This window comes from Populus alba, chromosome 9 (genome assembly GCF_005239225.2).
Source record: "Populus alba chromosome 9, ASM523922v2, whole genome shotgun sequence".
NCBI lineage: Eukaryota > Viridiplantae > Streptophyta > Magnoliopsida > Malpighiales > Salicaceae > Populus > Populus alba.
Window position 1 is genome coordinate 12,509,726 of NC_133292.1, and position 125,531 is coordinate 12,635,256.

The window sequence follows — 125,531 nt, forward strand, 5'->3', positions numbered from 1 at the left end:
ATTCGATAATCCGAGAGATAAATATATATATAAAAAAATACCTATCAATTAACCATGCTTAAAAGTGTTTTTCAAAGTAATTTCTTTAAATATTAATGTAATATTCCTAGGACGAATATATTTGATAGATAAATAATACATGAAATAAAAAATAAAATAAATATAATTTTAAAAAATATAGTTTAATTGATCATATTCTAAATTTGTTCTCTAGATATTATTATTTCGAGTCCTACATATCTTATATACTTATCAATTAACCATGTTTAAAAGTGTTTTTTAAAGTAATTTCTTTAAATATTAATGTAATATTTCTCTGAGATGAATATATTTGATAGGTAAACAATTTATGCAATAAAAAAATAAAAATAATTTAATTAGTCAAGTTATAATTTTGTTTTTTAAAGATTATCATTTCGAGTCTATAAATTTTATAAACATTGAAAATTTATATAATTATTAATTTTAAAATATATAAAATTAGTTGTGATATATATAAATTTAGCTGATATCTAAATTAATAATAATAATAATAATAATAAAAAAAAAAGAGTGGATGTCTCTTCGATGCACCGAACTTGTGAAAATGATTCTTAAACGCCCTTCAAACGCAACACGTGGATTACCACAAGAAGTCTCATGAAGCTACAAAAACGTGAGGCGAAACTCAGCTCAACCACTGAAAGCTGAAAAGCATTCATGTTTTTGTTTTCTAGTGTATGCTGTCTTGTCATAAGGGGCCCACACGAGTAGAGAGGATTGAGATGATACGTCTCTCGAGTCTTGACACGCAAATGTTGACTTTTTGACAGCTAGGTCGCCCGGAAACTTCCAAGAGAAACCGGCCCTACAAAAAGAAATCATATCGCCGCCACCTTCGTGGACGTTCATGTTCAAGAAGAAAACTTGGTTTTAGTTCTTTGTAGGGTCAAGAATCACATGGGGATGGCCTTTAATGATCACGAAAAGACAACCCTTCCACTCATCAGAAGCCGCCACCATCTCCTTCTTTACTGTTAGGTAATTATTATTTTTGTTCGTTTTAATTTTTATAAAATAAATAATCAAACGATATCTTTTTTTTAAAAAAATCAAAATTAAACTAATTCAAATCAATATCAATTTTAGTTCAATTATTTTAAAACAAAAACCGATTTGGATCAGTTTTTTCTGATCTGACTTGCTTTTTTGGTTTTGCTTTTTTTGGATTTGGCTCGATTTTTTTTTTCGATTTAGATTCGTTTTGTTTTTTCATTTTAAGGCTTATAAAACAAAAACTAAACCGAACTGATCGATTTTTCTTTTAAATTTTAATTTTTTAAGTTATTTTTTTCTATTTTATTGATTTAATTGGTTTTTCAGATCTTTTGCGCACCTCTAGCTGTGGTGGAGGAGGGTTTTTTTTAAAAATATATATTTTTTAAAAAAATGTTTTTTTATTTTTAATATTAATTTATTAAAATTATTAAAAAAAATAAGTTTAACATTTTCAAAACATTTGTAAAAGAAAAACTACTCAGTTCTCACGGATTACATTAATAAACTATACTTTAAAATACATGGAAAAGACACTATTTATTTACTGTATATATAAATTTATTATATTATGAATCACACTGAAGATATAAAATATTTATACTTTGAATGATACTGTAATGTCTAAAAGCGTTGTTCTTGTTGTGTTTTAATAAAAAAAATTATACTGCTAAAATATATATATTATTATTTTTTATGCTAAAAATCACTTAATCTGACTTGACAACAAGACACAACATTATTGGACCTGACTTAACGGTGAGATCTGCTTCCCTGTTACCTTTTTGCGCGAGATGAGGGTTTCTCAGCTATTACATGTCGGTTGTGGGTGTTTCTGTGTTTTTTTGTGCGGCTTCAACTTCTTTACTAATACAACAAATTAACTTGAAAAATTCAAGATTCAAACCATTGATCCATGCAACTCGTTTCATCACACCAGACCATGTTTTTAATGTTTCAGTTATCTCATTCAAATCTATCTTTTATAAATATATATATAGACAACTCTATTATAAAGTAATTAACTTAGATTTGACTAGATGACACATTGATGGATACATGAGCATGATAATAAAAATTACAAGCCACAACATCAAATTCCTAACCCTTGAATTATGGCTGAGTGATTACCATAAACAGCTAAAAAAACAAAAGCAAATACATCTAACTTATTTGTTTGGCAGTCATATCTTATACCTCATATGTAATCAAGAGCAGGTTAATTTATGGGAATTTTACACAAATTTTATTATAGCCCATATGATACCTGCCAAGCTATCTAGGATTCTACAACTAAAAACTGCGAAAATAATACAATGAAGTACACACTAGCTTCATGCCAGTGAGAGTTTACACTGGATTTGTAATGCAAGATCAGAAAAGCTCTTCAACTCCAAGGAGAGAGTTCTGGTATTGTTATTAGAACCAGATTGAAACATCCTGCTGATGCTTTGGCAGAGAATCCATTCCCAGTCCTTGCAGATCCTCTTTGTACTCGAAAGAGGACAAATCGAGGGGGGAGCTGAACATCAAGTTGAAGCTGCTGTTGTTTTGGCTGGTCTCAAATGGAGAATTCAAAGGCTTAAACCTGTCAAACTGGCCGCCTTCCTGCGAAAACAATTGATGGTTAGAGTTGATGTTGGACTCTTTGAAGACATTTCCATCGATCACATTGCCTTGACTTCGGAAGTGATTGCCCTGTTGGTGTTGGATTTTTGGCTGGAAGACATTGTGATTGTCCTGTTGATGTTGGATTTTCGGCTGGAAAACATGGTGACCTCCTGTAACCAGATTGTTAACAGGATTTGTGTTCTTGTTGCCTTGGATATTAGTGTCGTAGATTGACATGAGCTCGCTGATCATCTTTTGACCATCTTCTGGAACTCCTGATAAATCAAAGGAAGGGGGGGCAGGGTTCACCAAGGGAGCAGCTGGCTTGGATTGTGCAGATGGCTGAGGAAAGATTACAGGCTTGACTTCATTAATGTGAAAATTTGATCGTCCAAATTCTAATGAAGTGCTTCTGAAGGGGCAGTTCAGTTGATGATTGTCCCTAGAAACCCTGTCGGGGAAACCCAGTCGAATTTGACTGTAAGGACATTGAACTGCCTCACATGTGTAGATTCTCTGATCCACCATCATGTTTATATCACTGGATGGCTTTCTCTTTTGAATAAAATCCATGCTGGAGATAACTTCTCCCTTAATTGGATATGGCTGTTGTCGAAGAGGCAGCCGTTCTCTCATTCTTTCCATCCCTAAATTAGAATAGGTGACAGTCTCAGGTTTGCACTCTTGCCCGTCAAAATCTGGCTCATCTTCAGCTCCTTCAACATCATACTCACTGCAATCATTAATGACTAAAGATCCACTCCCTGCAGATGATGACAATGGCAGGCAGGAATCAGGGTAGAGCTCACGAGCCAATGACTCCTCTTGGTTGATAATTGCAAGCCAAGTAGCACTTTCCTTGGCTGTCATCTTGTCCTGCAAGCACTTGGACTGTCTCACAAGCTTGCGGATCTTGGCAATATCAGGAGACATATGCTTAATCACTGCTGTGAGAACACCCACCTTCCATGCCTTCTTCAAGTCATGAGGCTTCTTGTATGGTGGAGGGCCTTGGTCCTCAGGCAACCCCAATTGAGGCCACCATTTTTCGTTTCCAGAAGGCCACCATGGTGGAGAAACACCTTTCTCTAATGGAAACCGCCTCTGGGGAGGGTCACAATGCTGCATCAGCGCGGACAAGAGTGAACCCAGGGTGGTATCTTGAAGCTCCTGCAAGGTGTGTGGAGTTGGACCAATTGGATTACTACCCTCGTTCTTCCCTGGGATTGAATTATCCGCTTGGTACTTTGTTATGGCAGCCGGACCATTTCGATCAAACCTGACTTTGTCCTTCCACCATTCTCGAAGATTATCCGAAGCCCCAGTCACTGGCTTTCCCTTCTCCGTTATAATCCCATAAACAAAACCTTGAGCTTTACAAACCTCCATCATCTTCAACATGTACTTCAAGATCCCATCTTGTGCCCTCGACATCTTCTTCCTCCTGGCCTGCTCCTGGGACTGACGCTGCTTAGCAATATCAATCCCCTCCTTACTTTTGGTCTGTTCTTTTAGCCTTTTGAGACGCATTTTGTCCCTCCACATCCTTCGCTCAAGCTCATCAACATCAATCTCCTCATCACTATAGTCATCATCCACAGTAGCCTCTGGTTCAGCTTGCGGAGCAGCCACATCTCCTTCCACAAGTGGAGCACAAAAGAAATCTATGTCACCGCAAAACCCCATCTCATCAAACATCGACATCTTTCACAGATCAAAACCCCCCCAATTGACTAGAATTTGTAAGCAGCTCAAATTGATTCAAATCACCAAACTTTAATTGCTCAAACTACTCTTCACCAAACTTCGACTCCTGATGAAACCTGTAAAATATTAGTAAAAATTACAATATTAGAAACACTGCTCAACTTATAATTTCCAAATATATTAGAAACACTGCTCAACATATAATTTCCAAATAGATAAGGCGTGCATAACCATCAAACACGATTCAATAATCCACCTTTCCATTTACTGATGCAATCAAGATCCCTCACATCAATCACTCGTTCTTTATTGTTCACAATATCTTATTAAAAAAGATACAAAGTCTATAGAACCATAAACTACTTCATATTGAAAGAAGTAAGCGGATCAATAAGCATGAAAAGATTTACTTGATTTAATATTGAAGGAAAAAAGAGATGAATCATGATCAAATCAGAGTTACTTGATTTAATATTGAAGGAAAAAAAGTAGACTTTAAATCAATTGATCTTATCAGCTAGCCCATATTTAACTTGACTGTCCAGATCTCACCTTCTATAAAGATTGAGGAAGAAAAGAAAAAAACTGATCAGTCATAGAAATTCCAATCCTCCTTCCAAATAATATGGCAAAAGCCCTCAAATAATATCAAACACCTTGGATCTAACACAATCAAAAACCCATATCCCAAAACTAAAACTAGACCCACAAAAATTCAAGAACCCACACCCAATATTCAAGCTTTAGAGATCCACCAACTAGAAACAGCATACACAGCACACAAGAACACGGACCCATATCAGCAAAACCAAAAACACAGCTCACTAGCTCAGGGTGGAAGAAAGGGGAAAAAAATGTGAAGAAAGTTTACCAGGAAACACCGAAGTAGAAGTCTTTGGCACTGGTTAGAGAGAGAGTTAGTTACAGGTCAATCCTGCAACAAGGACTATCTTTTCCTTAGTTTTTGAGAGAGAGGAAAGAAGGGCATATAATATTCCAACTAGGGGTATATATTATTGTCCTCCAGAATAAACTATGTGATAAAAGAGGAGTCTTGATGACTGTGAAACTAGTGGGGTGATGATGGTGGGGTTAAAGAAAGTGAAAGCAAAGAACTTTAACAAGAACCCTTGAAAGTAAGAGGAAGGAGATGGGAAATGGGAGGAAAGGACGGTGAAGGGTGAAGGGTGAAGGGTCAAGTTTTCAAGCTGAGGAGGTTAAGCCAATCCAATCCAAAACATTGAAACTTGAAAGTGCTGGTTTATGTAAGAGACAAGGGGGAGAGAGGGGGGGAGATTGTAATAATATACTGGAGATACGTGTGGGGGCAAGTCTTGTCTTGATTTGATGATCCCTATGTACCATGTATCTCTTTAAAGCTAACTGACTTTCCTCACCAACAAAGGCTTACAGCTACAGTTTTTTTTTTTTTTTAATATAATATTATAATATTTTTTTATTTTTAAAAACTTATTTTTAATATAAATATATTAAAATAATTTAAAAAACACCAATTTTTTTTAATAATAATTTGTGGGATGCACGACACCTTATTTATTTTTATATTTTAAAAAATATTTTTTTAAAAAAATTATTATTTTTATTTTAAATTAATATATTTTTTAATATTTTTAAATTATTTTAATATATTGATATCAAAAATAAAAAAATTTTAAAAATATTTATTTTAATATATTTTTAAATAAAAATCACTTTAAAAATTAACTAAATTTCTCTGAAAGCTCCTAATCAGGTTTTTTCCGGCGATTCATGAGCTAACTTTACATTTTCTATTTTCAACTCATTTCCCAAAAATGTTCTACTAGTAAATTTTATCAAGGCGCGGTGAGATTTGATGAGTTTTTTTAATGCTACACACTGCATATTAAAAATTAACGTTTTGTTGTTGTTTTTTCTTACAGGCTTCTTCAAAAAAACTCAACCACAATTTCAATCCAAACATTAAAATTGTATTTGAAATTACAATGTAAAGTGTTTTTTTTATTTATAAATATATTAAAATAATAAAAAATAATCCCACCAAGACGACTCCTAGTCACAGGGAATCTTCCCATTAAATTATCACCATTCGTTGATAAATGATTTTTATTTTTGTGTTACAGGTGAGAATCTTGTGATTCTGATTTTTCATAATGAAAATTTCTATCATTCTAAATACTTTGGTATTTTAAAATAATTATATAGATAGAATTATTGCAGAAAAATTCCTAATTCATATTTATCATCTCATCCCACAGCTACAATCTAATCTAGAATTTCTCGGTTAAAGTAAATTAGTTTTGTATATTATTATTTGAGCTAGTTTTTTTTTATTAATATAAATATTTGAATAATTTTATATATACTGATGATTTTTAAAAAATAAATTTAAAATCTTACTAGTTAAATTATATCCTTTTAAAATTAATAAATATTTTATTACATAAATTAGTGATGTGCTATGAGATAAAATTGTAGGGGTAGATTATGTGCCCCCAGATGGATAATCAACGAGAGAAATCTGCAAGGGCTTGGATTATGACATCATCCTCGCAGGAAAAACTCCATCAATTCTCCTTCAGTACAAGTGCATGTTTTTTTTTTTTTTTTTTTTGTATATATTTTTTTTTTATCAAAGTGCAAGTCTGTTAGTGTAATACATTATTTTTTAAAATATATATCAATATTTTTTTAATATTAATATATCAAAATCATAAAAAAAACTAAAGAAATATATCAAAGCAACCACATTTTAAAGCACATTTAAATATATTTAGAAGACACTAAACCTTTTCAGCAAGTTATTTAAAAATATACTAATTTATTTCTCAATGTTATGTAGTATGTTGGAGTATTTTTTTTAAAATGTAAAAAAATTAATTCATGTTACAAGTAATTATTTGTTATCATTATTAAATTAAATTTAACAAGTTAATTTTAAAATTTTATGACCTGATCTGACTATTCTCCTAATTATGTTTAAAAATCAAATAACACGTGAGTTATTTCAATGTGATTTAGTCAATTTGATTGGTTTAAAAACAATTTAAAAACATGATTTTACTTTTTTTAAAAAAAAAAAAAAGAAGAAAAAATTGTATTTTGTCTCCTCCTACAATGATTTACTACTCAATCTCATGTAATTAGGTTACAAAATGATTAGAAAAAAAGAGAGTTTAAATATGAAATAAAAAAAAAAAAAACAAAAAATGAGAAAAAAAGGAAATAGCTTCACTGTTTACATTAAAATGTTTTCAGTTATTTTAGCATAGAAAGTAAGTGATATATTCCGGTCTGAGAAAACTAGTTTGAATGTTTTTATGCAATCTTGAAAAAAGGTGAATCAATGTAGTTCTATTTTTCAGGTTTTTTTTAACACATTCCTGTGCAATAATATTGTCTGTAATTTTACAAATTAAGACTATTTCATTTCTCTTTATTCAATATTAATTTTGTCACTATCTATGCAAAATTCTGATGTGTTTTATATATGGGAATAATGATGTATTAAACAATGTTGACAAAAAACAAATCTTCCATTAAACTGAGTAAAAAAACCAGAAATGAAAATCCAATGCTACGTATCCTTAAGGGAAGAGAGTGGCTCTTTCAGGAGTTTGATAAATGGTATTTTTCAAAGTAATTTTTGTTTAAAAATATATTAAAATAATATTATTTTATTTTTTAAAATTTAATTTTAATATTAAAACAATCCAGAAATATATAAAAAAAAAGCTTTTCAGAAACGCGGTTCCATTACACTCCTAAATAAAACTTGGTGTCCATATTTAATGGCAGTTATGGTATCTAAAATCCAATTATGTCCTCTAGGAATCCGATTCTGGTTTCATAGATTTTGGGACACAAAATAATCAATGATTTTAATAATCGTAATCTCTTCATGGCATCAAGTAGTGAAGTTCGCTAATAGATCCCAGGAAACGTGGGGGTGTGGTGTTTCTAAACTGGCATGATTTTATTTTTTTTGGCATATTGAGATTAAATCCATTTTTTACTAGGTCTAGTTAAGTTATTATTACGTATTTAAAAAAAAAATAAAAAAATTCCCTGCAGCCCCTTAGACTTGAATTAAAAAATGATAACGAGAACCAAAATTACTCGCCACCTGACCCATGCAAAAGGATGGAAATGGAATGAAAGTTAGGGTCAAGGATGAAAGGTGGGAATATAGATGAAAAATTGATGTGATTTCATTCTCACGGTATTAGAGAGAAGTGGGAATAAAAACAAGGAATGCTAATGAATTTAATTTCAAAATATCATATATTCTACGACTATAACCACTACCACAACCACCATGCTCGCTGCCGCCAGCAGTGATGATGGCTGTGATATTAATTTGCAATTGAAAGAGATGTAGAGCCATGTCTTTTAATATAATTTTTACCCAACACCTTAAGTTCATGCAACCCTTGTCTTCTTAGTTTGCAATTTAATATAAATAAAATCTTTTGTTACTTGAAAATACATTGAAATATATATATATATTACACCAATATATCAAAACAATATAAATACATAAAAAAATTAAAATTTTTGCAAGACGCTTGTGGAAATACAAAAGAAACATATTCCCTGCATCTCTCTTCACTATCTCTATAATAAATCATTTCCTGATTGATCTGAATAGATAGATGGCATAGAAGTAGCCATTTTGAAGTCCGGGGGAATCCATTAATTGCATAGCTGACCTTTTGCTGCTGATTGTGAGACAATGGAGATTCTCTTTTGATCATCAGAAAGTCTTCGCTATCCCCTCCCCTCAGGAAAAGAAGACCAGTTCTTTGCATCTATCCTTCCAAACAAAAATGTTTTTCATACAAAGGAAACTTTACCGTGTAGTTAAATATAAGAAATAAGACTAAACACCTGTTTTCATATTTAGAGTCGGGTCGAAAAAATGAAATTGTTTAACAAAGGCAACCGATGTTTGCACATCGTCTAGTATATTCAGGAGGCTATTTTTGTCGTGACCACTCTGCAGCCTTGCCTGAAAAATAAAAGCAACGGTGGATTCTTCGACTGAAGCTTGATGAAAACCAGCATTGTTTCGCATTCAGTCAAACATGTTGGGAAGGGGCCGTGCAGCCATAAAAGCATCCACAACCTGAAACAAGGAAACAACCAGAAAGATGGATATCAGGATCTATTTTACTCCAATTTCTTGAGATTTTCAGCAACTATTACGATCATAGATCCACCACATCCAAGTGCAATTAAGATGGAATACAGTAGTAATCTGCATTGCATAAATTTATAGAGGGATGCCAAAGGCTTACTTCGTCAGTCACACTGGCTCGAGCTGCACGATGTCTTTCTACTATCTCAGACAAAACCGAGCCAAGGCGACCCTTCACTTCTCCTGTTAGCATACGTCCTGCAGCATACTCCTAAACAAGGATACTTGTGCATTAGAAAAAAGAAGCTGATCAAGTATTCTTTTTTGTTTGCTTACTAACATTGGGGAATGTGCCAGATTCTGAATAAATACCAAATATCTTAACAGAGGATCAGTCAAATCAACCAAAAAGAAGAAATCTCACCTTCTTAATGTGTTCAAGCTCAGCATCATCCTCAAGGAAAAAGTTCAGGTATTTGACTGAAATATCTACCTGAATAATTTCAAAACGGAAAATATGTTTGTCATCACTTTCCATGCCACGAGAAATCAAGCATTCAAAAATAAACCAGAATAACAATATGAAATTCTATCATTGGCAAAGCAAGCATGAATTCTATATTTATGAATTTTATCTAAGAACAGTTCTTCCAAGTTTTGGCACAAATAAATTGTCTCTGAAAGCGTTTGCTACCTCAAGATTTGCTCCAAGTTGTCTGTGTTTCTCTACAGAATCTTGCCCACCAGAGAACGCATACTTGTTGATCTGTTTCCATTAAGCAAACTTACCATTAGTAAAAAGATTATATTCGAGCACAGCACTAAATACACCATGCTATTCATCACATTGACCTAATCTTCATATTTCTAAATTCTAAGTAATGCAGACCTCTAAGGTCCAAGTCCAGTCTTAATTTTAAAATCAAGTACCTTTCAATGGTGATTAGCTACAAGAGTCTTGGCACTGGTTCAGATTTCAAATGTTAAAATGAGAAGGAGGTTGTGCATAACTACATAATTAAATAACTTTGAATCATACAGCAAATCAAGTGGATTTTTTTGTGCACCAGAAAAGTTGGCAGATCAACAGTCTAATCCACTTGGTATGTTAACAGGACACCATGGGCACACACAAGCATGCAAGGAGCAATATGTCCTTTCCAAGGCCATACCTTACTCTTAATGACTTTAGCCGAATCAGTCACATAGATGGCAGAATTTGGATCACTAGCAGACATTTTTCCTGTCTCCCCCTGCATGACATTCAGGAAAAGATGATCAGTCATGATATTGCCAGCAACAAATCATAAGCTATGTGCCTGTGTAATTCTCAGAAAATACAAAGGCAGATAACTTCAAAAGTGTAGTATCAATGCCAGGATCGGAACAGAGTTTCAGTAATCATTCCACTACTAAAGCTTATTTCTTCTAATCTTTCAAGAAAAGCACATTAATATCTTAAAATACGCTAAAGCAAAAAGCACTTGAGAAAATCTTTTTTTTTTCCCATTATAAAAGCCTTCTAGACAAAATCTTGGAAAAAATATAGCATGAAAATCCCTCACTGCAAATCATAACCATCACGTTACTATACCAGAAAATATTAATACTATTCTGTACATAGTTATTCAAAACAAACAGCCCATGTTATTCAGCCTCCCGGATTGAAAAAAGCATTTTATCAATAGGTATAGGCATCTGTATTTTGTGCATTTCCTGCATATTCTCGTTTAGTTTCTTGATTTGCATCAAGGCATGTGCTAAATATTCCTCTCAAGCATCAGAAATGCTAAATCCTTCCTGAAACAGTATTTGAGAAGAGCAAGATCCAAGTATGATAACAAAGTTTCCTTTAATCTAATGGGATGACGCACCCTTCAAATGTGCTATGCATCATTTTCTTGGTTTTTTTATATTTGCCACTTCAAATGAGCCATTTAATTAAATCAAATAGACATTTTCATAGGTAATTCCTCTATACACGTCAGCAAAGCATGTCCTTGCAAGGCTATTAACCTACTTCCCGTTCATTTTTCAGTTGTCATGTCTTAAGTTAAACTTAGAGAAAGTGCTAGTAGTAGTAGAGACAACAAAAATAGCAGCAGCACAACAAATAAGAACTTCATAAATGCGTTTTACAATCGCATGTTAGTTTTTATTAGAACACAAGTAATGTCATTTTCAAAGATAAAAATACCTGCAGCGCAGGAAAGAACGTTGACTCGATCAATGAAGGTTTGTGATATCCTATCCGAGGAGCAGCATCCCGCGTCATTCTGAAATATGGATCCTGAACAAATGACAAAAGGAAGACAGTGAGAACAGAAGCAAGTGCATAACACGCATGTGTAGATATTCTCACAACAGGCACAATAATCATCCAAATGGTCTGATTATCAAACTAAGATTCAGAAAACTTCCTGAAGAATGAAAATAGCACCAGATTATGAGAATATCAAGACTTCTACATGGCAGCTTTCTACCAATGCCAATATACCATCTATATGGAGCAACCCAAAAACAGCAAGCAGCATGTAATTTTTCACATTCAAAGAGTTACAAGTACAATATCTACAAAGCAGTCCATGCACATTGATTAGATTGAAAAGTATATTCAAATTGAACAGAAACCTTCAACATTGAGAGAGTTTGACCTGATCAATTGCACAAGGTATTAGGCAACGGAGGTCGTCTTTTCCCGAGAAAAGGTGTGGGAATGAACTGGGAAATGATGGAACTGCCTACACCAACACAAAATGAAATATATTGGATCACTTCCTTGGGTACCCCATTCATTTCAGAAAACTGATAAAAAGCAATTATCAAAATATGGAGTTTTGTGGAGGTCCAGCATCATAAATTCCCATCACCACAGACATGTGCATACTTGTCATATAACATCAGTGGAAAGCAGCACAAAACTAACCTGCACGGGCGGAAAACTGATTTTCCCAATATGATCTTCACCTGAGAAACCAAAAATACCCTGGACCTGCACAGCAACAGAAAAATTTAAAACTAGTGCAATCATCTGAAAACAGAGGAATTCAAAACAACACAAGTATCTCAATAAGGACACATTACACATGAATAAATAAAATATATACAAAAGAAGGGGGGGGATAGAGAGGAAAATATCCACCTTATTCAATGTGACACACTTTGCAACCTTCACCATGTTCTTGTAGAATGCACTTCAAGTAAAAACAGATAGTCAGCACAGCAAAAATTAACAAAGGACATGCTTCAATTGATATCAATGACAAACCAAATACTGCACAGTACATCAAAAAACCATCCAACGAGCAGAAAATACAATATCAGCATTGCCACATTCAATCACAAATGCTAACCATACTATAACAGACCAATCATGTACATATCTCCATGACGGAGCATTCACATTGTCGCCTAAGCACTTCCTTACATCAACTTTTCAGATTTATTCTTCAAATTGAAGTTAATAAGCTTGTGACTTACCCACCAACATAATCGAAATCCGAGAAAATAAAAGTCCGCGTGATATCAAACCCACAAGCAATAATATCCTTAGCATTCTCACGTGCAAGCCTCTGACTTTCCTCCACGGTTAAATTCTTCCACATACATTTCTCATCATCAGTCAACTGTATCACAAGCGGAACCCTAAACACATCTTGCAAATACCTAAACACCAACAAAGACACAAACTTTATCAAGTTTAAAGCAAACCAAAGAGCAACTAACTAATTAATCAACCAATTCATCACTTACTTAGTGAACATAAACGGAACGAGATGCCCTAGATGCAATGCTTCAGAAGAAGGACCACGGCCGGTGTAAAGGTAGAATTTTTTACCCTTTTCATAGGAGTCGAGGATTTCGTTGAAGTCACGGTGGGCGAAGAAGACGCCACGGCGGAGGAAGACGTGAGGAGGGCGACCGGTGAGGCGGTGGACACGGTGAATTAGTGTTTGGTCGAGTCTTTGACAGCCGAATTTGTCGATAAGTTTGTCGTAATCAATCTTGCCGCCGTCTTTGGCGGCGACTTCCCATGGGTTGACTATTTGGTCCTCTTCTTCTGCTGGTTGGTTTTGAGTCTCTCTCTTCTCCTCCTCCATTGTAGCGTGCTGAGAGACACAGAAGAGGCGCCGACGGTATGTTGGTGGTGGTGGCAGCAGTGAGTGCGATGAGACTAGGACTGCTAATTTGGCAAAACCCAAGTTTAAGAAGTGAAATATTGATATTGTTGTCCCTGTATTTGTAATGAAATAACTAACTGATCCTTTTAGTTTAAATATTTCACATTGAATTCGTGTACTTTTTTGGGTCTCTAAACTATTTGATTTTTTTCCACTATCACTGTACTTATCGTCATGAAAAGTGTAATTTATAAGTCTCAGATTCGACTCGAATTCAGATATGATTTAAAGCTTGGGTTGGGTTGCTGGTTTATGAAATTAATTTTTGAAACAACAAATTAACCTTGATTTATTTTAAAATGAATATATTTTCAATAAAAAAAACACTTAAAGTTAATGCATGGATTAGTTATAGATTAATTAGATAAATGTTCAAAATAGTTTTTTAAAACACCTAACCCAATCAAAGTTTTAGATTAGTGAGTTAACAGATTAATATATTTTAATAACCATAATTTAATAATAAGTTTAACAATATTTTTTTTTTAAATAAATTTCTGGAAAACAAAGAAAAAGAAAATAATGACTAAACCCGGTCCGGCCCGGCCTAACTAATCTGATCCTCGAAAATCGAAAACGCCACTGCCGGGCAGTGAGATTTTACACCGTATGTTTCGCGTTCCGGCAGCCGTACAAGGTCTTATGCGACGGCACATTTATTCACCACTTAATAGCTAATAACATTGCTCCTGCTGATACAGCTATATCTAGTATTCCTTGTGGCCCTGTCAAGCTCTTCACTACCAGGTTTCCTCTCCTTTGCTTTTCTTTGAGTTTATATTCAAAGACAGGAAAAAAGATTGGATTTTTATTTTCGTTGTTGTTTTTTTCGGGGTTGTAGGTGAGTTTTAGCAGAGCTGAAAAGACTTGGGAAATCTTATACTGAATCTCTTCAGGCAGCTAACAGGCTTATGATTGCAAGGTGGGTTCTCTTTTTTCTTTTTGTGTCTGTTAAAGGTTTTATCTTTGTGGGTTTTTTTTGTTGTTGAACTTGGTGGATTTGTAGATTTCTGAAATATTAATCCTTTTTTCTCCTGTGTTTGATATAATTATGGAGTTCAATTTCAATGGCAGGCGTGATCATGAACAAATGAAGAGTGCAGAGGGTTGCATTGCGGAGATTTTTGGAGAATATAACCCTGAACACTTCCTTGGTACCCAGGACACTGACATGCGGAAGAAGTTCCAGGAGGTTAGTTTTTTTTTTTTTTTTTTTTCAATTCATTTAAATTCTTTTACTCTATTTTGATGGTTAATGAATTGTGTATCCCTTTAATTGTGGTGGGACTGGATAGTTGCTAACAATGTGATATGCTTATTTGTCAATAGTTTATGAATTGTGTAGTCTGGAGCTATGTTTTCTTATATGTTGCATTAAAATTTGATAAATTGCTAAATACTACTCACAGCAGAATTGTTTCAAACCGAGGACATATTTTCTGAAGAATTAGAATTTCAGTCAGTTAATCATATCATGGTTCAATGTTCCACTTTACATGTTTGAAGTTGGGATATCTGAAACATTACCTGTCATCAGATCTTAACCTGTAGCATGGTTTTGATTGCCACCTAGATGAAAATCCTTTTTGGAAAGATTATAAGATTGCTCTGGTAAAATTGCGACTGATCCCTGTAATTGTTCTAATAGATTGGCAGCTTAACTTCTGCTGTTTTCAATTGACCAGCTATCATATTGGAACAGGTCCACGCAGTAGCCAGGTTAGCTGGTGAAAATAATTGGTAAATATGCAGTGATGCAGCACTACTCCTACTCAGAATAGTTGACCAGAAATAATTATCTGCCTATTAACAACACCGATAAATTAACTGTTCTGCAGGTCCCCGGTGTCCCTCTCATATTTGGTCTGAGAAATGCCCTCTTTCTTGAGCCACCATCTGCATTTCAGCAGCAGCTTGGCAAAAATTCTGAAGCACAGTCACATATGTCCGAATTTGAAGCTATGTTCTTAAAAAAGAGGACTAAGAACTTGTTGGAAATTCAGGAAACTGGGGGTTCTTCTGATGAAAAGAGATCCAAAAATGAAAATTTGGAAATAGAGCCTAAGAGATATACTGCAAGAAAGGGAATGAATGTCAAGGATAGACCTCAAATCAAGAAAAAGAAAGCTAAGGTATGTTGCCCCCTTCAAGCTTGTTTATTATCAACATCTCTAATCCATAAGAAGAACTGCTTGAAGGGGTCTATAGGTATTATGTTCGCTATTTTATTAGGGTATATGCACATCTATAACCAGTAAGGAACAACATCTTGAAGGGATCTATTATGTTGTTTGTGTTATTCTCCACCATGATCACTGGGGAGTATCTGGCTCTTCTTTTCTAATTTTTTGTTTCCAATGTCTACTTTACTGGTTAAAGCATGAATGGAATCATTAAAGCATCTCCCTATCAATATGCATTCCCAGGCACAGTCTATGTCCCTGCTTGCTACCATTACTTCCAATGAGAAAAATCTATGTTAGTTAGGCTCAAGCCTTATGTAATAACAATACAAAATGGATGGACATCCTCTAAAAATCTTAAAAGTCCATAACTAGGATGACATTATGTTTACATGAAGCTGGGGCTAACTTTTTTCCTTTTCCTGTGGGGAGGGGGGGGGGGTAGTTGTTGGGGTGCTAAGGGACCGAGATTTTTTCGTTTTTTTTTCTTATATGATGTTTGATAGTATTTATTTGATTTATAACTTTAAGGTGGATGCTTCTAGCAATATGGTTTTTTACGCGCTAAGCAGCAGCATGGCAAACTTGTTTTTGAACATCACAGTATAGTAAACTGAATCATTTAAACATTAATTTGATTGACAAGAAAAGTAAGTGATAGAATGCTGTTGTTCACATTCCAAGTACTTTCAGGAGGAACGTCTTTGCTCACTTGATTAACTTTTTGTCATACTTTCCAGGTTCCAAATCCACTTTCAGTCCAGAAGAAAAAGAATTGTCGAAACTCGAATTCCATTTCAGGGAAGGTTTGTGACAGTTTATTTTTGAATGCTTTTAGACTTCCTGCTGGATCTTAAGTTTAAGTAATGATGGAAATTACTCGCTGCTCGATTGCAGCATCTTATGGACTAGAGAAATATGGTTTATAATTGTATCTTTGATGCTTTTAAATCCATTGCTATCTTTAAAATCAGAATTGGATTCTGTCCTGTTTAACATGGATGGCACTTATTACTGTCTATTTTGCTTGTCACTGTTGATTGAGGCAAAGAATAGCGCTGCTGGATATTGCGTCCTCCCTGTCATTTGCTATTTGCATATTTATAGTTGCAAGAAGTGTTGCATTCCCCGAGAGTATTACTAGTTCTAGAACTTTGAGGTGGTTGAAAAATTGTTAGCTAAAATCTTTGTGCTCCCATGAGCCAAAATAAGTGGTATGATTTATCAGTGTTGTCGAAGCCAAAAGACGCTAAAAGGCACCAAGCCTGTAAAATGCACATGCCTAGGTGCTCGCCCGAATGAACCAAGGCGATATTCTATAGATTAAAAGATATATATGTATGGTATTATATTTATTATTTTATATTATATAAATCTAAAATATATATCTTTCTAATTAAGATTAGATCATTAGAAAATAAAATAAAAATATAAAATACCCTAACATAGTCGTAATAAAGTTATTATCAAAAACTTTCACATGCCTATACTTGTGTTGTTGTTCTCTAACTTTGTTCAACGCAAAAGTGTGGCTCATGTTTTCTTCATCAAGTGTCCTTCCTTACGTATGCCTCTCATTTTAATGATTTTTTTGTTTATTCTTTTATCCTAATCTTTGTTTTTTACAAAAATACCCCTGAGTTGTTTCTTTTGGTAGATTAAAAAAAAAAGGACAAATAGGTTAAAATATAAATCATTTTTTTTAAAAAAAAAAAATCCAACAAAAAAAGAAGTATTTCAGTGAGGCATTCGCTTTAACGCTTGGTGCCCACTCACGAGGCACTCGCCTAGGTAGTGTTTCATTGAGATTCATCACCCAAGGCTAATAAAGGCGTTGTGGCCTCGCTTTGCCTTGCCTAGAGTGCTCAAGCGAGTGCCTCAATGCCTCTTATGCTTTTAGAATGTTTGTTAATGTTGTCTTCATGTTCAGTGTCTAAAATTTTAAGGATGGGATATTTATTATGGATTTTGTATTTTAGTTAACCTGAAGCAAACTTAGTCTCTTTGTGATTTTGTCCATTTCTTTCCTTTTGATTTTAGGGTTTTCTTTTGTGCAAAAGAATATGAGTGAGGAACATGAAGACCAAGAACAAATGTTGTTTTTAGAGGAGGGAAAGAAGAAAAAGTTAAAGAAAGAAGCAAAAAAGGCTTGGAAGCGTGGTGTTCGTTACACAAGTAGAGTTCCTCCTGGTATGGACCATGTTAAGCTTTGTCAACTTCTTAATCAGTATGGTGAAATTCAATGAATTTACCTTGCTCCTCAATATACAATATCTAATACTTCCTTCTTTTGTGTTTATATTTAAAAATAAGGGGGGAAAGGGGTTTTCAATTTTATTGAGAAATTTTTGTTGCGTGTTTACAGATAGTTCTTCTATTGATCAAGTGAATGATAATAATAAGAGTAGAAAAGGAGGTGATGGAGCTAAAGCTAAAAGGTACTCTGAAGGGTATTTTTCATACATTTTTTTTGGTGTTAATAACGTGAACATATATTTGCATCGTGTTGTTTATTATGTAAGTGCTTTGTTTTTTGTGTTTTTCAGGTGGGTTGAGTTTGCTAGTAAAAATAATGCTAAAAGGGTTGCTAATTTGCTAAATGGTGAACAAATAGATAATTTATAATTCAATTTTTTTATGTACCTTTTGTTTTCTTGAGTTGAATGAGAATTTTTAGTTTGTTCAGTAGAGAAACCATCAAGGAAACATGTCGAGTTCTTGTTCTTTGTATAGATTTTTTTTTTGTTGATTTTACCTATTCTTTGTCATATCTTTTTTTTCTTAAAAAAAAGTGTTAGCTTTTGTGTGCTGGGATTGCTTTGTAAATAAATTACTTTTTTTTTCCTCCAACTATTCTTTAATTTCTTCGTTGTCTTCTCGTTTTTTTAGGTGGGAAGAAGTGGTCACAGTTCTATTATGATCATTGGAATATCAAGTATCTATGTAAATTCAAATGGGATAATCTTACGGACAAAATTGGTATATCACTCATTTCTGTTGTGCTCTATCGTATCATGTTTTACAGTTTATTAAGTGTCTAAATTATAGTGCTTTAAATGCAGCTTACAAGAAAGCTATTCGAGAACAAAAATTAGCGTTAGAAATTTCTGCTGCAAAGAGGGAGCATCTATCTCAAAAAAGAAGGTAAACAGCATCAATAAAGTTGACCTGTCTTGTGCTTTAAGCTCTATTGAAGAACGAATGAAGAAGGTAAACAGCATCTATAACTTCTCACTGTTACAGACTTTTTTTTCCTGGAACTACCATCTATGGTGCTGTTATAAGATACTTTGGCATTGTTAAATTCATCAATTTGATGCACCTGTTTAAGGAATTAAACTTGGCTTTTCCTCTGTGTCAGGACTACAATACTCAAGTTCCTTATAGGCCAGTTTAAGTATGTTTGGCACAATAGTTGGGCAGTATGGCTAGCTTAGAATCAGTTGAAGCCAGATATTTTCATTGTGAATCTGAAATTTGTTTGTTGGTAATTGAAACTCGCAATTAAATGATTTTTTTTTTGCTCATTTAGAGAGGCAAGTAAATCATTTTGATGTCTCATCGAACAGGCTCCTTTTGTTTTGTAAGAGTTAGCCTCCTTGCCTCAGTAGCATGACACTTTCATGATGAGTTATGGTATGGACACAGCTGAGACACGATGCCATGCGTCAACTCCTTCTATATGGTTGAAATTAATTATGTCATTGAAATTTGATTAAAAAAAGGTAATTCTCTTCAATTAGACGGAAGAAATAAGAGGAATAGGAATAGGAATACGAGGATTGAGTGGGTACTGTTGTCAGAGGGTGGTGATCATACATATGTTTGTGTTTTATTTACGTGATGTTTTCAAATCTGTATTTCACATCCATAGGTGTTGAACATGCATTAGAATATGCTGCTTACGTGATCATCTATTATGAATTCCCCAATGAACATTTATCAGATACTCTCTGTTATTGTAATCCTTTTTATGCTGCTTATGTGATAATTATTATTAAATCCTCAGTGAATACTTAACAAATCTACTTTGTCATAGTTCCTTATGTCAGTAAATGTCAAAACGAGTCATCTTTTCATTTAATTGGACATGGCAAGCTCTGATGGGTAAGCCAGGAACCATAAGATTTTGAGGGAACTTGAAAATGTAGGTTCTTTAGAGGCATGTGCTTGATTGGGTTTGAGGGCAGCATGCCGTCAATTTGCAACTGATAAAGATGTAGCACATGTATTATATGCGTCTGTGTGAACATGAAACATATTTTCTCAAATTTTGCCAGATAATAGTTATTTCCTATTTTGATCGACTTGGATATATAACACTCCTTGTGTCAAATATATATATATATATATATAAAAAATTCTCTTAGTTTTGAATGGTCTTGTTTTTTGTTGGAATTTTTTTTGTACATGCTGATGCTTTGATACCTTTAACTATTTAGCAAGTACCGTGAATTTCATGCATCCTGTTTTGTTTAGTAGGTCTTTCTTGTAATGTAAATTAATGGATCCACCACCATGTGCATCTTGGGACTTTCTCTCCCTTTTTTTATGGCATGGCATCATATATTCTTCAACCTCCTTCACATGATCGGTTTCCTTTTCTATTTATAGAAGCAAAAGGCCCAACAAGAATCTGGAGGTGAACTTTCTGTTGCCCCACAGAAACCAACGGTTTTCCGACAATTCCCAAAAAAAAACTAATTGCTGAAAGAGAGAGAAGCAAACCTCAACTCTCTAAAGATGTCCTGGAAGGAATGAGTCATTATTTGTAAGTAACTTCCATCACCTAATCTATTCCTTGGATCTAAGTTTTCTGCTGTATGCAGGTTTTTGGTTATTCATAGTGATGGGTTGCGAGCATGTCACTTTATGTTCAAGACGAGGAGCTTATGTGATAACATTTATTGCTTTGCTCTCCCATATGCATTTAGATGCGTGCACAGCTCACAATTTTGATACTGTTCTTAACATTTGATGATTTGATCAAAATGAAGTAACTCATCAACAATAGTCTTGTAAGATCATATGGGCTATTTTACAACCATCTATCCATTTTAAGATCATTATTTTGCTCATGGAGTGCCTGCCGGTGCTGTGCTGTTTCAGCCTTTACAGGGCAACCAGTCTTTTGCAAATTTGGATGCAAGGTATTGGTGATAAGGCAGCGTGCCGTCGGTGAATAGATGATTCCCCCGAACCAGGCTGCAATCATCTACACGTTCAATTGCATTAGTTGCTTGGTTCTGAATCTATTTTAGGTCAAGGATCTCTCTCTAGCGTATGCTGACCGAATGGAGGAAGCCCCATGTCTCATAGCATCTTTGTAAATCTAAAGGAGAAGAGTCACTCCGGTCCATGTTTGTACAATTGTACCCATAATTGGATTCAAATACCTTTGACCCCAAATGCACCGAGGCATGCCAGATGCTTTGGTATTGAGAGAAATTTACCCTTTACATTCCCGAACTATTTTTCTAGATCAATAGCAGTTGAAGCAACGATTCACTTCCGTAATTGGCCGATTTTCCAAGAGATGATAAAAGGCAGCTCATGAACGTTTGCCGGGGCTCATATCTTCGCAGCGGGGCTAGGTTTAAATAAAGAAATAAATAAGAAGGGATCTCATTTCCTTGAAGCTCGGACAATGAGACCAGATGTGGCTGGACAGTATTTGGAAACGCTGTCGGGATAGTTGCAGACCCTCTGGTGATGGAACACATCGAGGCTGTGTCTAGAATGGAACTACCATATCTGACACCATCCTGACCTTAACTGAGAGCTCTTATAGCGGCCGCAAGTCTGTAGACATGTATGGTTTACCTGCATGTGCCTCGTCAACAACTTTTCATTAAAAAAATAGAGCAGTTGTTTTCATAAGCACATCGGTAGATGATTCCAGCTGAACTTTCAATACTGTACAAGCTGGAGTCATGAATCTCCAATAAATAAAACATTACGTTCCAGAAAAGCTATGAAGAAACGTGCGGGCTTTCGTGCATGTATCGAGCAAATCGAGAGGGTTTGTGCCAGGGTTTCCGGTGGCAAGCTTTAAAAGCATATTTGTCGATTGTTTTTTTATCAAAATACATATTAATAATATTTTTTTATTTTTAAAAATTATTTTTAATATTACTAATTTACTATATCAAAACGATCCAAAAAATACAAACGTATTAAATTTTAACAAAAAAAAAACTTTTAAATTTTTTTAAAAACGTAATTTCAACCACTTTCCCAAACGCTACCTCGAATAACTGAAACAATTTAGTTGATTGTACCAAAAGCCAAAGAGAGTGAATTGATCCCAGGCACATCCTTTTGTGGCAGATTAACAGATAAGAACTGAATTAACGCTCCCCCTTCCGCATCCATGAGATAAAAAAGAGCATCATACATGGGGCTGGCCTTCCGTTTTAGGTGGAGTCATGCATTATGGAAACGATAATGAACACGTCCTAAATACCAAATTAACGACGTGCAAATTCACGCTTCAGTGTTGATCAAGCAACTTTACAGCAAACGAACTTCAATCCCTATCATTAAAATCAATTAACTTCAGGTAACTGATGTTGGATCTATACATTAAATGGTCGTCTGCAGTCAAATGAAAGTTTTAAGCATATATTCATCAGAGGGATCCGGACAATGGACATTGCACAACAAGAACAAATAAACAGGTTCTATCTGTGTTTCAATTAGCTGCAGCACCCCCCTCTTTGAGCAACAGTTCCATCCCTTGCACCTGATGCACCTTGGGGGCGCCCATATCCAACCTTGATCCCTGAAGACTGCATTTGTAACAACAAAGGTATCAACAGAACAAACATCAACTTGTACTGAAACGATAAATGGATGATTCCAGAAAGTATCACCTATTCCAAACACTGCCTATTAAATGATTACCTCATTGGATACATCAAACACACCTTCCTGGATATTCTGAAGGATTTTTCCAGCGGTCCCTATGAAGGCCTGTGATAAATTATTATAACAATATTAGTTGGTATGCTTTTAAGTTGGAGGCGGGGGATGCGAGGAACTAAAGACCTAACAAAATTGAGGCCCGGATTAGGATACATAACCTCCTCAACATTTTGAGCTGTTCTTGCAGATGCCTCCAAGAACAGAAGTCCATTTTCTTTGGCAAACTGTTCCCCTTCCTCTTTGCTAACAGCCCTACGATGAGCAAGATCACACTTGTTCCCAATAAGCATAATTGACATGTTGGGATTTGCATGCTGCCGAGCATCCTCCAGCCAGCTTGCTAGGTGATTAAACGTCTCTCTCCTGCAAAAGTTCCAATATTCAGTTGAGCTAAAGTTATAAATGCTATACTAGAAAATAGATTTGAAGAGTAACAAATAAAATATAGGAGCAAACAGGCAGTCTCAAAAGTTCAAATACAGTGCATCCCTCTAACTGCTAGTATAAATACATTCAGTTTTGCAAAAATAGGGAAAAATTTGGAGGGTAACTAATCAAGCATCCCAGACCCTAATGTTAGAATAACAAGAAATTGATTCTTTGGACTACAGAAACGTGTAGGATTATACACTAGGGTAGATGCCTAACTCAAAACAGTTAAAACTCCACAAGAATAGGTAAACAACATGGTGCAGCTTGACCTCTTCGAACACATACTTTACCAAGCATAATCAAATACTATTTGATTATCATCCCTATAGCTTCAGTCTTCACTTACTGAAAACAAGTTTCAAGACTATACAAGATAATTTTACCACAAACACACAAAAAACTCTATGCTCAAAGAAGAAAGTGATCACCCACAAAAATCATAAAACTTATGGATCTCACATCCCAGTTCTTTGTTCTAGTAGAAAAGAAAGTCACCAAAATGAACCATGCACACACAAATACAGGTTGTTAAGAGACAAAATTGCTGCTGTTATATGCACACACTGACCTGGTAATGTCATAAACCAGAAGTGCTCCGGCTGCTCCTCTGTAGTAAGATCTAGTGATCGACCTGAAGGACTCTTGCCCAGCCTAAAACATGAACCAAACACGGTCCTTGCTCAGGAACACAGACAATTGATTTTTATTTATAAAGTGTATCAAATGTAGGAGTTCGCAAGTAGCAGAAGGAACAATTTCAGCAACTAAGTATGAGCAAAATATCAGATAATAATAAATAAATTGCAAAAGCCAAAAATATATCCAAAAGTAATAAAAACCCATCAATATTTTTAAGCAGAATTAATATTCTTTTGTTAATAAAAAATTAGTTAATCAGCAAATAAATAACTAATTCAGGGAAATCAACAGAAGGCCGCCATAATCAAGCGAACTTGAAACTCTTGTTATTAAACAAATTTATCAAGTAAATAAAAGGAAAAAAACGTACGGTGTCCCAAATTTGAAGCTTAATAGGGCGGGTATCGATGGTGACCATGCGAGCTCCGAATTCAACGCCGATGGTGAGATCATGAACAGGCTGGAACCTTTTGTCAGTAAATTGCAAGAGCAGGCATGACTTCCCTACGCCTATAATTCAAATCCCAATTAAAATTAAAACGAGAAAACAAACAAAGAAAAAGCAAGTAGAGGAGGAAGAGGGACCAACCCGTATCACCGATGATTATGTACTTGAAGAGGTAATCGTAAGACATTGTCGTCTCTATCTTCTGTCTGGAAAAAAGAGTTTTATTGCAGAATTGAAACACAGAGTCTCAAGTAACCTAAATTGATTGATTAAGTAATAATAATGGGTAAGAAAACAAAAGAGAGGGTGTCGCTTTATTATGTATGAATCACCGACACGTGTCTTTTTGCTTTTGTTTACCTATCGTCGCCACCCTTTTCTTCATCCTCAATTAATCTCTCATCTTTTTACTTGTAGTTATCGTTTAATAATTATATAATAATCATTCTAAAAAAAAATATAGTAATACAAATTACTAAATATCAATTAAAGTCCTTAAGAAAAGTAAATTTTTAAACTAAATTTAATTGCACAATAATTTTTTTTAATAAGTGATATTTTAATACACCAATACTAATTTATGAAACAAAGTGGCAACAAAAATTCAATAAACACATAATAAATGGGAAAAAAATACAGATAAAGACAAAATTTGAAAGAAAAAAAAAAACTGACAATAACTTACAATTCTCTTCTTTCTTCCTCCGTCCTATGTTAAGGACGCATAGTAAAATCTTGATCAACCCCACGTCTAACCCAGGATCCAATTAATTTCAAATCTGAATTGATTTAAGTTAAAAAAATAAATAACAGAATTCACCGGATTTGGCTATTTTAAAACCCTAGTTAATTAGCGACCGTTTGAATTAAGTAAAACTCGGTAATGCAGGCGGAAGTTAAAAACAACAATAAATACGGAATCATGATCTCGCCATGCTCATACGGTCCTAGCATACCTGAAGATGATCCCAGAACCCAGATGGTTGCTAGTTTCTAGCGCTTACGAGCCGAGGCTGCGCCCAAGATCTGGACCAGGAACTGGACCTGCAAGACAGCAGGCAGAATATCAAAACTGATACGTCCCCTGCTGGGCTTTTTGTGTTGAATATTTCGGCCTTTTAAATGGACATATATGCGTGGCTTGCATTAGAGAGTGTCCATGCAAGGTTACATGGATTATCATGTGCCCATGCCCATTTAGGGAGCCTGACAGTTTTGATGCTCAGCAACATGTAGAGTGTCCATAGATTTTTAATTTTTTTTTCAAAATAAACTAAGTTTGTAATTTTCTTTCTGCGAGGTTCAATTTAACTTGCCTCTATTATATATCATAATAATTTGATATCTATAATTAAACTAAATTTAGGTTGCTTGTGATTAATCATCAATAACATAACAATTAATTACTAGCAGATAATAAACAAATATCTTAGTTATCAGAATGAGATGTGACTTTCTCTTCTTAATATTGTAACATGTGAAAATATATTAATTTGGTATAATAGAAAAGTTAGGGTTTCTTTTGCTGACTTACACCGTTTAACATTATAATTTTTTTTTTTTTAATCAAACCAAAGAGAAAATATCATTTCATTAATTAAATAACTTATATTTTTTATACCATATCTCAAATTTTATCTAGCTGAGATGTAAAAACTATTATAACATCAAACACACACAATAGTAAATACTTTAGTAAGATATTTCTCGATAACAAAAAAAAAAAAAATCAATCACTATTATTTGAGAGTAATCAAATATCATTAGTGTTTGGAAGTGCAATAACTTTTATTTTTAAGTGCATTTTAAAATTATATTTAATTTTAAAAGATATTAAATTAATATTTTTTAGTGTCTTTTTAATAATTATGATGTACTGCTGTAAAAAAAATAAAATAAAATTATTTTAATTTTTTTTTTTTTTGCAAAAACCATTATTGATGTTTCATAAGAAAATCAAGCTTTTTTTGGATTTCCTAAGAAATCTTCCATTTTCTTATCCAACATTATTGATTGTTCCCATCTTTCTCGTTCTTAACCATTTCAATTTTCAATGTAATGCATGGATTTGATTAATGGCGTGGATAGTCAAGGCTGGTATGTTGCTGTTTTTTTTTTTTTCCCAGTCTGGTCTATGTTTCTCAATGGATGCTGATGTATGCATTAATGTATTTGAGAAGTTTGCGACGAAGTTACTTGTGTGGTAGGAAGTTTTATTCTCATCACTGTCTTGTTATTGTCATCATGCAATTTGATTATCAGTCAATGATTCTTGGATTGCAACAATGGCTACCTTGGCATTAGTTTCGAAGGTAAAAGGCCTAAAAGGCACCGAACCTGTAAAATATTCGAGGTGCTCGCCGACGATATGCTATATATTAAAAATATCTTTTAATAATGTATTAGCATTTTGAAGTATCACATCCACTGTGCTCTCATAATAAAACATGCAGACCCCATTACTTTCCTGTAACGCAGTTGGGATTAGCAGGTGGCTTCATGATATCATGATAATCTCCTGGGAAATCCTCAGGCGGCTTTGTCTTGTCATCAAACGCATTTTCTATATTAATATCCAACGCTGATGCTAAATGAGAAGCCAAACCGGAAAGATGATACTTTTTTGGCTTTTTATTCCAGTTTTACACCCTTCATCGGAAAAGCTACATAAAATGAAAAAAAATAAAATTGTCATTTCTCCTAAAAAAAACGTCATTCCTACATGTATTGAAAAAAAGCCAAAACCCATCTGACACGAAAAAACAAGAGCAGAGAGCAACGATTTTCTTTTAATCTTTTAGCACATGTATCTAGCCGTTGCTCCAAAGCTCTATGTTAAAATATAACCGGTTAATGGAGCCCGACTGGCAGGTAATGTGAGGGAAATATTATTAACAGACCACTGACATTGATGATCTTGTTTTGAGTGTTTAGTAGGACAATCCTACGGTGGTAAGTTGGTGGGGGGATTTGGGGATTCTTTTATCATCCATGGCCTTGATTTTGCTAGAGGATGCTTTGCCGTGAGCATAAATATTCCTTTCTGATCATCTAGTTTCAGAAGGAGGTGGAGAGGGTGGCCATTGTGATTCAGAGTTATTTTTATATATTATGGACCAAAAGAAAAACAGTGTAGGTTATCTCTTCATCTCTTAACAGATCAGAAGGAGTGATGTACTTAATCTGTCAACTATGAACCTATAATCGAAGGTTTCTCCAGGGTTAATAGCACAATAGCTATGAGTGTTCAACATTCAACTACGTAGACTAAAAGTTTAGTTGCGACAATTAATGGCGAACAAAAATTAGAAATCGGTAAGTATTTTCCTATCAATTTAATAATTAGCTATCTGGACAATTTCATGGGCACACCCTCAAATTAGCACAGTACTGTATATATCGATGATGATCTCAAGATTTAAACCCAGAAAGTTAAGAGTAAGCGAATTAATCTCTTGGATCACTAGGATTAGCCCTCGAGGTTAATTAATTAAGAAGGTGAGATTGATAAACCTGTCCGATTCCATGCCGGTGAATGACAACTCCCTCGGTGTGAAGCATTTTTCAGTTATTATTTGATTTAATTGGAAATTAGAATGTATTTATTAATGGAACGATATTAATTTAGAGCTTTTAATATAATATAAAAATATTAATTTTCGTTTACATGCATCAGTAGAATATAGTTAACCTTCTTTTCTGAAATGATTTAGAGTTTTCCTAGTTTTCTAAAATATTAACATCAAATTAGCCTAGATTTGTATACAGAGATGTACTCATAACCTTTTAATTCAGAGTTTTCTTTATAGTTTATAGCTATAATTTTGAGGTTTGGGAAATCCCAGCACTAAGCCGGCCATACACACATTGTAATTTAGCTTGAAATTTTTAGGTCATATTTCACCAAATGGTAAAAATTGTGAATATGCATTAAGCTTTCGAAGAGAGACGAAAAAAGAAGAAGTAGAATACCTTAAAATAATAAAAACATCATCAGATTCCGAATACCTTATACATAATACGGTAGCTAAGATACATATTCTCTCCCTTTGACAAGAACATTCCCTCACCCCCTCTGGCTAGCCAGTCATACAATATTGATGGACTCCAAGTTGCATATTACAATAGCATACAGAAAATCATATAATAAATAAAGCCATATAACTAAAAGATGGCATTAACTAATTAGCCCAAATTGTTTCCAGTCATGAACTTCTTCCCGGTCAGACCACAAGAAAGAGCCTCCTTAGGAATCTTAGGAAGACGTTGGACACCCTCAGCTAAAACCACACCCATGCCCATATGCAAATGTGGCTCAATATGGCAATGGAAAGCCCATACTCCTGGATTATCTGCCACAAACCTTAGTGCGGTCCATCCATAGGGAAATATCACTGCAGAATTTCTATAAGGTGGATTCTTCATGTTAAATTTCTTTTCGTCAGCTTTTGTAAACTTCCCTTCTCCATACCCTAACACCCAGAAATCATGTCCATGCAAATGCCACGGGTGGATTTCACTAACATTCTCAGCTAATGCATTAGCATTTTGAAGTATCACGTCCACTGTGCTATAGTAACTAAGCATGTAAACCCCATTCCCGGTAGTGGTGTTGGGGTTACCCGGTGGCTTCATAACATCGTACTGTTCTGGGAAACTCTCAGATGGCTTTGTTTGATCAAAACCATTTTGGAGTCCAAATCTTATGGACCCCAAGTAAGGAGTGGCAGGTAATGAGAGGGAAACGTTATTGATAGACCACTTAGTATAGCCATTCATCTTGTTTTGAGTGTTTAGTAGGATGATCCTACGGTTGTAAGTTGATGGAGGTTTTGGGATTGTTTTATGATCCAAGGCCTTGACTTTGTTGGTGAATGCCTTGCTGTGAGCATAATCATCCCATCTAGGAGTTACAGGAGGTGGAGAAAGAGGGAATTTTGATGCAGAGTTGGTTTTATAGTTTAGTATAGTTAGGGCTTGTGGGGTTTGAGGCTTTCTTCCTCTTACACCAAAAGAGATCCAGTAGTTTTGAGAGGGGTCTTGACTTGTTTTTAACAACACTGAGTAGCTCTCACCGGAATAAATGTCTAGGTCATCAGTCTCAAATGGCTGGAGATAATTTCCATCTGCTTCCACCACCAGCATTTTGTGATTCTGAAAACAAAAGGCATTAAAAAGATGAACATATATAAATAATTTTATCCATCACATTTGCATTTTTCAAAGTTGTTCTGTTCAAATTTGCAGGCATGTATGCATATGGCAATTAATATTCAATGTTACAGGGAAAAAAAATAACAATGGTACGTTGATGTAGGAGAAGAAAAGGATATTTGTTTTTAAAATCTCATAGAGAGGAACAATCAACCACAACATCAGTCATGTGACAAGCCTTAGAAGAAGAAAAAAACAGCCGTATATGTAATTAAAAGGTGATCGGTTTAAAAAGGTGAAAGCAGCAATCATTTCAGAAGATGAGAAAATAAAAGCAGCAGAAATGTTGCAGTCATGTTGAAGATAGCATGCGAAATGTAAAATAAGGTAAGCGATGACGCAAATGTGAAACAAACAAAGGCAAAGGGTGTTATATTAGCTAAATATAAAGAGATTCTCACTACGTATGAACAAATCTACTGTATCCTCAAGAAGGGAATTAGCTTAAAGAAGACAAACATTTTGTTATACATCACGCACGTCCATATATTATCACGCATATGGGACTATATATTATATATATATATATATCAAAGAGAAATCAAAATCTTGCAGTACGTATATATATCAATTTGAACTGCCGTGCATGTGGGCATATACTCACCCCAATGGCCAAGTTGAGAGAAGCCAGAGCAGTGGTGCTAGAAAGTCTTATTCTGTAGGTCTTGTTTGGATCCACATGCAGGATATGGGGTGCCCATTGCTCATGTCCTGTTACGCTGCACTGGCTGAGAGAGGAGTTGTTGCTATAGTGGGCCGCCAGGGAACATCCATACTGACCTCTTCCATTTACGAGCAGGGTCTGTACACAAATTGAACGTTGTCAGTAAGGAAAGGAAAACGCATCGGAAAAAGGAATTTGTCCGCTTTTTCCTTTTACCTCGTGTTGAATACTGGGGTAGAGCAAGATAACACGACAAGCCAACCACCATGGATTAAAAAAAAATTAATTAGATTGATTTTTATTGAGATAATTGAGACATGAGGCCAGGATCGGGAGGGGCAATTTATTAATTCCTTCTTGTTTTTCTAAATCTTATTGCATTCAATATTGTACCTACAAGTTTTTAATTAGAAATTAAAAACTTATGCTTCCAAAAAAAACCCAATTTTTAATGCATTGATGCCCCCTTGGGAAGTAGCTTTGTGTATCCCCTACGACAGCAAGTAAAGACTGACCATCTAGCTAGCAAGCATATATATGTAGTATTACTATATATATGTAGCTAGGATGTTGATTAAAAAGTTAACATCGTAATTAATGGAAGACCAGCTAGCAAGCATATATATGTAGTATTACTATATATATGTAGCTAGGATGTTGATTAAAAAGTTAACATCGTAATTAATGGAAGACCAGATAGCAAGCATGACGATGAACTCAAGATTAAGACAATGGTCTAAAAGAATAAATTATAAAAAAAATTTCCTTTAATTTGGGATATCAATATTGACTCCAGAAAATAAAATCAAAATGTCAGATGTTTGGCTAAAAGATTTATCTTTAATGGAACATGGAAACATACGATTATATATTGCGTAGGAATTAATACTGCGAAACCTACCTGGGGTTCACCAATCCAGCGCATTGGTCTGGAAGAAAGGCCAACTTCTTGGTGATGAGCACTTTCATGCCACCAATCACTTAGCAACAAGTCAAACTCGCCATCATAGTGGAAAGGCTCTTTCTCTCCTTCTGCAACATCCACTATCAGGGACCCATATAACCCTGCTGACCTTTGCATCCCATAATGTCCATGGTAGAAATATGTTCCTGCCTGCTCCACGCACATCAAAATTTCATTAATATACAAGCTCTTCAAGTTATCTACACCTTCCTAGAAAATCCATTATTTCTTCAGGCCGGCAACATGGATGAAGGTTTCCACGTTGTTAACTCTATATACCGACATGATGATGATGAGTAAGTTAAATGTGTTGTTTATGATTTTAATAGATATGCTAACTTGATGTATTGACCGACCGACTACTATGTAGTTTCACGGTGGTAGCAGGCCGGTGCGGTGGATCAATATCGTCGTCTTCTTAAACACGTTTTTCTTTATTAATTATTGGAAATTTAACGAGAAATTAAGGAAGCTGGATTTTACCCTGTCGACTGTGAACCTGTAGTCGAAGGATTCTCCGGGGTTGATAGCACACTGCGAAATGGAAGCAGTCCCATCTGCCCATGGCGTTCCTTTCTGCAAAGAAAAACAGCAGAGAATAATACAGAGTAGACAGAGCATGGCTTAGTGGATGCTTGCATTTTCACATGCAAAGATGCTTCAACAAAATTAATTGCATGTCCTTTATTAAGAGTAAAGACAGAAATAGAGAGAGAGTGGGATCCAAGAATAGAAACCTGTCTGATTCCATGCCAGTGAATGACAACTCCCTCGGTGTTGAGTTTGTTTGTGAGATGCACATGAACTGTATCTCCAGCTCTAGCCCGGATCGTTGGTCCCGGAAACTTGCCATTGATGCTCATAACAACATTCTCTAACCCATCTGGAGACCAGTACATGTACTCCACTTCCCATTTGTAAAAATGGAGTGATCTAGTCTTGTTAGAAGTAGCAGTAGCCAGCGAACATGGGGTCAATGAAAGCAGAAAGCACCAAACAATGAGACCCTTGAAACTTCTGGAGAATGGTTCACCCAAGGAGTTACAAGGTGCCACCATCTTCTTCTATTGGATGCCAAGAAGATGAAGTTTGTAGTGGTTTAGGTGAAAAGGGAAATTTCCTGTGGAAGAAGGAAGGAGCTCTTTCAGCTCTGGCTTAGTTAGTGGATATGCACGTTGGGGTGTTTGGGCTATATATATATATATAGAAAGTGGCTGGCCAGATTTTTTAATATTATTACAAAGGAGAGGTTACAATTCAAGATTTCTTAAGAAAAAATATTAATATCAATTGAATTATAACTCATTGATTTAAGTTTTTTTTTTCCTGTTATTGTATGATTTGGAAATTAGAAAGTAATATTTAATGGAATGATATATAGAGATTTTATTATAATAGAAAAATATAAATTTTTGCTAATAAATTATAAACACCAGTATCTTCTATTTTCTTACAATATATAGGAATGATTAATTAACCTAGCCTCTTTTCTGAAATGATTTGGAAAATAACAAAGAAGAAAATGATTAAATTAGAGAGTGATTTTATATATATGCAGAAAGAACAAAACTATGAACGGATCAGCAAAGGCCGTGAAAAAGAAAAGGAGATTCGATATAAAAAAAAAAAAAAAAAGAAAAAAAAAAAAGAAGGAGATTCTAAAGAATGAATTGAAAAATGGCATATTACCTGGCTACCGAACAAAAAAAAAACTAAAGAGAAACGCGCAAGAATATATTTTCCAACAAGTTGAAGATTTAATAAAAATTAATCATGTTTTATCTCATAATTATGTCCAGATAGGTATATATTAATTATTTGTACTTTAATTAGCTTTGCTAGCTGCCCCAATGTCTATATTTTTTGTTCTTTTGAAATAACATATATAATTAGACTCATCGATCCCCGCAAAATCAATTTGCCAAGTAGAACTAAAAACGAAGTGGGTAATTATTGATGGTTATGTGATATATTCGATCCATAAATTCTAGAGTGTTAAAAGAATAATTATCAATATTTATTTTACAAGAGAAATAAATACAAAAACAATAGAAAACTAAAAAAAAAGTTTTAAGAAAATATTTTTAAGAATATATAAAAGTCTATATTCTTATGTTATATTTTTTCATCATCCATCTCTGTTCAGAATGGATTCATAGAGAAATTATTGATGATTATTTCTTGAGCACTCTGAAATTTTCCATTATGTGCCTCACGTTTTGCTATTAAAATAATCCGGGTTTAATCAAAACAAAAAATAATTAAGTATTGTGTGTGTGTGTGTGTGTGTGTCTAATCCTATATCACCGTTCCTTGATTTCAGGCGGCAACGGTAATATATATATGTATGTGGTCTACACCTATATATCATGCGCTTGGATAAAACAATTTTTAGGTTATTATATATACGTTACAGATTAAATCATTTATTTTGTTGATGAAATTCAATCACTAATTAAATTTTCATTCCACTGGATGGTTAATTAGAATTAAAATAAATGATAAGTCTTTTAATACGAGAAGTCAATAGTTTGGACCTTATAAAATTTAATGAATCATGTAACCCTCTAATTATAAAACTCGGATCAATTTTATAGATTAATCTAGGATTTTATTAAGCCCTATAAATAATAAAAATTAATTCCATGACTTAGAGTAAATTTCGGTTAAAAATCTATTGATATTTTAAAAAAAATACTGTCAAAATAATATTGTTTTGATTCTTTAAAAAAAAATGAACTCAACTTGACTTTTCAACTTATAATTTAGGTACTCATGCCGTAAATCAATTTATAAATTAGATTTTAAAATTATAGAGTGATCAAATTCATATCTTACAATCCAAAATATAAAAAGTTTGAATTTTCAAAATTTAATCATGTTTCCAGAATACATGTTTTATAATTGTGCTTCCTGTTAATCATATGCAACAAAGTGTTAGGTGCGAAATGAGTGCAAATTAAGTGGAATTCTTGCAGAGTCCCTTTATATATAAATAGCAAGTGAAATATACTCCACCTACAGTTCTCAAGTTGAATCCAATGGATCAATTGATTAAAATTTATTAATTAGCTAGGTAAGCTAGTTAGGCTTATTTAATTATGGTGCCAACTCAAAAGGGAAAAAAAGAGAATGTTTTAATTAATCGTTGCGCTTTAATTTATTAAACTATGGAAGGCATGTTTTCCTGGTGTTTAATCTTCTTTTCACTTATAATTTATAATTTATTTCTTGCTGAGAGATGTAATGAACCTTTCAAAGTTGGTTAACTGAAGAAATTAAGGAAATGATATTTTTCTCATTTGTGTTTTCATACCGAGTTGAGTTTTTATTTAACAGTATGATTATAGTTTTTTTTAAATAATTTTTTGTTTTAAAATATATATTAATGATATTTTTTTTTTTTAATTTTTGATATCAGTACATCAAAATGATTTGAAACACTAAAAATATATTAATTTAAAGTAAATAAAAAAATTTAAAAAATTTAAATTTTTTTAAAAATATTTTTGAAAACACATAAACAGGCGGAAAATCTATCGTCGGCTTCAATCTTAATTTGCTGCCTTGAAAAGGAGAATATTATTGTCTTAATTTGAAACAACCCTTTTTTAAAAGATCAGTTCAAGACAGCCAAGATTGATTGCTGACTGTTCGATCGTGCTGTCTTCCCGGACTTGTTGTGCTAGCTAGCTGTAATGCTTCTCTGATACGCGGCAACAATTAATTTCCTTTAATTAGCCTTCAAATTCGCACGCTATACTTTAGCCTTTAGGTACTGATATCGTCACTGTGAAGGTTCCTCAGATCTGATCTGCTATTGGATTCAGGTTGTTAAATCATTAAATTAACCCATGAGGCAATATTCGATTAATTCCAAACGTATTATTTAAATAAAAAAAATTAAAATAACACGTTTTAAATTTTTTAAAAAATAATAATTTAAGTTAACCTAACTTGTAAACTTACTAGGCTATCCAAGTTTGACCTAACTAATGTACGAAACAGTTTTAAATAAAACTTGGGTACTTGAATGCAGGTTTTAAAATCATGAATTACCAAATTGATCCTTTATATATATATATATCAATTTTTTTAAAAAAAAAAATTAATATATTGAAGGGTATAATTAGAAGGAAGTGAAATGAAAAGGACAAGAAAAAAAAATAGAGAAGAAAATAGAAAAAAATAAAAACAGAAGACTAACAATGAAAAATAAAAATTCAACAAAAATAAACAGGTTGTAACTAAGTTTTTAACCAGGTCTTATTGGGTTAATTCGTCAAGTTAATCAGATCACACCATTTTTTTTTTTTTTTTTTTTAACTCGGCTCAATTCCAACCTCAAATCAACCCATTAAACAGGATTTCGTAACTATAGCTTCACTGCATCACACACTACTAAAAAAAAATTAGTAAAAAGCAACAGAAATGCTGGTAAAAGAATACTCCATCGTTGTTTATCAATGAAAGTTGCGACAAAAAAAACTGTATTTTGCAATTCTGAATAGAAGCGGCAATGGAACACAGCAAATAAAAGGCCTTTTAATTTTAACTTATATTTTTACAAAGAATCTCCATCAATAATAGAAGTATCTCTTAACTGTTTCACAATTATTCAAATGATTGCATGTGTATGCTAGATTCGCGCACATTCTGGACCAATTAACTCGTGAACAATAAAAAAACAACTCTTATTTATTTCATGTTTGATATATATAACATATTCCTTGAATAAAAAAATTTTAGTTTGAAATTTATACAGATTCATATTATTTTATGTTTAATTTTTATTAAATAAATAAAAATAATAAATTTTAAATTATAACTATTTAATCATTAAAACTTTAATGTTATGTTAAAAACACATTATTAACTGTCTAGGTAATGATTTAAAATATTAAACTCAAGTTAATTTTGCTCTACCTTGCTTCTTTTTTTTTTAAAAAAAGTCAGAGCAATTTTTGACTCAGTTTTAATTGACTTCATGTAATTTGCTACGTTGAACAGTCCATCTTCACCAATTTTTTATCTTAAAAAACCTCACCTAAGCCAAGTCTCAAATTAATTGATCTTTGTTCGTGAATTTTGTGTTTTCAAAGAATTTTCTGACCTTCTTTTGGTCTTTGGGTGTTATAATATGAACTTTCTTCAGAACCTGGCCTAGCCCAAATGTAGCCTGTAATGGGCTGGCCTATCTGCCTCAGTTGGGGGCTTTCTCCTAGTTGGGCTGCTAGGCATAAAAACTACTGGAAACGACAATGTCACGGGCTTCAAAAGTAGGCTGGGGAATGAGGAATTGGGCTTGCCTAAGCCTAAGCCTGGGTTTTAGGTCTAGTCGAGTAGTCGACACCTGATAAATTTACTTCATAACAACCACTGCGCTGAAAAAAAAATAAAAGAATAGTAATCAAATATATAAAATTAAAGATGAGACACTTGAATAAAAAAATTAATAAAAATTTAGATATATACTTTTTTTTTCTTATTCTGTCAAAAAAAAAATACTCGCAGATAATTATTTGGTATTTGATATGTATGAAAAATAAATGTTTAAAAGAAGAGGAAAATAATTAATTATTAGATGAACCCATGTTCAAGAATCGTAAGTTTTCTCCCATTGTTTTAAAACTTATTTTTCTTTTAATTGTAAGCTATTTTCATTGATCAAGCTTTTCTCGATGGGGAAACATGAAAAAATATATTCAAATTAGTCAATCATAACTATTCAATGTAATATATTCAATAAATATAATTAATTAAAAAAAATATTAAAATGAAAAAAACATTAATTAGATGTGATTTATTTCATGGTAACAAAAAAACTACAATTTATATAAATTTAATTCAATTTCATTGTGATAAAAATAGAAGATGAATTTGCTATACTAAACTGAGCAAAAGAGAAAAAAAACTAATAAGGTTTTGGATAATCTATACTGGTCTAGATTTTAAAAAAAAAAAAACATTTTAATAATTTAATTAAAAATTTAGATTCATCAGGTTAATCTAAACCTAAACTAATTAAGATTCGAACATCAACATGATAATTTTTATTTTTTAAAAAAGATTTGTTATTAAAATAATATAATTATTTTTTTATATTTGTAATTTAGGCCTTGCTTCAAATTAATCCCGACTTAGGTTTTATAACAATGGTGGTGAGAGTATTTGTCTTCCACTTCATTTCCCATTATAACTTTTTCTCCACCAACTCTTTAATTTACCTCTCCTCCCTGTCTGCTGCATATGGCAACTTGTCTCGGGCTATTTCCTCCATCTCCTGCAGGAAAAACTTTTCAGCCAAACCATAAATCTCCTCCCCTGTTCTCCTCTCCAAAACCCCACATCACACCTTCAAGAAAGTCCCGCTATGGAATCCGAAGCAGCAAGTTTGGAAGCTTTCTTGACTTGAAACCCGAATCAAAACCCGAGTTCTTGGATTTTGATCTCTCATTGTTTGATCCTGCTGACAGGCCTCGCTGCTTTGATGTGATCATTATTGGGGCTGGCCCGGCTGGTTTGCGTCTTGCCGAGCAAGTGTCAGGCTATGGAATTAAGGTATGCTGTGTTGATCCCTCACCGCTTTCTATGTGGCCTAACAACTATGGTGTTTGGGTTGATGAGTTTGAGAGCCTGGGGTTAGTTGATTGTTTGGACAAAACATGGCCTATGACTTGTGTCCATATTGATGATGACAAGACCAAGTATTTAGACCGTCCTTATGGTCGTGTTGGTAGGAAGGAATTGAAGACAAAATTGTTGGAGAATTGTGCCTCTAATGGGGTTAGGTTTCATAAAGCTAAGGTTTTGAATTTGGAACATAAGGAGTTTGAGTCTTCAATTGTTTGTGATGATGGAATTGAACTAAAAGCTAGCTTAGTTGTTGATGCAAGTGGTTTTGCTAGTACTTTTACTGAGTATGATAAGCCAAGAAACCATGGATATCAGATTGCTCATGGCATCTTAGCCGAGGTGGATTGCCATCCATTTGACTTGGATAAAATGGTTCTTATGGATTGGAGAGATTCCCATATGGGAAATGAACCTTACTTGCGTGCTAATAACTCAAAAATTCCGACCTTCCTCTATGCCATGCCATTTGATTCAAACTTGGTATTTTTGGAAGAGACTTCTCTTGTTAGCAGGCCTTTGTTATCTTACATGGAGGTTAAGAATAGGATGGTAGCAAGATTAAGACATTTAGGAATTAGGGTGAAGAATGTAATAGAAAAAGAGAAATGTGTGATCCCAATGGGAGGACCTCTCCCAAAAATCCCTCAAAGTGTGATGGCAATTGGTGGGACTTCAGGGGTAGTCCACCCCTCAACTGGGTATACGGTGGCTAGAACAATGGCCTTAGCCCCAATTCTAGCTGATGCAATCGTGGAGTGTCTTGGCTCTACCAGAATGATTAGAGGAAGGCCACTCCATCATAGAGTGTGGAATGGGTTGTGGCCATTAGAGAGAAGATGTACAAGGGAATTTTATTCTTTTGGGATGGAGACTTTGCTGAAGCTTGATCTGAATGGAACTAGGAGGTTCTTTGACGCTTTCTTTGATTTGGATCCTTATTACTGGCAAGGGTTCCTCTCCTCGAGGTTATCTCTTAGAGAGCTTCTTTTCTTAAGCTTGTCATTATTTAGTAATGCCTCAAATCCATCTAGGTTTGATATTGTTACAAAGTGTCCCGTTCCCCTTGTCAAAATGATGGGGAATTTGGCACTTGAAGCCATCTAAGGATAGAAAGTTGCAACACATATCGATCAAGTGATCACATTGCTGAATAAAATGATCATCAAGCCAGCCTTTTCAAATTACCACAGCTTGAGCAACTTGTGAGGTGGCTCCCTCGTATGTTTGTCCATAGTCAAAGAAACAAGATTGTTGAGATTGGAAATGAAGTTGATTAAGGCATATGTGAATTAACCTGCTTTAATTTGCCTTGCCAAATTTCTCCAACTGTGTAATGAATCTTGAAGAAATATTCCTTTTTTTTTTTCTTTTAGTGTTTAAGCATTTGAAGGGGAAAATTTGGTCTGTTTGGACAACCTGCGTTTCCCAGTCATTTTGATGCTTTCCACCGGGAAACAAGCCTCAAAACTGAGCACATAGAAACCGTTTCCACAGCATTTTTTTTAAAAAATAATTTTTTTGGATAATATATTAATGTTAAAAATAAAATTTTTAAAAATAAAAAAAAATTATTTTAATATATTTTAATATGAATAACACTTTAAAATTACTTAGCCATTACTCAAGTGGATCACCCACCGTCTCACGAACGCTCATCCCTGCAACTTTGTACCCTAGAGTCAATTTTCTTCATGCTTTGGTCTCAAGAATTCCTCCAAAAGCTTGTAAATTTTATTGACCAAATACAAATAATGCTTGAAATTTCCATTTATTTTCTCTCTGATTTTACTAACTAAACACCATCTGGATCAACAAAGTATAATGAGCAAACCAGTTTTTATTGATAAGTTAATTAACATGTCTTAAATGTTACATCACCATATCAATACATATGTATCTAACCCCTGACAGCTCCTCCAGATATATATATATATATATATCCATTTTAAAAAATAAATATGTATGTGTATATGCATATTATACTAATGTATAATCAAATTTTAGGCTGAATCCACAATATTTATATCTTATTTAATATTTATTGTCAGTAATTATATATAAAAAATCTATTTATTCAGATCAGTTTGCGTTAAATTGCCAACCATCGGACTCATGATTCTTAATATTGGGCTTTATGAATAATATTCATTTAATTAAATACACACCACTGGGCTTTTTTTATAAGCATGGGCTTTTCTCTTTTCTGCCTGAAAAAATGAAATTAAAAAAAAAACTTTGCATTTTAGCAGAAGGTCAAGCTCAGTAGAAAGAAACTACCTTCCTCTGCCTGTCCATAACTTGTTTTACCCACTTGCTTCTCTCTCTTCCTCCTCAATTCCATCAAACTAAAAATAAATTCCATGCTTTCGAATTTTCCAGTTCTTGATAATCAGTTAGGGATTTGAATCAATCCATGAGGCCGATAAGGCTACCGGAACCACCTAGTCCCACCTTGGGAGTACCTGAGATCTTCGAAAACGGCGCGTACAGCGTCATTCGCCGCGCCGTCGTTATCGGCAACGGATTTCCCGGTTCAGAGAACCAGAGCCTCGGCTTAATTCACGCTCTCGGCCTCGCCGATAATCACGTGTTATATGTCAGTTCATCTATCTCTCTCAACTCCTCAATAACCAAAAAAATCTATGCTTTTCTGTTCTTATTAGTTCAACTTGATTGATTTTGCTGAAATTTTCATAATCTCCGCGAAATCAGGGTTTTATTTTTTATTTTTAGATTAATGTTTCCAGTCTTTGTTCCTGATAGAAGTTTGATGCAGAGAGTGACGAGACCAAGTGGAGGGATAAATGAGTGGCTTCGTTGGCTTCCGGTTTCTCTTCACAAAATCTTGTACTCTATCATAATGCGGATATATAGTTATTCGCGGTTTATAGTTTCAAGAGGGAAGAAACTTGCGCCTCTGCCTTTGGAAAATCGTGGCAGTGTGGGCTTGTCTTCAATCTTAGAAGCTGATTCGAAGCAGATTGTGAATATGGCTCGCGAAAGTTATGAGAAGTAAGTTTCTTTCGGACTTTTGCTTGATTTGAGTTTGTTAACTTGCTACAGGTGTTGAAAGTATATATTTTTGAGCGAATTTTACTGTTTTATTCGAACAGAGATGCAAAGTAGAAAGTACGGTTCTTGTAAGTTATTACTTGAAATGAGTTGTTGTAGAGGTCAATAGACAACACCTTGCTTGCTAACAACCCTCATGAAAGGGAAGGAAAATGATATTGGTGATTGATGGATTGTATCATGTGCTCGAATGGAAATGAAAAGGTTGTGTTATGAATGATTGATGGTGGTTTAATATTACAATCGTAGACTCCTGATTGGCTTTCACTTAATTCTTTTGAAAAGAAAAGATTGACCTATATCTCGATCCATTATTGCCTTTCATTTTTTTATAGTCTTCAAAATCTTGTCTGCATTTAGTTTTCTATGTCATTGTTTCCCTGTGGATCTGTTTGGACTTGATACCTGTTACTCAACTCAAGTATGTCTTGGTTCCAAACTAGTTGGTATTTGCAAGTATATGGATCTGTTTTTCCATTTTTCACTTCTTAGTTCCTCTCACTAAACAGATTATAGATTTCCTCCTTTTTTTCCTTAAATTTATTTGTTTTGATACATTTTTTTCAGGGATGGCCCTTTATTGGTAGTTGCATCTGGCAGAGATACTATTTCAATTGCAAGCTCTATAAAGCGTTTGGCATCAGAAAAAGTTTTCCTTGTCCAGGTTTGAGGCCTTCCCTTCATTTAAATTGCACCTGATAAAGCTATTTGCTACATTCTATAAATAACATGGTCCTGTGATGGCTATCTAAAGAATATATCGATTAGGATCAAGTTTGTAACCTGTTGCTATTAGTATCAGATGGATGGAGACACCATTGTATATGTAAGGGCTAGCATATCCTTATGTTAGCCTATTATATAGGGGCAGCTACAGCTTCCAAACTGCTTTAGCACTTCAACTCAATCCGCTTTAGCACTTCAACTCAATCTGCTTTCTGTTACTGCCAAGGTTCTGATATTCCCTTTATTTTTCTCATGCAGATACAACATCCAAGGTCAGACTTGAGCAGGTTTGACTTGGTGGTCACACCTCGTCATGATTATTATGCTTTGACTCCTCAAGCACAGGAACAAATTCCTCGGTTTATTCGGAAGTGGATAACTCCACATGAAACTCCTGATCAGCATGTGGTCTGTATCAGAACGTTGAAATGAATTTATTTATTTTTCTCGTTGAAAACTATCTCTTGCTGAAGATGGTAATTAGCGGTTTATAACATGACCATTGAACTTCAGGTTCTTACTGTGGGAGCCTTGCATCAAATTGATTTTGCTGCATTGCACAGTGCAGCTAGTACATGGCATGATGAGTTCGCACCTTTGCCAAAGCCTTTGCTGGTTGTTAACATTGGAGGGCCTACATGTAATTAGCCATTATACTTATAATCCATTGTTCTTTTCTGTGATTTGAAGTTTTTCTGCAAATTGTCAGTCTCACTTCCACCGTCATTTCTTCATATAGTGGTCTCTGCATTATTTTGTTATTTTAATCTCATATGAGTATGGCCTTTTTAGTACCTACTGCATGTGCTGGTTTTTCTTGCATGTTGGATGGTCAAACCCTGGGTGAGGGAGGTTGTGAGGTTCCAACCTTGACTGTTTGCTGGAAAGAGGAACCCTTTTGCACTAAATCATAAGTTGATAGTGGAAATTAAATGATGAAATTGTTATGAGAGTCGAAGTTGACTACTGTTGTTGTTTTTACTTTGCACATACTCTTCAAAATAACTCAAGTACCAAAACTAAACTTGGCTTTGCTATGCACTAAAAATGAAGATACGCAATTCATTGTATGATTCTATTATAAATCATATTAAAACCAGTTATATTTAATTTCTTGAAGAAAATGCAATTTTCTTATTCTCTTTCGTGTTAGCATAGCAATAACTGAAAATTTAAAATAGAACACTGTCATACTTGAATGGACTTGTATCCCAAATAAAGAATTAAAAGTTGAAAAAATAGGTTTGGTTATTTTTTCATTCAGCTTTGTTTCAATTTAAAATAGTTTTTTTTTTTTTTGTTCTGCATTGTTTCAGTTTATGATTATTTTAATTCAGAAGTTTTCTGTTCACTTGGTTCTTGCTGTTTCTCATGGACCTAGTATTTAAAATGTGATTATATAATATGGTGCCCAAAATTCTTTAGGTCGCTGTCGTTATGGAACGGAGCTTGCTCAGCAGTTATCTGCCTTTTTGACTAACGTGCTTGTGAACTGTGGGAGTGTCAGGATATCTTTCTCAAATAGGACACCTAAGAAGGTATAGCCACTTGTTTCTCATAGTTTATTCTTTCAATACTTGCCACCCATTACTCAATATATGTTTTTGTAATTCTACCTTCAGGTTTCAAACATCATAATCAAAGAACTTGCAAACAATCCAAAAGTTTACATCTGGGATGGTGAAGGTATTGTTGATTGTTTTGGAAACTTCATGCTAGTTAAATTATTAGAGGTCATAATCTTATAAGTTTTGTATGTTATAACATTCAGAGCCAAATCCATATATGGGACATTTAGCTTGGGCAGATGCATTTGTTGTCACAGCAGATTCAGTCAGTATGATAAGCGAGGCTTGCAGTACTGGGTATGTATGAACAGTTATTTCTATCATCTTTGAAAGATTTAGAACATATTAAAGCTCTGAGATGCCCTATTTTATTCTGTAAATGCTTGTTTCAAATTTCCATACCGTTCTTGCAGGAAACCTGTTTACGTGATGGGATCTGAGCGGTGCACATGGAAGTTGGCTGACTTCCATAAATCTTTGAGAGAGAGAGGAGTGGTTCGACCATTTACAGGATCTGAGGATGTAAGTAAATAGTATAATTTTTATTTATATTCTTTTCATGCCACTATTTGTAGAGTCCTATACCTTGACTTTGTTTTACCAAAGTATTTGGACGTGTTTGACACCTCGAAATACAATGAACCCTTTTACCTATTTGACAAGTGTCTTCTCCCATTTGATTCATTACATGGATAATTTCCTGGTATGGTGTCCTTTAAGTACTCTCCCGGTCCCATATTAGCTGAAAACTTTTGTGTTTTCAATTATTTGAAAGCAGCTTCATTTATTACTTGCTCTCCAGGGTAAGTTTTCAAAATTATACTTTATGGAGAAATAGATAATATTTCTACTTGAAACGGTTGTGTTATTAATCAAAATAACTAAAGCTAAATCTGAATGGTTATATAATATCAGGCAACTATTAAAGTGCTCGTTTCTCATCGACTTTAGTTGATAGGTTTTGTAATGGCTGTCCTGGTAACTTGTTCTGGTTAATAGTTTTTCCGTTCTTCTTTCTGGAAATTATCATCATTCTCTGTGTGCGATGAAGAATTAGTGCTCTGAGTTCGCATCAATTTCTTCACTTGATTATGTGAATAATCTGTTTGTTTGTCTCTTTCAGATTTCAGAAAGCTGGAGCTACCCACCTCTTAACGACACCGCTGAAGTTGCTCGTCGAGTCCATGATGTGCTTGCAGAAAGAGGATTGAGAGTGCGGCCATAAACTTTGTTTATAGTTGTTAACTAATTCTTGAAACATATTTCCGTCTGGAAAGGGAAGTCAGGAAATTAGATTTGTTTGATAGCACGTATAGGAATCCAACTGCAAAGCATTGATAGATGTTAAAATTAATTCTTTTTTCCTTATGGGGGTTTTGAGATATGATACATGTAAAAAATAAAGGTGAACTCAACTATTGCGGCTTGTAATATAGGTAGAGTGCAAATCGTCCTTTTCTTCTTTTGTGCAGCACTATTGATTTCAATTTGGCATTCGTTTCATGTTGTGAGAATAAACTCTCAGCTGTATTGAGCAAATTTTTGTTTTTCTGTGACATGTATCTTGAATAGTGATTGGTTTGCGCGGGGAAAAGCAAGAATGAAATTCCATCAAGATGTGATGCCCGGATGTTTTTTAATTCAGTACTGTTCATCGGTTTGTTTCAATTTACCTCAACAACCCCCCCTCTTTGGATTGCAACCATGATGATTGTTTGTGCATGATTAATTTTGTTAGGGTTCAAAGGCATCTGGTTCGGACCTAACCTCTTAAGACTTAACTCAAGGGAGGGAAACAAATGTTGGTCGGAAAAACAATTTTCAGCGCCCTGACAACTTGGTTGACCGGGAAAGTAGATTAATCCACCATGAACTGCCGGAACCAGTTTTGTTTGAAAATGCATCGGGTCTTCTTCTATTTTTCGGAGGGGTAAGAGTAGTGGACGGGAGAGCCAAAAGGACAGGAGCAAAGTCTTTCTAAAGACAGGAAAATCTTTCGGCTTTGGAATGAAACTATGATTTTTCTTTTCTTTTTTGCATGGGAAGTTCCATTGGTTTTGAGTCATAGGGATTTTTTTTTTTCATTGGACTATCCAATTATCCCTAGGAGATAATAAAATTATAGTTGTTAAATTTGGCTAGCATGTTTAGTTTACCTGGAAAATTCAAGATATGTAGTTTAATTTAAACTTATTAATTTTTTTTATTTAAAACATATAAAATATTGACTCGATAAATCTTAGTTGATCAAACTGGATTTCTAATAAGTCGATTAACCTAGTTAAATTTAATACAAACAACACAAAAAAAGAGAAGAAAAATGTAAAGTTGTTTTATTAAAAATGAATACCCGATAATCCTGAGCTAATTTGATTATCCAGTGATTCGAATCTTTTTTTCAAATCAATCCCTAAATCAGATGTCACAACTAACGATTAATATTCCCATATTAGATTAATCCTGTCGATAGCGATAATCCAAAGAGGAGTGCTGACAACATTCACCCTTAACAATCGATAAAATAACTAGCAAGGTGCATATTTCATGGAAAATCGTAAGTTAGAAACATTGATGACTCCATCTTTATATCCCTAATTGCCTTCAATTCGTCCAATTCGTGTTTTTTTTTGTTTTTTTAATGTTTAGTGGAGCAAGCTAGATCGTGGCAACCACTCCTCGATCGATCGCTAACGTTGGACAAACACCTAATTCGCTAATACAGAGCTAACCCATTAACTCTATTCTCCTCCATGAACCCTATATATATATAAATCACATCCTTCCGTGGCATTCCATTACTAATTAGCTCTCCTCTCCCTGATCACTATCTTTTTGCAATGAACTCGGACAATAGTGGCGAAGCAACAAAAATCACTATTCAAGAACCAAAAGCAGACACCAAAGGAAAAGACATTGCTGGTGCTCTTATTGCTCCTGTAATAGTCGCAGCAAAAGCTGCCCAGCGCCCACGAAAAGGATGGAAAAAAGGCGCGGCCATTTTCGACTTGGTTCTCAGGCTGTCTGCCATTGTCGCTGGTTTTGCTGCTACTAGCCTTATGGCGACAACGGATCAGATCCTTCCCTTCTTCACTCAGTTCTTTCAGTTCCATGCTCAGTATAATGATCTCCCAACTTTCTTGTATGCATACTATACATTCTTACTTCTAACTAAAGCTAAGTGCTTGCTTTAGAGTTTTCGATCAAGAGCTAATTAATCACGTGACGAACAAGCTAACTTCAATTTGCAATAAAAAGCACAAATAATTAGACTGGAATATGTCCATTTGCAGGTTTTTCGTGATTGCTAATGCCATAACCAGTGGATACCTTGTTCTTTCCTTGCCCTTCTCAATAGTCTGCATCGTTCGGCCTCGTGCAGCAGGACCAAGGCTCCTCCTTATCATCCTCGATTCCGTGAGTTCATTAAGCCACTGTTACTAATATCAGAACCTCTTGCAAGATTTAATATTCTATGAGCTAAGAACAATATTGTTTGAAATAATGCATGCATGCAGGTGATGATGGGACTAACAACATCAGCTGCTTCTGCTTCTGCTGCCATTGTGTACTTGGCTCATAATGGGAATTCAATCTCGAATTGGAATGCTTTTTGTCAACAGTTTAATAATTTCTGCCAGCAGGTTAGCAGCGCTGTGGTGGCTTCCTTCCTAGCAGCAGCCTTGCTCCTTTCTCTGGTTGTGTTGTCTGCTATTGCTCTTCGAAAAATGAAGTAATCAATATTGATCATAAGGGACTTGATTGCCATTGTTGTATATATTAAGGGTCTTAATTTCCTGTTTTTACAGTGCTTCAAAAAGAAAGAAGACAAAAGGAAGAATGTAATGTAATTTCATTTCTCCTGTCCGTAGGGGTTGGCATAAATGCCCTTGCATCTCTAATATGCAGGCAGGCAGGCAGTTGTGTGTATGATTTGTTGTGGATATATGATATCATCATTTTCTGAAAAATGATTTTTCTTTATTTGTTTAGTTGATGCACCTTTTTTTTTCAATCCCTTCAATAATAATACGATTTCGCTTAATAAACATTTTTAAATTTTCAATATTATCCTGCTCTATCTGTTCAAAATTGTTTTAACATTACTCTAAAATTAATAGTTGAAGCAAAAGTTATTAAACTTGACTAGATTTATTATCTAGTTACTAGTTAATTAACTTAACTTGGATTAATCAATATTAATTAAAATAATGTCATTTCAAAAAAAATTAAAAAGTAAAATAATATTATTTTGATTTTTTTAAAATCAAATCATATATTTTTACTAAATTAACTAATTAATAAGATAAGTTGTTAAGTCAATTAAATCATTTCAATTAAATTTTATTAATAAGCTCTTGAGTCAACTTATAAGATGAATCCGAGTTGAGTTTATAACATTCGTTGAAACCCTATAATTCAAGTTATAGAAATTCTTCACAAAGATTTTCCATTTTTATTATATATTACTCTGTAAAAACAATCATTTTGTTGGAAACTTATCTTCTTCTTCTTTTTTATCCCGCTTAAACAAAAAAAACACAAATAAAAACTTTGAAAATAATAAAAAACTCAAGTTAAGATAAAAAAAAAAAAAAATTTCATAAGAAATTGGCTTAATTCAATGAACTCGTAAGCGGTAAGTCATAACCTAAATGTGTATTTGGACAGGAAATAATTTATGTTTTTTTTTAGTAAAAAACATGATTTTTTAATTTTTAAAAATGTAAATTTTATTTAAAAAATATTATATCTTTTAAAAAATTCACCACATCCGATCTAAACTAAATCTTGGAACGGGTTTCTAGAAATTTTATTAGAAATGTGCTACTTATAATTTCACTTTCACCGTTCGCACGTGCGAAATAAACGTGTAGAACAACGCCACGTGTAATAATCATCGCTTAGCCGACATCTCGCTAATTTCACTTTCACCATCCCCCCCCCCCCTCCTTTTCCTCTCTTCCTTCTCCATAAGATATTTGCTTTATCATCGCTTTGTTCTTTAAAATAAATATAAACAAAACCCTAATAATAAATCTCTCTCTCACTCTCTCTCTCCCCTTTTCTTTTTACAGATCAACAATTTTCTCTTTGTCAATTTGTTAGTCTTCTTTCTCTCTGTCTATCTCTCTGTCAGGTGAGTCTTCTTCCCGAGTCAACTCTAGGGATTTCTCTTATTGATTTTCTTGATCTTTGATGGTGTTTATTCTATTTGATTATGCGTTCTTTGCCTGGTTTCTGAGAAATGAAAGTAAAGAAAGGGAAATATGTGGTCTTTGGTTCTGATTGCATAATTTAAGTCAATTAGTGTAGTTAAGGTGAATTAAAGTGTCTTTTGGTTCATAAGAAGGAGTTTAGCTTTGGATTTTGTATTTCTTCTTGGATTGGTCTTCTTTTTGTAGCATTTGACCTAGTGTTTGCTATTGATATCTTGTAAAGAAGCAATCTTTGAGAAGGATGATAATGATAACGTGCTTAGATTTTTAAGTTAGGATTTGATGCACAATTCACTTCAAATTTACCACCTTTTCTTGGAAATTGCAAAAGGGCTAAAGGGTTTAGACTTAAAAAACCTCAGAAACTTGGAAGTATCATGTTTTAAAGAAAGCTGTGATTTTTATTTGTTTGATTTTTGTGTGGTAATTGCAGCTTGGGCTTTTGAAGGTAAATCTTTGGATTTCTTTTTCCGGGTAAAATTCGACTACTTAGAGAAGGTTATTATTGTTTAAAAGTTGGAGGTCTTGGTCTCATGAGAATTGTTAGGGGAATGCAGAAATCTTTTCGCTGCGACAACAAGGAGCTGAACGCACTGGGCTGGAAGAATTCCTTCAGCCACGGAATTGGCATTACTGCGCCTAAGGCAAGAACGCGTGACAAACCTATGAGTCTTTAAGTCTGGGAAGAAGAATTGGTTCTCGGCGTTATATACTTGAGGATAATAAATATTGAAGCAAGATGACTCGGATTCTAGTTCAGCGAGGCAGTGGCTCTTCTTCAAACCAGAGCCGAGCAGGGTCTTCTTCTTCAGCTGCTCGGCCAGATACACAGGGTACTAGCATCCCCCAGTCTGCGTCAACTGTGAGAGATGAAGAAATTAGCGAGGAGGTGCAAGAGCAGGTAGAGGTTGATGAAGTATTGGAGAACAGTGGTAGTGATGATAATAAAGTGGTACAAATTGATGAACTTTTGACAGTCAGTATAAATGGTGACCGAATTGAGAGTTTGAATGACGACATTGTTGATAACGAGAAAGTAGGTAATGATGAAGGGGTGGGCTCAGGGGATTTGGTTAAAGGATTGAGTGGATTGATTTTGGAGAGATCTCTGGTGGAGAGTGAAGGTTCAAGTGCTGGTTATCCTGAGGTTGGTAGTGGCAGCCCACGACCACCGCCTCCTCCTGTGCCACCTCCCAAACCTGCCCTAACAAGCTCGAATTCAAGAAGATTTATGTCAGGAGCTTCAAATTCTGTGCGAATTGGATCATCTAGGAGAGCAGTTGCTTGGCCTGTTGTTTCAACAAGGTCCTCGCCAACTGGATCACGGCCATCCTCTCCTAGGTCTCATGGTGAAAATGAGGGGTACAATAGTGGTGATGAGCAGAATCCTTGCTTTGTTTCCACCTATGATGATTTCGTAAGTTTCCAGTGCTAAATATATGTGGTGGGATGTGGCTTGACCATTGCAATTTATGTAATAAGTCTTGTCTAGCCTAAAATTAAGTCCACAAGCATGTAACTCTCGATGCGGCTGTGTGCGGTTGTATCATGTTACTTCACATGCTATGCTGCCATTTTAAAATTTGTTTGGTGTAGTTAGACTTGTAGTTGTGTTATGATCTCTACTTGATTAATGCTCACTGGCTTAGTTTGATTTGCCTTTTGTTTCCCTTGGGCTGATGGACTTCTCTGTATTTAGGAAAGCATTTGCTGTCACAAATCTGTGGTTCTCTTATTTTTTAATGCTTAGCACTATAGATCTTGTAGTGTTGCCTTTTCATTCATTTTCTTGATATTGCAATCCTGACCCAATGATATGATTTAGCATGTCAATGATTCAATTGCATTGATTTCTCTAAAATTGGCCTTTTGTATCTGTTGCAGGAAAGAGAACGGCAGTTTGAGATTGACATCAGAAGGTCCAAAGGATTAGAAGTCAAAAAAATGTTGGAGGATGGGAATTGTCTCTTTCGTGCTGTGGCTGATCAGGTTTACGGGGATTCTGAAGAGTATGATATGGCCCGACAAATGTGCATAGACTATATGGTAATTTTATTATTTATTTTAATTTTTCTGATTGTGCATTGTTCAAGTTCATGGTCATTTTGTTGTGGCTGGACATCTACTCGAATAAATTGCGCATCCGGTTAAGCAGTGTCATGAGTTCTCTTGTAAAAATACACTCATGTTACTAGCCACTAGTCTTGTTTATTAATCATTTTATATTTAGTTTTATGAGGTGTATTTAATTGATGGCGATGAAATAGAGTTTGATTCATGATTGTTGCTATGCCATTTCATTTTTTGTGATAAATAGTTTCACCTGGATGAATTCCCAGACAATTTGAGAGAATAGGGAATAAATAAATAAATAAAAAAACAGAAATTGAGGAAGACAATATAATGTTTATTTCATGTCTGCAATATCTTTCACAGAGATAAATATCTGGACAGTTTGATAGAATGGTGTCTAGTTTCATAGGAAAGTAAAGACATTGTGAATAGCACCCATGACAACGCTGTATTTTTGTCCTTGGTTCACTCAGGAAAGGGAAAGGGATCACTTTTCTCAATTCATAACTGAAGGTTTTACATCTTACTGTAAGAGGAAGAGAAGAGACAAGGTATGAATACTATATCAAAGTTCGCTTTTCATGTCTTCAATTTCCTGTAAGACAAAAAGCATATGGCACCTGGCATACTTTCATATCATATATCATCTCCTGAATATAAGGATCTGCCTGCAAATTTTTTGATGTGGAGGCTTTTCTCCTGTCCTTGATTGAGTGAACATGAACAAATACCTAATCCAATCACTTCTTTCAACCCCTGCTTCTATTGTTTGCTGCTACCTTTTGTTTGTGTTAATTTTTTTGGGTTATGGTAGGTAGGAAGTAAACATTTGGTTCAGCATGTTTAAGGACCCCACTCATGCCCTGGATTTTCTAATGTAAATGAATAGATGTGAATATTCACTTCTTCTCAATTGTCAGGTTTATGGAAACAATGTAGAGATTCAAGCTTTATCAGAAATGTACAATCGACCAATCCACATTTACTCTTATAGCACAGGTATCTACTTGAGTTGAAGTAATGGTTTAAATTATGCAGAGCCATTCACTATTTACTTCTTCCTGACCTAAATCATTGATGTAGAACCTATCAACATATTTCATGGGAGCTACAATACTGACACACCGCCCATACGTCTAAGTTATCATCATGGTAATCATTACAACTCTCTTGTCAACCCCCGTCGTTCAACAATTGGTGCCGGGCTTGGTTTCAGCTGTCTTCAAGGGGTGCGTTTCTGTGACTTTTGTACCCTTTTGTCTTTGTTTAATGCTAATTCCTCTTCAGTGGATTTGTGTAATGACTCAAATAACCATGCCAGCCTTTCCTCACCAATTCATGATTTGTTGAATATGCCATTATCCTGCCTGCAAATCAAATGTTTAAGATATGTGAAATTAAGGTAAAGGATGGTAAAGTGTTGGCAAGGTCCATGCGGATGAAAAAATAGGGGCAGCTAGGTAGCTAGTTTATGGGAACTTTCTCTATACGCTACTTTTACCTTCAATTTTCTGGTTGTGGAGGTAATGGGTTGATGATTATTAACTATGAACTTGCTTTTAAAGCTGCAATATGAACATGCCTTTTACTGGATAAGTTAAAAGTGTAACTGGACTTATTAGTTTTAGGATTGCTCTTCATCTTTTTATTTGATAACAGGCTAGTGTAGCCAAAGGGGTTGAATTTGCTGACTCTGGCAACAATCGTGCTTGCAGGCAAGTGTGGACAGAGATCAGATCAAAGCTGCTATTAAAGCTCAACAAGACCAGCAGATTGATAATGCAAGTATCTTTAACATAGTTCTGCAGTATGTTCTATGTTAATCTTTGGCTTAATAGGTTATTAACTAAACTCTGCACAGGCACTTCTTGCTGAGGGGCGGTTTTACTCTGATCTTGAACTTACTGAGAAGGAGATCGAGCGCATGGTGATGGAAGCTTCTAGAGCTGAGTATCTTGCTGACAACAACTTCAAACCACAACTTGGTCGTAAAGAATCCTCTACTGCTGGTGCAGAACCATCATCTTCTAGTGCTAGTAAGTAGTCAGATCTTACACGGTACGGGACTCGGTGAATGATTTGTGAACTTATGGAAATGCGGGGACCAACACAGGGTGCACATCTGGTTATTGTATCATTATATTCTCCTCGTTGCTATGCTCGTTGATCCACAAGAAGTGTAGAGACTTTCACATTTTTTTCTTACCTTCTTTAAGGGTGAATTATCCTTGTATTGCTGTGTTGCTGACAATGATATGAACTTGGATAAGCAGGATCATCAGCTAGTGAGACGACTAAGGCTGATGGTGTACAGGATACTGCTCTTAGCAGTGGTATGCAGATGGTGCTGTCAATGGGATTCAGTTACCTGCAAGTGATCGAGGCCTACAGCATATTTGGTGATGATGTGGATTCAATGGTTTGTTACCTCTTGGAAACTGGCAGCAGCAGCAGACGCAAAGGCAAGGCAACCGAATAAAATGTAAATAAGATTTGGAATTTTCCCGTCAAGATAGACTTTGACCACTCAATGCTGGCATTGTACTTAGATTAAGGGGAAAAAAAAAAAAAAAAACTGGTCCGGTTGAAACACAAACTTCCAGAACTCTAGAATCTGTTTTTGAAGTTTGATCAATGATAAAATGGATATAGCGGTTAAACCTTACGATCTCCTTTTCAAACTATGATGGCATGCTATCATTCAGACCAGGCACTGAAATGTTATATTGTTGTGGCATGCATGAACTCTTGGCTGGTATGGCTGTCAAAATGTAGCCATGTAAAGTGAAATCACTAATTCCTGTAATCCTCCGTTTAAGATTGGATTTAGGGAGCTAAATGTTTGTCGGAATTCACTAATTCCGGTGTGATCTGTTTTAAACAGGGGAAGTAGATGGCACGCTTAAAACTAGTGTTGATGTTGATGGTGATGGCAATGGCAATGGAAGATTATCAATGGATCGGGTTTTGCATTATTTATAATCTAATTTAAATTCAAAATAATTATTTTAAACCCAACGTGAATTTGAATGGTTATTAATTTTCTATACTTGAACCTCATCTTATTGGATTTGAGGTATCTATGAAGGTATCCATAATTAAAACTTGAAACTTAAACTTGAATCTAATCCAAATTTGATTGCTATAATTTAGAATTATTTAGTACATAACCATTTATTTATTTATTCTGGATTGGGTTTTGGGCTGATATTTATATCCAAAAAAACTTCATTTTTTACATTTAAATCTTATTCTAATTGGGTCTAAAAATTTATTATCCATTCACATGGACCTATTCTAGAAAATATTTTTTACTAAATATTATTTGTCAAGATAAAATTCTATAAAATCAATTCTACTTTTTTTTTTTTTTTTTTCCTTAAAAAATAGATTTATTTAGATATTTGACCCAAATATTTGAACTTAATAAATAAAATTGAAATTGGTACTGTAAAACGAATATATGATAAAAGAGTATTTCTAAACCGGTTTATAAATCAATTAAAATTATATATATATATATATATATATATAATTAATTAATTAATTTACAAGTCAATCAGACCTAATTTTTTTAGAAATATATTTTTATATTATTTTTAAATGATCATAAAAGTACACCCTCACCTTAATTAGTACCAAATCATTGTTAAAAACTAAATTGATTTTGTTGAAAACATTAAAAAAGTCATCACAAAATTCCGAAAATATCAAGATTAATTCGGGGAAGTGATGAAATGGAAGCGGTAGAAGTAGGGTTAATCCCGTCATTTAACAAAGTCCTTGGTAGGCAAGCAACAAGTGGTTAATGTTCCACGTACACGAACTCTTAACAGAAAACAGTCACCACCAAACCCTCTTCTTACCTCCCGTCATTATTTCCCTTTTTTATTATTTATCTATAATCCAAATTCTAGGGTTTGTGAATCACTCCAATTCGAAAAAAAACGACGACGAGAATGCCACAGAATGGGAAATTGATGCCGAACATTGATCAACAGAGCACAAAGCTCCTTAATTTAACAGTTCTTCAACGAATCGATCCTTTAGTTGAAGAAATTCTCATCACTGCTGCTCATGTCACTCTCTACCAGTTCAATATCGACCTTACCCAATGGGTGAGTTAACAACCAGCCTCTTCCTTCTTCTTTCTAAATTTATTTTCTCTTTTTTCTGATTTTCTGTTCTTTTTTTATTTTCACAGAGTCGGAAAGATGTCGAAGGATCTCTCTTTGTAGTTAAAAGGTTTTTTTTTAGTATTTTTTTTGTTTAATGTCTTTTTTTGTGTGTTTTAAGAGAGAAAATTAAGCTCTTTTTTTTTTGTGTGGTAATAATTGAAACAGGAATATGCAACCTAGGTTTCAGTTTATTGTGATGAATCGCCGGAATACAGGTTAGGGTTATGAGTTGTTGTTTAGTTAATAGTTTTATCAAGGAAAGGTTTTTAATTATGATGGTGTAATGAATCAGATAATTTGGTGGAAAATCTTTTGGGAGATTTTGAGTACGAGGTTCAGGTTCCGTATCTTCTGTATCGAAATGCAGCCCAAGAAGTGAATGGTATTTGGTTTTATAATGCACGCGAGTGTGAAGAGGTTGCTAATCTTTTTAGCAGGTAAATGTTGTTGTATTTTTAGTGTTTGTTTAGTTTGTTAAGGAATTTATGAGTTTCAGTTTTTTTATTGTTTGTAATAGTTTTGAGTGTTGGAAAGATCTCTTTTTAGGGAATCTGATTTTAAGACAGTTTGGAAGTTCTTCCTTTCTTGGTAGTTTGATTTGGGGTTTTTGAGTGCGGTACTTAGGATCTTGTAAAATGTCTGTTCACGTCTTCGTATTATGAAGTATGGAGGCCTTTTTTTGTTATTATTATCAAGAACGGTAAAGCTCTTGAGGTCTGGAGTCATCTCTTGTTGTATCCAAGTAGAATAGAACCTGGGATAATTGTCATTTGGCGCATACCAAGAATAGCAAAGTGACTTTACATGACTCATAGGTCTGTATTGTCAAAAGTTATGCATCAAACGATCCCCCTTGTTGGAATAATTTCATTTTGATGGTTGGCTTAGCTGCATTTTGACATGAAGGATGTGCAGTAGCTGTTATCCCTTGATATCTTGGCTTGCCATTTTGTTGGGAAATTGGTATATGAATGAGTCCTGCTACTAGATTGTTGGTCAGTCAGTGCACTTTTCCTCTGGTATGAACGTGCAGCATTTATCTGGACCCTGAAACTCTAATCCGTTTTAAAATGACTGCATTTTTTCTGATGTATCTGTAAAGATCTAATCAGTCTTGTTAGCATATATTGTATTTGTTTTCTAAAATGTATTATGTGGATTTGGAAAGATGTAAGCCTCAGACAACAGGAAATCAAGCTGCCTGCAATATTATAACTGGGAGGAATAACCAGATCTTATATAATATATTGTATAACCCTTTCAAGTAAATATGTTTTCAGTATGAGAAATTGCTCTTGCGTGATATGGTTCTTTCATATCCTAGTCATTTTTACTGAGCTTGTGACTTTTTTGTTATATAAGTCAGATATGGAGGAAAAGCCCGTCATTTGATGATATCTCTACTGATAGAGCCTTTAGGCGTGGTTGTTAAATGTTCTAGCTTGATTCCTATATGAGATGCTCTATGTATGTCCATTTAGAATTATTTAATATTAACCTTAAAAGAACAATTATCCCATCTTATGTGTTTTTTTCCTTGACCAGGATACTTAATGCATACTCCAAGGTGCCTCAGAAGCCAAAGGTATCACTATCATCAACAAAAAGGTAATAGCTTATTTTTATTCAAATTTAATTTAATGTTTTATTTGACTGTAACATCCAGCTAAAGTATTTAACACTTCACCCTTCAACCACTTTTGAATCTTAGCACCTAACCCCTTTATTATTTAATCATCATTTTTTAACCCCTGTTCAGATGCCACCTTACTTGAAACCTCAGGGCTCAAAGATTTGATAATGGTTTCACTAAAACCTTGGGAACTGCTCATGTGATATCCTCGCTTTTCTTTTTTTAAAGATCTTAGCACTTGATTAAGAGACTTGAAAATCAATTATGCGATTTATTATGGATTAGAAACTACCATGTTTTGCATGGATTCGTTACGCATTTTAATTCATGTGATCTGTTTAATTTCAGCGAGTTTGAGGAATTAGAAGCTGTACCAACTATGGCAGTTATGGATGGTCCTCTGGAGCCATCATCTGCAAATGCTTCGGTTGTTTCTGATGTGCCTGATGATCCTGCCTTTGTGAACTTCTTTAGTGTAAGTACTGCAGTGTTCATGTCTATGAACTAGTCTTATCCTCGATTTTTCCCTTCTCCAAGAATAGACAAATTGTTATTTGGATTCTCATAAAATTTATCAACAACAAACTTGTGAGCGCTTTTCACTTTTATAGTTCACTTTTTGTAATCTCATTGTGCATGACTAGCACTAGTGTTCTGCTTGAATGTTTGCAGACAGCTATGACAATCGGGACTGCATCAACTGCTGCAGTTGCTGGACAGTCTTACCAATCCTCAATTCCAATTCCCTTACACTCCCAACTGACTAGTGTTGCCTCCAGCACCATGCCCACCTTGCAAATACCATCTCCTCCTTTATCAGCATCAATTCCTTTAATGCCACTGCTTGATGTCTCTGAAATCAGCAGCAGCAGCAACCGGACAGCTAACCTTGTAAAGCCTTCTTTTTTTGTTCCTCCATCTTCTTCTACTCAGATAATGCCACCTGTCTCTTCTTCTATTCCTACTGCTCCTCCACTTAATCCTCCTACAAGTCTACACCGCCCATATGGTGCTCCATTGCTTCAACCCTTTCCACCACCCACTCCTCCACCATCTCTCACTCCTGCTTCTGTTCCCAGTCCAAATCATGGGCCATTTATCAGCAAAGACAAAGTCCGAGATGCACTACTGGCACTTGTTCAGGTTAGTTTCTCTTGTATGATGATGGCAGAATGTATGAAGCTGAAGTTAAAAAATCTAAAATGCGTATATTGGATGAGGTTAATTTTTTGGTAACCAGTGTCAAAATTGGAATTTCTTGTATAAGATCGCTTGAATATGATGACAGCCCATTAAAAGCATGTTGATCATAGATTTGAGAAGCTATAGATGTGACTGCAATGATGTAGGATAGCCTTGAATTTGAGAATTAAGGGTTATGGAGTCGTTCTATGATGAATACTGCTGGGACTATTTGTAAAAAAAAAAAAAAAATTACTGTTAGGGGTTCCTGAATTTTATTTTATTCAACCGATGTGCCAATTTGTGGTAAGATTTGTCTAATTAATTTGATAATGGAAACCTGTTGGCTCTTGGAATCCATTCTATAATAAGTGTGATTTTACTAAAATTAAGTTAAAGTGTTAGTGCCTCTAGCATATCTATATGGGTGGACAAATAGTTGAGGAGTCTATGGATTTGCACCAAGAGAGACTAGAGTTTAAATTGGGATTTAAAGGGGCTTATTTAGGATAGAATGGGGCTATTGGGGTATGGGACAGACTTGAATCTTGGTGGTCCTTCAATGGATCCACCTGTAGAAGAGAAACTTTACTGGAGTTCTCACCACTAAAGAAAATTAACTTGGATTTTTCCTATGTAATCTATCTAGCTAGCCATTAAAGTACTTGGATTTAGAGACTTAAGAAATCATATTCTTAAAGTGAAGTCCAAATCCTGTACGGAAATGTAAAGAGAACTTCTAATCTTAACCTAAAAGACAGGACTCCTAATATCTAAGTCCAAAACAAGGAAAAAAACAAAAGAAATCCAGCCTATCTCCTAACAAGTTCATTTTCTTGCAAATTACAGTAATCCCGATGTTATTGGAAGGAATTTTCTCCATCATGCAATTGTTAGATGTCCCATGTACTAAAATTGTCAGATCTTTTCTTCTGAGCTAGTCGTATTCATAGTAAACGAAATCAAAGTGATAGCCTTGAATACCTGTTTGGTTTTGGAGATCATTTTCTGTTTCACATTCATCTATTTGCAAGTCCATAGTCAACGCTTCTTTTTCATGTTAATTATCGATTTATCTCTTCCTGTCCTCCAAGATTGATGCTTATTGGAACTAATGCTGCCCCTATGATCTAATGTTTACATGTGATTGGTTTTAGCATGCAACATAATCACATGGGAAAAAAAAATGAAGTTCATCATCACAATCTTTTGTGGGTTAATAGTTTCTTATGTATTTATTAGTTCTGATAGTTTCAATTCTCCCTCACCCCCTCAATTCATTAATGTTTTCTTACTGCTGCATTTTGCTCTACATGTCTAACAAGCTCTCCCCTTGTGCACTAGGATGATCAATTCATTGACATGGTTTATCGTACCCTTCTGAATGCGCACCATTCTTGACCGATTGGAATGGGACATGACGATCTACTCATCGGAGTTTTTTGTTCTATATGTTGTGTAGTTCTTTCCCCCTTCAAAAAATCTGAACTGAAGGATCCCATCTGTATAGCATTTTGCTCTCTACGTCTTCGGCTTCTACGAGTACTTTTCTATGATAGATATTCTGTTTATTTGTTTTTCTATGGCTCATCAAATATATTTTTTCAAATTAAATATGATCCCGTATGAATATCCTTGATAGTATCAAATAGACAAATCTAAGTTGCTAAGTTCGAAAGTCATCAATGCCTCTCGTGGCTTCCTTGGAGATGGAATTGATCAATGGTAAAGGAATTTTTTTTTTTTTTTAATTAAGAAAACATGAAGACTATAATTGCCAATAAAAGGAAGGTGTCAATTTTATTTGATGCAGATCTTGTGATGTTAGTTACTATTGTGAACATCTGTTTTTACTATAATCATGGCCAGGCTTCCTATGACTTTCCCCATAGATGCATGTCCGCCAAACTTCACCCCAGTTGAAGACCCCACCTTTTCCTCATTCTCGCCGGAGGCTTTTTCCGATTTGATATTGGGATTGCCTTTGGCTTAATCATGGCCAGGCTTCCTATGCCTTTCCCCATAGATGCAAGAAATTCCTTTTTTTTAAGGCTTAAAAACGGATGTGTTAAAAGAGAGAACAGAATCTAGTGAGAGCAGAACCAGCGCTTAAGAATGAGTAGGAAAAGCTGGCACGTCTTTAACTAAGACTTTTGTAAATGGATAACGCTTTTGTTTCAGTGTGTGGGAGCTTTTTATATATATATATATATATATAATAAAAAAGGGAGCTATCGCCATTCTATCAAGAGGGTTGGCATTCCATTGTTCCTAAAATATTTTTTTTTTTTTTACTTTTGTATTTTTTTCTTATAAGACTTAAAATAAAAAAGAAGATCAAATTAAATGGTAAAGGTTAGAAATTCAAATCTTAATAATTAATAAATAGATTATTAGGGTCGGATGTAGTTAAAATGAATCAAGGTAGTGGATTGTAAATCCACATGTGTGGGTTCAATTCCTGTCATTAGCTGTGCATCCTCCTCATAACTTTGTCCTGTTTGTCGTTCAAATTCTTAAAAAATGAGCTCCCATTCAATATTGTAAACCCGATGTATTATTTGAACTATAAATAAATTAATTCAAGGAAATTGCTTTCAATCCTCTTTTAACAACTACATGATCTTGTTGTAATTTGTAAGCACTATGCCGGTTTGAGTTATATATAAAAAAAAAAATTGTCTTAACTCGGTTAATAACTCGAAATGACCTGCTAATCTAATTAACATAGCCTTGACTTGGTCAAAACCTAATTATTAACCTATTGATTTTTTAAAAATAAATTAATCAAAATAAATTTTTTTCATTCTTTTTTAAATTATCTGGATCAACCCTTAATTTATAATTCAGGTCTTTCTAAACTGTATTTTAAAACTATACTCTTACTTAAAAAGAATGACAAATTTCGTATGGTAAAAAAAATAATCATGCAAGATGATGGACATAATAGATGAATGAATGGTATGGAATTGAAAAGAAAAAATTTGGAATAAAATTTTATGATATTTTATATTTTCTTTTCTATATCCATGTAAAAGAACAAAAATTCTCTCCAATTTCTATCATAGAGACAAATAAGATTGTCTCCATCTTTGCAAACTAGACACATTTGATTTCTCTATCATACATGTTTTCAACTGTCATGTGCCCCAAACAAAACGCTACCAAAAAGAATAAAGATGTCCTAAAATTCCCATGCAATATTAGTTAGTAATTTGAAGTGTGGTCCTTAACTTAATAGATTATTATAAAAAATAAGTTTTTGAAATTTTTTATCATAACTCAAAATCAAAAATAATTTTGTCCATAGATCAAGCTAAAGACCTCTAAATTTCTCTTTAAAACTTAAATTTGTTTCACCTTTGTAGAAGTTTTGGATGTTTTCAAATTCCAAAACTTAAATGTAAGTATCTATATAGTTAGAGGACTTATTTGAAGTTTTCTCAACATCGCTTAACTCTGCACTCACTACACTGCAAAACTGCTTCCTTCTTAAGTTGCCCGCTTCTCTTTCCTAATGAAATAAAAATGGCGACTTTAACAGGAATTACCCGAAGCTCTCTCAAAATTTTCTCTCAACCACTACTTCATCCTCAACCCCTACTGTTCTTCTCCAAAGGATTCTCTGCTAAAGTTTTTGTCAAAGGTATTCTCCCTCCCTCCTTCTCTTCTTTCAAAATTTTAGCTATAGTGTTTGCTGTTCTTGTTGGAAACAATCAAATTTTATAACACCCAACAGAAAGTTAGCATTCATTTCTTGATATCAATAAGTTCAATCAGTTTACTAAAGAAAACCCAGAATGTTTTATCCAAATTTGTGATTAACTGAAGCTGGATTTTTAGGATTTCAGTTTTATGGAAGAAAATTGAAAAAAGGAGAAAACGAAGGGATTTTTTTTTTTTCTTTCAAAATTTTAATAATATATGCTTCCTATTTGAATGTATACCAAGGAATTCAAGTTGAGCTTAGCAACAAAGATGAAGCGCGACTTGGAACTTCTTGCTTTCACTTCCCATCTGCAGAGTCTGCACAAACCAGTTTACAGGTCTCATTTTTGTCCAACATGACTCAAGGATTTGCCTGGTTTATCCACTTCTTTCTTAGCCTGTCTAGCTAGGAATCATCTTTGTAGTTGAGTCAATCTACAAGCCCTAAGCTTTACACTTCAGTTAAAACTTAAATGTACAAATTTAGAATCCTTGTCTCGTTTCCAAACAAATTTAAAGAGTAAGTTCGTTTGTTCTAAACAATTGTTCTTGTTTCTGCTTAAGGTTGAATTACTTTTCTTCAAATTTCTCTGTTCAGATAAAAAGATCCTTGAATTGTACATACGAGGTTCATGATATTCTGCGATGAGCTTTGCTTTACTTTGCTAGCATGTTCAAGGATTCCTTGGTGCTTGCCCACATAAGTATTGACTTGCCTGGGCATGTTTGTTTACTCTATTATACCCATGATGAGCCAATTTAGCTACTTTCGGATTTGGGTTGGGGCGGTTACGGAGTAGGTGCTCTCACAACTCAATGGAACCTTGTTTTCGAACCAGTGAGATCAGTCACAGGAGGTCATCTTTCAATTCCGTGTCTTTAAGTGGCAGAAGGATGTGTTTAGTTTTATGCTGGCCGTCTACCTGTCTACAGCAACCCTCCTATAGCGATGCTTCAATCAAATATAGAAGCTGTGTCATTGCCATATGCCATCTTTGCATGCTATTTATGTTGCTTGAACTAATAGCTTTGCTGCAGGTTTATCTTTCTCCAGTACAGAGAAGAAAATAGTTGAAGCATTTTCAGAATTTGGAGAGGTCATCGAAGGTGCAACTCGATCCTGCATTTAACCTTAAAAGGCTCGTTTCTTTCCTGATCATTGTTAACATTCTACTCTTCCCCCCCAGCTAAAATAGTAATGGACAAAGCCAGAAAGAGACCTAAAGGTTATGGGTTTGTAACCTTTGCTAAGAAGGACGCCGCTGAGAAGGCTTGTGAGGGAATGAATGGGAAGGTAATTGCATTTCTTCTTATTTCTCCATTCTCCAAACTGCCATACCAAGAATAACAAATGAATGCTCGCAGCTGCTAGATGGACGAGCCATTTATGTGAGGTTTTGAATTTACTAGCGCAACGCCGCAGGAGCCTCAGTTCGAAGACGGATACTTTTTTCGACGCTGGATTGCTTGTAAATTGAGGTTAAATCTCTCGGTTAACAATTTCAAGTATGACAACAAGTGGATCTCGCTCAAAATCAAAGAAAATTATAATTTTAGTTTCCAGCCCTTGGTTTTTATTGGTTTTGAATTCCCAAACTTTTTTTCTTCAATAAAAAAATGCCTGATTGCAATTGTTGCGAGGTTGATATGGTGGTATTAGGTGCTATAAAAGAAGTTACCTTGAATGGATAGCCATGATGGAACATATAGGGTGAAAAAAAAAACTGAATAATCAATTAAATTGAGAAAATAAAAAAAAAAAAAATAACTGAAAAAAAAAAACTGAATTAACCGATTAGAAAATCACAAAAAAGTTCCGGTTCGGTTTGGTTTTGGTTTCTAAAATCTAAAACTGATTAAACCGAACCAAACCGAACCGGTTCAATCAGGCCAGCACTTAAAAAAAAACAAGTATAATAGTTTCTAATCCTAAACATAAATGCATTCTCAGCTTGTTAACCATCCCCTCTCATCTCAAAAATCTTTCGTGCTTTTTGTCTCTCATCTTTTAAATGTTTTCTTTTTTTTTAATTTTTCATGCTCTCTGTTTCTCATCTCACAAACTTGCCATGTTAAAGGTGAATTGCTGATGATTCTTCTATTTGGCCGGCATAGTGGGTTTCTGGAAGGGAGGGGGTTGTTTCGTTTGTTTATGGAGGGTGGAGTGACTAAGGGATGGGTGGTAGTTTAAAAGTGGGGGGAGGCTGTGTGGCTAGCCTTGAGGCAGGGAAATGACTGGTGGTGGACATGGATGGTCAGAAGTAGAAGATGACAGAAAGAACAGGATGAGAGCATAACAAAACTAGAAATATATTTAGGGGGTAGGACTTGGATCAAGGAGATCTTTCAAACAATGATATATTACAAAGATCCGAACGGTCAGTTTTTGGTGAGGGTTAAGGCACACAACATATCATATCTGAAATTGAAGATGTTTTTTCAGCAACTCGACCTCTATCTAGTCACCAATCCTAAAGCTTCTAAATCCATTTCGGTTTGAACCAGTTTAAAAGAAAAAAAACCCTAACCGAACCAAAATTAATTAATTTGAACCGGTTTTCAGTTTGGTTCAAAAAATTTTAAAAAAATTAGTTTGATTATTTATTTTGATATCGGTTTTTGATTCAGTTCAAAAACTTAAAAATAAATAAATTAGTTTGATTGTTTATTTTGATTCAAAACTGAATTCAATCTAAAACTGAACTGAATTTAAAATGCTCAGATCTAGGGACACATAGGGATCAATGCCAGCAGCTACATTTATTTACCACGACAAACATTAAGGTCGTGAATTTGAGAAATTTAATTTCCATAGGAAACTGCACGAAAACCTCATACAAAAAGGCCACCACGAAATCGTGGTTCCTCTACAAAAATTGCTTGCTATTGTATCTTGTTTGAAACATCCTTTACCAAAAAAATTTCTTCATCCTACGTTAACAAATCTCAACTCATTCAGCATGATAATTTTTTTAAAAAAAATCCTCCTAGGACCAAAATTAAACTGATCCCTCGTGATTCTGAACTAAACAATAACACACTGCTAGTAGTAACCAGCAAACTCCTCCATGGCAGAGATTACATTCTACGCTACATGAGATGCTCCTCAACAACAAAGATAAACAGCTTTGGTGCACTGATCCCGGCTTCATTTATCATGCTGTTTTCACCTTACGAGAAGGAGGCCGTCGGAATAAACTTATAAGATCGTCAAGACCCTGTTAAACAGCATCATTGGAAATTCAGCTTTTTAGTTCAGCTCATTCGCATATGGTTGTGAAGGTGGAGTAGCCAAAAAAAATTACATTCAAAAAACAATGAAAGCTTGATAAATAGAGATGAGAGGGTACCCTTGTTGTGATGACAAGGAAAGTGAAAAGTATAATCAAATATGACCCTAGCACTAGAAGCAACAGCAAGTCGAATGTTACGCTAGCAACCTGTAACAACACATTTGAACTGATTATCATTCAAGTCAGTGGAGAAATTAATAATTTAGTTCCTACAAGACAACAGGTGCAATAACATGGAAATAAAATGCATCTCAAAGGTCAAAAGAAAATTCTGGTTAGTAAATACAACAAAGATTGTGCTGTAAAGGGCAAAAATACCATGGATAAATGAATGTTACAAGGGGATTTCCTAGATCTGGTAATGCATAGGATCTTAGAGAAAGAAATTTGGAGACAATTCTATTCTTCAGTCTTTTGCTAAGTGACTGGTCTCAGCACTTGAGTTTGCATCCCTGCAATTATCCCAGCACTCGAGACTTACCAATGTTGCACCAAAAAATGACCCAGCCAAATCAATGCGTGAACAAAGCAATTTAGGTTGTGATTGTTATAGTTTGGAAAAACAACGAGAGGAAGACGGTGAACTAAAAAGTGATACCCACATGTCATTCATTAAATACGTTTTTGAGACACTTGTGTTCAGATACATAAAAAAAACGTCTTTTCCGACAAAAAGAAATATCCAGCTATGAAAATGACACAAACAGAGAGAGAGGGAGAGAGGCACGTTAAAAAAAAATAATTTCCAACTGGAGAAAAAAAAATAAGAACCTGATAAATATTTAGTTTAGCTTTAGTTGAATCATAGAGTGTGAACATCCCATCAAGCACCTCATGATGCACATTTACTTCATGAGTATGATCTTCTAGTTCCTGCAGAAGGACAGAAACAAATCAACTCAAAAGTAAACTATCGAAAAAACTGGAAGAAAAGAACTTCAATGTTTTCTTTGCAGTGTTACGCTGCAGCCTAATAAAACCCCCAGACCCCAAACCAAGACACCAAATCAAATTTCTCAGTGGGAAAAAATAACAGGTCTTTTCCAGTTTTTTAAATAGTATCATCAAACATCTCTTAAGCACTAGGTACTAGACAGAGGCATTTATAAAGCATCTTCCTGTGTTTTGGATAAATTGGATTCCAGAAGTCAGCATTGAAGAGACCATCAGACAGGGAAAAAATATAGGTGACCAAGAACAGCTTGCATAAAAATCAATCTGATAAAACTAGTACTTTGAAATGATAATGACATCGGTGTGAGCTCTATAGAAGGAGCATCCTTAACATAGAGAACAAAAAATAAATTTTATTTCATTTTTTTGTATTGGGGGAAAAAACATAGAGAGAGAGAGAGAAAGATACATGAAGTGTTTATTCACATTAGCACATGAAAAAAACAAAATTTCTGCACCTACATAGAATAAAAGTTAAACAGTTGCCAAACAGAAAGGAAGCTGGCTGTAATGAAAGAAATTTAAATATTTCAACTCAAATTAGCAATTTTGGAAAATATAAAAGAGCGTAAATATCCTACACAGTAGTCTGCAGTTAACAAGGCCTGGCACAAATTTGAGCAAAAAGCACCATTGACCATACAATAAAGAAAACCATGAAAATAATATTTGTCCAAGAACATTTGCAAATAATAGACCTTTTTCAGTGCCATGACAAACGGGTCATTCTTTGTTAGAAATGGCACCACTCGAGGTGTTTTTGACAAAAGATCCAACCATGATCTTATGTAAGGAGCATTGACAGCCAAACTAGTGTTGTCCGCAAATATTTGAATGTTCTTCCCTTGGCAACCATAGATATGCCTCTGTATGGAAAAAAAAAATATCTCAGAGAACACAAAACTAAAGAAGTTACATGATCCAACAATTTAGCCATTTGTAACCAACTTGTTCCTGGTATGAAAATCCTGACACAGTACCCCATCATATTGTTAATTCTAATATTCTGAAACCCATGCATGTTAGCAGCATTTGCACATGTAAGCACACAGCTGGTGCCTTGATCTCACTCCCAGTGAGTGCTACTTCACAAAATTAGTCTTCAAACAAATGAGTACTGAAGTCAAAACCTCAGTATCAGGATCCATAACAATGCATTAAAGCTCATTCTAAGGTATGTGACCTTACCGCAATACTCTCAGCAACTAGCTTGATGCTTCTAACTATTGCAGTTTCATTAATAAAATGTCTGTCCAGAGAAACATGATATCAGTATTGCGGAAAAATATAAGATCAGCAATATTTTCTTTATAAAAGAGGTTCAGGTTAAAAAACACAACCTGCTATCAGACAGACCTCCAGTACTTTCTAAGAGTTCAGGTGCTGTCGATAGTTCAGAAAGGGTAGCAGCCGTCACTCTCAGCTTTGAAAACTTTTCGTGCTCCCAAGCTACCTACAGCAGGTCAACAGCTATATCACCGAGACCAAATGAGAGCATCGAAAGTACATAGTGTTTGAATCAATTAAACCAAAATTCTAGTAAATGACAGTAAACCCCATCCGTAATACCAAAAAAGGATGCATACACAAAGTAAACTTATGTCAATCATCACGATAACAATATCAAAATATTATTTTAAGAATAAACAGCTGGTCATCTAACACACAGTTTGCTTTATGATGGCTATGCCACTATCTTGTTAAATGATGAAAACTCCTCTCCTTGTGCTGCAGCACAGATAACGAGAAAGAAACCATTTGGGAAGAAAACCATCGATTTCAATGTCCAACACAATTGTCCAATGTTTACCATTTAAGATTGACAAAAATATTTTTTCTTGAACCGGTAAGCCAGAAAAATGTTAAGGTTCAAATTTTCTGGTAAAACTGACTTACTCGAGGATTTGAAATATTAATTTTCTTGTGCTTGAGACCAACTTCAAAGCCCAGTTCTTCTGCTACAGTAGAGAAACCCTACAGAAAACTCAATGGGTCAAACCACAAAACATAGTAATGCTACTTGGCACAACAGAATAACAGCCCTGTACTATTTAATGTTTCATCAGCTTACTTCAAAAATTTGTTTAATAAAGGCATTCTCAGGAGGCTTGGACACATGAATCCACAATTCATTATCCCATGAGCCAATACTATTTAAGCAAATAGCATAATCGATGCTCTCTCGTAGACGTTGATCAAAGCTCCGAAGCCACTTCCAAAGCAAAAATACTAAGATAAGCAAACCAAAGCAAAGAAGTAGATTGTACAATTAAGTTCATAGAAAAGATGATAGGATCTATGCACCTTGTGAGTTCCATTGTAGTTATAAGGTCCACCGGATGTTAGCCCAAAAAGTAAATTATACCGTCCTCTTGTCTTTGGGTTTGAATAAAGAAGAGAAAATAGCCTAGCTAATTCAAGAAGAGCCACAACGCCACTCCCATTGCTATCACTTCCAACAGATAATGCCTACAAGTGTAACTACTTTCACATCATTACACAGTGCATACAAGTTGCAATAGTTTATATCGAATATAATTTACATACAGGAGCAGTTCCAAAAGTATCATATGATGCTACAATAGCAATAGTTGGAAGTTGATTTGGATCTCCATCTGCTTTCAGTCCTGGCAACCACCCCTGCACAATTTAACCCATCATTCAGTTTACAAATCATCAGCACTAGCATGAAGAAGAAGCCCAGAGACCTCAGCAAGATTTCCCAGATTACAAACACGAATAATAAAAACAGCAACTAAATTATTTAATAAGGGTGTCTAACAATTGTTAATATTTCTATGTGCTGAAAATAGAGTGAATTATATTAATCAGAATTACAATACTTCTAATTGTCAACACAGAACTTTGAAACCAATATATGATTTGAATTTGTTTGTCAAGTAACATGCTTTTACACCTGAATTTACATTCTGCTTTTGAAGTTCCCAAATTTTAGTCTTTCTTGAGCACAGTTTGCACAGCCATTAACAAAAGGTTGTATGTTAATCTATAGGTGCCAACACATAATTGGTGATGGCTGTTATATTTAAACAAATACTGTAATGGTGTGTGCTGAAATATTCATAATTATCTATTAAACCTTACACGGCAGAGGGCAGAACACCTATTAAACCCAGAACCCATATCTTCATCATGTCTTAAGTTCAATACAATTAAATAATGTTTGGAAAGAGGCTAGATTAGTTTTGACAAGTGTTCCTGGGCTTTTACGATGCAATAATGTAGCTAAAGATAACAGAGCAGAGACCGGAATAATAAATTCTTGAGAAACAATGTGTATATCAAAGCAAAATACACCATAAGTTACAAAACTGCACTGAAATCATATACAACAGGTTTGTTCAGCATCAGCATTGATTTTGATTGCAATACATTTGAGGCCAATGCATTATTGTTCCCTTAGCCAGCAGAAACTGGGGGACCCAGTAGCCATGTTTCTAGCAAGTGAAATATATCAATGATGACATGCTCATGGCATGCAACAAATTCCAGTTCATTATGTCTAGTCATTTCCAATGGAAAGAAGAGTTGAAAGTGGACCTGAATGTTTGTGATGCTGGGAGATGCAATTCTCTTAGGTTCTGGAGCAGAGACAACAAGCTTATAGCTGCAAAATTTCCAAGCAAAAATGAATGCAAGAGCGCCCATCAAACATATTATCAATCTCAACAAAAACAAACACACACACATGTAAAATCACATTTCATGGGCATGACCAACCATGAGTTGGAAATATGATATATTTAATGTTCGAACCAGATAGCAACCAATACAGGATGGCATTGCATGTTTTTTATTTATATAGAGCATCAATATCATGGTTTAATCAGCAGGGGAAAATAAAAATTAAACTCCAAAATAAGGAAGCATGGGGGAAAAAAAAAACAACATGACAAGAATAAGTTCATACAAAATGGGTCTTGTTTGTACCAATTTCTGGCTCAAGAAATTGAGAAAATCATTACCCTACAAAAAGAAACTAAACTGAACCTCTGTCCTCCCTCCATGAAAAGTTCACCTTAGGATTTGAGCAACTTCCCCTTAACTCATATTACCATCTTGTAGTGCTTAAATCTGCATGTCACCTACTTAGCAGTTTCTTTGTTTCTTTCTTATATGTTCAGAATAGATTCTCTCAGGAAGAGTATAATTATTGCTCAGATATTCTGATTCACAAAACATCATAGGTTACATCCAGAATTATAAACCCAGAGTTTGCTCAAATGTATTATTTTCTATGCTGGGGACATAAAAATTTTAACTAGAATTCTCACTTTCCATAATAAAGTTAGGAACTAACCCGCCAGTCGTCGCAGTAGCAGGCTGACCAGAGACATCACTCCTCTTGACATCAGCCAACACAGCATCAATGTCATCATCCTCAAAAGCAAAATATACCGGATACTGCACCAAAAAATTTCACAACAAAAACAGAATCACCCAAACCATTTCAAATAAAATGATAAAATATGCTAAGCATGAGCATATCTCCTCACCAAAATCGTTTTTTTTTCTTCCTTCTCATTTTAGTTAAAAATAAGAAATTAGACCAACCTCAAGAACAAGCTCAAAAATAGTAAAATCGGATCCAACAGTTTCCTGCATAAGCAATTCCTATAGAACACGCAGATTTTAAGCATAATTTTTTCCACTCACAGGTATATTGGCATGAATAAGCAATCGTTCAAGCTCCACCAAAACAGTCTTCATCAGCTCCTTCTCACGAATTTGATACTTACTCTCCGTCGCAGCTTCTCTATTTTCAAAATTAAACATTTGCGGCAGCAAAAACAATAATCCTCCTAGAGGCTTTCTTTGCGAGATATATTCTGTCATTAAATCAACCAATTTAATTACTTCACTAAATTTAATTAAGCTCTAAAATCGATTGGAGAAGCAATTTGACCTTTAACGAAAGTGATGTTCAATTCGCGAACAGGAATGATGAGGACAGTGCGAGAAAGATCAACGCCGGGTGCGAAATGCAAGGAGCCGGCGTGGTGGTTCAGGGTGGCGAAACGAGATCCGAAAGGAACGCCGGATATATCGTATTGGATTAAGCGGTAGACATCGACGACGGTGGCGGCGTCGCAGAGCTCGACGCAAGTGACAAGGATGAAGACGAGAGCAATCATTGAGTAGATTGATTCTAGCATTTGACGCTCTCGCGGATTCTTCGACGACATAGTTGTTGGATTTGATTGCATTGGATCTGATCTAGGGTTTCAATGATTGATCGATCTGTGAAGAAGAATACAAGTATCTGTAGTGTTTAGTTTAGTGTTTGTGATGATATTAGTAGAGAGAGAGAGAGAGGCTTGTTGACTGCACGTTGTTCTGTTTAAAATGAAATTTGATTGGATATGGAAAAACTCAAATTAGTCCCTCGACTATGTATAGTTTTTTATAATAGTCCTCCAACTTTTGGTTTCATCAATTGGTTCTCCATCTATATACATTTCATCAGTCGGATGTCATCCTTTTATTAAAAATCGGAGATGACCACCTTAAATGTTAAGAAATTTATAACTGAAATTATTGTTGTTAAATTTCTATATAACTTTGAAAATTTGGATCCAGAGTTTGATCCTAATTAAGTTTTTAATTAAACCAAATAAGTTGACCACATTGTTTGACATGGTTAAATTTTTTATAATTTAATTGATATAGTCAAATTTGCTCCAAATTCAATTAAATAGATATCTAAAAAAATAAGATAAAAATACTATTGTGTTATTAAAAATGATTGACCTGATAATTTAAATTTTTTTTAGTTTATTTTTTAAAATAGATATATCAAAACTATCTAATTGCTGTTATTTTAATTAAGATAAGTTGGGATATATTTGGCATAATCGAAGCAATTCTATGTTATAAGTTTACATATGTTTATGGATGTATTGAGTGTGAGGGGGAATGGGTATTTTAACTTATAAGACTTGGGGAAATTAGGGTTGGTAGGGGAATATGTGACTAAGATATATACTATTTAATGCAATCTTTAATTTTTTAAAAAAAAATACAGGGATTTGATTGGAGGAAAAATTGTATATAGATGGAGGAAATAATTAGAATTGGTAACTAGAGGATCCAATCGAGAAACTATGTATAATTGGGGGATGACATGATGCATGTCCAAAACAATTGGAAATAAATTGTCGTGGCAGTTTATTAACAGGCACTATAATTTATTCAATCATGAAGCATGAATCAAATTTTTAGTTTTTGTGGTTATCTATGTTAGATTCCATCGTGTCATGACCACAATAATTTTTCTAACCTGAAAAAAAAAAAGTGGAGAGTTATATTTTTAAAGAAGTAAAAGAAATTTGATAATTAAGTTAAATTTTGATATGATAAATAAAAATGAAATTACATAAATTAAAAAATAAATATAAATCAAGATATTTAATAGTGAAACATTGATACTTTACTTGATCGTTTTTATTGAATTTGTTTATTTAAATTAATTTGTAATAAAAATCAATAAACAAATAAAATTTATTGAGAAAAATAAAAGGAAAAAAAATTATATATAGTCTCACACTCACACACACATAAACTAATGATAAATCATATTAACCTCATAAAAAAAATTAAAAACCCCTAAATAAAAAAAAATAACATAGTAGAGGTATTAATTAAAAAACAAACTTAACAAATAATTAAATAAAGACATGAAAAAAGGTATTATTGAGAAAAAAATAAAAAAGAGTTAGCAACATACAAAAAGTCTAGGTGTGTGGGCTTTGAAGCTCAAGCCTGCACACTGGGTATATTATTTTTTTTAAGAGATAAACAATCTTTATTTTTTAAAAAATAAAATAAAAAGACAACATGTTGTTTGTTGTGGCAAACAATTCCGTTCACCATTATAGTGCCTGAAAAATTGAGCATAAATGTTTTTTTACCAAAAAAATCTTGTTTTTAATCCATTTCAGCCACAAAAATATCCTACAAACACCATTGGAATACCCATAAATCAATATATCAACCTAATAAATAATAAAAAAAGGGTTCAAACCACAAAATCAAACCGAAAAAATTATTCCATCCTTGACTTAAATATGGTTTTTTAGGCTAAATTAAGACTTAAAACAACTACTATAAAAACTCTTCTCACACAGTGAAGTCCATTAACATTACTTTTAACTTATTAGGTGGTCGTAGTTGTTGCTAATGAAGAGGTTTTTCTATATTTGATGGAGTCTGACATCTCTTATCTCTCTTTCAATGAAAAAATAACTGAAAAATAAAAAAAATAAAATTTGATATCAAAATAGAACTTGCCAAAATTAAAGGGATTGATTATCTAATAGCAAGAAAAAGAATGAGGGATAAAAATATACTTTCCAAACAACTTACAAAGCCGTCATTTATGTGACCCATAATTTCCATTCCAGTCTTCTATCTTGCAATTCAACCCTTCATCTAAAAAAAATATACAATTAGATGCTAATTTTGACTCAAAATATCTCAATTATGTAAAGTAAAAGTTTGAATAACAAACTAAAAATGATAAAAAAAAAAATTGTTCCAATCCACAATTATCAACTGAATTTACGAGTCAATATATATATATATATTATATATATATATATATATATATTTCAACACAATAAATAGGACAAGGTGAGTTTAATAATATAGTATGATAACTAATTAATATGGAGATTTGAACTTTGATGCAAAACAATCAATTAGCAAATCTTTAAAGTCTAAGAACTAAGAATGATGTACGAAGAAGAACGACATTGGGTTTTTAGCCTTAATTGAAATAGCTTCTTGAACGAAAAAATTCCCAAATTTTCATCCCAACAATTCCATTGCAATGCAGTCCATATGTTTATTTAGGATTCCATTAATTCTGACCATTCATAGATGAATTGGGACTCAAGCAACGAATTTTTAACACAATTCAGCTTTTGTCTTCATAGGAGCCGCCCAATTCCGAGCTACTAGCTGGCATCAAGCTCTTGGTATTTTGCCCATCTGCTGCAAATTTTTTTTTTTTTTATTTTATAATTCTAAATCATTAAAATGTGTTGATATAAAAATTAAATTTTAAAAAATAAAGAAAATATATTATTTTAATATATTTCAAAGTATAAAATGCTTTATATATTTTTAAACAAAAAATATTTTTTTAAAATATTACTTTCACAAACGTAATCACTACCTTTATAAGGACTCACGTGGCAATTGACAGTTTTCTTTTTTCCTGTTTAGTTTATACTTGCATGAGGCCTCAACCACGCTAACAACCATTAAAAATGCATCCACAGGTTGAAGATGAAGTTAAGAGGCAGAAGCACAACAATTTTGGAGGCGATTTATGACAGAAGACTTCTTTCACTCGTATGCAAATATGGGGAAACTACGATAATGATCATCATGCCTTTCGGTGTATTGCTTCCTTACTCCCACAAAAATAAGATCCATCATGATAATTATCCGTAGATCCTACTTCGTTGTGAGTGCTTACCAACAATTAGGAAACATTAGTTTCAGAAGATGGACCTGAATTTATAAATGAAAGTGTTAGGCAAATCCATTTAAAAGAATTCATGGAAGAGACAGAAATTAGATTATTCTGTATGATCTAATTACAACACTGTCGCAAAGCACTTCCACCAGTGAAGAGCCTATGCTGGAGTTGCACGAGTCATGTTCTTTGCAGGGGGGTTTGACTTAAACCAGCAAGCTTTGCTTGAACTCACTTTAGAAAACCATGCAGTTCCATTTCTGAGTAACCCTCGGGATGGTTTTTTTCCGCGGGAACATTCTCAAGGAATTCAACATAGGTTGACCAAATCAAGGGAGAATTGCAAACTGTAGTGCCTACTAAGTTCATTGGGAAGCATCTCATTCAGCTATGACATGGTTTAAGTGTGGAGGGGTCGTACACCTTTGACAAGCTTGAGCAAAGATCTCAGTCACTTAGTCTTCCCCACTATCTGGGAAGACAAGCTTCAGGTCGTCGTTATCTCTGTATACTTGCACAAGAGCAGCAGCTTTGTATACAAACATCCCAAACATGGCAGGCACAATCTGAGGGAGATCAGCAGAATGATAAGAAATTAAGAATCAACTCACTCCTATTTCATTCCTATCGCGAGACCACATGGGTAGCCAGACTACCACCCCAAAAAAATTGAAAACTCTAAACCTAGTGTGAGTAGATTTGATTTTTGTAAGATTCTTTAGTTTAATGCTAAGATATTTATTAAGCTAACTGATCCCTATGAGCAGAGAATCGAACCACAATTTTTTCATCTCCAATAGCATTTTGGAAATTTTCTCCAGTCTGCAATTAAAACTGCAAAAGGAATGGTTTCAAGGAGCATATACCTGGATTTCAAAAAAATCATTGGGAAAATATTGATGTGACAGGACCCACAATCCATAAATTGCAGCCGGTATCACAATCCTTGGAGATGAAAGAGCAATACCACTTCCCTTAATTGATCTCTCGAATGAGTCCCTAAGATCCTCACTTCTTATCCCAATCCTGAGATAAAAAGCAGCTGCTGACTTACAAAAAAGAAGAGAGTATATGATCACTTAATCAAAGAAATGAGTGGAGTTTTTCATTATACTTCTTAGACTTCTTTTTCCTGAAAATAGGAGGAACCATTTCCCTGGAAAGATTGTCTGCATGTTGATATAAGAGTTGAAGGTATAAGCAACTGCACTGAAATTGAAAATGGTTAGATTGCCAGGATGAACACGGGTGAAAAAAGGTTCCTATTTTAGTCTTCCTAAAGGAAGCTAAAACATACAGTAAGTTATATCATACAGCTAAGGTCATTCAAATGTCAAATAATTGGATAGCTGACATCAAGAAGGTGTTAACTCATTTAAATAGATTACCTGTAGTTCAATGGAAAAACAGGCTGAACATATAAGTAAAAGTGTGTCAACTAACCTGAATAGCACACCAATTGCATAACTAACAGCAGCCTGTATAATCAATACATAGATCAGTTTTCCGTGAGAAAATGATATTGACATTTCTTCAATATGTGTATAATAAGACCTTCCAATATATGTACATAACAAAGGAAATTAATACCCTGTTTAGAGTAGCTTAACGACCATAGAAAGTCAAGGGAATTTAAGTATCTCACAACTGTATGAGATTCAATTACGATGATGTTTAAAATATTTTCCAGTTAAATCATGTCAGAAATTACCGATCAATTATAGCAGGGACCATGCCCTTTATAACAGAAAGATTATCTACAATATTAAGTTTTTGATACTCGTGCTGCTTTTTTTCTGTGAAAATTTTACCTGTACCGATAGAACTACTAAGCAATAACCGGTACATGCAGCTCCAATGCTAACTGATAAAAGCATAAGTTCCCTTTTGAGCTGCAAGAGTAAAAAAAGAATTCAGTTTGTTCTCAAGCATTACAACAATGAAATATTATAGTGAAATTGTACTTAAAACTTCAAAGAAAAACCAGTAGGCCATAGGAAGGTACACAAGAACTAGATAATGCCTACAGCAGAATTTGCTCATTGGAAGAACAACATAACACTTGCATGCTCAAGTTCTTGTGTATCTTCAGTTAAGTAATTACAGTCTTTCCTAAACATAAAACTCATCCAATATTAAGCGAATTTGCCTAAAACAAATGACAAACATCAATCATCATTTTCAAAATACAAAGGACAATCTCAAGCAATATGCAGTACTAAACATGTAAAGGTAAATTTACTAAAATCCCATGCTTACTGGAGGAAGGAGAACAAAACTAAGATGAAAATGTGAACAATGAAATCCACCTAACAAGTTGACTTGAAACTTAAGAGAAAGACAACATCAATCACTAGATATGCTGAGTTCAGGTAACTATCATACAGCTTCATATTCAAGAAGGTTCAGTCTCTTCCTTCTGTCACTATCATCCTGCAATGCCTGTGCCATAACATGCATGGGTAAGCGATACTGTAAAAATTTAAATTTGACAATGATGTACCCATCTAAGCATTACCTTAGCAGTGGCTTTCTTGTTCATTGGGGCTGCTGCATTCTCACCTAACACCCACTCCTGGGTTCTAGACAGTTTCAAAAACCCACCATTATTATCACTTTCCATGACCTACATACATTAGATCAATAAAAAATCATTCATAAGAACATATTATAATAAAGATTCAGCGATCAACATGAAAAAAGGAAGAATCAATCATCCTTTGATATGAAACAAAAATAGAAGAAAACCTAAGGAAGAAAAAACAAAATGTGGGAAAAAATAAAAAAGAAAGGTTCTGAAACTTCTTTTTTTCATTGTGATTGTAAAAGAGTTCATTGTACCTGCTCTGATTCTTGAGGAATGTCGGAAAGTTTATCATCATCAACGTCAACAAATTCCGCAACCCCACTCTGCCAAAACTTATCACAAGCTTTGGATATAAAATCTCCATTTAGTTGTCTTTCCCTCAAGAACACTCGCAAAACATCATCTTCAGCAAGCTCACTCACTACAAAACAAGGAAACAAAAAAAGACAACACAATGACTAATAGCATTAAAATGCCGACAGCCCATGAATCGAAAGGGACAAAACCAAAACCTCTAGTTTTGAAGCAATAATACACATTTCCTGCTTAACCCCGGTAATTCGAACTTACGGGAGCTGGAAAAACGGGGAGGAAAATCTATATATCAACGATCAAGGTCAGTCATAATTCTTCAGTACTTCATTACAACTCACTCGAACTCACTAAAGAATCTAACTTTAACACTGAAAGCGCTACAGAACACAATGACATAAGCCTAAATCCATTTCAATATCTGTCAAAAAGTCTCATTTCTCAGAGTTAACAAATGCAGCAAAATGGGTCTAAGAAATAAAGAACATCCTTCACTTTTATGCTAGAGAAATTAGTATTAACAGCAAAAATCCATACAATAAAACAAGTTTCATTAGTGTTGATAGTTCATATGATCATTTATGAAGCTTAAACTCTCTAGAACCCAAAAAAGAAAGAAACTTTGCATTGAAAACAGAGAGAGAGAGGCTTACATGGCTGAGCAGTAGCTCTTGACACCGAGAATGAAGGTGGGGTTTTCTTGAAAAGAGGAGGTCTTGGAGACAATTTTGGAGATGTGGAGAAGCAAGCAATTCTAGAGAGTGTATCCATTTGACAATTTTCAGCTACTCTGCTATAATGATGATGGTGGCCTTTTCTTTTTCTTTTTGATGAGTGGATATGAAAACAAATATCTATCAAGCGATTTGATAAAAGATATTTAAATCCCCAAATTTTTACATGGCTTAAAAGGAAAAAAACTTTCCAAGAGTATATTCTAAGGTTAATTATAAACTTTAGCTACTGTGGTTTAAGGAATGTAATATATCAGTCCTTGCCGTTTTTTTTTAAATATTTTAGCACTTTTTTTTTTTATGATAACAAGAATTATTAACAATTTGACAAAAACTAAAATTAATTTGAGAGAATTCAAAATTGCAATAAGGTGGAAACTTGTTTGAACTACATGATCCACATTGAATCATCTGGTAAACTATAGGGATCAAAATGTAACTAAACTATTGGATCGTAAGTTAAAAAAAACCATGTTTTCACATTTTAAAGAGAAGGGCTTAGCTTAAAACCATAAAACTTAAACCCTCCACTTCGACGACGAACGGACCTCTTCTGCACTGCTAAATAAAAAAAACCTAACTTAGGAAGGACTGAAGCCAGAGAGAGAGAGAGAGTTGGAGAAGATGAATAAAGAAGAAGTACAGTCCACTACCAAGAAACAGAGAATTGCTACTCACACTCATATCAAAGGCCTTGGCCTTGAGGTATGTCAACACTCTTCCTCTTTCCCTTTCAGGGTTCAGGGTTTCTTAAAACTTTCCTGTTTTATTGTTTTACTCTTTTAGGCCAAAATGGGGCCTTTTCTTAGTTGGATTTATACAACATTTTGAAAACTATTTCAAGAATTGATTTTTCTTACTAGGTGTCACCGTGTTGTTTCTTGTTATGTTTCTTTGCAGCCCAGTGGAAGAGCAATTGATATGGCTGCTGGCTTTGTGGGTCAGAAGGAGGCTAGAGAAGCAGCTGGTCTTGTAGTTGATATGATAAAGCAGAAGAAGATGGCTGGCCGTGCTCTCCTCTTAGCTGGTCCTCCTGGAACTGGGAAGACAGCTCTGGCGCTTGGAATTTCCCAGGAACTTGGCACTAAGGTAGCATTCACAATTTTTTCTGTCTGAACTCTCAAATGCTTGGCCAATGTCTTATGCTTCTTTTTTTTAATACTATTTGCCAAATTTTTGATAATGTTGTTTAATAGTTGGTAGTCTTTCGAGTTCATATGATAAGGGTTTTGCTTGTTATTTGCAGGTTCCATTTTGTCCAATGGTTGGATCAGAGGTCTACTCGTCAGAAGTTAAGAAAACTGAGGTTTTGATGGAAAATTTTCGAAGGGCAATTGGTCTACGTGTCAAGGAGAATAAAGAGGTCTATGAGGGAGAGGCAAGTTATATCCGCTATATTTCTTTGCCAACAGACGATTATCTCATAATCTTTTGTGCATCTTCAAGCTGGTCCGAGATCCTGATGTTGTGGTAGGACGTTTCAAGTGACTGAACTCACACCCGAGGAAACTGAAAGTATAACAGGTGGCTATGGTAAAAGCATTGGTGGTGTAATTATTGGGCTAAAAACTGTCAAAGGAACAAAGCAACTAAGATTGGAAGCCAGTATTTATGATGCCTTGATCAAGGAGAAGGTAAGCTCTTTTAATTCTTTGTTTTCAAAAATTCTTAATCGCTACTTCCAACCTATATGTGTTTTAGAACTCTTTGCGAGCTGGTGCATAAGTCATCACTTATTGTCATTCTATAATAGAAAGGGACTTGTACATTTTGATCACTTGTTTACTCTCGTGGGTTCTTTCCTGCTAATAGTTATAAATTCTTAGCACTTGTAGTTTTAACTTAATCTCTTGTGAAATTGAAATTGTAACACATTCAATACAATTTGCAGGTAGCTGTGGGAGATGTTATCTACGTTGAAGCAAATAGTGGAGCTGTCAAAAGAGTGGGTAGAAGTGATGCTTTTGCTACTGAATTCGACCTTGAAGCAGAGGAGTATGTCCCGCTTCCTAAGGGAGAAGTTAGCAAAAAGAAAGAGATAGTTCAGGTACTGCTCTATTAGCATCAGGTGTGCTGTAACTTATATCTTTATTATAGCATTTGTCCAGGCTTGGTATTTTGCCATTAGAGGCTAAAATGGTTATCTTCTTGCTCCTGTATTTTAGACAATGACATCTTATTTTACTATAATCTATGCATAATGGCGCTGGTATATGTTGCAAGTTGATTCTTGATAAAATCTTTCAGCACAGGGGTTACTTTGTCTTTTAAACAGGACTGACATCATTCTTTGAAGTGCATGGAATCAAAATGATAAGATTCAGGTATCATACGAGTGTGATATTTGGAAAATGTGTCCTTAAAGGACCCTAGCCAACACCTTTAGATCTGCATTTTGAATTAGCAGCAAGCTGTCTAGTTAAGCATCTAGGGATTCGATGCCCTTTAATTCGACTGAACCTGTCTCCATGTGAATCTTTTCAGAATGGTTGCTTTGTACTCATAATGGTCACCGTGAATTTTTTTTTGTTTCGTTTTTTTGTTTTAATTTTCATATCATCAGGATGTAACACTGCATGATCTAGATGCTGCCAATGCGAGGCCTCAAGGTGGGCAAGATATATTGTCTTTAATGGGCCAAATGATGAAGCCCAAAAAAACTGAAATCACTGACAAACTACGACAGGAAATAAATAAGGTACTGCTTCTGAATCTATGGTAGTATTTAGTTACACCTCATTTCTAGGGACCAAGGCTCGAGTTAATTATTTGAAAAACTGAAATAAAATCATATCAGTAGAAATTACTTATTACCTTATTTATTTTGCAAATTATTCTCAAATCTGCAAATATTTGCAAATAGATCACATGCTAATTTGTAAGGATCTAAAGTCTTGAACTCATTCTGTTTATATGTCTTCTGTTTTTCACTAGCAAACAAATAAATGCTTTATGTTTTTGGTTTGCATAATTACACTTTCATTACAGATAGCATGCTTATTTTCTTCCCATTTTTTCAAGCTGTCAAACTTTTAACAGTGATAGGTTATCCCGAGTGTGACTGAAACAAAATTTTTGATGACAGGTTGTTAATGGGTTTGTTGACAAGGGTACTGCGGAGCTTGTTCCTGGTGTTCTATTCATTGATGAGGTCCGTTTTTTCTCTTACAACATTTCCAGAACTTTTTCATGCCCATATATATATATATATATATATATATATTACTTTTCTTTTCTCAAATCAACACTCACAGGTACATATGCTGGATATGGAGTGCTTTTCATACTTGAATCGTGCTTTGGAGAGCTCTCTGTCACCAATAGTGATCTTTGCTGCAAATAGAGGAATATGTAACGTAAGGTACAAAGGATGTTTTATGTGCAATACAAAGCTTTGCTTGTCCTCGTGTTAGAAACACTGAAAGGTCTGTCAATTTATTCATATTTGGTGGTTTAGGGGAGCCAGAACTTCGGTTCTTTGGTCTTGGTTGAGGAAGGAGAAGACTTTTGGATGGTCTTTGCTTTATTATTGATCATGTAGGAGATCTAGAACTCTGGAATGATATTTGATGTATTTTTTTTTTAATATTTAGCACCGCTTAATTAGGAAATTAAGGGATGAAGGGCTGCTTTGTAACTTGTTATGATAGTTGATAAATAATCTGAAGAGCTGCAGCAGGCTAGGATTAATTGCTTGGGAACGGGTAGTTAGTTAAAAACTGCATTCAAGTGGCAGAAACACTTGCCTGGATTTGTAGGCATCACACCTCCATGGATATGAGACCTCACCACCTTCAAATTTCAGAGTGCAAATGCCGCAAGAATCTTCTAGGATCATCATATAGACACCTTACTGGTAGAGTCGGCCAGAGCATGATTCAAGGCCCCTGCTTAATAAAAAGACTCCAAGAATAAGTAAGGTATATTTATCAATTATGCTCTATGAAATGAAGATTGTCCCCTCGTAGCAAAAGACTTCAAATACAAAATAAAGATTATTCAAGGTTCTATTTGTTAGATATACATAAAAAATAATAACAGAATATTTTTTTAATATTTTAAAAGATTCTATTTATAATTTTATCTAAAGCCGGCTATGCTTATAGGCACTCAGGATAGATGATTGAATCAGAGTGTCTTTTACTCATTAAAGAGGTTGTTGACTGAGTGGCTAGATATTTCAGATTCTAACGCCATTTGTGAGGCAAAATTGTAATGCGTCCATAAATAGGCCTTCGCTTTTAAGTTCTTCACACCATCATATGGAGCCTGCTTTAAAAGCATACTGAAATCCCAGATATATTTAATGATTCTGCATCCAAAACCCTGGGTAATAGGAATGCATTTATACTCTCCTGGCCAAGTACCTTTCTTCTTTCACCGACATTTTTACATCTTTTATGTTTTATAATTTTTTAGATTCCACGTGTTTTTTTCTGCTATTTTTTTATTTATTTTTGGCTGTTTTGCTGGTTTAAAGGCTCGTGTTCATGGGTTCTGCCCCCTTTCAATGATAAAAATGGAAATAGACATGAAAAACATTTATAAAGTGCAAACTGTCTTTTCTATTGATAGTCAAATGTTCAAAAACTGGTTTTATTTTCTTGTCTTTCAAATTTATTTACTCCTTCTTGGTTAGACTTCTTATTGCAGTCTACGACAATTGTTGTTTGTAGTGTGCAACTAAATGCATTTTGTCATATACAGAACAATCGCTTCTAACCATTGTCATCCAAACCTTATTTTTTGAAAAACTCGTTTTCTTATCAAAAATATTCTATGATGATTTTCATAACATTAGATTTTGTATTTATAGAATCTAGAAATCTTAATATCCTCTCATCTCAGCAATGTATTTTTTCCCTGTACTTTCTTAGGGTTATGTTTTGAGTGAGTATCAATATAATTATATTTTAATTATCCTCTTCTTGAAACGGACAGTAGCTTGTGCATGCCTTCTACTTTGTCCGTAACATGCTCTTAAATCTGATTACTGACATGGACAAGTTGCTGTATAGAGGGACAGATATGAATAGTCCTCATGGCATCCCTGTTGACTTGTTGGACCCGTTGGTGATTATCCGAACAGAAAATTATGGTCCTGCTGAGGTGATACAGGTGGGTAAACTGTTGCGTAATTTTGCTGTCAAACACTAATTTAATGGCTACTGATGGACTTCTGTTGTTTTGGTCAGATTTTAGCAGTTCGCGCGCAGGTTGAGGTGCTGCACTAGATGAAGAGAGTCTAGCCTACCTTGGAGAGATTGGACAACGCCCGTCCTTGAGGTCTTGATTCATAAATTTACGTGAGGTGCAAACAAGCAAGCCCTACTTCCCAAGCATGCTTTAACTCTCCAGGCATGCAGTTCAGCTATTATCACCTGCCAGCATTGTGGCGAAAATGAATGGTCGAGAAGAGATACGCAAGGTAACGATTGTATCTATACGTCATCGCCTGTTGTTTGTGATTGGAATGTACACTAAGAATGTTTTTCAGTCCACCAAATGAATGGTGTTTTTTCTTCTTCTTTTTTTGTTGGCCGGCCCAACATCTAGGTCGACCTCGAGGAAGTATGTGCATTATATCGCGATGCCAAGTCATCCGCCAAGTTGCTTCAGGATCAGCAGGAGAAGTACATTTCATGATTTTTCTTCGTTCTCAGAGCTTTCTATCTGAAGTAGCAGTTCTGTGCATAGTTATTAAACCCGGCCCGGGGGTTGACCCGGCCAAGGGGCCGGGTCTCGGGTTTCATGGGTCAACCCGGGTTAACCCGGGTCAACCCGGATTATCCGGGTTGATTAAAAAAAATTAATATTTTATATGAAAAAATCCATGTAAAATATGGGATAAAAAAATTGGTTTAAATATTTCAACTTAAAATGATAACATAGTATCTTTTCAAAGTGGGGTTTAAAGCCCTTTCATATATATACTTTATGTTTACATGAAAAAATCATGTTTTTCAATGTGGGATTTGAAACCCATTAGTATATATACTCTATGTTCCCAAGGAAAAAATCATGTTTTTTCAATGTGGGATAAAAAACCTTTTGGTTTAAATACTTCAACTTAAAGGGATAACATAGTATCTTTTCAAAATGGGGTTTAAAGCCCTTTCATATATATACTCTATGTTTACATGAAAAAAATCATGTTTTTTCAATGTGGGATTTGAAACCCATTGGTATATATACTCTATATTCCCAAGGAAAAAATCATGTTTTTCAATGTGGGATAAAAAACCTTTTAGTTTAAATACTTCAACTTAAAAGGATAAAATAGTATCTTTTCAATGTGGGATTTGAAGCCCTTTCATATATATACTCTATGTTTTTTATCCCACATTAAAAAAAACATAACTTTTTCATGGGAACATAGAGTATATATACCAATGGGTTTCAAATCCCACATTGAAAAAACATGATTTTTTTCATGTAAATATAGAGTATATATATGAAAGGGCTTTAAACCCCACTTTAAAAAGATACTATGTTATCCCTTTAAGTTGAAGTATTTAAACCAAAAGGTTTTTTATCCCACATTGAAAAAACATGATTTTTCCTTGGGAACATAGAGTATATATACTAATGGGTTTCAAATCCCACATTGAAAAAACATAACTTTTTTCATGGGAACATAGAGTATATATATGAAAGGGCTTCAAATCCCACATTGAAAAGATACTATGTTATCTCTTTAAGTTGAAGTATTTAAACCAAAAGGTTTTTTATCCCACATTGAAAAAACATGATTTTTTCCTTGGGAACATAGAGTATATATACTAATGGGTTTCAAATCCCACATTGAAAAAACATGATTTTTTCATGTAAACATAGAGTATATATATGAAAGGGCTTTAAACCCCACTTTGAAAAGATACTATGTTATCATTTTAAGTTGAAATATTTAAACCAATTTTTTGTATCCTATATTTAAAAAAAAAAAAAAAAAAACCGGGTCTCGTCCGGGTTTGCCCGGGTCACCCGGGTCCCGGGTCGACCCACCGGGTCGCCCGGGTTTGGCCGGGCTGTTGCCACAGCCGGTCTTTTATTAAACCCGAACCGGTCCAGCCACCGGGTCGACCGGGTCCCGGGTTGACCCGCCGGGCCGGGCCGGGTTTAATAACTATGGTTCTGTGTTCACGATCAACCCCATATGGCATATTTTATTCCAGATGTGGTAGGGTTTTCCCCTTCTGATTAAGAGTCGGTCTGTCCTTCGAGAAATTAAGCAGTTGTAAAGGAAAATGAATTATTATATTGTAACAGTTCCAGAGGCGGATTGACATGAACTTTTGAAATGCAATGGTTTATTTGTTCTGACTTTAAATCCTGTACTAGTGCAACTATGTATTTATTATTGTAGTTTTTACTGTTGCATCTCATATCTATTTCATGGTGAGCACGAAATATTTATTGCATGGTTGTTCCAGGATCAACATTGTTTTCAGGGATTAGTTAAAACTAATTGCTATAGCATTACGCAATGTTGTAGTTTGTGGCTTATAGACAATGAAATGGATGTCTTGCGGTGTGATAAATGGGTATTATGAAAAAACTTTTAATACTTCTTGGGCGGCTATGATTTCTTGGACTAGGGTTTATTATAAATATATATTATGTAATTTTATTTTGACATAGTGAAAATAAAAGCTCTTTATTTCTATGGATATAAACATATTGCCTAACAATAGTTTGTGGCTTATAGGCAGTGAAGATATTCCTTGGTATGGTAAATGATTATTATGAAAAAATTTAATATGCAACACTAGATAATTTTCGGCAACACCCCATAAGACCTGACAATCTTCAATTACCTAACCAAACTTAGTAAGATAACTTACTAAGATTAATAATGTTAGATGTGAGGTAATCCACTACAAGTTTTGAATCAGTTTTCATGATAACACACCTCACATTTAATGAAATCAACTTTTGTAACATCTCCTTCAATACTCATACCTCTTTTATTACTAAAGTGAATACTCCTCTAAGTATCTAGCTCTCACAACATATAATTATCTCATCATGATCCCTAACAATGTATTTTACTCCTATTGCAAAGATGTCCTAAAAAAACACCGCATCGATATTGCATTTTAACTTTCCTAGTGATGGTTTCTCCTATCGTGACAAAAGAGAATGATTGACAAATAATCTATTTCGATATGTCTAAGTTGCTTTCCACTGATTTAAAAAATCAATTCTCCTATTTATTGCACCTCATACCATCACCATTTTGTTATGCCAAAGCTTCTCATTATGCTGATTATAACCAAATAATTGTAGTAGTTTGTTCTATCTTCTCCTCGTCCAATATAGCAAACAAACTAAAGAATTATTATTGAAAGTTGATTATACATGTTATATGAAAGACCATATTCATCTCTTATCAGCATGCAATTGCTAATGAGCATTGAAAAAAGACATGTTCTCTAGATTCCTATACCCCTTCACAAGCAGCATAGATTTCAAGAACTTTTATTCCCTTTTCAATTAATCTGTTACGAGTTGGAATGCAATATTGACACACGAACTAAAGAAAATGTTTAATCATTGGAGGGGTCTTCAAATTCCATTATTTACGCCAATCTCTATTGTGTGATCTCCTAGATTAGGCTTGTTGATGTCAATAACAACATGATAGCGAGATTTACACGAGTAAACACCTGTTTTGGTATGATACTAGATGATGTTGTCCTCTACTTGTGTTGTTGATAATGAGATGATCATGATAACAATAACATCCATTGGAGAAAACAATGCCTCCATTACATTTTCATCCCAACAAGCTACCCCTTTAGTCATCAAATAACAAACCCATTCCAATTCCAGGCCTTCAATCATAGGTGTTTCTAACAATAGATTTACACGAGTAAACACCTGTTTTGGTATGGTGCTAGATGATATTGTCCTCTACTTGTCTTGTTGATAATGAGATGATCATGATAACAATGCCTCCATTAAATTTTCATCCCAACAAGCTACCTCTTTAGTCATCAAATAACAAACCCGTTTCAATTCCAGGCCTTTAATCATAAGTGTTTCTAATAATCTGTTAGGACCTGTAGAAAACCACGGATCCTTCCACACTTTCACCTTTGTGCCCTTGCTAATATACCATCTACAACTTCTATTTATAACCTCCAGAGAACTAAGAATGCTATGTCAAATAAAGCTCGATCCATGCCCTAGATTGGCATTTTAAAAAATCCTCTCTTGGATAGTATTTATCTTAAATGATTCAGCTCGCTAACGAGTGTGGTTTGGCTACTAACTTTCATCCTAGTTTGCTAAGTAAAGCCAAATTGAAGTTGTGTAGATGTCGAAAGCCCATGCCCCATCATCTTTTCTTCTACAAAGTCTTTCCCACCTTTGCCATATCATATCTCGTCTATTCTCCTTATTATTCCTCCACCAAAAATCATCCATCATTCATTGCAACTCCTAGTATAATGTCAATGTGATAAGAAAGAATCTCATACTATAAGTTGGAAATGCTTGGGCAACTGAAGTTATCATAATTGTCTTGCCCGCTATAGATAACATACGATTCTTCCATCCATGAATCTGTTTTCACATTATATTCCTAATAAAAGAAAATACAATCCTCTTATTCCTTCTAATGAGTGATGGAAAATCCAAGTACCTCCCATGGTTTAATAGAGAGTGGACACCTAAGATATCTGATATGTGTTGCCTGCATTCCATTATAACATTTCTACTAAAAAAATTAATGGCCTAATCCAAGAGCCTAACCTAAAGCTAACTCATATTGATATAACAAATATTTAATAATTGTGCCTTTATCATAATCATTTGCTCTAAAGAATAATAAATTAGTATCCACAACAAACAAATGGGAAACTAGTGGAGCTGTTTGACTAACTTCACACCTATGTACCTCTTAACATGCTTTTGCATTCCTGAAATGAGATGTAAAACCTTTACTATAAATAAATACAGGGACAAAGGTTCCCCTTTACATAATCACCTTGAATGTTTTATTGATCCAAGTTTTATGCCATTAAAACATATGGAGTATAAAACAAACTTCACATAGAGCATCATCAACTCAACCAATTGAGAAGCAAAACCCAATTTTAACAACCTATCAGTATGCCTTAGCATGCCACAGATGAAACAAGAATGAGACATCCATTTATATTTGAACTGTCATGAATCAAGACCCATCACCGTTACATATTCTTTTCCATCTTTTAAGAGGCTGCCTAGCATCAACACGGACTTGTATTCACATAAATTCCTCCATATTCCACCGTTATTATTTAAGTCATAATCCAAAAATATGCCAATAAAATTCCCTAAATATTGTCCAACAGCCATGGACATGCAGCCTGCTAGTAAATCATGAATTTTGACCTAAAATTCAAGATTATTAATCGTTAGTTGGCCGGGACTTCACCCTCTTCAATGATGCAATAGCAATAATTGACTATCAAACGTTCACGGAGCCCCATCAAGGCCTCTGTTCGTAAGGTTAAAGCTCTGCAGAATCGTGTCTTTTTTAATGATAATCGAGTACTTCTGAACTATTCAGTGTACTGTTGACATTGTTCGCAATATTCACATGTAGCCTGGAAGCCAAGTCTTCGAACCAATAGTTAGCTGGTAAATTTTGCGAGTAAGTAGATTTAGATTGGATTTTTATTCTAATTATTTCGGACATTAATCTTTCAAACTTAATTGACTTCACATGTGACGTTAATTTGACTCGGCGGCCTACCATTCGTGGGCTTGAGTCAGCTTGGAATGGAAAAACGTGTGAATCCTTCATTTTTCAAAATCGAATATTATTTATAGTCAAAACAAATCTTATCCTTGATATATAGTTCATGGCCTTTTGGCATTCTTTATTTTATTCCTTGGTCAATAAAACTGTTAATAAGGAATCCAATTAAAGAATTGTTTTTCAACTCTGCTGTCTTTTATTTTTGTGTTTTAATTTTAATTTTATTTTTTTTGCTTTAAATTAATAATTTTTAGGTGTTTTTAAAATCATTTTAATGTACTGATATTAAAAATTATTTTTAAAAAAATAAAAAAATATATTTTAATGTTTTCTGAGTAAAAAGTATTTTGAAAAGCAACCGTAACCACATTCTTAAATAAACTAATTGAGTAAAATTATAAAAAAGTTTGATAAACAAGATTTTTACAGAGATTTATTTGTGAAATTTACCATGACATAAAACTCATTTTACAGAAAAAATCAATTACATGACTCTGATTAACTAAAGTTTTCACTAGGTTAAAAATTGGGCCGTGGTTATAGCGACGAGGAGAGTTATAGTTTTTGTAAGGTGTTTAGTTAAAAAGAAAAAAAAAATTCTTAAAATTTCCAAAATTATTTTAAAATAACTAGCTTTTAAACTTCCTGACATTAGATTATCATGATGCCACAAGCCAATTTTAATTTTACTATATGAGATTGATTAGTTTCTAGGAAAGACCTAAAGGAAAGTCATTACATTCTCTTTATCAGTTAGAAGGAGACCATTAACAGCACTTCAAGAATTTTTACGCGTTTTAATGGGTGACTTTGAATTATGAATCATAGCCATTTTAATATCGCAGCAATGTTTACTTTTTAAATGTTTTTTTTGAGGTTTGACCAAATTGTAAGTTACCCATTAAATTACCCAGATTTAATAGGTTGCTGCATCCACCCTCCCAACTAAAAAGAAAAAAATTAACACATGGAGTTATGGTCTAGTGGTTGAAGAGACTTGTTTTTTTTCTTTACACCAGGGTTCAAGCCCCACTTGTCTATGTCTGTCATCCCCGCGGTGCCTTACATGCTCACTAGGCTTGCAGGATGTTCAGTGAGTCCGGGGATTAGTTGTGGTGCGCGCAAGCTGGCCCGGACACCTCGGGCTACCAAAACAAAAAAAAATTAAGAGTGTAATTTAATTGATTAGATTTTAGATTTGTTTTTTTAAAGGTCATCTAGTTTTTGAAGATCATCCGATTAAGTCCTGTAAATATTAGGGTTATTAAAAGTTTATATGGTCATTAATTTCAGGACCCATAGAATTAATTGAGATATTCATAAGCTGGTCAAACATATAATAATAATAATAATAATAATAATAATAATAATAAGGTTTTAACTACTAGTGTTATTGCTTAGATATTTACTACTTTCGGTTCGTAAAGGTCACCATGCCCAATATATTAATTCCCACTTCTTCTGAGATTTTTAGGAAGCAGCGGTTATTGAATGGAGCACAGATAATTAATTTTATAAAATGAAATTTACTAATATTAAACAAAAAAAAAATCATATCCCTCATTGAAATTAAATAATACTTGATTATGAGAAAGAAATTTATTTAGTTGGAAGAGAGATTAGGAGAGGCAAGTATTCAATGGTTTGTTGATTAAAAGAAAGGAATACCCATATAACAAGAAAAAGACAACGTGCATCTCGATATTGATTAATTTTATAATTTTGCATATAATATTTAGTAGAATAACTAATAATCTAATCATACAGCATTTTCAACTCTTAGTAAACTATATAATCATCCTCTTATGTTGTGGTCTTTAAATGACATGAATAATGATGAGTGCTAGCTCACTAATTTTTTTTATTATTATTATTAATATAAGTGTCGGATCTAATCATGCGTATCTTGATTAATTTTATAGGTTATAAAATTAATGATCATGTAAACCTTTAATAGTTCTGAAGTTTGTAAAATTTAAATAATAATATTTATGAAGTAAATTTAAAACTGATCGACTGAATTATATCCCTAAAAGTTAATTTACTGATTATTTATTAATTAAGAAGCTGGCGGTTTGTAATTTTTTCAATATTCTATGATGGAAGGGAAAACATGGCTGACTTTTTGTGTGTAAATTGATGTGAATAATCAGAAAACTACTGTGAGATAATGAAATTAATGTCTTCTACGAATCAATTGGCGTTGATTTCAAATTAATTATTGGATTCAAAACCTACAACTATAAAGTAATGAAATTGATTCAATCCCACTTTATATTTTAATGCAGGGATGCAAGGGTTGGTGCCTTGGCGGAGGCTGAACAGTCCTTCTTGACTGTTTGATGACCCCACCTTGAATTTTTAAATTTTTTCGTATAGGTTTTGTCTTTCTCTCGAGGAGTTAGGTAGCTTCATTGGTTTAACAGGGTTGTTTATAAGTATAGTTGTGATTGTTTTTTTAAAGTATTTTTTTTTTTAAAATATATTAAAATGATTGTTTTTATTTTTTAAAAAAGTTATTTTTAAGATCAGTGCATCAAAATAATTTAAAAAATAAAAATAAATCATTTTTAATAAAAAAAATAAAATTTTAAACTTTTTTAAAAAATATGAGTTGGCTTGTGTTTTCAAATTATTTTTATCTAGTCATTGACCATCAATTACTACTCCAACCATATATTAAAGAACTCTAAAACGCGTGGTGTTTTCACTGTAGCAGTTATATAGTTTTTTTTTTTTTTTTTTCCTACTTTTGTTTCTTCTTCATTTTTTTTACATGTTTTTTTTTTTCATTTTTTTTTACCCAAAATTGACTTCTTTTTTTTTCTTTTTTTCAAAATTATCTTTGCTAATTTTTTTAAATATTGAGCTGGTTGAAAATTTAATTATGTATCTTTTTTCTTTAAAACATTGTGGATTGCTATAATGTACTCATACATTGTTTTTTTTTTTTTTTGTGATTTGTTTATTCTTTTTTTTTTAAATGGTCTTTGTAGATTTATTTTTTTTTATATTGCATTGGTTAAGAATTTAGCTTTGTAGTTTTTTTTTTAAAAAAAAAATATATATATATATATATATATTTTCAAAATTATTTTTGTTGATTTTATTTTTTTTTACTATTGGGCTGATTTATAATTTAGTTTTTTTAATTTTTTTTCTTTAAAACACTAGATTGCTGTAGTATTTCTCTACATGGATTTTTTATTAAATAATTTTTTTTTCAAAATTATCTTTGTCGATTTTATTTTTTTTCATATTAAGCTGATTGAGAATTTAGTTTTGTAGTTATTTAAAACACTGTAGATTGCTATAGTGTTTTCCCATATAATTTTTTGCATTACTACAGTGTTTCTCTACATATTTTTTTTTATTGATGTTTTTTTTTCAAATATGTTTTTGTCAAATTTATTTTTTTTCATACTAAACCGGTTAACAATTTGGCTTTTTTCCCCTTAAAACATCGTTGATTGCTACAGTGTTTTCCCATATGCTTTTTTTTCTTATGTTTTTTTTTTAAATTGTCTTTGTCGTTTTTATTGTTTTGATATTAAGCTAGTTAAAAATTACAACTGTAGATTTTCTCATGAAACACTATAGATTGTTATAGTGTTTCCCTGGATGTTTTTTTTCCTTTCATTTTTTTTTTGTTTTATATTTGTCAAAATTATCTTTATTGAATTTTTTTTTTAATATTGAGCTGGTTAATAATTATAGTTGTATATTTCCTCACAAAACACTACAGATTGCTACAGTGTTTTTTTAAATGATTTTAATATTTAGCTGGTTGAAAATTTAGCTTTAACTTTCCCCACATGTTTTTTTTTTTTTTTTTTGCTTTTTGTTCTTCCAAAATTGTCATCTTCTTTTTTTCATTGTTTGTGTTTTTTTCATAAATTTTTTTTGTTGATTTTTTTTTTTAATATTGAGCTGGTTGAGAATATAGCTTTGTAGTTTTTTCCTTTAAAATATTGTGGATGGTAACAATTTTTTTTTATATGATTTTTTACACAAATCCACAATAATGCACAAGCATGCTACAAGCCCGCGGCATTGCACGAGCATGTCACGCCTTTTTACTAATATATTTACTTATTAATATATTATATTATTATAATTATAAATATTATTATATTGTGTTATATGATATTGTATTATATAACTATTTTTTCCTCTCTTTTTTCTCTTTTTAATTTTTTTTTAATGAATTTTTTTTGTTTGATTTAGTTTGTTAATGTTTAAATTTTTTTTTATTTAGTTATCAGATTTTCATGATACGAATCTCGGGTTTGATGGGTTGGCCTGATTTGACAAGTTATTTTTTTTATTTAGTTTAGTTTGTTAAAGTTAATTTTCTTTCAAGTTAACTTTCATGACACGTGTCCTGGGCTTGACGGGTTAACTTGATTTGATGGGTTAACCCAGTTAATTCTAAGTAAATCTGTCATTTTTTTTCTATTTAGTTATCAAACTTTCATGATGTGAATCACAGGTTTTACAGGATAACCTGGTTTAAAGAGTTAACCCAATTAATTCAATTTTTTTTCTTTTTCTTCATTAGTTTTTTCCTTTATGTTGATTTTTTTTCTTTGTTTTTTTTTTTGAATTAATCTATTTAATTATCACACTTTTATTACACGACTTTATAGCTAGACCCACATCTAATATTCTTGGGTCCGGTGTTGCAGTCAGGCTCGTTTAAATTTAGGTTATGCAAGTTTAATTTTATTATTAATATTATAAATATTACTCTTAGGTCAGGCTTTGCAGCCAAACTCAAGATTCTTGGATATAGCTTTGCAGAAAAATCTAAAGATTTTTAAATTTTTATTTGTTTTAATATTTTTATGCAAAAAATAATGACCTGCGGCATCGCGCGCGGGTCAAGTATCTAGTTGTAATCAAGATGGTGGTGGTTGTATCCTTAAATAATAATAAAAAAATAGATAATTTTTGAATAGATATGACATGTTTTTAAAGAGAGGCAAATTCATTTAATATATATTTATTATTGTTTCTCAAATCAAATATATCATTGTCCTTTTTTATGCATTTTTTTATTATATAATATTAATAATCAAACGAATTAAGTATTGTCAATGTTGGTCAAACTATTAATTGATTATTTTTGTATATTACATGAACGAATTGACTAATTTTGTTAAGATACAAGAACCAAGTTCTAATTGACTCGAGGAGAGCATAAGGAGAAAAATAAATTGTTATAAAATCTTGAATTAAAATAAACCAAATCTAAAACTAATTGTGTACAATTAGCTTACATCTTTTGAATTATGCTAATAGCTTTATAATTTGTTTGTTTTTATATTTTAAAAGTATTTTTTTGAAAAAATTAAAAAAACAATTATTTTTTTATTTTAAATTAATTTTTTAGTGTTTTTTATATCGTTTTGATATGTTGATGTTAAAAATAATTAAAAAAATATAAAAAATATTATTTTAATATATTTTCAAACAAAAATAATTTAAAATACAATTGTTACCATATTCCCATATACTCTCTATTATATCTGTTTAATCTTTCCATTGAATTGCTCCTGTCGCTATTATCAAATAATCTCCAATTAAATTGAATTTTTTTATTTCTTTCTTCACTTAAAATTATTATTATTTTGTATTTTTAAATTTTTTTTGATATGCTGATATTAAAGAAGATTTTTAAGAAGTAAAAAAATAAAATTTGAGTGAAAAGCAGTTTTACAACCATCACACTTATACAACACTCCTTGAATCAAATCACATATTAAAATTAAAACTAGTTTGACTTTTATTTTTACGTTCATATATTATTTTTATTTTCCAAAATCACCCAAACGTGATCTATTAGGATTTAACAGACCAGGATTAATAGTCTAAATTTATTATGATAGGTTATTTTTAAGAAAATAAAATAGTTTTTTTCTTCTTTTTTTTAAGAAAAAAACCAACCCGCATTATATTTAAAATTAGGCTTGCAGGCACGTGTTAGTTCTTCTACAACGAAAAAAAAATGGTCTGATGAAAAATATATATATATATATATATATATATATTATTTAATAATTTGTCCTGGTTATTTTATAGGAAGGTACGAGGAAATTAACATCATAAAAAGGACCGGTTTCAAACTAAAACAATTTAAATTATATAAATATTAATCTTTACTCATTGATAATAATTGAAATATTTGCTTATTCATCTCATGACAGTCCAGTTCCATATCATAATCAATTAAATTGGAAAATGATATAATCTTTAATTGATTTTTTAAAAAAATCAAATCAATGCCTATTATTCAAAATCTTGCAGTCTAGTCCATTATCATTCACCTTTAATTGATTCAAAACAATCAAATCAATGTCTATTGTTTAAATTCTTGCAATTTAGTCCACTATCATTCACTGACATTTCATGCCGGTCTTCCTTCACAAAGCTATGGATGATAGTCATGGTCGATCATGGAATTTTTTTTTTCTGGGGGGGGGAGGTCAAATCGTAAAGCTTCAGATCTTGAAGAACTGGTTTTGTTTTTAGTTTAAAGACGGGGAACTGATTTGTAGCCAGCCCTCCATTTTTGTTTATTTTTTAATCTAATCTCTCATGTGGTTCATTGAATGCAAGAAGGAACTCTACGGGATCCTTTTTCTATCTATTTTTGTGCCGGCAAATAGTTTAATTTTACAGTCAAAATTAGATTACTATTTTTTTTAATTCTTTTACGTGTGCCCGCTCTTAGAAATAATAGTGAAAAGCTCAGCTAAAAGTGCTTTGGGAATATTATTTTTTTTTGCTACTTTTAAGCAAAGCATTTGAATAACTTTTTTTTTCCTTTTTCAAATACATAAAAAACACGTGGGATGATACACAAGAGAAAGTGGTCCAAATTACTGGAATTTCCCCAAGTGATTGATTAGCACGTGTTAATATCAAATTTGTTTTTCTTTTTAAAACAAGCTGAGAAGAGAGCAAGGATAAATCAGATATAAAATAATGAGGGTTTAAAGTTATAATTATTTTTTTTTTTTAATTAAGAAATGAGAATCTTACTCTGTTTTTTGATAGCCTTATTTCTCTCTCTCTAATAATTTGTTATTTTATAATATTAATAGTAATAATATTTCTAGACCAACTTTCACGACCTCCTTTATAATCCAAACTTTATGATAACTTAATCAGGAATTTTATTATTATATTATAAGAAAAACCGTCACGGCACTTTCACATTAAAAAAAAGTAACGCAAGGAAGTCTAGCAGAAAATTCCTAAATAAGATTATAAAAATCCACCCTTGACTCTTCCAACCCTCCATTCAATAAGATCCTTTCCTCTCTCTTCGCTCGGCTCAAACCTCCACTCTTGAAAATCTTCCCAAACTTCGTAAGCATCAATGGCTGCTCTCCCCACACCACCACCACCAACCACCATTCAAGGTGGAACCATCTCTACTCTCCACCCTGACATCCTCCAAACCCATATCCTCACCCTCCTCGATGGCCCAACTCTAGCAGCTACAGCCTGTGCATCATCAGAATTGCATGCTCTCTCCACAGAAGATAAACTCTGGCAAAAAATCTGCACTTCCACTTGGCCATCTATTAATGATCCGATTGTTAGAAGCATCATCCCCACCTTCCCTTCTGGCCACCGGTCATTTTTCTCTGACTCATATCCTCTCCTCCACCACAACCACCATAGCTCATCGTTTCCGACTACAAGCACTGAATGCTTTGTCTCAGCAGTTGATATTTACTACAAAAATGTTCCAATTTTCTCAAAAGTTGAAACGACTGAGACCTTGTCTGATTGGTTCAAGAGCTCTCCCTTCAGGCTTGACTTACTCGAGCCCAAAGAGTTTGTGCAGACATGGATACAAAACCAACCAAGTGAAAAGGAATTGTCCGTGGAGCAGCTTGAAGAGAATATAACGTTAAGTTGGATTTTGATTGATCCAAAAGGGAGAAGGGCCATGAATTTGTCAAGCGAGAGGCCGGTGTCAGTGCAGAGGCACTGGCTAACTGGCGAAGTGGTGGTGAAGTTTTCCACCATCATGGCCGGAGACGGGGGGGAGAAGGAGTATGTGGAGTGTGGAGTGATGGTTTGTTGTGGGGAGAAGGAAGGAGGGGAGGTGGAGGTGAGAGAGGTAAGTTTGTTAATGGAGGATATGGAAGGGAAGAACTTGACTGGGAAGGATGGTTTGGTAATTTTGCAAGAGGCAATGGAGAGCGGGGAGAGGAGGAAAGGGAAAGGCAAAGAAGGGAAAGGAAGGTACGAGGAATTTGTTGAGAGGAAGAAGGAGAGGAAAGAAAGGATGAAGAAATTGGAAAAGGCTCTTGACATGGCTTGCATTGCTACAGGGATTGCTGTTTTTGTGTCCTTTTGGACCTTCATTTTGTTTAGATAAAAAGAAGAGAGAGAGAGAGAGAGAGGAAAGGTAAAGTTTTTTATACATAGTGATGGTAATTAATGTTTATAACAAAGAAAATTAGAGGGAGGTAAAGAGAAATTAGGGAATATTGACTATTTAGTAGTATTTATCCATTAATTAATTATATTTGAAAGGAACAGAAAGAAAGATAAAGCAAGGGTCCAAGTGCTGTACAGGTTTGAACAAGGCATGCTACCTTTGAATTATCAATTGGATTGGCTCTAAACAATTTCAAGCCAGTGAAGCTGTCTTTGTTTGATTTTTGACTTGGTGTCCTATTTCCAAACTTTGATTATCTAATCACTGTGTCTTCTTGTGAATTTCCGGTGTTCTTATATGGTGGCGGGCAGTTTACGCAGCACGAGAAAGTTGAAACAATAACAGATTATTGTATCCATCTTATAACTAGATAACTAATCATAATTCGTGTAAGAGATTGATATGACATCAACAACATTTCTTCATTAATCGAGTTAAAAATCTCAGACCAGACTAGTATTAAGAATATGAAAGAAGAAGAAGAAGAAGAAGAATTCTGTGGATACATTTCTTCATTAATGTATCCACAGTCCCTTTTGAATCAAGTTCTTGGTCATATCCATGGGATTTCAAAAGCTTTAGAATGCTAAAAAAGAAGAAAAAAAAAAACAGGGAGACCATTGTGCTAATTTTATTATATATTACAGCTGCTCTGCTGTTATCATTTTTGTTTTCATTTCATCTTAGAGTGTTCTTGCACCACACATGAACACGCACAGCTAATTATTGGCGGAAGAAAGGACGATGTGGCGCTAGCAAGAAGCCGGCCAGTAAGTTATAACAGTTGAGTGGTTTGAGAATTCTTTATGCTCCACTACGACACGTAAGTTATAGCTGTGCCGGCTTCTTGCCATCTTTGCCTTTTCGGCCCCCTTTGCTGCTCTGTGTTCTTCTCCCCCATTTTATTCATGAGTTAATAATGAATCTGTTGCCAGCACCTTCAATGAAATCGAGAGACGCAATTCGACAATATCTTGGGATATGAATGCGTGCGTTTAGAATAAGAAGCTTATAAATGAAGTTGTTTCTCCTTGATGGTTTCATGAAACAATTTCTCTAGCTGGGTCACTCTGTCCCGGACTTTTCAGGGCTAGAGCGGACCACACACAGCAGCAGCCTTAAACACAATTTGACAGTCTTTTGCCCGATCTCAATCTGGGCCAAGTTCAAAACATCAAGAGCAGCCCATCGTCACTCCTCCGCGTTCCACGAGTAGAGAGCTTGTGGATAGCATTCTCTTCCGTATCAAATCAAACCATTTCTGTCCCCACTTTATCCATGCAACTCCTACGTGGCAGCATGCCATTGATCCACAGCACATCCATGCAATCTTTCTCTTCCATAAAACATCTCCATCTCATACAGAACAAAGTCCTCTGACCCCATCGATCACCACCACCACCACCGTTCGTTTTCGGTACAGTTAAACCTTCCTCAGCAACAAAACTACTAAGCAATCATGGCAGCAACACTTGCTAGCTCATCAGCTGTTATAGGGTTGGGCAGTAGCACACTTCCATCCCCTTCTTGAGCTTCTTCGCCAAAGAAAATCTGCCTTAGCTCTGGTACTTAGTTTCTTTAGCAATTCACCTCTAATTTCTTGAAGCTGAAAAGGTGAGTTTATCACACTGAAAGAAAGCATAGCAATTTACTTCTAATTTAATATTTTCAGGATTTGTGAAATCTCCGGTTGCAGCTAGAAGCCCCTTGAGGCTAGCAGGTACTCACGGAGGAAAGTTCATGTGGTAAGTGCTGAATGTTATAATAATCATGTTTGGTTGATGAGATTTGAGATGATCATGCAGCTATTTTTTGAAAATTTGATCAATTAAATGTAATTAAGGGCTGTTCAATTTGTTTTTCCTTAATTCTTCGTACGTGTTAGCTTTGAGAGGGATTGGCTGCGCAAGGACCTGAATGTGATAGGGTTTGGACTGATAGGGTGGCTAGCACCATCAAGCATACCAGCAATCGGCGGCAAGAGCTTGAGTGGTCTCTTCTTCGAGAGCATTGGCACTGAGCTTGCTCACTTCCCTACACCTCCTCCTCTCACTTCCCAGTTTTGGTAAGCACGTAATTAATTAAAAATCCTGCTTTGTCAAATGCTCACTCAAGGAGTTCTTATTAAGACTGTAAGATAATTAAGGTGCAAAGGGTTGATCTGAGTCTTAAAAATTGAGCAGGTTATGGCTGGTGACGTGGCACCTAGGGCTCTTCATTTGCCTTACATTCGGGCAAATTGGCTTCAAGGGAAGGATTGAGGAGTACTTCTAAACTTAAGTATTAGCTAGTCTGCCTTTTGTTTGTAAATATATATATATAGTGTGTCTTCACCTCAGCTTCTCTTTTCTACTTGTTCAAAAGCACTTTCTTTTTTCTCTTCCTTGGTTATACGTACAATGTTTGTATGTATAATTAATGTATTATGCATCTAGCTAGCCATGATCCAATTGAAGGGTAAAAAAAGAGGAGTGGGTGAGGAATAATAGTTCCCATTTTTGTTGCATACATTATTGTTTGGGGTAAAATATTGCTAAAAAGAAAAAAAAAATGCATTAAGCCAAGGAAAAGTGGAAAACACCTCTGTTTATGATGATAATTTAATCTAAATTCTATGAATATCACCTTACCTCAATAAATAGGTATTTTTTTATTGATTATCTTACTTGATGAATAATAAATAAAATATAAAATATTATTAAACCCGAACGGAAATATAATTCAAACCTAATCCTAGATATATAGATATATATGTAAAATATCTATATTTTTCTAACACAACATAATATATATGTTTCTCAATATTAATATAATATATGTATAATATTTATAATTTTGTTATTATATATGTTTGTCTGTGTGTGTGTATATATATATCACTATTTTATTTTTACATTGAATAAATAATAAATAATACTTAAATATAAATATCCAAATTAAAACTCAATAACTAAGATATGAATATCAGTTTTTTTTTTTAATTTTCTAAAATATATAATGAATAAAATATAGATATAATAAAAAATTTATCCATAAATAGCCATCACCGTCGCTTCTCCATTGGAAAATTATTAGCTATGCTCTTTTGACCATATCGAGTCATGAAAATGTTTCAATAATTAATTAAGCTCTTTCTGTCTTGCTTAATTGTAACGTGCAAGATGGACTTAATTAACTATGATAGATTGCTCTTTTCCTTTGAGAATATGCCAGCAATCTCGCCATACCTTTTATAGAATAATAAAAAAAAGATAAATCTTGGAATACGAAAGTCCTGATCTCATAGAAGCCGACATATGACGCCACGATTTGAGCCAAGAATGTGATGCGGAGATTTGGGCACATTTATGATTAGTGACCCTTCTGTAGGAGAATAACAAAATTATGAGGACATAATTGACCATATCAAAGTTATTTAAAATAAATAGACAAGTGATGAAATAATACTTTATCAGTATGTTTTTATTAATAAATATTGGATAAAAAAATATATGGATATAATGTTTTATTTATTTTAAATGCGTTAGGCTAGTATATGCCAACACCAAACATGTTTTAATAGAAATGTGCTAAGTCTTATGTTAACCAGATCTATTCCTAGGTGAGCTTGACATTCTGCCAAACCTAGCCTCGAATGAGTCCAAATCTATCATAACTTGTTATGTCTTTATCTTTTAGCAATATAAAATAAGTAGAATATATCTTATAATATAATTCAAAATATCACAAAGATAAAGTTACACTCCAATTTTTTTCCCTAAAAATGAACAAAATTCATGAGTTATAAATACGCTATGAGACATTCAAAACAAATGTTCATAATCTTTATTCTCTACTACATATATATTTTTGGAGTATTTTTTTTATAATATTATTGTATTTTTTCTCTCTAAAAAAAATACTTATTTAAGTATCAGAGAATCCATATTTCCATCAAAATTTTTTTTTTTTATAGATACTAACCATAAGTTACCTTATCCTACAGGATATCAAATACAAACTATTAACCACCTTAACTGAAAAAAAATAAATGAAATTGCTAGAACTAATTGACCAACTATATAACTTGAAAGTTTTTTCTCAAACTACTTAATTTTTGGTACTTTCATCAATAAGAAAACTCATTTTATTTTTAATTAATTTCAATACAAATATTGTTCCATGTGCTGGCGTATGAATTTATACCATGGTCACATGTAATGGTACTCTTAACAATAGTTGATTATGTTCACAATATATTAATTAAATCAAGAAGACAAGAGGGTCATTTTCTAAAATAACGAAAGAAAACACAAGAAACCATGTTATCTAGCCCGGAAAAAACCAATTGAATGCAGCCAATACACGATATTACAAAGTTATTAAACCCCAATACAAACCCGTAGATTAACCTAAATTCATCCCGTTAAATCACAAAAACATTGTTTAAAAAATTTTAAAAATTAAATCTTGAATCATTTGAATTTTAAATTAATTTATTAGACCGGGTTTAATAATAACAGTTACTGTGGATAATAATAAAAAAATACTATTAATTTCGCCCCAGTTAATTCAGTCAGAAATATTAAAACAGGTAAACAAAATTATGACTGGCCACCGCATGAATGATTTAAGTGATATGTATATTAACGTGGTTCAATAATCCTTGTCCACGTATTAATTAATCCATGAAAAATCAATAGGTCAAGAACACGACCGGAGAATATGACAACTAATTATCCTGTTTTAACTTGCTTACTTCTAGAATGATTTAGCAGGAGAATTATTCTCCTCTTCGGTCAAGAAGCTTCTGTAGATTTTAAAAAAGAATAATAATATAATATTTCTTTCATGGTTGCTCCAACAATGACACCACATAACATTCTCCTCTTCGTTTTTACTGAATAATATACGGCGTTGATCTGCAACAATTACTGTGTTATTAATTTAATAAAGCCACTGTGATATTTCCTCGGAATATTTATGGTAATTTACAATAATAATCTTATGTATAACACAGTAATAGAGATCATTCAAAAATAAAACAAAAATCCCCTTTGTGTATATATCCAAATTCAATCACCTTTAATATTTTAAACTTTCCTTTCTAGATATTGTAAAGACATTAATTAAGGTATCTTATTGCAAGAGATATTTTTTATAATTTAATGTAAAATGGGGTTGTGTTAAATTTTCAACCCTTTAAATGGTTCATGTAATTCCACAATATCTGATGAAAATTATTTTAATGGATGCTAAATCAATTTTATCTCATTTATAAGAAGCTTTAATGGTATATAATAAAATTTTACTTTTGATTTTAAATATTTTATGAAAAAAAATGTCAAATTTAACATTTTAACATCGAGATTTCAAAGAATAAAAGCAGTAATGCTCTCTTTATATGATTTTATAGATTTAATGAATCTTGAGAAACAAAAAAATAAATTAAAAATAACTTCTATAATCTTAAAAGACATATATTAAATGCACCTGCATGATTGTAAAAGAAGAAGAAGAAGAAGCTTTTAAACACAATTGTGTTCTTGATTAATTGTATCTTTAGATCTATCCATGATTTGTTGTAATATTATAACAAGTTTTTGGGAAAAATGTTTAGTATAATTATGAAAGATAAAAGAATAAAAGGAATTCTTTAGTGTGGTGAGTAATTACAGCCAAATTCTAATTTTTTGGTTATGTATTTATTTTTATTTTTATTTTTCTAGTTACAAGTCGAAAGTTAAATTAAATAACTCGAGCTGGTTTAAAATATTATTGTTTTTATTTTTTTTAAATAATAATAATTTTTTTAATCAAAATGAATTTTGATATTACTAAATTTAACAAAGTAAAATTTGATTTAATTTAACTTAAAACTTCATCCAAATTATTGGGTAAATAGCTCGAGTACTGTAATAAATAACACTGCAAATTTACAAGTAATTAGGAATCTCGAGGGCCACCATCACCATTCAATGAGAGATCAACGTACGATATATATAGTGATATAATGATACCTGAACCACCTGATTTATTTTCTTTGGTAAAAAGATAGGGTCATTTTATTGCCCCTGGCAGTGAACTAGCTAGGTATACCTTTGCTAAGGGACAAATGGTGGGGTGGCCCTCCGTCCAACAGGACCTGGGTGTCTTTTTGTCCCAAACCTTGAGTGCCGTTAGTGGGTCCTGATTACGTTCATGGCCCTCCCACCTCCGTTCCTCCACCGCACTGGTTCTTTGCTTTTCTTGAGTACCGCAGGACCAGATGGCAATGGTACTCGTTTTTTATGATCAGTATTTGTCATAATTTACCTCAACAGAGAGGATATATATAAATGGATTTCTAATAAAAATGCATGGTGGTCAGGTAGCAGCTTTCATGGAGGCAAAATTAAGCAGAAAACCTCCATTGATAAATGCAAGATGTCTTTTATCTTAAAAATTTTTCCACAATTTCATCTCAGTACTTCCATCGAAATGGAACCATCCATGCATGTGGTTGGTGATCAAATACGTATAGACAACGGGAAGATCAAGGGCAAAAACCTTTAGTTCAAATTATAAGTTTTTTTTTTTTGTCAAATAATTATCTAATCCAATAACTTAAAGCTATTAGGTGAGGTCTTATGATATGATTTATATTATTCTCTAATACAATCCCTTAAATAAAAGTATTTTGGACTTGAAACTTACATAAATCTACATTACTTTGTGCTTATTTTTTACCAAATAAATGAGGATTATGAGATTTGAACTCGTGATTTATTTATCATTAAGACTCTGATATCATGTTAGAAAATCATCTTAACCCAATAATTTAAATTGTTAAATAAAATTTCAAAATATAATTTATATATTTTCATTAAGCTTTTAATATGCTGTTCTTGGATACGAAGACAGTAATTGAGGTACTGGCGCCGATTAAACGGTCATTGGAATTATTGGTCTTGTGCATTTTCCCATCTGTCATATTTGTGTAGAAGCCCTTGTTTTAGTTTTAGTTTTTTTATTTTAATTTCTATCCATACAACGTGACATGTTAGGGCTATGTTGTGGGATTGGAGGACAAGGTTGTATCCGATCATGTGTTTTCACAGAGTCGCAAAGAAAATGTCAAAGGCAAAAATTAATTGATTTTCTGCATGATAATCTTATATAATCAATCTTGCCAACTACTACATCTTAAGATCAGGCGCTCAGCCCCTTAATGTAATATTTTTGTTGCTTGAAGTTGAATTTGTTGTCTCAATCAAAATTATTAAATGTTACCTCCTCCTATGATTTGTTCGCGTGATTTATAGATGTTGAACGAAGTTATTTTTTTAAAAAATTAAAATAATATTATTTTAATTTATTTAATTTTTAAATCAAACTGGTTTTGATTGGTTTATTTTTATACTTATTTTTTTATAAAAAAAATCCCAGTCCAAACTAAGTCATCAAACCGACATGTTCAAATCAAAACAATCACCTATCTTGGTTTGTTTAATGAACCCTACTTCAATTTCAAATCATTACGAGATGCAGCAATTAATCAGATTCATGCCACATTCAATTAACTTGAGCACAAATCTAACATTTCTTGATGCAAATCATGTATTATTGAAACAAATAGAAACACAAGTGGCCAATGAACAAATAATTCCTTTTGTATTCTTGTGGTTAAAGCTTTCCTTCTAAAGGCACGGCCTGAAGAAGTTCTTTAACTTCCTTTTAACAACAAAGAGAACAATTAATGGAGCAGCCGAAAGGCTTAATAATAACCTATCCCAAATTAACCATATTAATTGGAGAGAAAGATTTAATATTTGGTGTGTATCGAAACTAAAAATCTTTATATACCTTAAATTGAAATACACACAATTCTTTCCCCAAAAAAAAAAAAATTCAAATTCAAATTGTTAGTAAATTCAATTCTAAAGCAAATTCAAATTTAAGTTTCTAAAAAGAAAATTTGAGTTAAGATTTAAATAATCTGATCAAGAAAAACATAAACAATTAGTGGCTTTGCTTTGGTGAAATAACCTCATTTGGTTATTATAAGGCCCTTGATTTGTGGCAAAGTGACATTACTTTGCTATCAATCTTTTAAAATATCAACCATACATTTACAAACCCATGACTGATTATTCAGGTAAATAATATTTTTTAGGTGTAATTTGAAAAAAAAAATCATAAAATTCAATTTTTAAATGGTTTCACACCCAATATTTTATGGTTATAATCAATCTATTTATATACACTTGTTTAAATTAAAAAAAAAATAACTCATTACTTATTCACCCAATATATTTCAAGTGAGATATAAAAATAGAATTTCATAAATTTTATCTTTCATATTGTTTCAACATACATTTAATTTAGTGAAATCAATTTAATATCATGGTTTATATAGTTTGAATTGATTCGAGTCCCAAAATTAAAATTGTAATAAATCTATATATACATATATTTTTAATTAAGAAAAATAACTCATAACTTATTTACACATTATTTTTCAAGTGAGATCTAAAAGTAAAGTTTCATAAAGTTTATCTTTCAAATTGTTTCAAACTGCATTTAATTTAGTCAAATCAATTTTATAACATGGTATTCAATTCAGCTTGATTAGAGCCCTACGTTCGTCGAAATTTACGATTGGATATTAAAAAAATTTAGAGCAATTAAAAAAAAACATTCCAGCACAAAAACAAATACGAATGAACCTAGTCAAGATTCTGACCGTTCATTTACAGATGTACGTCCCTGATTCACTAAACAAAAACGCTCACGTGTACTCCACGTCGTCTTCTTGTCCTCTTTTATCACCAAGACAAGACAGCAACGCCAACGATACATTGTTCAAGTGTTTAACACCTGTCTTTGCCTTTTGTTTCCCTCTCAAGATCCATGAATCAAACCTCCACTAAATTTCCTTCTAACAGCTAATAACATTCCATTTCTTGACAGTTTGTCCACGCCCCACTTTCCTTTCTTCCTTTTTAGGTTCTTGAATCCTTGATTTCCCACTTTTTCTTCCTTTTTTTGAGTGTTCTTTGAGGAATTCAAGGTAGTTGTAAGTTTGGACTTGCCAAAAACAGTAAACAAAGAGATGATGATGGGTCACTCGTATCAACTTTAACCTTCAAATCTCTAAAATCTTTTTGAGAGTTTGAAATCTTGTAGTAGTAGTAGTAGTATAATTCTTGAGTTTTGTGCCACCACTTAGCTAGCTAGATCTTAACACTTTTTATTTTTCTCTTCTTGTTTTGTTCTTCACAATCTTGAAAATCTTGAAGCAACCATAATTCTTGCTTTTTGCTTGCTACATCAATGCCAAGAAACATGATCGTGATTATTTTGCCTCATAAATACGCTAGAATCTCTCATTGAAACTCCAAATCTTTCAAATCTTTGAAAATCCCTGGAAAACATTTTTTGATGCTAGTGATTATCTTGTTCCAATCTTGAGAATGCTACTATAGGGTTATTAGTAATAATTTTTAAAGGCATTTTGCTGAACTGTTGGGATTGTGATATAATTTTATGGAGGCAAAAAGCAGGGAGCAGCAGCACTGTAAGGTAAGAAAGAGAGGGAATTCATCATCTTCATCATCTTCTTTAGTCCAAAAATACAGATTCAAGAGAGCAATTCTTGTTGGAAAAAGAGGTGGGTCTACTACTCCTGTCCCAGCCTGGATGACAAGCTCAAAATCTCCAACCTCGGCAATGCTGAATGCTGAGTCCACCAAGTGCACACCACCTCAAAATGGAAGCAAAGCAAAAGAAGTCTCAGTTTCTGCAAGAAAATTAGCTGCCACTTTGTGGGAAATCAATGGAATGCCTTCTCCAAGAGTTAAGAAGAATCTGGAAGACAAGAAAGAGATTAGAAGCAGAGAAAAAGTTGCTAGGTTGCCACATTTATCAGATCCATCTTTTACTCCTTTTTCAGAGGTGAGATATTCATAATTTTCTTTTTTGGACTTCCATGTTTTCATGTGAAATTTTGCTAAAAAATATGATTTTTTTGGGGGTTATGCAGAGGATGGAGAAATCTAGAGGCCATAGTCACAGGACAAGAACATCAGCTGTTACAAAAAGACTTCAGCCTACTGATTATCATCTTGGAGGTTTGGATTCTGCTAGCAGTGACAGTTTGATGGAGGTGGTATGTGAAAACTTTTGTTATGGTTTGAGGTCATTTTCAAATAATTTTCCATGTCTCAAAAGCATATAACATGATTAGAATGGAACAGTATAAATGGTCCTGGTATATATTTTAATATATTGGTACTTGAAAAAATGTCACTGAATTGACACTACAAACACCAAATTCAGTGCAGCTTTCAGCATGATTCTTATAAAGAAAACAAAAAGGTTGCTTTCAGCATTATTATCTTCGTGGGGAATAGTAATAATAATTATGATAAGGACAACCATTAAGGATATTTATTTTAGAAGTCTGCTAATTATGCAATTTTTGAGATTTATTCATCCAGAAAAAAAAATCTTTTAAAGATTGTGGGTTTACAGGATTGCATTTCAAATCCTGGACCAAACATTTTCCACTTTACATGAGAGAAACAACTGATCCAATCTCTCAAAATGCAGATTGAAAGTCATCCAAAAGGAAAATCTCGCACAATTGGATTTAAAACCTGTTTGAAGGATGTTAGTGATAGGATAACAACCTCCAAAGAACTTCTGAAAGTTTTGAATCATGTTTGTGGCCTTGACGAGAAGCACCCATCAGGCTTATCTCTTGTCTCCGCCCTTCGGATTGAGCTTAATCGAGCCTGCATTTTGGTCAGTCAATTGATCAAAGAACATCGATCAAACCACAATGAGATTGAGTACCTTATTAAGCATTTTGAGGAAGAGAAAGCAGCTTGGAAGAGCAAAGAGCGAGATAGGATTCGCAATGCAATAGCATGCATTGCAGAAGAGCTTGAAGTTGAGAGGAAACTACGAAGGCAAACAGAGAGATTGAATAAGAAGCTTGGGAAAGAATTGGCAGATACAAAGGTATCTCTGTCAAAAGCAGTGAAAGAGCTTGAGAGTGAGAAGAGGGCGAAAGAAATATTGGAGCAAGTTTGTGATGAGTTGGCTACAGGTATTGGAGAAGACAGAGCCGCAGTGGAAGAAATGAAAAAAGAATCTGCAAAGGTGAGGGAGGAGGTGGAGAAAGAAAGGGAAATGCTTCAGCTTGCTGATGTATTGCGTGAAGAAAGAGTCCAGATGAAGCTCTGTGAGGCTAAGTATCATTTTGAGGAGAAAAATGCAGCTATGGAGAGGTTAAGAAATGAGCTTGAGACCTACTTGAAAGAAAAGGCAGGTGCAGAAAACGGTGATGGTTCTCCAAATTATGAAAGGATTAAAGAGCTTGAGGCTTATTTAAAGGAAATCCAATTCGGATCATGTCAACAGGATGAGAGGGAAGAAAACGAAGGGGGTGCAATAGGCAACGGAGAAGTTCATGATGGAGATGATTCAGCTGACAGTGATCTTCATTCCATTGAATTAAACATGGACAATAACAGCAGGAGCTACAAATGGTGTTATGTTTCTGAAGGTGATGCTCCAGACAATCCAAAGTGGTTTTCAGGTGGTAAAGATTTCAAGGGAAGGAAGTCGATCTCCGATAATATTCAATGGGGAAACATCTGTTTGCAAACAAGAAATTCCAATGGTATTGATGGTCCTGATCGTGACTTAATCAATGAAAATCAGGGAAGTCTGAATATGCTCTATAGGGAAAGGTTATCTGATCTTAGCTTCCATTATCCAGTACAAGATCATGAAGATGAAATCAAGAAATATAAAATATGTCAAGACTCTTAAAGACCATGCATTATCTGGTTCTAAAAGATCATCGACACAGAACTTTTCCAGTCCGACTACCGTGTGGAGGCAATCCTTGCCTCTTCAGGAGGCTGGCAGTGTAGTTTCAGATGATAGTTCACCTGTGATACAAGAGGATAATTCGAAGCCCAGGATAGCATGGATGAGAGGTGATCGTTGAACTTCAACAAGCTCCAGACATTAAACTAGTTCTAAATTATGTTTTCTTTTACCTGCAGAAAAGCAATGCTTGCACTTTCTTCTAAATATTCAAGCCTTCCCGCTGTCAAATTCATTTGCATCGGTCAACTTCTAAAAGCGAAAATGTAAATACAAATCATTTACAAGCTATATGGATCTGAGATTACTTGTCAACCAATACTTAAGTTTTGCAGGATGTATCCTTATTTTGCCAGTGTGGAACAAGCAAATTATATTTTGTATTTAAAGCAATTGCTCAGAAGATCCATGAAAATAGAACAAACTGCTTTGAACATTTTTTTTATCCATGAAGTCTGATGGGGAATTCAAGGGAAGAGAAGTTGACATAGCAGATATATTCAGGAAGAGAAATGCGTTGGTATTTCCTTATCTGCCACTATAATTTTTTATTAAAATGCAGCCATATGAGATGCTTAGATACTTTAAAAATCATTTGCCTTTTTGGTTGACTAATGACATCTACCTGAACGTCATACTAACATGGAGACAGCCAAACTTTGAGTATAATTATTGATCTTCATGATGTTTGAAATGAAGTCAGTTTCAGGGACCATAAATACTTGTAACATGTTTGGTAAATTTTCTGACACCGTCAAGTCTCTGTTCTGGCTCCTCTCCAGCATAGTTACCACCACATGCAAATTAACTCTTTCAAGTTAGGCCCTTGTATTGATGCAGGAATATGGTCTTAGGCAGCAAGAAGATGAGGCTGGAAAAAATGTCTAATCTCTTGCCATATATCATTCACTCGGTTACATGGAGATTAATATCCAAATCGCCTGTCCACATGCATTTCATGGATTGAACAAAGACTTGACTAGATAAGAAAGAAAAACCAGGAAGGGTATTCCAAGTTTCATGATGCTCCATACATCTTCCATGGACCCATTTAATGAATATAACATTTCCTTTGTTTCCATGTAAAATCATAAAAAAAAGAGTTAATATATTTTTCTATCATTTTCTTTCCTTTTATTTTCAATCCATTTAAATATGGATGTATCAAAAATCAATATTGGAAAAGTTATAATTTTAGAAGGATGAACAACGGGTCCCAACGAACAATAAGATGGAATTCAAACCAAAGTAGAATTATTGAAGAGAACAACTCCTCTGCAATCTCAAGTTGGTAAACCCAGGTAGATTAGAGTAATTTTAGAGATTCAAGAACTATCTGCCTTCAGTTTTTGCAGATACTGATGTAAACAGAACTGCATTTGTTGGATGGTCCCTCACAGTCAAGCTGAGAACTTCAGGTCTTGAGTAATGTCCAACCACATCGAAGTCAAATTTTGCCCGAGCTATTTCTCCAAGATCTGGCCATGAATTTGATAGCTATCAATATCAGAGTTCTTCTCCCAAAATGAAAGCATAACTACAGCAATCCAGTTTCCAGACATCATATGCTCTGATCGGGTGACCGAAATGTAGTTTTAGAAAATAAGAAAACAGGGATACCCTTAATCAAAACTGGCCAAAGGACATTTATATAGTTTACTACACAACCGATATGGACACATATAGAACTGGAGAGAAGTCTCAGACCCATCAGATCATACTTTTTACGAGTGGGTTGAGGTTTGAGCATTATGAACCTAACAGTTGAAATTCGCATGATTTTCTTTCAGGATGTATTCTGTCTTTACATATTTTTACTGCATCTTTCATCCCAAACACGCATGCACTTTCATCTTTTAGATTTAAGAAATTGCAAGTTTTAACATCAGTACCAACCTTTCTACAGGACAACAAACAAAATCTGTGATGGAAGATTGTGGGAATACATGATGATTATTGCTAATGTCTTTCTGGTGTCACCTTTTGGTGATCAGAAACCTGTTGTAGTAATTGCCTAGACTTGATTTCTTGACGTCTTGAATTATATATGATTTGTCAATTCTCCTTGGAAAACAACAGAAATTACTCTCTTTGGCAAGCATTATACAGTATAAAGTTTGCATGGCACATAGAAGCATAAAAGCTTAAGATGAAACTGACAGTGAAAATACCTAGATCTGCAGAGATCAGTGCCTCCCCATCACAATTTGGTCCAGCCAAAACAGTTCCTGATGGTGATATAATGGCACTGCCTCAAGCACAGACAACAGAATCAGGTGGGAGGTCTTCTTCCACGCCTGTAAAGACATACTATGGGGGAGGTGGGTAATCTTTCCTCCGGCAAAACTGGTTGGCAGATGGTACAAAACATCCTCCCTCAAGAGCAACGTGGGTCATCGTTGCTTCCCAGGTATCCCTGGAATCAGCTGCTGGTGCACAATATATTTCAATACCTAAAGGAAAAGGTATAAGATGAAGTCAAAATAGAGAATCGAAGAAGCAATCCGATTCAATCAAACAATAATGTGAAATATATCACATTGATACTAGTGATACACCAGTCAAGCAATGTAAGTAATGCATCAAACCAGAAATATCTTTCAATGACCTTCAATCATTGCATGGGGATTTCATATCCCTTAATAGCTCATGTCTGAACAGAATGAGGACATGGAGAGACTCCACTGCAGTATCCAAGTTGACATTTATGATTCTAGAGTCTGAGCACAACTCTGAATTAGCTCCTTTAATTGAGCTAATCTAGCAAAGTGCGTGTTGAGAAAAACTCATAGCTCAAATAAAAGTTGGAACAGAGCACAACTCAATGACACAGGAACACACGCAAACAAACACCTATTCCCTAATGTCAAGTTAAATTGTCATTCCAAGCAGTATAAGGAATATAAACAAGTGCTGCTGTTATGATGGCTATTTCAAGACTGCTATGGTGATTTCGGTTATACAATTTTGCCAAAATAACTCACCTTTACCAAACATTGCTGTCCTTAGGAGTGGCATTCTATTTTCCCAACAAATAGCAGCACCAATTTTCCCAACCGGAATCGTTGATCCATCTCCAAATCCCCACACTATACGTTCCACCGCCGTTGGCAGAACTTTTCGATGCTTCCTCAAGCCATTCAATCAACAACAACAAAGAGCACAGAACGATAAGGTCTTAGGCGCAGTCTTTCTTATCAGGAACACCAATGGCTGAAGCATGATACTTCCTGAAATCCTCTCTGCCTTTAGCTGTACGACTACCAATAGCAGCACCAAAACTTGATCCTCTAGAATAACCACCAATAAATGCTTCAGGAAACACAACCAACTGAGACCCAAAACCGGCTGCCTCAGCCAGCAATCTCTCAGCCTTATCTTTACACACAAGAATCCGAAACTAGAACACGATTACAAACAAAAGAAAGTTTCCTTTTCTTCTGGGGCATAAAGAATTCAAGTACCTAGAGTGGCAGGAGTATCATAGAAGACAGTGGTGGCTTGAACAACAGTGGTACGGACAGTCGGTGCTGAAGAGTCGGAATCCACGTCTACCTCTGCAAAAAGTGGGCTTTCTGATGGTGGGACAGTAGGGACAAGAGCCATGTTTTTGGTCTGAGCGGAGAGTGTTTGGTCTGTTGCCGTACTTGATGTCTGAGAATTGTCAACTCAAGTCTCACAATGTCTTTGCCTTTTTTTGGGTTTTTTTTCTTGATTCTTCTTCATTATACACGCAGATCGGATAGATTGACATTAGTTGAATAAAAAACCTTTTTAAAAAACAAATTAAATCAATGTTTTATTATTTTTAAAAGTAAAAATCAAATCAGTTTTAAATCATGTAATGAAATGATGAATCCTGTCAAAAATTTAATCTAAGGTAAATTGTAGATCAATAAGTAATTAAATTAATTCATCAACCGGGTTCGATTTTTAAACAAATTTATATGTGGTTTATTGGTTCTTTACAAATTTTTATTTGGCAAGTTTTGTAATCCTAAAAAGTTTTGTAAAATTTTCTTTGATGTGACGAATTGCATTTTTTTAAAGTTGTATTATGGTGATGTATTTATTATATTTATGTCAATAAATTTTTATTAAAAAAATTGTTGAAAATTAAGCACTGATTATTTATTTTTTTATATGTTATGTATTGGTTTTTCAATATTATGATCTGGATATTGGTGAATGATCGCTAATTTATTTATTTTGTATAAATATTTTGTAATAAAAATCCCTCCTGGCAGTGCTTATTTTTCTTGTTAATGTACTTGATCACGTATTAATAGTAATTGTAACGAAAGATAAGACGGTAGTTTATTTCAAATAATTAACTTTGCAGATCTTAATGGTAAAATTAATGAAATTTAAATAATTTTATTAATTTATCCCATTTAAACCTACCAAAATACTAGTAAAGAACCCCATCTACGAAAGCAGAGTCTCATAATTATGAAATAAGATTTAAAATACTTTATTTTGGAAATCAACTCCATAAGGTTACCGTTTTGGCTCCCATCTACGAGACAGAGTTTCAATAACGTAGGGTTCCTCCTCCGGCCACCCGGGGGCTTTCATCCACAAATAAATCCCATCATCTCTTACTATCCAAAGGGCTTCCTCGTTCACCGCCCAGGCGGACAGATCAAAGCCACCATGCTTCCCGGCATTCGAGAACGACCAGAACACATCCAAAGAAGCATGGGATTTCTTGTCCTTGGACATATTGCACCAGAATAATGTGGTCCTGAAGAAGTTTACCCTGAAACTAAACTTGAATTCATCCCTGGTCTTGATATATTGGGGGCCAAGATCGTCGTCCCCAGACTTGCAGTGCGCAAACAACACCTTCTTGTTGCTCAGTCGATTGACAACACGTACAGTCCAGGCAGTAGAGGGAGTTATGGCTATTGCCAGGAGAAGGAAAATTGCTTTGACGTGGAGGGAACCCATTGCCTTGGCACAATAAACCTTTTTCTTTAGTTTATCCCCTTCAGCATGGTGAAGAGAGCTAGAGAAACCATTGATCTCTTCTTGAGCAAATTACTACAAACAAGCAAATGCATGCATGTATATAATTACCAAGCACTGTTATGCGTTAACACTGCCATTTCGGTTTTGCTTGATTAATGCCCAATTAATTCTCTTTCTGTTTTTTTTTTTTTGGCAATATTTAATATTATTTTCTTTTCTTTACTGGCAATAAGTTTCCAGATAATATCGGGGTTTTTTTTTTTTTTTTTTTTTATCTCAACATGATTAGTGTATTAATTAAATCTTATTTATTCTACAAGTTTGTACTTTATTGAAATTATTATCATGTGGCCTTCTTGAAATATAGCTTGAAAGTATAACAATATTAAAAGAAATCATAAGCAATATATTATTTATTAAGTTAAAAGATATCAAACAAGCTAAAATATTATATATTTGGAAGAAGCATTGGAATAGGTGTTAGTTAATAAAAAAACATTGCAGTGAAAATTTAATTGTTTCTAATATTTTTTCCTTAAATGTAGAGTCTTATAGTCTACTTTTTAATTTTTTTTTTGGATCTTAGGATTTTATCATATAAAAACAAGTATATTATATTTTTAATGATGAAATTGCTTATTGCTTGTATAAAACAAATTATTTGTAATTTTATGATTTTAAATTAGTATATTAAACGAGTTTATATTGTATTTTTTATGTTAGAAAAAATATTTTTGACAACATCGTATATAATCACAGTGATTTTTCATATACTTGAATTGAATGCATGAATTAATTAAGAGGATTTGATTTTGACCACGAATTCATTTAGACTATTTAAGTATGTTTGGATTCATGAATATGAATGTGTCGATTCATCTAATCCAGAGGGCACAATAAGAATTCTACAATTATGATTACTCATTAATGTGAGCCAAGTTATTTAGAAACTCCCTGCTGTATATAATTCTCTTTCCAATTACTGTTATATAACATATTTTTATATAAATTTCTTAAAAATAATTATTTGTGGGAGTTATTATTTTTCATGGAAGTCTAATTATATAAATTTAATACTTAAAGATCTAGTAATCAATTTCTATAAAAAGGTTAAGTATAGGTTGTTTTTAAATTATTTTAAGTAAAGTTTCGGAAAATAATCTGTGAAATAGTATTAATTACTTTATCTTTGATATTGCACCTGTATCTTTGAAATTAAAAGAAAAATTGGAATTTTTTTCTATTTTATGAGTAATATTATTATTTTTATTTATTCTTTAGAAAAGAAAGTTAAAAATATTAGAATTTGTACACTTGTTATCCAATTTTTAAAAGCTAAAGAACTGATTCGAACAAAATTAAAGAAGAGACCTTCAATTGTAAAAATCAATTAATTTGGATACTGAAACTCACATTACCATAGGTTTTTGGATTAATCCGTTAGTCACAATTGATAAAATTATCATTACAATTAAAAAACTTGAGGTGGAAAGTATTGTTAATATGAATAGTTTACCACCTCAACTTTTTTAATTTCATTCACATCCTTCTTCTTCTTCTTTTATGATTGTGTCTCCCGGTGTGAGATTTTTTCTCATGCGTATATTCTTACTTTATTTATTAATTGGATCTTCGCGGTGTTGGGAAACAAATCCAATGCTCGGTTGATATTGGTTTGGCAAATTCAAATTCAATTTTATTGTTTTTCTTTACTAATCCTTGAGTTGTTGGCGAGATTAACACATAATTAATCTTGAGTTGAGAAACTTTTATTCTGGAGAACAACTCCATGAGCTGCATGCATGGTTACCTCTTTGGCTGCCATCTAAGATACAGAATTTCATCAATGTAGTCGTTTTTAAAAGCATCCCCACCGGGATCTCTGATCTTTAGGTAAATCCCGTCGTCCCTTACTACCCAGACGGCTTTCTCGTTGACAGTCCAGGTGGACAGATGGTCAATGCCGCCATGCTTCTTGGCATCCCCGCTCGGCCAGAACACGTCGAAGGAAGCTTGAGATTTTCTGTCCTTTGACATGGAGCACCAGAACAATGTGGTCCTGAACAAGTTTACCCCGAAACTAAACTTGAATTCATCCCTGTGCTTGATATATTGGGGGCCAAGATCGTCGTCTCCGGACCTGCAGTGCGCAAACAACACCTTCTTGTGGCTCAGTCGATTTAGAATACGTACAGTCCAGGCAGTAGAGGGAGTTATGGCTATTGCCAGCAGAAGGAAAATTGCTTTGATGTGGAGGGAATCCATTGCCTTAGCACATTAAACCTTTTTCTTTCTTTATTCTTTATTTTGGGAACTACAGAAAGCACTACTGATTCCTCCTTGAACGAATCAATACAAAGAAATGCATGCATGCATGCATATATATATATATATATATAAGCACAAGCATTGTTATGCGTTAATAATGTCATTTCGGTTGATTAATAGGCATTTAATTCTCTCTGTTTTTTTTGGGGGGAAATACTTAATGTTTCTTTAATTTCTTTTCTTTATTGGCAATAAGTTTCTACGATCTCAACATGAGTGGTTTATTAATTGTATTTTATTCAGTACAATAAAATTATATTTTATTGAAATCATGCATTATTATGTGGCCAAGGATGGTTCTTTTCTTCATTTTTTTTGTCGATGTACATACTTTAATTGAACACATGATTCGATTGCCAAAAATTTGTATTTAATTTAATTCTCAATGATTTAATTAAGAGCATTTGACCACGAATACATTTAGAATATATATTAATGAAGTATGTTTGGATTGATGAACACGAAAAGGTGTTCGAATCATCTTATCTAGAGGGAAGAGTCAGGATTCTACAATACACACACACATCATGATGACTTGTTAATGTGAGCCATGTTATTTAAAATCTAATTTTAATTACTATATAAATTTATTTCAATATTTTTTTATTGTAAGATTATATTTTAAATTACTTCTATTATAACAATACAATTTTTTAGCATCATATCAATTATCATATCAACAAGTTTATTTTATTTGTTCGAGACATTAACATGTGAATAATTATAATTAGTATATTAAATGATGTGATAATTAATATTTTCACACATACTAATTTTTTTTAAAAGAAAAAAAATAAATTAAATTTTGAACACTTAAAACCATATCTCGTTTTTATTTTTTTCATAAAAAACTAAAAATTATTTATGTTGTGTTGCCTCAGCTTCCGCAAACCAAGTCAGAGAAACATAGGCGTGCCACGTAACAAATACGGTCCGTACAAAAGCCTCGACATGTCTTCCACACTGGTCTGGCCAGAGTCAAGATTCCCCTGCTGGACACGCAAAAAACCCAGAGAAAGCAAAGCAAGGCACCATATTCATGGTTAATACCAATCAACAAGTCAAAAAAGCAAAGCAAAGTATCCCCAGATTCTGCAGCTAAGCTGTCTTATGTTTCCCATCTTTCTTTCTCAAACAATATTAAGACAACACATAGGTACACGAGTGCGTAATACTACTTTGCTATTGTTATTAATTTCTCAGAGAATTGTGTACGTACGTTGACGAGGAGGATGGCTTCAGGGGATGTGTCTCGAGAAACGCAGTTGTCCATTGAAGCTACGTCTATGTTTCCTGGGTTTAGGTTTTCACCAACAGATGTAGAGTTGATTTCTTATTATCTGAAAAGGAAGATTGAGGGAGCTGAGAAATGTGTTGAAGTTATTTCTGAGATTGAAATTTGTAAACACGAGCCTTGGGATTTGCCAGGTTTTTAATTTCCACACTTTACCACTACTCTTTGCTTAAGAAAAAAGAAAATTAAGGTTAGTTCTTTCTGTATTCCTTTATTAGATTAAAAAAAAAATTCCCAATCCATAAAAAGAAATGATTTTTTTTTTCATTTAAATCAAAATGAAGTTTTGATTGAACAGATTAATCTGTTTTACTTTATCCAACCCATAACCTTATGGATGGTTTGTGTTTAATAACTTTGCATTTTATATCTCCTTGATCATTATTTTTATTTTAAAAGTATTCGAAAATCGAAATTAAGTTTTAATCGATGCATTCAGAAAAATTTATAAATATTTTATACGTCGTTCCAAGACTTGATGTCATTTCTTATGGTGTTATAAGTTGAGTGCCGTTGAATGAAAGGATTTTATTTTATTTTATTGGTATTTTGCACATGATACATATTTAACTGCATCTGTCTATGTTCGTACTGTGTAATCATTCCTTCGTCAAATAGTAAGCATGATAAATCATGTTAAGATAGAATAGTAAGGTAACCAATATTATTATTATTATTATTTAGGCGCTGATTAGTTCTGATTATTTTAAACCAGCGAAATCTGTCATCCAATCGGAGAATGAGTGGTTCTTCTTTTCGGCTCGTGGAAGAAAATACCCGAAAGGGTCACAAAGTAAGAGGGCAACTGAACTTGGTTACTGGAAAGCAACAGGCAAGGAACGTGACGTGAGGTCAGGTTCTGATGTGATTGGTACCAAGAGGACTCTTGTGTTCCACGTAGGTCGTGCGCCGAAAGGGGAAAGAACAGAGTGGATTGTGCATGAATATTGTATGCAAGGACAATCCCAGGTGATGATTTGTGCTGACATTTCTGAGTTGTTCTGCTAGCTTTTATTGAAACTGAGGTTTGAATTAGAGAAAAATGTTGCCATAGATGACTCTTATAATTTGAAATCATGCCTTCAACTGCTAGTTGTGAAATGTTTGATTAGCTTCCACATTATTAACCAAATGTTGATGCAGTGCCTGTGTGTGTGGATTATGCGAAGCCACACATCTTTCTCTCCAAATAGAAGATAACTTTTCTGATAGTGATAGGTATATTTTCTGATTGATCTGAAGTGGGATTTGGTTGCTAGTGGAGAATTTATGGGGCTGGCATACCTCTCAGGATTTCTTAGGAGTGATTAATGTCATAATCATTGTCATTAAACAAGTTTCAGATGAAAGGATTAGTGTCATCCATGACCATTCCTCAATTATAGAGCCCTACGTACTGAATTAGGTTTTGGGAACAAATGTTTTCGAGCTGGTAAACATCAAGCTCAATAGTTTCCTTGAACAGAAGGAATGTTAGCTGGTGCTCCACTGATTTATTGTCAGTAGTTCAATATGGGTTATGTGTGACCTTGTTAATAATGGCCCTTTACATTGAAGGGCCTTTTCATGTTCTAGCTTGGATGTTCGAACCCACCTGAAAGGCAGCCAGACATGAAATTGATTGTCAGGTGTTTTACTGGATCATCTATGAGAACAGAAATTTGAATTTCTTTCCAGTTGAAAAATCAGGTGTAGGCTTTTAAACTGTTGTTTGGTTGAGTGATTACATGCTGCAGATGTAATTTTGATGAGAATATTCTTCATTCAGTGGACGAGCGTCTGTTTATTGTAAGATGAAAAGGTTTATATGTGAATTTGCTCGTATATTGCAGGATTCTTTAGTCGTTTGCCGCCTGCGGAAGAATGCCGAGTTCCGTCCCAATGACACTTCAAACCGGGGTGATGTAAATGAAAGGCATTTGCCAACCACGCATGATAGTGGTAATGCCGTTTCTGATGGCGGTATTGATCAGGGAGGGGTACCTGCAAGTGAGAAGGCTGCTGAATGCTCCAAGAGCTATGAATCTTACTCTATTGAGCAACTTTCTTCAGCGTCCGAATCTGAACTGAAATTATCAGATGATGTTGCCTTGGCAGAGTCTTCCGGCCACCTGAAGGTCTGATTATTTATTTTATTCCTTTTCAAACCCGTGGTACGTACTTTGATTTCTCTGCGACAATTAGCAAGTGTTTTTTATTCATGCTGTTCTTGAATTCCAGGATGCAGACAACTTTGAGGATTTTTATGCTGATATACTGAATGATGATATTATTAAACTCGATGAAATTCCATTTGATGCCCCTCCTGGGATTCGTTCACTGGTTGCGAGCAACTCTGAGGCTGAAACAAGACCTGAACGACCAGTCGAAATATTTATGGCGGAGGCACTTACTTTACGCCCTGTTCCTTCGCAAGGAACAGGAAATCAGCCGGTCGAGATAATTATGTCGGAGGCACTTCCTTTATCCTCAATTTCTTCTCAAGGAACTGAAAATCAGCCATTCGAGATGTTTATGTCGGAGGCGCTTCCTTCATCCTCAATTTCTTCGCAAGGAACTGCAAATCAGCCTCCTTTACACTCAATCCCAGGAACTGAAAACCAGCCATTCGAGATGTTTATGTCGGAGGCACTTCCTCTACACTCAATTTCTTCTCAAGGAACTGAAAATCAGCCATTCGAGATGTTTATGTCGGAGGCACTTCCTCTACACTCAATTTCTTCGCAAGGAACTGCAAATCAGCCAGTCGAGATGTTGATGTCGGAGGCACTTCCTTTACACTCAATCCCAGGAACTGAAAACCAGCCAGCCGAGATAATTATGTCGGAGGCACTTCCTTCACCCTCAATTTCTTCGGAAGGAGGAGCAAACCGAAGAATCAAGCTGAGGAGGCAAATGCCTGGTATGTCTCAAGCAGAGATGCATGTTAATAATGCAGATGAGGAAAGCAAGTTGCCATGCTCAAAGGAGCCTCCAAAATGTGTGCTTAGTTTACTCTCTGCAAAGACGGGCAAGCTTCGACATATTTCTACAGCTTTTATTATCCTGACTTTGCTGCTTATGTTTGTGTACTCGTTGGGAGGTTTCAAGCAAGTCAAAAGGATCATACATGCCACCATGTACAGAACCTAGCTCCTGGCATTAAATGTACAAATGTCAGATTGGCAAGATGTTTATATGTAATTAAACATAGCAAATGATTTAGGGGAGAACTTGGCCATCAAAACGAGATATGTAATTAATTCTTAGTTGCATAATAATAAAGAAGATTGCCTGGATTTGATTAAGGCATGGAATAAAATATTCTCTAGCTTCTTGGTTTAGTAAGTTAAGCTCTCATACTTGAAAACCAACAATTTTGTCTCTTGCTTTTGTTGACTGCTGTTTTATTAAACATATGTCCATTTTTCTCTGAACTCTCATTCTATATATTATGTAAGTTTAAAACTATGTAATGCATTTTAAAAGTATTTTTTGATGTGAAAAAAATATTAAATTAATATTTTTTTAATATATTTTGTTGATTTTAATATGTTGATATAAAAAATAAAAAAATCAGAAAAAAAATCTTTTAATATAATTTTAAGTAAAAAATACTTTTAAAAAACATCTTGTACCACAATATCAAATACATACGATGAATTATAGCACAATTATAATTAATATCTCTTTTTAAAAAAACAACATTGTGTTTGAACATCTTATTTGGTTAAAAAAAAAAAGATTTTCAACCCCTTCTAAGTTTCTAATATGAGATTATAAAATAGAAACCGGACTAAATTAACCTTCAAGAATAGTGCTATCATGTTTAAAATTGTTTATTAATTCTTTTTTGCTAGCATACAATAGGATAATTGAAGGAATTTTAATGGGGAAATATCTGTATACAAAATGGATTCATAATTCAGTAATTTTAAATTCTAAATCGAAAATGATGTACAACAACATTGTTCATAAGCAAGCTTTTATGCACATCATAGGCTTATGCATCTTTAAAAACACGGAAGTTTTTTAAAATTCTATTTGGAAATGAGGTAATTTTTTATTTTTAAATATTTTTTAAAAATATATTTATCTTGAAAAACATTAAATTAATGGTTTTTTTTTTTTTCAATGATTTTAATATATTAATATTAAAAATTAAAAAATCTAAAAAAAATAATTTTAATATATTTTTAAATAAAACATTATTTAAGAAATAATCTAAAAATCCATTTCTTTTCTTCTAAATTCATTAGTTTCATCTAGCATTATATCTTAAATATCTTGTTTCATTCTTTAGATTGAATTAAGCTTTTTTATATTAAAAAAAAGGAAAAAATAAAAATAAAAATTGGATAAGCTGGCATTGATTGAATTAAATGAAGCTAACTTGATCAAATCTAGTTGTTGTCAAGCTCTTTTATTTCTCTCTCGTCGTCCTTGTATTTGGTGTCACTCATGAATTCTATCTTCCTTTCCATCAATCAATAAATAGTTTTTTTTTATGAAAAATCAAAGCATCAATGGCTTCCACGGAACCATCTTGTCCTTTCTTTTGACGAGAATTCTCTACTTTTTTGTATGCTTGGTAATTAAGAGGTTCTTATCTCTCAAGCTAAAACATTAATGCTTATATTACTCTGTTTGCTTTTCTTATTAAATGAAGTTCTTATACCGTTCTCAGATGGATTTCGGAAAAGTCTCAGCTTAATTTCCTTTAATAAGCTCACCGGAACTTTTTTTCCGGTTGCTACTACTACGAAGATGAGAGGATATAATACATGGAAAATAAAAGCTTACCGATCGAATTACCTTTTTAGTAGATTTCAAAATAAAAAGATATATTGTCCTCTAACTCGTTCTAATTTCTAAATGGTTGCCAAGATTATGTACGTCCATGAATCAAACCTCAAAGTAGAAAACAGAGGAGTCATGGCCGATGGATCGTTGATTACTATGCAGTGAATCTTTACCAGAAGTCAGCTAACTATTTATATTACATGTGACTCTTGTTAATATATACTTGTATTGCTACGCAACATAAAGTAGTCAGAAAAAGTAACTTTAAAATAAAAATTAATATTATCACCTATTAATTAAATAAATTAGCAGCTAATTTCCTTAAGCAACACATGTACAAGATACAATTAAGATAGCATTGGAACTTCAAATGAGTTAAATTAAGGTGCTGATTTTTTTTTAGAAAATATTGCTGTAATACATAACTTCTGAAGCTTTTTTTTTTTTTTTTAAAAAAGAAGAAATTTCATAATTTATTTCATATATTTGAAATTAACTCGGTTTGATTAGAAAAAGAGAGGATGCGTTCTTGGTTCTGAGTTTGATTTTTTAAATCCATTAACGAAATAAATATGGAGGTGGAGGTTCTAGCTAGCTTTAGGTGGAACATTATTCAGCAAGTTATTTCTCTTCATTTAATTTATACCTTTCGCATATATATAATTAAAAGGATAACCACTCGTCTTAAAAAAGTAGATATGATTTTTATTATCATAATTTCTCTTTAATATTTATCTAAACTATATATTTCTCATCCACCTTAATATCCATATTTACTCTCTAATTATTATTTTTTATTGATATATCTCTAGCCCGCTCTGAAGTTGTAGCCCATTCAATTATTTTCCAACCAAAATTGTAACAATAAAAGTAGATAGATTACTTAATTAATTATCTTTATAAATTAGGCCTTTAAACATCTTCAAAGCAATGACATGGCATCTCCTTAATTATCTTTATAAGTTAGTTCAACGATAATTCAACCTCAACCAACATTTACCGAGCACTGAAAACTCACTTGGGTAGCCTTTAATTATTGATAGAGGAAAAAATATAAATTATATCCTAAAACCTTACTTAACAGCTTAAGTTTTTGGGTTGGTTTTTGGATTGAGATGATACTTTAACATGGTATCAGAGCTTTGATGACCAAGTGGTCACAAGTTTAAACCTCACCATCTTTATTTATTTGATAAAAATTAAATACATGGTAATATATATGAGTTTGTACAAGTTTCAAAATCAAAGTGTTTTCACTTGTGAAGATGTGTTAGAAAAAACATATAAATCATATTTTGAAACCTCACATAAAAGTTTAAGTTTTTAAATTAAGATGATTTTTTGATAATTCTCCCTCTCATCGCCGCCCATCTTTCTCTATCGCTTAATCTCTACTTAATTATTCTACTCATTCAATGGTTAGGTGCTTTACATTTAAATTTTTTCTTTTAGTCATATTTTCCTATAAGATCCCACGATTTCTGACCCAAAAACAATAAATCAACCATTAATAATAGGGTAAAGGGAAGCCTATAATCATATAGTGGGTCGAATGTAGTGTTAGAAACTCGAATCCTATTGATGGTTGTAATTCAAGAGAAGGGATGGGTGTTTCTTTCTTTTTTTTTTAGAAATAGGATCGATGGCTATTTTTTGTTACAAATTAAGAAGATATAACCATCTTTAATTTTTTTCATAATTTATGACCATAGCTAACTTCATTAAACAGCCCTCTTTTCCTTCCAGAATAAAGATCCAACCTCTTTTTTTGGATTGGAAGAAATTGAGTTGGCTTGGGGAAGGGAAAAAAAATTATATCAAATACAGATATGATTTCATTAATGAAAACCAATTTTGATGGAGAAAAACAAATTAATATGCATGCTTGAATGCGATTAATTACATGTCAACTATTTATTATATGCTACTCCTTTTAAATATTGGATAGCTTACGCAACAGAAAGTCGTCAAAATAATTAGGGAAGTAACTTCAAAAAAGATACTGATATCCCCAATTAAATAAACAAACAGTTTACTCAAGCTACCTGCACAAGATACAATTAAGATAGCGCATTGAATCTCAAATGAGTAAAATTAAGATGCCGATCGATTTTATTAGAAAAATATTATAATACATAACATCTAAAGCATAAAATTCATTCCAGATGTACCCAGGCCAAATTCTAGGTTACATGACATTTTAAGTATGGTTTTAAAATTTAATTTGGAGTCGATTTAAAAAAATATCCAGTTACTAGCTGATAAAATTAACTTAATTTTTTTAAGAAATTCAAAATGTTCATTGTTACATAACATTTTAAGTATGGTTTAAAATATAATACGGGGTTGATCTATAAAATAAATCTAGGTTGTTAGCCAAGAGGGTTATTTTAAAAAAAATTTTAAAAAATCAAAACATTATTATTTTAGTCAAAACAAATATTCAAAAATAAAATTAACAGTTTTACTTGGATCAATCAAATTATGAATCAACTCAAATTTTTGACAAGATTAGACAAAGTCAATTTATTCCTTTGTTTTTTTTTTTGTAATTCTGACAAATCTAGATCTTGAATTAACTAAACTATAGGTTCATTTAACGAGCCAAGTTATATGATAATAATCTAAAGTTTTTATTTTATATATAAAAACAAAGGAATAAATTTTATAATTTATTCAATATATATATATATATATAAAGGAGAGAGTTCTGAATTTGACTTTGAAAATTCATTAAAGAAATAAATAATGGTGGTGGCGGCTCTAGCTCTACGTGGAACATTATTCTGCAAGTTATTTCTCTTTATTTTATACTGTGTTTATATATGATAAATAAATAAATAAATAAATAAATAAAAAGGAGAAGTGGTCGTTTCAAAAAGTTGATGTGAACTTTATTCTCTTAACATTTATTTTATTTTATAATTAGATAAAGTATTTTGCATCCTTCTAAATGTACATATTTACTTAATTTCCAGTGATGTTTTTATTACTATATGTTTTGGCTCCTATATATATATAAATATATGAAGGTGCAGCACATTCATTCAATTACTTTCCAACCAAGATCGTAACAGCAAACAATCTTGATAAATCATCCATCTCCAAAGCAATGGCATGGCATCTCCTCTGGGTAGTAATTGCCGGCCCCCTCAATCAAGTTAGCTGAATGGCAATCCAACGGCCTCAGCCAACATTTTCCAAGCCCTAATTAAGAACTCACTTGGATATCTCTGATTAGTTTCTATCAAATATAGATATGATTTCATCAATGAAAACCATATATATATATATATATATATAGTCACACATGTATATGTATATGTGTGTATGGAGGAGGACAATATTGCTTGCGAAGAATGGCTAGCTATTCAAGTTTTCTTGCAAATTTAATGCTGATACCACTGTATTTGGACAGGACAATGCTTGCGATAAATTGCCTATTCAAATGGTTGGATATTGAGTACTATCCAAGTTTTTTTTTTTTTTTTTTTTATAAAAAGATTATCGTGATATGTTCACCTACAAATTAAATGATGTAGTTGGGAGAA

General features: G+C 33.6%; 17 protein-coding genes and 2 pseudogenes across 36 annotated transcripts; 12 read left to right on the top strand and 7 right to left on the bottom strand.

Annotated features, from left to right (window-relative positions):
* Positions 1–2,045: 2,045 nt before the first annotated feature.
* On the bottom strand, positions 2,046–5,628 carry LOC118032386 (protein ETHYLENE INSENSITIVE 3). 2 transcript variants are annotated; one of them, XM_035037088.2, is made up of 2 exons: positions 5,225–5,628; positions 2,046–4,469 (listed from the first exon to the last, which is right to left on the bottom strand). In XM_035037088.2, the coding sequence occupies exon 2, from the start codon at positions 4,348–4,350 to the stop codon at positions 2,455–2,457; it is 1,896 nt and encodes a 631-aa protein (XP_034892979.1). In that variant the 5' UTR covers positions 4,351–4,469; positions 5,225–5,628; the 3' UTR covers positions 2,046–2,454. The 2 variants fall into 2 exon arrangements, with proteins under 2 accessions (XP_034892979.1, XP_034892980.1); XM_035037089.2 differs by lacking the exon at positions 5,225–5,628 and adding an exon at positions 4,906–5,181.
* Positions 5,629–8,872: 3,244 nt separating this feature from the next.
* LOC118032385 (tryptophan--tRNA ligase, cytoplasmic) lies at positions 8,873–13,797 on the bottom strand. The gene is made up of 11 exons (XM_035037087.2): positions 13,247–13,797; positions 12,974–13,159; positions 12,636–12,687; positions 12,420–12,485; positions 12,148–12,234; positions 11,691–11,783; positions 10,666–10,746; positions 10,188–10,259; positions 9,918–9,986; positions 9,654–9,764; positions 8,873–9,481 (listed from the first exon to the last, which is right to left on the bottom strand). The coding sequence occupies exons 1-11, from the start codon at positions 13,591–13,593 to the stop codon at positions 9,431–9,433; spliced, it is 1,215 nt and encodes a 404-aa protein (XP_034892978.1). The 5' UTR covers positions 13,594–13,797; the 3' UTR covers positions 8,873–9,430.
* A 362-nt stretch (positions 13,798–14,159) lies between these two features.
* On the top strand, positions 14,160–21,266 carry LOC118032384 (uncharacterized). 8 transcript variants are annotated; one of them, XM_073411364.1, is made up of 13 exons: positions 14,160–14,421; positions 14,516–14,596; positions 14,749–14,866; positions 15,513–15,806; positions 16,598–16,663; positions 17,918–18,047; positions 18,223–18,295; positions 18,404–18,459; positions 18,747–18,836; positions 18,920–19,067; positions 19,219–19,344; positions 19,427–19,582; positions 20,472–21,266. In XM_073411364.1, the coding sequence occupies exons 2-10, from the start codon at positions 14,586–14,588 to the stop codon at positions 19,003–19,005; spliced, it is 924 nt and encodes a 307-aa protein (XP_073267465.1). In that variant the 5' UTR covers positions 14,160–14,421; positions 14,516–14,585; the 3' UTR covers positions 19,006–19,067; positions 19,219–19,344; positions 19,427–19,582; positions 20,472–21,266. The 8 variants fall into 8 exon arrangements, with proteins under 8 accessions (XP_073267465.1, XP_073267463.1, XP_073267467.1 ...); XM_073411362.1 differs by lacking the exon at positions 19,427–19,582; XM_073411361.1 differs by lacking the exons at positions 19,219–19,344; positions 19,427–19,582 and having other exon boundaries at positions 14,163–14,421; positions 20,472–20,875; positions 20,967–21,266.
* Positions 21,267–22,320: 1,054 nt separating this feature from the next.
* LOC118032383 (ras-related protein RABB1b) lies at positions 22,321–25,278 on the bottom strand. Of its 2 annotated transcripts, none has more exons than XM_073411299.1 (7): positions 25,260–25,278; positions 24,445–24,509; positions 24,226–24,365; positions 23,785–23,867; positions 22,943–23,147; positions 22,764–22,832; positions 22,321–22,648 (listed from the first exon to the last, which is right to left on the bottom strand). In XM_073411299.1, exons 2-7 carry the CDS (start codon positions 24,488–24,490, stop codon positions 22,556–22,558), a joined length of 636 nt encoding a protein of 211 aa, XP_073267400.1. In that variant the 5' UTR covers positions 24,491–24,509; positions 25,260–25,278; the 3' UTR covers positions 22,321–22,555. The 2 variants fall into 2 exon arrangements, with proteins under 2 accessions (XP_073267400.1, XP_034892976.1); XM_035037085.2 differs by lacking the exon at positions 25,260–25,278 and adding an exon at positions 24,989–25,071.
* Positions 25,279–28,272: 2,994 nt separating this feature from the next.
* On the bottom strand, positions 28,273–32,327 carry LOC118032382 (L-ascorbate oxidase). Its single transcript, XM_035037084.1, has 5 exons — positions 31,883–32,327; positions 31,629–31,721; positions 31,083–31,295; positions 30,122–30,319; positions 28,273–29,457 (listed from the first exon to the last, which is right to left on the bottom strand). The coding sequence occupies exons 1-5, from the start codon at positions 32,201–32,203 to the stop codon at positions 28,489–28,491; spliced, it is 1,794 nt and encodes a 597-aa protein (XP_034892975.1). The 5' UTR covers positions 32,204–32,327; the 3' UTR covers positions 28,273–28,488.
* A 4,967-nt stretch (positions 32,328–37,294) lies between these two features.
* LOC118032381 (capsanthin/capsorubin synthase, chromoplastic) lies at positions 37,295–39,153 on the top strand. The gene has a single exon (XM_035037083.2). The coding sequence runs from the start codon at positions 37,395–37,397 to the stop codon at positions 38,883–38,885; it is 1,491 nt and encodes a 496-aa protein (XP_034892974.1). The 5' UTR covers positions 37,295–37,394; the 3' UTR covers positions 38,886–39,153.
* Positions 39,154–40,024: 871 nt separating this feature from the next.
* LOC118032379 (mitochondrial fission protein ELM1) lies at positions 40,025–44,703 on the top strand. Of its 2 annotated transcripts, none has more exons than XM_035037082.2 (10): positions 40,025–40,377; positions 40,558–40,793; positions 41,421–41,517; positions 41,838–41,987; positions 42,093–42,219; positions 43,005–43,117; positions 43,202–43,265; positions 43,351–43,444; positions 43,561–43,669; positions 44,271–44,703. In XM_035037082.2, the coding sequence occupies exons 1-10, from the start codon at positions 40,195–40,197 to the stop codon at positions 44,370–44,372; spliced, it is 1,275 nt and encodes a 424-aa protein (XP_034892973.1). In that variant the 5' UTR covers positions 40,025–40,194; the 3' UTR covers positions 44,373–44,703. The 2 variants fall into 2 exon arrangements, with proteins under 2 accessions (XP_034892973.1, XP_073267505.1); XM_073411404.1 differs by having other exon boundaries at positions 40,240–40,377; positions 40,545–40,793.
* Positions 44,704–45,812: 1,109 nt separating this feature from the next.
* Positions 45,813–47,079, top strand: LOC118032378 (casparian strip membrane protein 4). The gene is made up of 3 exons (XM_035037081.2): positions 45,813–46,286; positions 46,438–46,561; positions 46,663–47,079. Exons 1-3 carry the CDS (start codon positions 45,985–45,987, stop codon positions 46,879–46,881), a joined length of 645 nt encoding a protein of 214 aa, XP_034892972.1. The 5' UTR covers positions 45,813–45,984; the 3' UTR covers positions 46,882–47,079.
* A 1,051-nt stretch (positions 47,080–48,130) lies between these two features.
* Positions 48,131–53,101, top strand: LOC118032377 (OVARIAN TUMOR DOMAIN-containing deubiquitinating enzyme 6-like). Of its 7 annotated transcripts, none has more exons than XM_035037077.2 (10): positions 48,134–48,284; positions 48,797–48,837; positions 48,921–49,780; positions 50,248–50,409; positions 50,910–50,987; positions 51,357–51,435; positions 51,520–51,665; positions 52,152–52,217; positions 52,298–52,472; positions 52,710–53,101. In XM_035037077.2, exons 3-10 carry the CDS (start codon positions 49,103–49,105, stop codon positions 52,913–52,915), a joined length of 1,590 nt encoding a protein of 529 aa, XP_034892968.1. In that variant the 5' UTR covers positions 48,134–48,284; positions 48,797–48,837; positions 48,921–49,102; the 3' UTR covers positions 52,916–53,101. The 7 variants fall into 7 exon arrangements, 5 of the variants coding, with proteins under 5 accessions (XP_034892971.1, XP_034892968.1, XP_034892967.1 ...); XM_035037078.2 differs by having other exon boundaries at positions 48,139–48,284; positions 48,797–48,811; XR_012170762.1 differs by having other exon boundaries at positions 48,131–48,284; positions 48,797–49,780; positions 52,096–52,217; positions 52,298–52,494; positions 52,710–52,848.
* A 1,165-nt stretch (positions 53,102–54,266) lies between these two features.
* On the top strand, positions 54,267–59,045 carry LOC118032376 (mRNA-decapping enzyme-like protein). Its single transcript, XM_035037075.2, has 8 exons — positions 54,267–54,554; positions 54,641–54,681; positions 54,780–54,829; positions 54,907–55,051; positions 56,160–56,222; positions 56,596–56,722; positions 56,920–57,390; positions 58,774–59,045. Exons 1-8 carry the CDS (start codon positions 54,396–54,398, stop codon positions 58,828–58,830), a joined length of 1,113 nt encoding a protein of 370 aa, XP_034892966.1. The 5' UTR covers positions 54,267–54,395; the 3' UTR covers positions 58,831–59,045.
* A 1,871-nt stretch (positions 59,046–60,916) lies between these two features.
* On the top strand, positions 60,917–62,773 carry LOC118032375 (small RNA-binding protein 11, chloroplastic). Its single transcript, XM_035037073.2, has 4 exons — positions 60,917–61,075; positions 62,176–62,244; positions 62,325–62,431; positions 62,503–62,773. Exons 1-4 carry the CDS (start codon positions 60,958–60,960, stop codon positions 62,536–62,538), a joined length of 330 nt encoding a protein of 109 aa, XP_034892964.1. The 5' UTR covers positions 60,917–60,957; the 3' UTR covers positions 62,539–62,773.
* Positions 62,774–63,875: 1,102 nt separating this feature from the next.
* LOC118032374 (uncharacterized) lies at positions 63,876–70,728 on the bottom strand. Its single transcript, XM_035037072.2, has 14 exons — positions 70,312–70,728; positions 70,062–70,234; positions 69,706–69,809; positions 68,946–69,012; positions 67,932–68,024; positions 67,689–67,853; positions 67,456–67,596; positions 67,281–67,358; positions 66,725–66,837; positions 66,573–66,633; positions 66,083–66,250; positions 65,202–65,303; positions 64,488–64,577; positions 63,876–64,355 (listed from the first exon to the last, which is right to left on the bottom strand). The coding sequence occupies exons 1-14, from the start codon at positions 70,610–70,612 to the stop codon at positions 64,293–64,295; spliced, it is 1,719 nt and encodes a 572-aa protein (XP_034892963.1). The 5' UTR covers positions 70,613–70,728; the 3' UTR covers positions 63,876–64,292.
* Positions 70,729–73,910: 3,182 nt separating this feature from the next.
* LOC118032372 (uncharacterized) lies at positions 73,911–77,640 on the bottom strand. 3 transcript variants are annotated; one of them, XM_035037070.2, is made up of 9 exons: positions 77,443–77,634; positions 76,732–76,898; positions 76,409–76,516; positions 76,276–76,332; positions 75,702–75,782; positions 75,334–75,368; positions 75,005–75,094; positions 74,757–74,916; positions 73,911–74,456 (listed from the first exon to the last, which is right to left on the bottom strand). In XM_035037070.2, the coding sequence occupies exons 1-9, from the start codon at positions 77,558–77,560 to the stop codon at positions 74,346–74,348; spliced, it is 927 nt and encodes a 308-aa protein (XP_034892961.1). In that variant the 5' UTR covers positions 77,561–77,634; the 3' UTR covers positions 73,911–74,345. The 3 variants fall into 3 exon arrangements, with proteins under 3 accessions (XP_034892961.1, XP_034892962.1, XP_073267331.1); XM_035037071.2 differs by lacking the exon at positions 76,276–76,332; XM_073411230.1 differs by lacking the exon at positions 73,911–74,456 and having other exon boundaries at positions 74,774–74,916; positions 75,005–75,099; positions 77,443–77,640.
* A 389-nt stretch (positions 77,641–78,029) lies between these two features.
* On the top strand, positions 78,030–84,908 carry LOC118032371 (ruvB-like protein 1). Its single transcript, XM_035037069.2, is given in 14 exon segments — positions 78,030–78,228; positions 78,424–78,612; positions 78,770–78,901; positions 79,008–79,157; positions 79,415–79,570; positions 80,087–80,221; positions 80,609–80,674; positions 80,778–80,884; positions 82,542–82,641; positions 82,719–82,752; positions 82,755–82,809; positions 82,882–82,951; positions 83,080–83,207; positions 84,655–84,908. Coding segments are annotated over 13 exon segments (1,365 nt in total). The 5' UTR covers positions 78,030–78,147; the 3' UTR covers positions 83,170–83,207; positions 84,655–84,908.
* A 10,666-nt stretch (positions 84,909–95,574) lies between these two features.
* On the top strand, positions 95,575–97,021 carry LOC118032370 (F-box protein At2g27310). The gene has a single exon (XM_035037068.2). The coding sequence runs from the start codon at positions 95,664–95,666 to the stop codon at positions 96,675–96,677; it is 1,014 nt and encodes a 337-aa protein (XP_034892959.1). The 5' UTR covers positions 95,575–95,663; the 3' UTR covers positions 96,678–97,021.
* Positions 97,022–97,881: 860 nt separating this feature from the next.
* LOC118032369 (photosystem I subunit O-like) lies at positions 97,882–99,246 on the top strand (annotated as a pseudogene).
* A 6,317-nt stretch (positions 99,247–105,563) lies between these two features.
* On the top strand, positions 105,564–108,917 carry LOC118032368 (uncharacterized). Of its 2 annotated transcripts, none has more exons than XM_035037066.2 (3): positions 105,564–106,655; positions 106,744–106,869; positions 107,313–108,917. In XM_035037066.2, exons 1-3 carry the CDS (start codon positions 106,248–106,250, stop codon positions 108,540–108,542), a joined length of 1,764 nt encoding a protein of 587 aa, XP_034892957.1. In that variant the 5' UTR covers positions 105,564–106,247; the 3' UTR covers positions 108,543–108,917. The 2 variants fall into 2 exon arrangements, with proteins under 2 accessions (XP_034892957.1, XP_034892958.1); XM_035037067.2 differs by having other exon boundaries at positions 106,744–106,866.
* Positions 108,918–109,507: 590 nt separating this feature from the next.
* LOC118032330 (uncharacterized) lies at positions 109,508–115,841 on the bottom strand (annotated as a pseudogene).
* A 1,048-nt stretch (positions 115,842–116,889) lies between these two features.
* LOC118032367 (uncharacterized) lies at positions 116,890–120,499 on the top strand. The gene is made up of 4 exons (XM_035037065.2): positions 116,890–117,332; positions 117,914–118,167; positions 119,031–119,315; positions 119,419–120,499. The coding sequence occupies exons 1-4, from the start codon at positions 117,137–117,139 to the stop codon at positions 120,328–120,330; spliced, it is 1,647 nt and encodes a 548-aa protein (XP_034892956.1). The 5' UTR covers positions 116,890–117,136; the 3' UTR covers positions 120,331–120,499.
* The last annotated feature ends 5,032 nt before the right edge of the window (positions 120,500–125,531 follow it).

Coding starts and splice junctions, on each gene's coding strand:
- LOC118032386 (XM_035037088.2), bottom strand. CDS start 4,350: ATGTCGATGTTTGATGAGATGGGGTTTTGCGGTGACATAGATTTCTTT.
- LOC118032385 (XM_035037087.2), bottom strand. CDS start 13,593: ATGGAGGAGGAGAAGAGAGAGACTCAAAACCAACCAGCAGAAGAAGAG. Junction 10,260..10,665: donor CTAAAGTCATTAAGAGTAAG/GTATGGCCTTGG, acceptor TAATGGAAACAG/ATCAACAAGTATGCGTTCTC. Junction 9,987..10,187: donor AACTTGGAGCAAATCTTGAG/GTAGCAAACGCT, acceptor GAAATTATTCAG/GTAGATATTTCAGTCAAATA.
- LOC118032384 (XM_073411364.1), top strand. Junction 15,807..16,597: donor TCAAGAAAAAGAAAGCTAAG/GTATGTTGCCCC, acceptor CATACTTTCCAG/GTTCCAAATCCACTTTCAGT. Junction 18,837..18,919: donor TAATCTTACGGACAAAATTG/GTATATCACTCA, acceptor CTTTAAATGCAG/CTTACAAGAAAGCTATTCGA.
- LOC118032383 (XM_073411299.1), bottom strand. CDS start 24,490: ATGTCTTACGATTACCTCTTCAAGTACATAATCATCGGTGATACGG. Junction 22,833..22,942: donor CAGCTCAAAATGTTGAGGAG/GTTATGTATCCT, acceptor AATTTATCACAG/GCCTTCATAGGGACCGCTGG. Junction 22,649..22,763: donor TGTTTGATGTATCCAATGAG/GTAATCATTTAA, acceptor TTACAAATGCAG/TCTTCAGGGATCAAGGTTGG.
- LOC118032382 (XM_035037084.1), bottom strand. CDS start 32,203: ATGGTGGCACCTTGTAACTCCTTGGGTGAACCATTCTCCAGAAGTTTC. Junction 31,296..31,628: donor ACAGGTTCACAGTCGACAGG/GTAAAATCCAGC, acceptor TGCGTGGAGCAG/GCAGGAACATATTTCTACCA. Junction 29,458..30,121: donor CTCTCAACTTGGCCATTGGG/GTGAGTATATGC, acceptor TTTTGTTTTCAG/AATCACAAAATGCTGGTGGT.
- LOC118032381 (XM_035037083.2), top strand. CDS start 37,395: ATGGCAACTTGTCTCGGGCTATTTCCTCCATCTCCTGCAGGAAAAACT.
- LOC118032379 (XM_035037082.2), top strand. CDS start 40,195: ATGAGGCCGATAAGGCTACCGGAACCACCTAGTCCCACCTTGGGAGTA. Junction 41,518..41,837: donor AAAAAGTTTTCCTTGTCCAG/GTTTGAGGCCTT, acceptor TTTCTCATGCAG/ATACAACATCCAAGGTCAGA. Junction 43,266..43,350: donor TTACATCTGGGATGGTGAAG/GTATTGTTGATT, acceptor TATAACATTCAG/AGCCAAATCCATATATGGGA.
- LOC118032378 (XM_035037081.2), top strand. CDS start 45,985: ATGAACTCGGACAATAGTGGCGAAGCAACAAAAATCACTATTCAAGAA. Junction 46,287..46,437: donor AATGATCTCCCAACTTTCTT/GTATGCATACTA, acceptor GTCCATTTGCAG/GTTTTTCGTGATTGCTAATG. Junction 46,562..46,662: donor TCCTTATCATCCTCGATTCC/GTGAGTTCATTA, acceptor GCATGCATGCAG/GTGATGATGGGACTAACAAC.
- LOC118032377 (XM_035037076.2), top strand. CDS start 49,103: ATGACTCGGATTCTAGTTCAGCGAGGCAGTGGCTCTTCTTCAAACCAG. Junction 52,218..52,297: donor AAGACCAGCAGATTGATAAT/GCAAGTATCTTT, acceptor AACTCTGCACAG/GCACTTCTTGCTGAGGGGCG. Junction 52,473..52,709: donor ACCATCATCTTCTAGTGCTA/GTAAGTAGTCAG, acceptor TTGGATAAGCAG/GATCATCAGCTAGTGAGACG.
- LOC118032376 (XM_035037075.2), top strand. CDS start 54,396: ATGCCACAGAATGGGAAATTGATGCCGAACATTGATCAACAGAGCACA. Junction 55,052..56,159: donor GTTGCTAATCTTTTTAGCAG/GTAAATGTTGTT, acceptor TTCCTTGACCAG/GATACTTAATGCATACTCCA. Junction 57,391..58,773: donor CACTACTGGCACTTGTTCAG/GTTAGTTTCTCT, acceptor CTTGTGCACTAG/GATGATCAATTCATTGACAT.
- LOC118032375 (XM_035037073.2), top strand. CDS start 60,958: ATGGCGACTTTAACAGGAATTACCCGAAGCTCTCTCAAAATTTTCTCT. Junction 62,245..62,324: donor ATTTGGAGAGGTCATCGAAG/GTGCAACTCGAT, acceptor CTTCCCCCCCAG/CTAAAATAGTAATGGACAAA. Junction 62,432..62,502: donor GTGAGGGAATGAATGGGAAG/GTAATTGCATTT, acceptor GAATGCTCGCAG/CTGCTAGATGGACGAGCCAT.
- LOC118032374 (XM_035037072.2), bottom strand. CDS start 70,612: ATGCAATCAAATCCAACAACTATGTCGTCGAAGAATCCGCGAGAGCGT. Junction 69,013..69,705: donor GCTACTGCGACGACTGGCGG/GTTAGTTCCTAA, acceptor GAAATTTTGCAG/CTATAAGCTTGTTGTCTCTG. Junction 68,025..68,945: donor CCAGCATCACAAACATTCAG/GTCCACTTTCAA, acceptor TAAATTGTGCAG/GGGTGGTTGCCAGGACTGAA.
- LOC118032372 (XM_035037070.2), bottom strand. CDS start 77,560: ATGGATACACTCTCTAGAATTGCTTGCTTCTCCACATCTCCAAAATTG. Junction 75,783..76,275: donor ACCTTCTTGAATATGAAGCT/GTATGATAGTTA, acceptor TTACTCTTGCAG/CTCAAAAGGGAACTTATGCT. Junction 74,457..74,756: donor ATGATTTTTTTGAAATCCAG/GTATATGCTCCT, acceptor GATCTCCCTCAG/ATTGTGCCTGCCATGTTTGG.
- LOC118032370 (XM_035037068.2), top strand. CDS start 95,664: ATGGCTGCTCTCCCCACACCACCACCACCAACCACCATTCAAGGTGGA.
- LOC118032368 (XM_035037066.2), top strand. CDS start 106,248: ATGGAGGCAAAAAGCAGGGAGCAGCAGCACTGTAAGGTAAGAAAGAGA. Junction 106,656..106,743: donor CTTTTACTCCTTTTTCAGAG/GTGAGATATTCA, acceptor GGGGTTATGCAG/AGGATGGAGAAATCTAGAGG. Junction 106,870..107,312: donor GTGACAGTTTGATGGAGGTG/GTATGTGAAAAC, acceptor CTCAAAATGCAG/ATTGAAAGTCATCCAAAAGG.
- LOC118032367 (XM_035037065.2), top strand. CDS start 117,137: ATGGCTTCAGGGGATGTGTCTCGAGAAACGCAGTTGTCCATTGAAGCT. Junction 117,333..117,913: donor CGAGCCTTGGGATTTGCCAG/GTTTTTAATTTC, acceptor ATTTTAAACCAG/CGAAATCTGTCATCCAATCG. Junction 118,168..119,030: donor GTATGCAAGGACAATCCCAG/GTGATGATTTGT, acceptor CGTATATTGCAG/GATTCTTTAGTCGTTTGCCG.